The sequence below is a fragment of the Paroedura picta genome, chromosome 9, assembly GCF_049243985.1.
Source record: "Paroedura picta isolate Pp20150507F chromosome 9, Ppicta_v3.0, whole genome shotgun sequence".
Taxonomy (NCBI): domain Eukaryota; kingdom Metazoa; phylum Chordata; class Lepidosauria; order Squamata; family Gekkonidae; genus Paroedura; species Paroedura picta.
The window spans coordinates 20,148,176-20,270,071 of NC_135377.1; the positions used below are offsets into that span (position 1 = coordinate 20,148,176).

Genomic DNA, 121,896 nt, shown 5'->3' on the forward strand with positions numbered 1-121,896 from the left:
TATTCTTAGTTGGCCTAAGTCAACATGGGGAAGGATTAAACCACAACTCCTATAGTACAAGCTTTAGAGCAGTGGTTTTCAACTTCCCTAATGCCACGACCTTTTAATATAGTTCCTCATGTTGTGGTGATCCCCAACCATAAAATTATGCAAGGGTTCTCTCACAGAAATTAAACCAAAACTGACCAATGGCGTAAAAATCCATTGTTCATGATCATATATAAATTGTTTTTTTTTTAACCCAGGGTTTCTCAGTTCAGTTCTGCCTCTTGTCCCACCATGCCGATCTCACTCTTTTCCGCTGCTCCAGACAGACAAATGCTCTATCTCAATCTACCCTGAAAGGCTGTTGTGTGGATGGTGACCCCCTAGCCAAGCTGCTTGCCCTGCCACAACCGCTGTGAAAGGGTTGTTCGACCCCCAAAGGGGTCTGCCCCCCCCAGTTTGAGAACCACTGTTTTAGAGAAACCACCAGAAAGCTCATTTCATGGATCTCCTCATGTCTCATCTAATTTGGCCTGGAGAACTTCATCATAACCAAAGTCACCGTTAAGTATAGCTATTACACACGCATCGCCCACATTGTGGGCAGTCTATGAAATACATTTACATTCTTATATGGCATCAGGAACTATGTTGGGACACATTTTAAAAATGCCTCCTTGGCTTCCTCATCTCTTTTTAACATAGAGTTGCTATATGTATTCTGTGAAAAAGGATACCCTCTTTCATTTCCAGCTCCAAAGGGTGACATGATCAGGCAGATGAGGGGGGCTCTAAGGCCAATAAGGGGGAATTCTGAAGAGGCCTGAAAGCCGCAGGCTGGTTTCTCTGAAGAGGCCTGAAAGCAGGAAAAAGAAATGCAAGTGGCACAAGAAAATTTTCACCCCTGATCGCTACTGGGTTGTTACATGCCTTCTCTCCACATTGGGCACCAGTAGATCTTCTGCTGCTAAGAGAAGGGTAACTGACAATTCATATGAACACTTACATTATATTTCCACACCCCTAAGCAAAACACCCTGAACACAACCCATGAAACTGTCACCAATGGATGAGTACAGACCCTTTAAAAATTGCCAGGTTAAAATGCATAATTACAAGATAAATCTACTGTTAGAGATTAGATAAATGCAATTTCTGTTGGCTGCCAGCCAATTACTAACTCATATTGAGGGTTAAACTTGTAGTATACAACTGGAAGCAATGAAAAATTGGCTACCATATACTGATCATATGCATACAATCTTTGTTCCTTGAAAAACATCACCAGACCAGCTGAGAATACACCCTGTGTTACCAAATCCTTGGTCTTCCTAATCTTCATTTCTACCAGTGGAAGCAGCTACGTAGAAACATCAACCCTTATTAAGGAGGCAGGAAAGTACCATCAACTCTGAAATAAGAGCAAGAAGCAAAGAAGGATGCTGTAGTCAACTAAACTAACATTTCAAAATGACTGTAATCATACCCTTCTTCAAAAGATCAGCTGCTGTCAGGGCCAAACACAATTTCAATCGTTGAGCTGCCTCTACACTAGAACGAAGCAATCATGAAAATAGTTGTGGTAAGAAAAAAATAGACCATTTAGATATGAGTATCACACCAACATGCTTCAAACATGTGATTCTTCATCTCAATCATTTTCCCTGCAGTATCTGTTTTTAGCTCACAAATACATTATTTTCTACGGTTGCTGAGTGCTTTTGGACGGGGAGGGAATGCTTTATTGGCCTAGGTTTATCGTTTGCATTTCAGTTTAAATTAGACCTGTAATGTGAACATAGTTTATTGTACTTATTTTGGGAACACTTTACTGTTGATGCACGTCTGATTTTTATAGAGGAAGTTCGCACATCAATTAATAGAGGTGGCCTTGGCCAAATACATATTTCTTCTTGCTATGCACCAAGAACGCAGAAAATCTACTGACGTTCCCCATGTGACTTATTATTTTGAGCACTCTGCTAGGAAACTGTTATCACAAGAAGCATTTGTTTAAATAATTTCTTTAAAAAGATTTATGAAGCTGTGAACATCCATTTTATCAGGGGGATGACATCGCTTTTTCTTTTTTTATATAAAAATCTCTGTGTTTTCCACCAGGCTTTCCAACCTTTCCCTAGTTTTAAAATATTGCCCAGAAATGAGTTTTAATTATGTTTGTTCCATTCCAAGCATTTCTGCTCTGAGTATGAAAACATATCCAGCATCCATAGATGTTATCTTCATAGTAATTTAATCAGTTTTTTCTCAGACTTTTTGAAGTGAGACCAATTTCTATACTTACGGTACTTTTGAGGACCCACATGCAAAGTACCTCCCACAACCCCCAATATAAATTGCAGGAGTTTCACATCAACTGACAATGAACAGATTTATGTGCCCCCCTTCCCCCATATGTAGTAAAGATGACCATGGGGGAAGGGCAGCCTCCTTCCCACTCCCAATGGGAAGGCTGAGCAGGGAAGGCTGTGGGGGGCTGGGCTGTCTCCTTTCGGCCCCCCACATCTCCCGAAGGCTGTGTCTGGCAGGTACGGTTCCCATCTCCCACATTTCCCAAAGTAGCGGTCCGCAAGCTTTCGGCCGCTGCGGACCGCTGCGGCATAGTGGGGGGAGAGGGCGGCTCGGGGGCCCGTGCATGCGCGTTTGCGCCACCGCCATGCCAGCGGCCGCAGCTCCCCCTCCCGGTCCCTCCGGGCCACCAGCAAATCGGCCACTAAAGCAGCAGATTAGCTTGTGGCTCGGCAAGCTTCTCTTCCCTCCCCTCCTGAAATAAGAAGCTTGCCGGGCCGCGAGATAATCGGCCGCTTTGGTGGCCGATTTGCTCATAGCCTGGTGAGCTTCTCGCTTCGGGGGGGGAGGGAAGAAGGAACCATGGCCCAGCGCCAAGGCCTTCGCGGCCCGGCACCGGTCCGTGGCCCGCGGGTTGGGGACCACTGTCCCAAAGGACAGGCTGGACAAGTAAGGCTGTGGGGGTGGGCTGCCTCCTTCCCCCCACATCTCCCAAGGGCCAGGCTGGGTAGGGAAGACTGCTCAGAGCCAGGGCGGCTCGCAGTGGGTTACAAGTTAAAACCACCAGGTTTCAAATACAACACAATAAAACAATAGACTCTTACAAAGTACTGAAAAGGTGGCAGTAGAAACCGATGGATAATTCCCCTCCTCCCAATTAATCCCCACTCAACTCAAGGTCATGTCCAGCAGCCGTGCTATGCAATAGCAAAATGTTCCATCATGCCTTTCTGTAGCTGGACCCTTCTCAAACCCCCCACTACCAGCACCACACCAACCCCAGGTCAAATCACCATAGTACTATTTACTTATTTAAAATATGTATGTGGCTGCCTTTCTCCTGAGCATTGTGGGACCCAAAGTGTGTAATGATCATGCAAAAACCATTTTATAAAACAAAAGTTAAGCGGAGCAGATATTTAAAAAAAACATTGAAACCAATCTAAATATGCTGCCCACAAATTTCTCTGGAACAGCACAGTTTTGCAGGCTCACTGGAAAGAGAGGAGGCTAGCCCTCCCTCCACTGTGCACTTCTCCCAGGGAGCTACATCAAGTATACTCTCTGGGGCTACTTTGACATGGGAGCATGAAAATACATCCCTGCCCTTGAAGCAGCAACAAGTGGCTTGGGAGCAGCAGGAATGGCATCCACATGCCCCATCCCCACACGTACTCATGTTACCCTCCCCACATACAAATGATTTTTTTTTGCTGCTGCTATTAGTGTCTTGACCCATATCCAATAACCCAAAGTTGACCTTCCTGCTGTTAACAGAGTACTGCACCCAGGTCTTTATTTGAGACATCCAAATATAAAATAACATGTATCACATACTTGGGTATGCTATTACTATAATCCATATTAAGCAAATATGTATCTTATTCAATACCTAGTGAACCTTAATCCAAGGCTTTCAGACTCAAGGATAGGATGGAAGTGGAGTACCCCACTTGATTGGCCCAACTTGGGGGTCTACCACCAATAGGGAGAGAGCACTCTGCCAATTAGGGCCAATCAGTTCAAATTGCACTCTGCCAATGAAGGCCAATCAGTTCGCATTGCACTCTGGCAATGAGGGCCAATCAGTTCAAATTGCATGTGCTGCCAATGAGGACCAATCAGTTCAAATTGCATGGAGAAGTCACTCCCTATCTGATTGGCCCTCCCTGGATGTGTGCAGCTAATAGGGAAAGAGCACTGTGCCAATGAGGGCCAATTGTGGGGCTTATCTGTCCTCCTCTTCCTCATCCTGCTGCTTACAGGGTGGAAGAGGTGATGGCCTCTCTGAAAGGCTCTGCTTCTAGGAAATTGCCCCATCCTCAGCCTGTTCCCACCTTCTATCTCCCCCAGGCAAGGGAGAGAAGCCAGTTGCTTCCTTTGCCTCCTGTGCTGGTTGCAGCTGTCTGCTGCAAGGAAGCACAGATGAGCTGCTGGGAAGTCAGAGAGAATCAGTATTCAAAACCAGAATGCCATGGGACAGAATGCAATGAATGTCTTAACTCAGTCCAGTGAGTCAAGGGTTCAGGCAGTCTAAGGGCATCAGCATCCTTTGGGAGATATGGGGGTAGGGTGAGAAAGAGACAGCTTCCCCATGGTCTTCCCTACCCAACTTGGCCTTGGGGGGATGTGGAAGAAGGAGCAGGAAGGAGGCAGCCCTCGTGTGGCCTTCCCTGCCTGGCTCAGCCTTTTGGAAATGGGGGCGGGGAGGGGAGAAAGTATCTGCCCATCCTTTCCTGCAACCTTCCTGGCCTTTGGAAGATGTGGGGGGTGGGTAGGAAAGTGGCAGCCCCCCCTTCCACAACCTGCCTAGCCTTGCCTTTAGAAAATGTGGGGTTTGATGGGAAGGGTGACTTGTGTTGACTCTGTTGCATGGTGGTGGGGTAGGAGGTCCAGTGCCCCTCCAAAGCAGATGTTTTCTCCAGGAGGACTGATTCAGTTCCCTGTAGGACAGCTAGCTCCAATGTTTCAAGCAGGCGCAGACACCAGCCTAAGAGCACTAATCCATGTTGTCAGCAGTAAGAACTGTTGGAGGGAAGTCAAAAGTGTTACCACCCAGGCTCCGTTGCTTTCTGCCCACAGAGCTCCCCCCTCACTTTATCACTCTTCATACTGTTAATTACAGCCCTGTTGCCAAGCTCTCTGATGCATTTGATGTCATCTTCCTGCTTCTCCTATTATGCTGTTAATAAAAATAGTGGAGCTTGTTTTGGCATTGCCTCAGCATGGAAAACAATAGCTTAAAATGCATTTAAATAGGAAAACACAGCTAATGCACATGGAGGGCAGGGTTGTTATCATGCCACTCTGTTGCCAACTATGTGAAAAGTTGGTAGGGGGGTGCTGCTATACAATATCCCATCCTATTATAAAGTTATATTAATGACACACTCCACAACCAATCAAACATTGAGCAACACCCCTGTCTGCCATCATGGTAAACAGTGTGGGGAAGTCTCCCTTGCCTCAGAAGGAGAGAGCAGGTTTTTAAAAACCTTTCATTTCCCTTATTGAACAGCCTCACTTAGCAGCTACACTCACCAACTCTTCAGCCTTCCTGGCCTGTTGTCAAGAGCTCCCTTTTACACACTTCCCCTTCCTGCTCCTGAATTTCCCTTGTCTCCCACTGATCCTCTCCCCTATTGCACCTGACTGGTGTACTAGAGCAGGTGATTATGCTTCTTCCTTCTTTCAGTAGGTTGGGCTTTCCCCTCAGCTGGGGAGAGGGCAGGATCAGAAACTCTTGCTGCTTTTCTACTTTGCTCTGATTTGCTGGGAAATCCACTGACTTTCCTTTCCACCAGGCTGTCCAGGGTGCAGTTGGCCTGGGAAGAAGATATGCTTCTCCTTCCTGGGGCTTGCTTAGCTGATATCTATGATCAAAGAGGCTTCTTGGAACACGTATGTGACACTTGGGGGTGTGGGCAAACTGAGCAGTGCCTAGTGGGCCCCCACGGTTGGTGCGACTGTTGGGGCCTTCGACAGAAGTTCTGACATCTCCTTTGTCCAGGTAAGTGAGTCTTGGCTCGGCTCAGTCTGAGTGCTGGGGTGCAGTTTGGAGTTGTTCTGAGCCGTTCTCCTGATGTAGCGAATTACTTCTGATCCTGGCCAATTATAGATAGGGTTTATGGTGTTTATGTGGGCTTAACCTCATTCTTTTCCTGCCACCATTTCCCCTTCAAAACAAAACCCACTTTTTAATACTCTGGTAGCTTGGCATTTTTCAGCATAGGATAGGCAGCTATAGAGATTAAGGGGTAACAAGAATCAAGGAATTAATTACTAAATGTACATTATGATTATTTCACCAGACTTTTATTTGCCAGGTAAACTTTGTCACGGATCAAATTTATCTCAGCTTGTGCTGCAACACCTAAAACTGAGCAGTGGCCGCTGAGGACATGTCTTTATAAGCCTCCTCTCCTGGCTGGTTTTAATTATGGGGCTTGAAGGTGGTGACCCTCTGTCTGGCATGTAGGTGGAAGCTGCTTGAGGCTTAATAAGAAGTTATAGCACTCTAAGAACTTTGAAACCCTGGTGGTGAGAGTTTTAGGAGGCGGTAAAGAGTAAAAAGCACAGGTGTTGGAGATGCTGATGCATTAGCAGCACTTAGCAATGGCTTGGACTTCAGAGTTGCATATTGGAAAGATAACAGCATCTTCTGATGGCCGCAAAGATGCTTTGAAGGGTGCTGGTAGAATGATGGATGTTATGTCCTTATACGTGCCGTAGTTTGAGTGATAGGACCTAATCGCAAACCTTTTAGTGGAATTGTTTCAAACTGGCTTGGTTTTCTGTTTTTTAATCAGCCTGTTCCATTTTAGCACATGGTCATTCATTATGTGAACCAGTTTGCCAGTGCAATCGCATCAGTACATGTGCCATTGCATCAGTACATCTGTCTGTGAGTGTACAGTGAAAAACTGCTGCTGATAATAAATGCATTGCATGCCTCTTTATATCAGCTACATCTGACCAGTGATATTTAATGGGAAAGGATTGTTACATTAATATTCTGTCCCTCCTCCCAGAAGCCTAGAAATGAATAAAGTAATAGGGCCATGTAATCTGCATGCCCTCAATATTAATTGTCAGGATTACATCAGATCGACCTTTGTTGCAATTAGGTGGGCACACGTTTCATCTCCGAGTTGCCAGTTCTCAAATTAGTGAACATTACTGCTTCATAAAAGGTATACTTTTGGGATGCTGTTTCAAGAAAGGCACATTAACAAAATTTATGCTTCCTGTCTATGGCATCAAGTTTTAAAGTAATTTATTTATTTCAATTAGTTCCTATTCCGACTTTCTGTACAAAAAGAGAACACCTAGGACAATTAATAATAATTTTTTTAAATTATAAAATACATGAGGGAAATCCAAAATGAAGAGGAAGTGTTGGTTTTTATACCTTGCTCTTCACTGCCCAGTCTCAAACAGGCTCACAATCGCCTTCCCTTCCTCTGCTACAAGGCAGCAGCGAGGCTGATCAATAAAAGACTCACATCAAAAGTAAAACAATATCAGCATCAGATTAAAACCACAACAACAACCCAAAAAAGTTATAGCCAGCCATTCGAACTGAGCAGTAATAAAATAATAATGAAACATCCTAAAAGGCTTCTGGAATAAAAAGATCTCTAATCCACTCCAGATGGTGAGAAATTATGGTGCAAACCTCACTGCTTGGGGAAATGAGTCTGATAAAGTATGATCCAGCTACCGGATGCCCTCCTGTGGGTCCCTACCAACTAAAGAACAAGGCGGCTCAGGCATTTGACATGGGTGGAAACATTCCCTCTTCAGTGTTTCAGGGCCAGTGCATTTTACTGCAACCATGCTGGCAACATTTTCTGTGCCGAAATGAAAGGCAGAAACTCCCCCCCCCCCGTCTCATCTGAATTGGCAAGAAAGTCACAGGTAGGGAAAATTAGGAATACTGACGTTTACCTCTGCTTTCTCTCTAGCATGCGTTTCTGTATTCCCTACTTTCCAGGTGACTCATAGAGACACCAAGGTCACAGGGGGCTATTCTCTATCTTCCCTCCAAATTTGGTAAGGATTAGATGTACAGCCTCTGAGTTATCCCCCCCTCCCATCCCCCAAAGGTGCCCTTCAGAAAGTGCTTTCTGGGGAAATCCTCAGCGAACACTTCCTGGTGACCATAGCTTGGACCAAGTAAATCTAATCCTCACCAAACTTAGAAGGCAGGTAGAAGAGAGTCCACTGGAAATCCCCTGGGGGCTCATTCTAACTCCTCATGAACCTCACAAACACAACCGGTTCATTAGGCTGCTTAAAGTTTGTAACTGTTCATGGTTCCTAAAACACTGCAAAACACAAACTGAACCACATTACCTAGTCCATGCCCATCCCTATCACTACCCAAGATAAAGATGCCACTGGACTTGTTCCGTTGCTTCAGACCAGCACAGCTACGCATCTAAATCTACGTTTAAGATTCCTTTCCCTACAACCTCTGTGTCCTACTAGCAAACACTTATTTCAGACAAGGTGTTTTTGAGGGCCTCTGCTAACACATTGAGTGGCACTTGAGAGGTTCACTTTTTGTATGCGAAGCTTCAGATAAGTAGTCACAGTAATATGAAGTGAACACTTACATTTAGGCCTGTTGTAGACAGCAATCAGGTTCTAGAGATTCCCTTCTGCCATCAGTACATTACCTTGTCAGATCTCTAGGATGGTTTTAACCCAGCGCATGCAAGATTACACTGAGACACCTATTATAAACACAAGTACTAAATTATAAATTTAACTCCATTAAATACAAATTACTTATAGATCATTAAAAGCCCTCTGGGAGAGGCTTCTAATTCCTCAGGTAAAGTTGCCACTCACAGTCCAAAACAGTACAGTTAGACTAAAATCTACCATACCTTGGAAACCAGCAACATTTGGGAGGTAAAAACGGATGGAATTTTGAGTTTCAGGGGCTAATACCCCCCAAATCTTGTTGGTCTCTAGGGTGCTACTGGACTCTAATCTTTCTTTTGCAGACTAACATGGCTATCCTTTGAAACTAGCCCCAATATTGTATTGTTCTTTACTTGATTGCCTGTGCACACAACTTTTTCATGGCAAAGAAACATGACAAGTGTTTCTACAAGCACCATCACTGAACAATCAGAGGGTTCTTGTTTGGCTGCTGCACTGGGATTCCCTTTCTGAATGCTTCTAGCTCAGGATCTGCACATGGACTGAAGGACAGGGACAGTCAGATGACACAGAGGCCTGACCAAGGAATTTACACCTGATGCAAAGTGCAAGCTAAAATGCCTGTCAACGGAGCATCTCTATTCTAGCAATGCAGAATGGCTGAAACACATTAGTAGGACTGTGGAGTCCAGTAATTTTCTTCTGTGTGTGCCTTAAATAACCAGGATATTCAGGGCAAGATGATGCCCTCATCATCTTTGGCATCACAGCACCCTGCCTTTTCAAGATTTTACACCAAAGTTTATATTGATATATCAATATCACAACTGCATTATTTACAGAAAGACACTAAAATATTGATTTATCAATATACAGCTGTAATGATGTCAAGCAAGTTCTCTGAATTCTGTTTTCAGATTTTTAAAAAGTGGTCTCTATCCCCTTTGAAGAGGCATACCTTTTCCCATATACCTCTGTGAAGGAATGGTCTAGAGATTTACTTATTAAAAATAAAGCTGGGAATTCAGAGAACCCGTTTAACCTATCATTACAGCAGTTTACTGGTAGATCAATATTGTAGTGCTTTTTAAAAGAAATCAGAATTGAAACCATTTGTCTTCAGGGAAGGGGGAGCAGAGAAAGCAGTTTGATGACAACAGTCCAGTCATCTAAAAGTGGGCTTTGAGGTATGTGGGAGTGGGCAGGACAAAGAAAGCTGACAGAAACATTCTGCTGAGGGAAAAGGTGATGCAGAATCAGGTTCCAGAAGATCAGGGTAAAAGTGGTCTCAAAAGAAATGGGGGAGGGGAATTAAAGGCACAAAAGTGTGTGCAGAAATCAGTAGATAAACTGAAGCAGTATGGGGGCTATAAACATACACATAAAATGTGGGAAAGCCCTGGGTTGGATCCAACCCAAATTTTCCAGTGGCAAGGTTGAAACTTTCTTGCCTCCACCTCCCAAAATGCTGCTCCCAGGGGACAGAAAACCCTAAGGGGGATCTGTAGTGGGAGAACTGGTGGAAACCACCAAATTAGTCTAGATCTAACCCACCAATAGGAAGTACTGAGTTGTGTTTGATAAATTACCAGTAGAAATAGCTGTTAAGTCATGGACTTTCTCTCAGTAGTCTATTTTGGCTCTCAGAAAAGCCCTGTGGATAAAAATGGGGGTTGCAGTGTGTGTGTGTGTGTGGGGGGGGGATGAAGTAAAGTTGCCCCTCCTCAGACTTCTGCCTGTGGAGTTCTACAAGCACAAGAGAGAAGAAGGGCGTAACTTTACCCAGTCTTTCCAAGAGGGAAATGGAATGTAGGGCAAATCTGACTGTTCAATACAATCTACTATTTCCTGTAAGAAAGTTACATTTATGCCTTTTGTTTAACATACTTCCTGAAGCGAAGGCTGCAATGACACAGCAACAGTATTTCATAGTTACATTACAAAATTAAAAGTGAATCTAATTTAACCATTTTCCTCTATAGATATATATTTAAACAATGCTCATTTGTAATGCAAAAGTCAATAGATTTTTCATTCTCATACAACTGATTTTTCTGCGTCTTATGAAACCTTAAAATCTACATGGTTATATTTTCCCTAGCAATGTCCCTGTCAGCTCAAGTTGTTTTGGAGCTCCATGGCTTGTTCAAGCAGGATTTGGACTGAGACCATAGCCTGTGGTGAGAAGGTATTTACAACTCCCCTTCTGCCATTTTCCTGCCCTGAAATGCCTCAATGGGGGCTCCCAATGCAGAGGTGGGCTACATATGTACTCGAAAGGTTAGGCTGCTGGATTCGGATCCTGGACTCAGGAATGAATGCCCTGTCTGCTGCCATGAAAGCTTGCTATGTGACCTTGGGCCAGTCATATACTCTCAGAGTAACTTATTGCACATAGTTGTGCTGAGGATAACATGGGGGAATGAGGAAAGCTATGTTTATACCCATTGAGGAGAAAGGCCAGGTATAAATTAAGCACATAAATGAAAGTTATATTTCCCTGATAGAGCAAACAGTGGCTCCCCGAGGCCATTTCAGATCAGGAAAATCACCTGAGGGAAAGTTTAAACTTTCTCTCAGTGGCTTAAATCAAGCCCATAACTGCTTGGGCTATGTGGAACTCCAAAACAGATCTCTTGAGGTAAACTGGATATAGCCCCAGGGAATATGTAACATGTGGTTAAGCCCTAACAGATTTATTGTGACATCAAGTTTTGATTCTTTTTTTGTTTTGTTCACATTGCTTGCTCAGTAGAAGTTTGGAATAGGGTGGTTTCATATATATTTTCTTTTTTGTTGCTGAAGAATTGAATACACAGGAAAATGCCTTACACTGAGCCAGAGATGTGATCTATCAAGGTTAGTACTGTTTATTCTGCCCCATGGGGACTTTGTGTAGAAGTCTTTCTCCTCCTACCTGATCCTATCAACCAGAGATGCTGGGGACAGAACCTGGCCTTATAAAAGAAAGACTCTGACATAGAACTGGCTTTTGCTGCAAGCAGAATTCTGCACAGCACTTAAATAGCAGCATATTTATTTACAACAACAACAAAAACAATTAGTAAGGTGCATCTTCGAAACTGACTCTTATTCGCTTGAAAGTAAGTCTGGTTCAGCAAATCCCTCCTCCTCTCATCAAACTTCTCAACAGCTTCTGTTGTTCTGAGTTACTTAATTGCTCTTGATTTACTCCAGATACCAGTTTTACTGAGGAGGCATCATGAAGGAGTATATGTGTGGTCCCCCCCCCCATTTTTCATCATTGTAGTTGTGTCCTTATGAAAGGGATGTCAACCCCCAGGTGGACCAAGGGTTCCTGTGGAATTATAGTTCATCTCCAGCCTACAGAAATCAGTTCCACTTGAGAAAATGGCTGCTTTGGAGAGTAGACTACATAGCATTATACTCCACTGAGTAGACTACACAGCTTGTTCTAAATCCCACCCATTCCCAGCTCCACCTCCAAAACCTCCAGGTATTTTTAACCTAAAGCTGGCAACTCTAGCTTATGAGCATTTTCAAATAAACAATGAAACAACCACTGCATCCTAGACAAATACAGTAACGGAAACCTCTCTCCTCTGGAAAGGGAACTACTTAAGAATGCATTCAGGAAGCAATCTGTAAAGCTGCTTTAAAACAGCAGAATGAAAATTTAAAGAGGGGGCAGTTTTAAAACTTGTGTCTGATGTTTTGGAAATAGACTGAGCCACCTAGACTCTGAGCCACCAACATGCTTAATTTATTACTGGTGGTACCCCAGCATAGCTGAATAGTAAATTTTCCTGGTTACAAAATGTACACATTTAAAAAATAAGTTTTATTTCTTAATTGTGTGTGTGTGTGTGTAGGGGAATTAGTAATCATATTTGTATAATGTAAGTGCTTATATAAGTAATAATATTTATTTATTATATTTATATACCACCCTCCCCAAAGGCTCAGGGCAGTTCACATAAAACAGAACAGAAACAATAGAGATAACTTAGATTAACAATAATGAATGAATAATGTAAGTGCTTAAATCACAGCCAAATCACAGGTCAGGTGCTGCAATTACACTTTTAAAAGAAAATTTGTGACAAATTAAGTCAAAAAAAGGCAGAAAAACAACACAGGAAAAAAGCAATACTATACCGTTATTTGGATGATCCATAAAAATAGACAATTTGTGTCAGTTACAGATTAAACTACCAGTGTGGAAATGGCATTAGAGGAATAAAAATCTTTACATTTTAAAGTAAGATGCACTTAGGGGAAAGTTTAGGTAGTATGAAGAATTACAAGTAATCATGGACTGTCTGGAATGCAATCAGGACTATTTTAGCCGTGAGAGAAGTACAAAAAAATGTTGTTTCACTGAAGTACTTTCGTAGTTGATCTCATTTCTGTTCTTATTGACACAACCCACAAAATAGTCCATAAATATTTTGAATGACTATTACTGCTACAGGACCATATTTGAAGCCAAAATATGGATGATGAAAATCAGCTGTAGGCTGGTGTGCCGACGATAAAGTGTTGCTTGAATGGCCACAACCTCCAAGCCAATTTCCTCTATAGGAAATGAGTATTGCTTCCATGACATCATAACATTATCAAAACAACATCCCCGAATGGCTATTTATTTAATCCCTCACTCATCTCCAAAGAAACTGTTCAAGGCAGTTTGATAGAGACGTTCGTTAGAGGTCCATGCATCAGTATAAACCAACAGTTAAATACAAAGTGCCTTGGGTTTATTAACTTTACCCCTACTCAGCAATTAATTTGTAACAAGATGGAACTGAACAGAGGCAGAAGAACTGGGAACATTGGGTCTCCCTACAAGTATTCTCCATCACAGAACTGAGTTTCAAATGACTCTGCAACAGAGGCTATAAGAAGACATTCTCCTATTAGTCACCTACTGACTCTCTCACTGAAGCCATGAAAGAAGGAAAATAGGAGTGACTTAAGATACATGAAAGGAGAATTTTGATATATCTTTTTTGACATATAGTTTTTGTTAACACAGGATAGGTGGTAAATTATGTAAAAAGTCTTTTGATGTTACTTGGCACTTGTGGTTCTACTGGAGGGTTGGTGTCAGATGGTGGTGCTGGGGTGTGCTCTTCAGCCCCTTGGCCTTTGGACTCCCACAAGGTTCCGTCTTCTTCCCGATGTTTGTTGACATCTATTTGAAAGCACTGGGTGAGATAATCAGGGTTGGGCTGACACCAATATGCAAAGTGGTTAAAGAACTTTCTGGAGAGCTTGCAGAATTTTGGCCATCATCTTTAGGACCTCTTGAAGGACTGGAAGATACCCTCACATGGAGGGCAGGGAATGGTTCCTGTTGGCAGCAGAAGATAGAACCTGCAGTAATGGGGTTAAGCTATGTATAGAACAGTACTGGCTAGATATCAGAAAGAATTTTTTCAGAGTAGTTCAACAGTGGAATAAGCTGTTTAAAGAGATAGTGAGGTCCCCCTCATTGGTGGTCCTTAAGCAACAGCTGGATGTTTCAGGCTGATCCTGCAGTGAGCAGGGGGTTGGACTACATGGACTGTTTGGCCCCTTCCAACTCTGTGATTCTATGGTTTGGAACCAACGTAGCTGACTTCATAATCCCCCAACTGTCATTTTTGGAGGCCTGTTTTGAGTGCCCTCCCATTCTGGATTGCAATCTGAGAGGCCTTCTTGGTCATGGCACCAAAGCTCTGGAGCTCTCTCCCCAGGGTTGAAGGTGAATACTTTCATTTCACTCAGCATTCTTTCAATTATCCCTCCTTTCTAACCAGTTTTAATATTTTGTATAAATGTTGACTGTTTTATATATGTTTAACTGTTTTAACTCTTTTAAAAGTTTTTAATGAAGTGTTTTTATTATACATTATAAATTATAAACTTACATTTTTATTATAATGATGATGACTATGTTTTTATGTATCTTTTTAAATGGTTAGCTGCCTTGACACCCAACCCTTTTAAAGGCAGGAAAGCAGAATATTAATTTTGAAATAATTTTTAAAAAATGTGTTTGAAAGCATTTTAGTAGAGCACTGAGAAATCAGAACTATACTGAGAGTTAGACAGGAAGGCCCTGAAATAATCTGATCTAGACACAACTAGTTGACTCACTTCTTTCCCAAGTACAGACAACCCGTACATTGATTTCTAAAAATCCTGATAACTGGAAAATTGTGATTCATATAAGAGCCCAAGGCTTCAGTGTGGCCTATTTCCATTACACATTGTTTCAACTCAGTTTGCATACCACTATAACTGAATTGGGATTCTTCTACTAAACTTAAGAATATATTTATCTCAAAAGAACCTTTTTGACATATAATACTGTTTTCAAACTTAACTAATATAATCAATGGAATATAACTAGGGGATTTTAAAAAATTCCAATGATAATTGCAAAAAGTGACTTTAAATCACTTTATAGCAGTTATAGTAATATAGTAATTTATATTTCAAGTTCATATAAGCCTGTTTCTTAACATATCTTTCAGTCACTGATGCCCATCTTTGTCACAGAGTTAGTACATGGTCTCTCGTGATGGTGGCTTTTTTGTGGGACAAAATGATGGGTGGTATTTTTAAGAGCACAAATAATTAACATTTGGATGTGCTAAGCAGGGTCACGGTGTGATGTCACTGCAGATGCATGAAATACAAAAAGCAATCTGCAGCTTAATCCTGTGCACGTGTTGTAAGAAGGATATCCTGCTGAGCTCAACAGGACTTACAATTTGTATGTGCAAGATCAGCCTATTATTTCTTTAGTTAAAAGTTTCATCCCCTGGGTTGGATCCAGCTAGCTTTTCTAGCGCTTTTAGTAATGGTTCCCACAAGAGGGTATAAATTAAAAATTAAAAGCATCCAAGAATAAAATATATAATAAATTAAAACTGAACTCAATAAAAACAAACTGTATTAATCATAAGCAATGACCATGCAGAATTATGTTATTAGCTGTTCTGACTGAGCAGTATTATCAAGACATTGATAATACCTCATGGGGAGTGTTGTGGGGAGAGGAAAGGGAAGGTGATTGTAAGCCATTTTGGTAGAGAAAAGCAGCATATAAGAACCAACTCCTCTTCTGTGTGCTTTGAGACAGTTGTTTTGAAAAACTGCACTGTATTTACCATACTACATCCTTCCCCAATCCACTGGATGGTTTTCTTTGGCTTAAAAAAAGTGGTGATTGACCTAAAGTGCTACTGTTATAATGCTATAGTGATGTGTAGATTATGATTTTTTTAAAAAACCCACCCCAACTCTCCAATGGTTGACACACTACAAGGAATTTGATATTTGAATCGAGCCGTTTTATTGTGTGTGTGTGTGTATGTATGTATGTATGTATGTATGTATGTATGTATGTATGTATATATATGTGTGTGTGTGCATATATATGTATATATGTATGTGTGTGTGTATATGTATGTGTGTGTATATATATATATGTGTGTGTGTGTGTGTATATATATATATATATATATATATATATATATATATATGTATGTGTGTGTGTATGTATATATGTATATGTATATGTGTGTATGTATGTGTATACATATATATATAGACACACACACATATACCTCCAAGCGTTGGTTCCCTCCCTCCCTGGAAAGGGAGCTCCTTGTGGTGGCCTGCAGGTGAAGCTTCCTCCATCCCTGGAAACACCTACCGAATTCCTGCTTCTTCCTTAGTACACACGATGCCTGCCCGGAAGAAAGAAGCAAAAAGTTGATGACTACAACGTTAACCAAGAAAAGTATTTCCATTTTCGTCAGACACACGCTGGGCAATATTAAGCAGCCAGGGGCCGAGCGGGGAGCACTCAAACCCGGGTAACTTGGACAACCAGCCTGGAACCGACCCCCCTGCTCCTGCCCCTGCCCCTGCCCCCCCGGGGTACCGCCGCCTGCCAGGCCAGGGCAGCCCGGCCACCGGGTTCAACTAGCAGGCGGCCCCGCCTCGCCTGTGATCTCAGCGCGGGAGGAGGAAGCCTCCGTCGGCCGTGCGAAGCCCAACCCCGCCTGCCTGGGCCTGTCGCGTCTTGGCCCTTCCCCCGCCTGCCTCACACACTCGCTCGCTTTCTTTTCCCCTCACAGGGACTTCCTGCGCCGCGCCGGGCCGGGCCCATCTGGGCGAAGCGAGCGGGCTGAGCCGCGCCGCGTTGAAGGTAGCGGGGCAGGGGCAGGGGCAGCAGGGGCAGCAGGGGCAGGAGCGCTCGGGACGCCTGGAGGCCTCGGGAGCGGCGAGGAGCTGCCTGGCGGCGGCCAAGCCCACTAACGCGGAGCCGCCGGAGAAGCCAGCCGGCCGTCGGGGGGGGGGGCGGCGGCGAAGGGGGGAGCTTGGCGGGAGCGTCTCCTGCGGGCGGCCGCAAGGGGGGACGAGCCCCTTGGAGCGCGCTGCCCGCCTCTGCCGCCTCCGCCGCGAGGGGATTAGGCGGCGGCCGCCGCGGCTCCTCACATTGCTGGAGGGTGAAGTCATCGTGGCCATTGTCTCCCCTCAGCTCCCCGCCTGGGCCGCTAGAGGGGGAGCCCAGCGACGCGACGCGGGGCCCCTCCTGCTGCTCCGCTCGCCGGAACCAGCCGGTAAACCCCCCCCCCCCGCCCCAATAACCGGAGTATCTCGGGAGAGACGGAAAACGCCCCCCCCCCACACGCCCCATTCTGCCCAGGCGGATTTCAGCCTCCCCAACCGAAATCTTTGGGGGGAGACCCGTCCCACTCGCCTGGACCCCGGCAGTTTTTCTCCTCCTGGGGAGGGAGAAGGGCGCTGACGCCTCTCGGCCCGCCTAACTTTCGCTCCACCGGCGCTTGTGCCCGCACCTCCCGCCCGCCCTCCTTCTCGCCCTCTGGCAGAAAGCGGAGCCTAAACGCTTGGAAATGTAGAGGGAAACTTCTCCAAAGAAAGGGAGGGAGAAGTGAGTAGTGGCTCAAATATATTGAGATATATATATATATATATGTAGGAGGCTCGCTGGGGCAGACACCCAACCGGACTGAAACGAAGCCCAGACCCGGGCGAAGGAGGGTAGGAACTTTCCGTCCCCGCCACAGTTTCGCTTTGCTGTAATCGCTTTCCAAATCTGCCCCCTAAGTCGATTGGGTTTCTCTTTCTCTTCCAAACTACGGATTTTAATCGCCTCCCTTCGCCTCCCCTCCCCCGCGTCCTTTGGAGAGTTTGCGATAGCTAAGTAACCTTAACTGGGGAAACGGGGGGAATTGCTCTCTGAAGGGCAGGTAGGAACGTTTTTAAATGTCCTGAAGTGTTCGTGCAAGGAATGTTTCAAATAATTTCTTTTTTTAAAAAAAGATAAGCACAACACAGTCGGCCATATTGGGTATCCACCAAATTTCCCCGTGCCATTGCCGAAAGCAGCGTGTGCATCAGTTTAGTTGGGCTTTGGTGGGGACTGAAGACAGGCGAACGTTTTCAGGGCAAAAGCAAGAAACTTTTCATAGTAAGCAGCACTAACAATTCGGGAGGGGAAGTCTGTTGCCGTGCAATTAAACAGAAATCCAGAGGCACTTTAAAGAATAACCACATATATATATTTCTGCATAAACTTTCATGGGTCACAGCCTGTATCTCATGAACTGGTCTCTGGCTCTTGAAATCTGAGAGAATAAGGCTTTAAAGTGCCACTGGATTTCAGTTTAATCTAGACACCGAAGCAATGCTGAATTATCCTATTTCATAATCAAACAAGCTTGGCTATTCTGCTAGAAGGTTTGTCTTAGTTTTTCAGTTAGAAACCAAATGCCTTCATTTACTACACTTATTTCTTTGTGAAAGGAAAGAAAGTTGGTAGGGAATCCTTTTTGATTGGTAGTATTGTAACTTTGACTGCACTTCACTTTTGTTTCTACTTAGACACTACAGCCTTTGTTAATATTAAACTTTTTGTAGGCAAAGGGCATTAGTATAGAGAGGATGTTGTGCCTTATTTTATTTCTTATTCAAACCTTAATAATTAATTATTATTTTTTTCAAACATTGTCGCAGTAGTAAGTAGATGATTTGGTGTTTGAAATCTAATATTTGCAGTTAATTTAACCAATTATAAAAGGTTTACTATTTATGATAATGGAGGAAAATGTTTCCATTGATTTGCTTTAACAAGTGTATCTCAAGGAATATAGCCCCAGTTCAGAAGTCCAGATTGTTATGATTTTGAAACTGATTGAAGGCAGTGTTTTTAACATTTGTAAAACTTGGCACTTAGGGTAAAATTCTAATAATGGATTTAATATCATAAGTTGTGGGTCAAGAAAGTGTACATTTTTTTATATAGGAACCTTAGAATTAAACATGCTAAATTTGATTTATGGTAGTTTCTTCTGTTGATATCTATCTTCACACTTGATATGAAGATAGATTTTTCATAAATGTTTTTATCAGTTACAGAAGATGTAAACACAAGGGCCGATCATTTTTAGTTATGTGTAGCGTGACTCTGGTTTGTTTATGAAACATGTTACTGTTGTATGATTTGGGGGGGGGGGGCTGGTTTAATCATTTAACCTGAAAACAGTTTTTGTGTAAAGTGCAAACCAGAAAAACTCAGGTGATTTTTAACTTTGGGGGGGGGGCAGTATTGTCATCTCTGTTTTTATATTTCTATTTAAATTAAAGGGAGGCCTGGTTTTCATTTTTTCAGTAGTAGGTAGTGATAGGGGGTGGGTGGGTCGGTGAGTGAAGAAGACAGATTTGCTGCTTCAAGTAATAATTTATTGGCTTACATTTTAAATGTTGCCATTAATCCTTGATTTGGAAACAGCATCTAGTAGTGACTCATTGTGTGAGACGTGAGAACACGATGAGCATTAAAGCCAAGTTTGCACTTCCATCAACCTTTTCTTTACATGCTTATTTATATGTTCTTCCTGTAATACTCGGATTTTTGCCTCATCCTAAAAGATACTTGAATTATACAGCAGAGTGCTTTTTTGAATTGATCTAATTATGTGAATAATTGATTTAAATCTATATCAGATTAATCATAGTTATGATAATAATCCTGTCTCCTCCCCCCACAGGTTGATCTAAATCAGTTGACCTGATAGTGGGAGGCATTTCCAACCAAGTGGGGCTAATTAATCAGTCTGGGTGTAACTGTGTATGACTTGAGAGAAATGATCAAAAGGGGTTTACTTGGAATTAAAGTTCTCAATTAGAATGGCAAACATGCTCATTTACAAAAAAAGGGCACACTGGCTTTTAAACATGAAAAAGAAGTAGGGAAGCAGGTCATTGGCTTGAACTTGGGTTGCCTGGCTCGAGATGTAGGATTGTTTAACTTAGAAAATATGTTCTAATAAGTGTGCATGGTGTTTTTTTAGTGTTGACACTTGCACTTACCTTGAAAAATGTGGGGAGGGGACGTTGTGAAAGGGATGTAGCCCAGTGGTTATTCAAGATTTCTTTTTTTGGCTTTGCTTAGTAAGTATGCTTTAGGCTTTTAAATGATCATGTCTCCCTTCCCTTGAGTCTACCATATATAAAATATAAATTTGGCACTCCCTATGTAGACTAATGAGAAAGTTCAATGTGTACAGGTCCTGTGCATGTGCAGACTCAGAACTTTGTTGTCATGGCTCATATCCCATTTGCTTCGGAGAAGTCAACAGGTGTAGCATGCCAAAAGCAAATCCTTTCTTGACACTTTCTTGACACCCATGGATCCTTCACAATCTTTTAGTTTGACTCAAAAACACAAATGACTTTTGTTTAGTATCCAGGACAGGGATGTCAAACGTATGGCCCACAGGCCAGAACTGGCTCGCCCAGGGTTCTTTTCTAGCCTGTGAATAACTGATGCTGTTCTCAGCCCATGGGGGGTGGGGAAGGGCTATGGGTAAACAAAACAACACTGTCAGGCCTTCCCCTCAGACCACCCCCCCCCTCCCAAGCTGGTATGGGAAATGCAGGAAGGATGAGAAGTGGGGTTGGCGGGATTTGGGGGAAACAGGCTTTTGTGGATTCCCCAGTAAATCAGTTGCTTTCATTGCTAAGAGTCAATTCCTTTTCTTAAAAAAAATAATATCATTAATTGTGTCTGCCCATGTCCTTTATAAAGTTTATATCTCTACTAGTACCTGAAATTACATTTTTATGGGGCATGTGGCCCAGCCCAACAAACTGTCACTTATGTCAGATCCGGCCCTCATAATAGATAAGTTTAACACTTCTGATTTAAGAGATGGTTTCTGTTGTTTGTGACAATGTAATCATAGACAGCTAAGCAGAATTCTCTCTGTCTATATTATAGGTGCAAGTTTCCATTTTCATCTCCCCTCACAAAATATGCAACTCATGAATTCAGCTGATGGCTACCTCACAAAACTGAGAGTGGTATTTGATGTTCCTTTGCTGAAAATGGATTCCTGAGAAGCACATGGAAGTAGACTTCCTCCAAGAAGGTAATGATGGGATCCTTTGCAATAGTGGAGATTGTTTTTTATATTAATCCATCCACTATTTGTTTCCTTTGGGAAAATAGAGAAACAGAGTAAAAAGTCAAACTCTTTTCGGTTCTGTCTGGAGAGGTGTGATTTTCTTTTTCATGAAGATGTGTCTCTTTCTGGGTATACAGTTTTATCTTTGTTTTCTGTACTGTTATGAATTAGCTAGTGATTGTATGGCTACATTCAGACATTACAAACAAACTGGGATTTGCACATGGGGTTTTTGTCAAACATGGGGGGGATGTAATTCTCAAAAAATAAGTTTATGCTTGTCACATATTCATGACATCTGACTAGAGCTTTATACTGGCCATTGTCTAATCTTATTTAATCTGAGTGGATGGGTCTTTCCCATTGCTTGCTGCATAAGCTCCTTTGACTGGAGACATTAGGGACTGGACGCAGTTTTAAACTTCCCAGGAGAAAAATCATGTGTTGGACGTCTTTGTACGTCACTTAGTTCACATTTTATGCTGCACATACACATTATCTCAATCATAAATTATATTACTCCCCTAAGATCCTTGTTAAAGAAAAAACACGACTCATGACCAGATGAAAAAGTACTTGTGGTTGGTTGTTGTGCAGCAGCATGGTAGGAGGTAGGAGAAGACTTGAAGACCATAAGCTCACGGCCATGACTTTCAACACACATTTACAGTTGTGTATATGGTAACTTAATGCAAACAGAGATCAAGCGGGAACACAGTATTTGCAGAACAACTAGCTCTTAAACATGGCAGCTGTTCTACATTTATTTATTTACTTTATATACCACCCTCCCCTGAGGCTCAGGACAGTTTACATGGAACTGGAATAAAAACAGTACAGAAAACATGATGAATTGAACAGTAGTGAAAGATTCATAACAGAAGATCAGTAACAAATTGGAACAAACATAAGGAGAACATCCAATTTTAACTGTAACATACTGATGGCCCCGTAGGATGGACTTGTCGGTGATGGTCGGTCATTGGAGGGGGGTTCAGGGGCAGGACAATGTGTCATTCATCAGTCAGACATGGCACAATTTTTTTCCATAGCCTTAACATGAACTGAACCAAGCCCAACGTATTGTACCTCCTCCAAAGCAAGCTATTTATATATATAGATGTGTGTGTGTGTATAAAATGTATGTACTCATGTGTAAATTTCATTATCTATAAACTAGTAATCAAGCCCGCTGTAATTTAAATAGAGCGGGCGCTAGGCCAGGGAGCCCCCGGCAATCGCGTGGAGCGCGGCTGCTGGGGGCTCCCTTTGTCGGCGGCCTGACGCGGCGAGAGGCGCCTTGCGCCTCCCGACGCATCAGGCCGCCGTCAAGGGAGCAACTGCGAGCCGCGCTCCGCGTGGCTCGCAGTTGCTTCCTTGTCAGCAGGGCGGGAATCGGCCAGGCCAATTGGCAGGTGCTTTGCGCCTGCCGATTGGCCCGGCCGATGGTCTGTCCAGAGGGTGGCAGAGGGTGTCTTGGTGATAGAAAAGGCAGCATAGTGGACTTGCAAGAGACAATTAACTTTTAATAGAGGGAGAAACAGATAAAATCGTGCACTCCGTTGCTTTCTTCTAATTCAGAAGCAATAAAAGATTCATGCATAGTTGATCAGCTATTCCCCATATTTCTACCTGTTTTCTTTGCCATTCAAGGCTAGCCATATCTCACCTCAGCCAGCAAGCTGACTGGGAAATTATGCTGCAACATTTGTTCTTGTTGACCCAACATTGTGATGTAAAACAGAGATGGGAGCACCCTGCCTGGTGCCATCTGGCAGCCCTCCATGAACTGCTAGAGTCCTGCTCTGTCAATACTGCTGATACACAGCATTTGTTTTACAAAAACAGACCCAAAGTCCATTATGTACTCTTTAAATCTTTTTAAAAGTTGTGCATTCATTTGTTAGAAACTGAGTACATTCTGTCTTAATCACTTGTCTTAGGTAATAGACTTATGCATTTTTAATTGTTCTGTAAGGGTGTTCGATCACATTTTTAAAAGCATGGCATATCCCAACAGTCTGAATGGTTTTATGGTATAGCACACCTCTCCAGGCTTAGACATCATACTGATATTGGTGGCCTGTTAATGTTTCTTCTAGTCCATTCTAGGCCTACAGCTTTTGTCTTTACAAAGCATTCTTCTCAATGAAGCTATCAGACTCTTGAATAGAAATGAGAGATTTCCCTAGAAGTATTAATTGGGCGGGGGGAGATGGAGAGAACCTGCATCTTATATTATCCTTGCATATTCTTACATATGGATAACCCTTTAAAGTAGGGGTTCTCAAAGTCTATTCACCCCCCTCCCTTGGGGGCAGTGGAAGGATCCAGGTGACGGTAAGGAATTTTGGGGCAGTCGAGGGAACAGCAGTCTAACGCTTCCTCTGGGTAGCTTCCCATCCCCAATGCTGGACTTCCTTGGTGGTCCCACATCCTAGTGCTGTCCAGGGCCAACCCTGCTTAGCTTTCTGAAGAAAGCAACAGCTTCAGAAGATTATAATCCTGCTGAGCTCCTTCCCCTCCTCAGACTCTGTCCTTCCCATGCTCCATATCTCCAGGGACCCCTCCATATCTCCAGGGATTGCTCAACCCAGGGTTGGCAACCCTTCCCCAAAACTCTCCATCTTTGAGAGGTTGGAAAAAAGTGTCAGCAGTATAGTGTGTTTTGAATTTGCAGTAGACCTAACACTAGGGAAAAGGTGTGTGTTTGTATGGGGGGCGGGGCACTAGGAATGCGGCCTGTGAGGCAAGGGGGCAGCAGCGCAAAAAGGTTTGTAGACCACTGCTGTAGGTTAATGTAAACCACCCTAAGCTTGCTTGCAGGGAGGGGCAGTATAACAGCAAAATTAATAAATAATAGTAAATTAAAAAATAGTTTCAAAACTAGCTTGGTAGTGATTAGGAGTATGAACTTCTAATCTGGTGAGCTGGGTTCGATTCTGCACTCCCCCACGTGCAGCCAGCTTGGGTGACCTTGGGCTCACCACAGCACTGATAAAACTCTTCTGACCGAGCAGTAATATCAGGGCTCTCTCAGCCTCACCTACCTCACAGGGTGTGTGTTGTGGGGAGAGGAAAAGGAAGGCGACTGTAAGCTGCTTTAAGCTTCCTTCGGATAGAGAAAAGAGGCATATAAGAACCTATTCTTCTTCTTTACATGAATCAATTACAGATAGAACTCTCTCTTAAATCTGTCACAATTGTATTTTGCCTTTCCTCCAAGGAATATATTCCAACCTCTTCAACAACCCTGTGAGATAAATTGTTCCTAGGTCATTCAGTAACTTTCACCAAACAATTTGAACTTGGGTCTCCCTGATCTTAATCTGAATGTTGCCCGATCTTGGAAATGGATGTAATAATGGTCTAGTAGGGGCTTTACCAAGAACTCTTGTTCATCTAATGTACACAGCTGCTTCCTTTATGCTTTAGAACTTCCTTCCTCCAGTTCTCTGAAGAGAGACTCATCAACAAAACTGATGCAGGCCTCTTAGGAACTGGGAAATGGCAAACAGCTCCGCTGATCATACCTAAGTTTCCTGTACATTTCCCTAGTGAAAATTCCTGGATGGCTGCTTGTTTATTCAAGAAGCAAACTCAACCAAATTCTTGTGGCTTCTAATTTTGGCTGTTAGTGATTTCTTTCCTCCTTGCAAACTCTCAGTATTATAGCCACCTTATTACCGGCGCTGTGGATATGTAAGCTCTCTGAGGAAGTAGATTTTCTTTAAAACGGATGCTCCTGTTGTCTCCCTTCAATGGTTCTGTGCATTTTTGAGGATAAACATGGCCGTGCCTTTAGAGGCTGCTACAGAGGGAAGTTTTACTTTTTCATATTTTTCCTCAGTAAAAGCTGTTTAGATCAACAGAAGAACTTCAGTTGCAAAATTTGATAAATCTGTATCAGGTCAGATAAATTGCTACCTCCTGCCTTCACATATCATTCCTTTTATACAGGAAAATGTTACAATACAGAATTCTACTTTTAATTCTGTCCCAGCCTGGCATATTGGACAGGTGTGATTATCTGTTTTAGAAACATAGATGATTTTGGATGAAATTTACCTTTTCTCTTTTGAGGGAAAAATATCAGATAGGGTTCTTTTGAAACAGTTAGGCATCTGTACAACTAATCTGTTCCACACTCTTGATCTGTGGTTGTCAACTTTTTCTTCGTGTAAAGTAGGGGTAGTCAAACTGTGGCCCTCCAGATGTCCATGGACTACAATTCCCATGAGCCCCTGCCAGCGGGGGCTCATGGGAATTGTAGTCCATGGACATCTGGAGGGCCGCAGTTTGACTACCCCTGATGTCAAGTGTGATAAAGGGAGAGAGTGGATAAGTTAGTGAATTCAAGTTCTAGACCAGTTATTTTCAAAATGGTGTCAAGCTGTGGAATTTCTGGCTTCCTTTGCTTCTTGGACAAAATATGACTTCTCCAAAGTAAAAAAGCAACCACCTCTTCTTGGGTTTCCTTCTCACTGAAGTAGGGGCTTCAGAAGAACTCAGGCATCACCTTTGTTTCTGCAGGGAGCTACCTATTCAGACACTGTTGCCTTCATCATAAGAGGATGCTTGGCTTACTGTCTCCCAACATTGTATGGTTGTATCCAGCTTCCCTGGCAGCTGTTTTATGATTGCCTCTTGTGGCAATTTTTGTGGTGGTATCCAAGCCCCATCAAAATCTCCAGCATGCCCATAAGTTGAACAAGACTGGAGACTCCTAGCCTAGATATTCAGAGGTTTGCTGTATTAATGTCATGTTAACATTGATGTGTAGCAAATCAACTGTGTAGATACATTTAAATGCTACTAAAGTAAGCATTGGCTGTCCTGGGTCTTGTAGAAGCTTTCCAGCCTTTGTAAAAGTATTGTGAATGTTGCCAAATTGCCAAGGAGACTGAAAAAGAATTCTCTTGAGAGAAGGTTCTACTTCATTCTGTTGCAACCCCACCCCCCACCCCCATTTTCTGTTGCACATGTTCACACTGCAGTGAGATTTAGCCGCTGAATATACAAATGCAGCTATAATAGTGGCATCTTTCACAAATTGAGGTCATGACTGATACATAACATTATGGAAACATTTCATGGCATTGACTTCTAAATTTTATCTTTATATCTCTGCAGGTTAACACCTGCAGAGATATAAAGATAAAATTTAGAAGTCAATGCCATGAAACAAGTGAGGGACCTGCAGGGGCTTATGGAAGCTATCTCATTTCCCACTCCTCACCCTGCTCTTTGCTTTCCTTCCCTGAAAGCTCAGTAGCCTGTCCCCTTCCTGTCCCCTTCCCCTTTCTCTTTTCCACCCACTAGCCAATCTGCTATTATGTTCCCCCTCCCAAGTCTTCAGTGTTCTTTCCTTCCCTGCTCCTGGCAAGCTCTTGCTCCCCTGCACTATTGCTTCTTTCCTCTTTTAGTCAACCCCCATATCCCCCCTTTCCCTGCTTCCTACTCTCCTTCCCATCTACCAGTCAACCTACATTTTATCTGCCCCCTTCAGCTATAATATTTATTTACTTCATTTATACTATGTTTCTCCATAATGGGAACCCAAAGTTTAACATAACTCTTCTCCATTTTATTCTCACAACAACCCTGTGAGGTATGTTAGGCTGAATGTATATGACTGTCTCAAAAAGGTCGTTCTGGAGCCAGCATCTCCCCTGCAGAATTACTCTGTATAAGAATAGCTCTGCTTTTTACAGTGGCTCCTGATGTGGTGTGTTCATGGATTTCTCATTTCCATACTGCTTTAAATAGGTCACTAGCCTTGCTTTCTGCATTGTTTTGGGGATGAAGCCAGCTCTTCATGTACTAAAGAGCCGGATGTTACAGGATCAGAGCATCAGAATGTAAACCTTTGCTCACTATTTGAGTAAACCTGCCTAGCAGGGTGGTTTGGGGCTTAAAACAGAATAACTTTGTGTCTGTGTCTCTGGATGGCTTTTGATGAAAGGCAATTAGCTTGGTGTAGTGGTTAGGAGTGCGGACTTCTAATCTTGTGAGCCAGGTTTGATTTCACACTCCCACACATGCAGCCAGCTGGGTGACCTTGGGCTCGTCACAGCACTGATAAAGCTGCTCTGACTGAGCAGTAATATCTGGGCTCTCTCAGTCTCACCCACCTCCCAGGGTGTCTGTTCTGGGGAGAAGAAAGTCGCTTTAAGACTCCTTTGATTGTAAGTCGCTTTAAGACTCCTTTGGGTAGAGAAAAGCGGCATATAAGAACCAACTCTTCTTCTGTGGCAGGCAGGCAGGAAATTTGAAACAGGGTTTCCTAAAGCCTCATTTGGAATTCTAACCATACGTATACTGCTTTTATGGGGGGGGGGGCTTACCGCTGAGCAGTAGGAGGAAGCCAGGTCTGGGAGAATCATGAAGGTTGTGTAGTAGCGAGTCCCTGGTGTTTGCTATTGGGCCTGGCCCAGATAAGTCCTCCTCCTGTGACCAAAAAGACCCTAACCCTTTTGCTGTCTTTAGCTTACAGAAACTACAGCTTTAAATGGCAGTTCGGTTACAGATGTTTAGCAACAGCCAGAGAAGGCATTTGTTTGTTTTGCCAGTGGGGATAGGTCTGTTTCTCTCTGTAAACAAAGGATTCTACTTTTATCAAAATGTTTTTTAACACCTCCTTGCCCCCACCTGCTATTTCCACCTTTCAGATTTTTCTTCAAACCTCAGGCTTGTGGAAAGATCTGCATTGCCTGTTTTTTTGGCTCTAACCCACTGGTTTGGCCAGGTTGAGAATTAGAGACATGGTTATTTCTTGTTGCTCTTTAACATAATAGGATGGTAGCACATATGAACTTCCTATTGAATCCTGTATCTTTTTTTGCATGTAATTATATTCATTATATTCATATATTAATTTTGAGGTAATTATTGGTCCCCCTAGGTTTCTAGGTCAGCTGTATTCTTTAAAGACAGTGTGTTTGTCAACTGTCCTCCCAACAGATGACTGTGTAACCTTTTGGTAAATTTCAAAGGTAGGAAATTGCACCATCTGCCAGAACCACTTTTTCCGTCACTGTAGTAATGCTTGCTTATTTAGAAAATTTGTATTTACCTGACTGTAAAGTGTTTGCCTCAGTTGCAAATTGTATATTTGTCTGTACTGTTCTCTCATTAATTGGTGAGCTGATAAGCTGTATTGGGCCCAGTTGTCATCATCTGCAGAATTACTCTGTATAAGACTATATCTGTGTTTTTTTTTACAGTGGCTCTTGTTGTGGTGTGTTCATGAATGTCTCATTTCTGTACTGCTTAAAATAGGTCACTAGACTTGCTTTCTGCATTGTTTTGGGGATGAAGCCAGCTCTTCATGTGTTCTTAAAGAGCCAGCTATGCCAGGATCAGGGCATCAGAATTTTAACCTTTGCTCACTATTTGAGTAACCTGCCTGGAAGGGTGGTTTGGGGCTTATAAAACAGAATAACTTTAGGTATGAGGCTCTGAACGCTTAGATGAAAAGCAGGTTGCAAATGTGATAAGCTGTGTTTCTGCGGTTTAATTCCTTCAGGGCCCTTGAAGGAATATCATTGTATTGTTTTGGATCCCTTCATATTATCCAAATATCATTATTGGAGATTTCAGTACATGCTGAGGCTACACTGTCAGATAAAACTTAGGACTTTGTGGTCACCCTGATAGCCATAGGGCTGTCTCAGGTTCTGATGTGCAAAGCACACAAAAGAGTCTACTCTAGATAGCTGTTTGCCATGGTCTGATTAGGGCAGGAGGGTCAATCCTTGTTGTGGTTGGATGATTATCTTCTGAAGACATGGTTGAGTTTACTGCCTCTTGCATGCAGAGATGGTAGGCACATTATGATGGTCCACCCTTGAAGACTATCCTTGAAGACTATCCACCCTTGAAGACTATTTGTTTTCAGGAGGCTTGGGTGGAGTTTGAGCATCACCACCAATGATTCTATGGCCTTTATAGCCAGGTAGAATTATAAGCTGTCCCGGGACATAGACATTGTCCCTCCCCATTCTCTGGTAAGACATTCAGTCAATGGCTTAAAAGGGAACTAGAAGATGTTAAGTGAATCGGCAGACGAAGCACTAGTGGCAGAAGACTTGGGATGGATAGAACACCCCAATAAGCTCATTTGCAGGCCTATGAGGTGATGGTGAAAATAAGGGGTGGGGGGAGTTGGTCTACTGCAGCAGTCCCCAACCTTTTTTAGACTGGGGACCCGGGGGGAGAGAGGGAGGTGCGGGCGCCGGAATGCCAGCATGCCAGCACCCCCAAAACAGCAGGCGCAGCTCCCTACCCCCCCCCTCCCGTCACCCAGTACTGAGGCCTCCATGGCCTGGTACTGGGCCTTGGTCCGGAGGTTGGGGAGCACCGGTCTACTGAACCTTATCCAGCTCAATTGTTTAAGATGGTTTGTGAGTTGGTAACAACTCAGTCAAACCGGCTCATGGTGTTAATTTGACTCCAGCTGTGATATCTGTGATATTTTTGTTAGTTCTTTACTCTTAAAATCATTCTGTTAGTTCTGACTTGCAGGCCACACTGAGAGTACGTCTAAGGTAGCCTTTCTTAACTTTTTTTTATAATTGAAAACCCCCTGAAACATTCTTCAGACTTTGAGAAACCCCAGGTGCAATCATGCAGAATATGGTTGCGAAGCTTAGTTGTGTACACTCCTACCTGGGGCCCCTCCCCTTCCCACCTCCTCCAGGTTCATCATAGAACAATAGTAACCTTGATGGACCAATGGTATGATTCAGTGTACGGCAGCATCACGTGTCTTCATGATTTGTAACCAAGGTTACTTTAATTGCAATTCATTTAAAGTTGGGCACACATTTATAACTATTAGTATTAGTACTTTTATATCTATCAGCAGCCTATGACACAGACGACCACTCCATTTTTATCAGTTGGCAGGAAATATGGAGGAAATATAATTGTTCTACTGTAGGAGCATAATCAGTGGACTGGAACTCACTTTGTGGAGTATTCTAAGGCTCTATTTTGTCACCTCTGCTGCTCACTACTTATATGAGGCTACTGAATTAGATTGTCTAGGGATTTGACGTAGTATGCCATCATTATGCTCATGAAATCCAATTTATATTCCATTGAGTCTTTAGATGTGTCTGCCCTGATTCTGAACCAATTTTGATGTTGTGATCATGTGATTCCAAACAAGATGGTGTTGTTGTTGGGAAGGCTCCTATATATAGATACTTTTAATCTAAAAAGTATGTACTATTGATTTCTGTGACATGTATTAGGATTAAGGTTTGAAGCAAAGTAGATATTGAGTAGTTCAGCCCTTTATCTTTTTTGTCAGTGTCTCATAATTAAACGATGGTGCCAGTATATCAGCAATATTTTTGCTTTTTTCTTAACTCCTCTTACTAACAGTGAATTATTTTTGCATGTGTAACTTATCAATGAAAGTCAGATAATAAAAAATGACAAAGCATATAAAATGTCTTTATCTGCATGAAACTTTTGTTTCTTCCATGGTCAGTAATTCACCAATAAATGTTTCTGCCTGTTTTGCGATCTGATACTCTTTGTCTTTTTGGGTGTAACATGAATGAATGTGAAAATGCGTTGTGGTTCTGTATCTTGTTTAAAGTACAGTGAGATGTGCATGTCTAACAAAGCACAGAAAATTGGTGAGAGGAAGAAGGAAGAATAGGCACTTTTATGTCTGATCATATAATTGCATGGTTTCTGATGTAATAGTTGCCTCGTGTTTGGAAGGCAGAACAGAAAGTATGACAGACTTAAATGAGAAAAATACAGCACAAGTCCAGTGGCACCTTTAAAGACTAACAACACTTATTTCAGTGTGAGCTTTCATCAGTTGTAGCTCTCTTCTGTGGCGTTCCTATGTTAATAGTTAAAGGATAACATCTTTGTGACATCATAGACTAACTTTCCCCTAGGTAAAACGGACAAAAAGCAGGATATACATCAGATTATTTTGTTTACCTACAGATGGTGAAACAGTCTTCAACCGACTTTCAGTGTAAAGTAAAAGATAGCTATCTAAAATAATTTCCATACATGTTTTCCAATCATGGTGACTACAGCCTATCTAATATCTGCAGAAATTAATAGCTTCCATTTTTATACATGCAGATTGTGTGTCTGACACTTGCAAGCCTGTCTGTTGGCTGCTTGGAAGCAATTCTTAATCTATCCGTGTTTATTTGATCTGTTTTTTCTATGTTAAATGCATGACTTATAATACTCACTAGGGGGAAAGCACTAGGCCCCCTCCCCGGCGAAACCTTCGCCGGGCAAAGGCTTCCCGGGGCATGGCGGTCCCATGGCTCGAGGCCACGGGCTTCAGTCTGTGGGCGGGGAAGGAGTAGGGCCGCCATGTCTGTGACGCAGTGGCCCTGCTCCTTTCCCGCGGCCCCCCTCCCCGCCCAAGCCGGCTGCGTGGCCAGCAGGAAAGGAGCAGTCAAAGACGCGGCATCCCTGCTCCTTTCACCCGCGTGAAGGGACCCTGGGCGGGAAAGGAACAGGGACGCCGCGTCTTTGACCCGGCATCCCTGCTCCTTTCCCGAGGGTGAGGGTAAGCTGGCTGGAGGATTTACCCACGGGGAAGAAGGCAGCTTCCTTGGGCCTCGGCCCGCCCTCGGCCCAAGTTTTTATCACGGCCTCGGCCCGCCCTCTCTCCTCCCCTTTACCCCTTAGCACTTTACAGATTAAAGAGTATTATTGTATAGCACTGCTCTGTATTTTTGAAGTATTCTTGTCTTTTATCAAAACCAAGATACCAGTAAAACCCCGCCTTCTAATTGGAAAGTATTTTTTTTGCAAAATGTTTGGCAATGCTATTTATGCAAATAGCAAATAATGATAAGGACAATGTTTGTATGATTAAGGAATCAACTGAATTAGGCTAAAATGTCTTCTGTTTGCATAACATTAATGAGTGTATTGGTGGTATGCCAGTAGAACATTTGTTCACTGAGTCATGCTTTTGTTTTAATGTCTTCAATCACTGGAGAAGTTCAGCAATAGGCATGAAATATGTGCTTTTGCGTTTTGTGCTAAAGTACTCTATGGAATAGAGAAAGAACATCTACTTGGTACTTTATTTATGGAGACATTCATACAGGAATAGATAACCTGTTGTATTTTTACACAGAAGTAGGGCTATATGTTCGATTTTGATTACATTTTAAACACAAGAATATTAATCTTGATGATCAGAAAACCTATGCCGTAGGCATCCAGAACTATTATCATATTCTATAATGGTATATAGCTGACTTTGTACCATTTAAAAATGTATACCACTTATGTTTTTGCATATACTTGCTCCTTATTTCTCTCTCTCTTCATTTCTCTTAGCTGAAATGCATGCGCTGGATTTGTCGTTTTTTAATAAGTCATTATCTTCATTCCACAATAAAGCCCAGGTACCTATAATTATGTGTGTTCAAATTCATTCCTTAATCACTATTATTCTCCCTGCTGTATAAATTTAGAGTGTAAGGGAGCCTTTCTCATCTTGTTTACCGTTGAGAAACCCCTGGAATATTCTTCAGGCTTTGAGAAACCCCAGATGTGGTGTGATGGTGCAGAATATGGTTGAGAAGCACAGCTGTGTAGAAGCCAACCTGGGGCCCCTCCCCTTCCCACCTCTTCCAGGCACATCATTGGGCATTCTGGGAGGGAGTGGGTGAGTCAATCCGACAATATATGGTTTAACCAAATATTAAAAAAATTTTTTAAAAATGAATTAACTCCCACCCACTCAGGAAACCCTTCCAGGGCTGTCAAGAAACCCCAGGGTTTCATGAAGCCCTAGCTGAGAAAGCCTGATGTAAGGTCTTCAGGGCAAAACCCAGCCATTTTTCTTTATAACAAATAGACCACTTTGTTATTTTTTATCAATAGCATTGTTAAAGGAAGGCAAAGGAGGGGGAGACACTCTGTGGATGGAAGGATCACAGGTTTTTCCTGTATTTCTGTCTCCTTTAGCAGTACCTCCTGACATGGACTAATATAGCCATGAAGGTTTGGAAGTTGCAGTGGAGAGGAGTAAAGGGGAAAATTGCATTCTCTTCCAGCAATGCAGCTGTCACAACAAAAGAGGCAATTTCCTTCCTCCCTCTTGCAACCTCTCAGTCTATATGGCTATTAGTTGATATGGCTTCTGCAGTCCTGGGGATAGGCATTCCCGGGGTTGGAAGTGACTGCTGGGGAGAGAGAGGAACACAGGAATGATCCCTTGACTATCATACCTTCAGATGAGAGATTACTGAGTACAGGCCTGGGGTCTGGACCCGAAGAACTGCAAGCGGAGCTGTACCCACAGAATGTATTTTCCTTGTCTTTTGCAAGTCTAAATGGAAAAGCTGTTCCTGAGGGCCCAGAGTCCATAGTGTGGGGATGCCAGGCGTAAAATCAAAACAGCATACAATACAAGTTATATACACGTAGCGGCTTTACACAAAATTATATTATATACCTAGGACACTATGGACCACGGTTGGGTGCTTCGGCGCTCACTACGCCGGGAGAGACCGGCTACTTTCGGCGCCGAAGTGCCTGACCCTACACCTTAGTCAATTCTGTAGGCCAGAAGGCCTGATAAAAGTATTTGAGGCCTCAAATGTTTCAAAATCAGGCCCTGGTCAAGGCAAACGCTTTCAGTGCCCAGTGTGTCATGTAGGAGCCAAGTATGCTGCAGGGGGACAGTTTTAAAGAAACTTTGATTTGCTAGCTGAAGAACATATATTCAAACACCAGAAGACTAACAAAACCTTCCTTTTCATAGGCAAATCCATTTGGACTTCTTTACCCTTTTAGTGTTAGTGGAAGGAAATTTCTGTTGTTTGCTTGTGCAGTGCTTGCTTGTGTAACTGATTTTGCTTCACCTCTGGGTACTTCCTGTGGAGTACTTGTCTACATTTTTTGTATAATAATCAGATGACCGTTTATAGTGCTGCCATAATAAAAGAATTACTCCTTTTTTATGGCTAAATCAGATGCTTTCCAATGCATGTGTTTTAACTTTAAGAGTTATTACTGTAGTCTGAGCCATTTCCTGTTTTTCTGCTGTTGCTCTGCCAAAAGTAGAAACCAGTTATTTTCAGCCATTTTTAAAAACTTTGAAAATAGGTATAAAGGACTACTAATTGTGAAAAACATAATTTCTAAAACTTTTTTTAGTTTTCAAGTGCAGCATAAAATGAGATGTGGGAAACTCAAGGATACATAAAAAGAGAACTAAAAAAGTATTTTTTGTAATACCTTCTGCTTTTTGTCCTTTGAATGCTGTTCCTGAAATGTTAGGGTGCTTTAAAATAATGCTACCCCTTTGTTACCAGCCATCTATTCCAAAAGGGAATGTGCAGAGATCGTGGTATGTGGGCCTTCATTTACATGTGACAATCTCTGGATTGAAGAAGAAGAGTTCTTATATGCCACTTTTCTCTACCTGAAGGAGGCTCAAAGCGGCTTACAGTTGCCTTCCCTTCCTCTCCCCACAACAGACACCCTGTGAGGTGGGTGAGGCTGAGAGAGCCCTGATATCACTGCTCGGTCAGAACAGTTTTATCAGCACTGTGGCGAGCCCAAGGTCACCCAGCTGACTCCATATTGAGGAGCAGGGAATGAAACCCAGCTCGCCAGATTAGAAGTCTGCACTCCTAACCACTACACCAAACTGGGATGATATTTCTTTACTGGAAGAGGGATCTGACCTTCTAAAACCATAAATAGGGAAAAATAAGAACAAAGCAGCATTTCAAAATACTGTGGAGAAATTATTAAATGTGTCATGCATTGCAGATTGTCACAGCACAGCAATTTTTGCAGTTGCTGCCTTTTACTTGGCGAATGAAGCATTTGATTGTAGTATTAATTTCTTTTTAAAGCTTGGTTGGTATTTATCTATAAATTGGTAGTTGCTGAGTAGTAGTGGCTAAAAGTTTAGTTTTATTCAAAACCATCACAAGGCAGAAGTTAAAGGCAGAGAAGTACTAATTAAATATATTCATGAGAGCACTGCCACTTCTAGAATTCAGAGGTAAATGAAAGTAAGAATAGATCGGCATTAACGAAATAACTGCCTGTGACATCTTTAGTTGGTTTAATCAGGTACCCTTTTATAATGGTGTGTATTAATTATTCAGTTGAATTACTGAAAAGATTTTCCATTTACGCATTAAACAGTCCTCAATGAATGATTTACGAATGTTATAAGAAAATCAGCAAGTCTTTGACCAGTTGCACATACTTTAGATTCTCATTGTTGAAAATGTACAGTTTCAACTGGCAAACTTGTTGCTTTTACATAAAGCTAGAACACAGTAAAGCCATATATTAATATTATATTGCTTATACATTTTGGAGAAGGGATACCTGCATTGCTTGTAACTTTAATGTCACAGCACACTCACTGAATTTGAGAAGCCAGGTTTTAGCAGCTTCACTTGAATGTCTTTTCTTGTTTCAGAAGAAAATTTGAGTCCACTGACACTTTAAAGACCAACACAGTTCAAGTTGTAAGCTTCAGTGTGCATGCATACTTCCTCTGAGGAACTCTGTTGGTCATAAAGGTGCCACTGGACTCAAACTTTTTAAAAATAAAAAACTTATTTAAAATTCAAACAAACATCAAAATTCATACATGCATATCAGAAAGACACAAACAACTAGCACCCAAAGTCCAAGAAAAATGTCCCTTCAAAGGCTGTTTGTAAAACATGCACCAAATCCCCGCTACAACAAAATGTGCATTAATCAAGCATTAAACAAGAAAATTGTTTCAACACTAATAATCAACCCTCTACAATGACAACCCTTCAATAATCCACACGTTGTTTATGACTTCCCTCCCTCTACATCAACCCGTTGTGGAATTTCATCAAAATCTATCTTCCCAAGTAAACCCCTCATTCTGGAGAGTGCCAGGTTCCACATTTCATTTAACTTTTCCATACCTTTATTATTCTGAATATATGTTAATTTGATTAATGAGGAATTCTCATTGATGTTACTAAACCAAGTAACTAAGTCTGGCAATTTCTTTTCTTTCTAGTATCTGGCAAGTCTTGCAAAATTAAGTTAGCATATGAAGTGCAATAGAGAAATACTCTGGAAAATAATTCAGTAATATATTTTCTGGGTTCAGGACTCAAACTTTGTTCTGCTGCTTCATACCAACTCACCTGAATTTTCTTGTTTCTGTTCCTTTTTATTCTCTACTTATTGATCTCTACTAATAAGTCTTAACTGAAGCTTTCGTATCGCATCATTTAAAAAGTATGCCCTTTTTGGAAGACTGCATTTTCTTCTTTCATGTTAGCTGCTTTTCCATCTCTATTTAAAGCAGTTTTTATTTACCCCCTTACTGGAAGTGACTGCTAAATAACAAATGAATCGGTTCTTTTTGTAGGACAGGCTTGCAGTTACTTTTAAACACAAATAATTCAGGTCCTGCCAAGGCCTTAAAAGCTGCTAGGCCTTTGGCATCTTTTGGGAAATGTGAGGAGAGTTCAGATTAATAGAAAATGAAAGGAGTGGATTCTCTGTTGCTGACTCAATGCCTTTTTTCACTTTGAAATAAATACTGAGCTGTATATTCTGCAGCCGACATAGAAGTCAAAGACTCTTTGGCATAGATACATTCAGGAAGGCTCTGTTTAAGGACAGGAGAGTAAAAATGTGCTTGTCACAAAGCAAGATTACTCTTTATTAAAAGGAGTTGTAGTAACAGTAGCATGGAAGATCTGGAAACTTTTTCTTTTTGTTAAGAGTTAACAATATCTTTAATGATGTGGGTATTAAATAATACCCTCTCTACTCATTTGGGAAGAGTCAGTAAGGATGTTCCTGCATTTTATAGTCACCCTAATGTAGCTATCTTGACTCTCAGATCTTGATTTCCTTTATCATTTAAATTTCCTTTCTCAGTAATCTGGACTGGCTTCCAGCAAGCATTTTGCCAACACCCTTATATAACTGAAGTAAATTGGTTAATTACAAATGCCTAAATATTATGCTTAAGTTCCACACAAATACATATAAGGTTATTAGCCAGAGAATCCAAAGCCTTGTCTGTTGTCTTCTGGGGTAGTCTTTTCAAAGCGTATTTGTTTTTATTATGACAGAACCTGATACTCTGGTGTAAAGAGGGACTTTCAGGAATGCCAGAATGTTGTGCCTGTTTGCAGCTGTGATACTCTGCAAAGCATGGGGGGCCAAAATGGACTGCTTTTGTGGTGTTGCTATTAACTAGGAAGAGTTTATTTTCAAAGGGGGAGAGTTGGGACTAAAGCAATAGCTGATTGAGGTTGTAAAACGCTAACTCTGAAGAGCAGTTTATCTGAATGCCAGGTACTTAATGTTAAGGGTGAAGGGTATGAGAATTTGGGATGGGATGTGCTCCAGCTTCACAAACTTTTTCTCAGCTTTTTCTCTGTAAGCAGCCACCACTCAGAAGTGAAGAGAAGTCTCTGCCTGAATGGTGTAGTGATTACAAGAGTGGACTATGATCCGGGGCAGGAGACCATGGGTGCCCTCGTTCCTACCAGTACCTTGCTAACACCCACCAAGTGTTTTCAAAAAGTGGGTGCAGCCACTGGAGATGTATTTATTTATTGCGTTTATATGCTGCCGCTCCCAGCAAGCTGGCTTGTAGCGGTTCACATTAGATAAAAACATCCCATAACATTTCATAACTATTTCAACATTCCTAACATACAATAAAACCTCCATAAAATCATACCCTTACAATACCTCTATAATAACAGTTAAAATTACAATAGAGTCAGCATTTAACAGTGGCGGTAGTAATACCCAATTCTTCCCAGGCTTCAGTAGGGTCGTAGCACCACAGATGGAAAAAGGGTAGGGGATAGATGTCCTTCATCGAGGCCTGGTCTAATACCAGGCCCAGGCACAAGGGTAGGGAGGTGACCCAATCATATACCTTGGGGGCCTTATTTGGCTGTGCAGAATAAAGTAATATTATTTCAGCAGCAGCAGCAGCAGCCACCAGTGTCAAAATCACTTCTCATTCTTGGGGTATTTTAAAAAATACGCCTCTTCTCCCCTGAACTTGGGCTTTCACCTCCTGCAGCAGCCATTATGTGGTTGTGGCCAGCACCCTGTATGCAAATTCCAGAAGTTCCTACAGACTCAGAAAGGCTAGGGCAGCTTTCTCAAGTCCCCTGAAACATTCTTCAGGCTTTGGGAAACTCCAGAAGTGTTGTGATCATGCAGAATATGGTTGGGAAGCAGAGCTGTGTTTATACCTACTCCTTCCCACTCCCTCCAGACCCATCACTGGCCATTTTAAAAATATATAAACAGCATTTTAAAAATATATTTTAAATAATTAACCGTTAACCATTTGGGAAACCCTTCCAGGGCCGTCAAGAAACCCCAGGGTTTCATGAAACCCTGGTTGAGAAAGCCTGGGCTAAGATCTCCTGATCAAAGGAGACCCAGATTCAAACTCAGGAAAGATTTAAAGCGATTCAAATGATTCATTTATGACTCTTAAAATAAAATAATGATGTTCCATCTACAGCCAAATTCATCATAAGCTTTTAAATGGGTAGTTTCTTTAATTTTCTGTTAACATGTTCTGTTAGTGTTTCTGAAGAAGTGAAATGTTCCCATCTCAGAGCTTTGTGCTGTCTATACCATCTGGCATCTCTTCTTGCATTTAGCAGTAGGGCTGAAATAAATGTGGCTAGCACATCTGACACAGCAATTTAGCCCAAAGATGTATGCACACCAGTTACTGTTGGGATCAGCACTATTATGGGTACAACCTTTGTTTCAACTGCTGATGCTGCAGCAAAATGCAGCATATATGTTCTACCACCAATGTTAATTTTAAACATGGGACCACGTGAACTGTTATTAAGGATCATTCAGGATGCTAATGGGATCTGTTGCAAAATCCCTTGTTCCATGCACAGATCCATCAGTTGTTTCCCTGATGTTTAATACGAAGAGAGTGATATGCCCTCCTCACTGCCAGACACTTTACTTAATTTATAACTGGCTTTCTTGCTGAGATTCAGGCTAGCTTATACGTTATGGCTCCAAACAACAACAAAAAAGCTCTGTCACAAATTCTAAACTACCTTTCAGTATGACTCCATAAGCACTGACAAATTGATCCAACTTTCACAACGCTGTGCACACATCAGATATATGAAGAGATTTTTCCAAGTCAGTATATGTTCCTGACTACAGACACGCACACACAACGTTCTTGCAGAATAGATCTAAAGCCCAAGGCAACAAGAAATAGCTGCAAATATAATAAATTGTATACAGAGGAAAAATGAATTTAGGAACGCTTGTGATGCATGACACTAGCAATAGCACTCCATTTTCATTTGAAACAAAAACCCGAAACAAATGACCCATTCCCCCTGTGCTCTCCTTTTGAACTTCAAGAACTGCAGTTTAAATTTGCGATAAACCAGCTGCCAAGTCTGGCTGGTAGTCTGTCTGCAGTCCCAACCATAGAGCTAACCCCCCTTTATCCATTCAAAATGATGAACCATGCTTAAGGTCAGGGAGGAGAGGGTGAGTCAGTGTATGTGTGGGCTCATTAAAAAGATCTGAGGCTTTTAATTATTAACAGAAAGCTGTAGGACTAGCTGTCAAAGAACAAGTAGTACTGTGAGTATTCAACTTAATTTTAAAGGACTGAAAAGCAAAATGCTTTGGTTAAACAGAAGCCTGATTTCCTAAAAACATATAGGTAGTAGCCACTCTAGTTGCTGAGGTGAGAGTTGAATATACTTCCCGAAGTTATTCTAATGTTCCGGATCAGGTTAAAGGTTCTGGTAATTACCTTTAAGGCCATACGCAGTCAGGGCCCAGTGTATCTGAGGGACTGCCTCCCTGCCTATGCCCCTCAAAGAGCTTTACGCTCTGCTGCCACCAACCGGCTAATGATCCCTGGCCCTAAAGAAGCCCGCCTAGCTTCATCCAGGGCCAGAGCCTTCTCAGTCTTGGCCCCCACTTGGTGGAATGAGCTCCCGGAGGAGATTAGGGCCCTGACGGAGCTAAAACAGTTCTGCTGGGCCTGCAAAAGGGAGCTCTTTTGCCAGGCATTTGGTTGAAACCGAGCGACCAACAAAATCTACAGGGCCCCTGCTCCCTCCCTCCTGAAAAATCTACCCATGTGTTCTGCTCTGGACCTGTTTGTATTGTACCAATGTTACAGTTAATGTTCATGCTATTCATGTTGTATGAAAATCGTTATGAAAATGAAGTTCTGTGTATCGTTTCTATGTTTTATGTGAACAGCCCTGAGCCTCAGGGGGGGTGGAATATAAATATAAATAAATAAATGCATAAATAGATAATATAGAGCCAGTTATATTTTTGGGTACTAAGGTAAAGGTAAAGGTATCCCCTGTGCAAGCAATGGGTCATGTCTGACCCTTGGGGTGACGCCCTCCAGCGTTTTCATGGCAGACTCAATACGGGGTGTTTGCCAGTGCCTTCCCCAGTCATTACCATTTACCCCCCAGCAAGCTGGGTGCTCATTTTACCGACCTCGGAAGGATGGAAGGCTGAGCCAACCTTGAACCGGCTGCTGGGATTTAACTCCCAACCTCATGGGCGGACAGCTTCAGACAGTATTTCTGATGCCTTACCACCCTGTGCCACAAGAGGCTCTTTTTGGGTACTTTGTTGTTGTTATGTGCGAAGTCGTGTCCGACCCATCGTGACCCCATGGACAATGATCCTCCAGGCCTTCCTGTCCTCTACCATTCCCCGGAGTCCATTTAAGTTTGCACCTACTGCTTCAGTGACTCCATCCAGCCACCTCATTCTCTGTCGTCCCCTTTTTCTTTTGCCCTCGATCGCTCCCAGCATTAGGCTCTTCTCCAGGGAGTCCTTCCCTCTCATGAGGTGGCCAAAGTATTTGAGTTTCATCTTCAGTATCCGGCCTTCTAAAGAGCAGTCAGGGTTGATCTCCTCTAGGACTGACCGGTTTGTTCGCCTTGCAGTCCAAGGGACTCGCAAAAGTCTTCTCCAGCACCAGAGTTCAAAAGCCTCAATTCTTTGACGCTCGGCATTCCTTATGGTCCAACTTTCGCAGCCATACGTTGCAACTGGGAAGACCATAGCCTTGACTAAACACACTTTTGTTGGCAGGGTGATGTCTCTGCTTTTTAGGATGCTGTCTAGATTTGCTATAGCTTTCCTCCCCAGGAGCAAGCGTCTTTTAATTTCTTTGCTGCAGTCCCCATCTGCAGTGATCCTGGAGCCCAGGAAAATAAAATCTGTCACTATCTCCATTTCTTCCCCATCTATTTGCCAGGAATTGAGAGGGCCGGATGCCATGATCTTTGTTTTCTTGATGTTGAGTTTCAAGCCAACTTTTGCACTCTCCTCCTTCACCCGCACCAACTTTTGCACTCTCCTCCTTCACCCGCAAGTACTAGCTTTTGGGTACTAGCTAAGCTTTTGGGTACTAGCTAAGCCTTTTTGTTTGCTTGGGCCATTTATTCAGTTTGTTCTTTTCCATCAGTTTAGTACTGTTACTCGGTTGGACCTAGCTATTCTGCAACCTAGAGCTTTCCTTTAACTTAAGTGACTCTTACTCCAATGGAAGAGCCACTTAATTTGAAGGAAGGCTTCAGATCAAAAGGACCGAAAAGGAAAGCTGGAGTGTATATATTTGTATAAATAAACTTTGCACTGTGGAGTGGTAGGATTGGAGTAGGAGCCACCCCATTCTTTAAATTTCATTATTTAAGTTTCATTATTTAAGTTTCATTATTATTGGTGTTTTTCAACTGTATTCCGCTACTGCTTTTATATTATTTTAACTGCTGCTATTTTAGACTATTTATAATGCTAAATACTTGAACTCTTTCTGTGTTGTTTTCTGTTTAAACATGGCAAGCAGCTACATGGCAAATATTGTGTAAAGGTTTCCATGCCAAGTCCTAAAAAAGAATACTGTAGTACTGGGCAAAGTTGAGAAAAGGGCAGGGTTGTTTGTTTGTGTTTGGCGGGGTGGGGGTGGGGGTGGGGGGAGATAAAAAACGACAATATTAAAAAAAGAATAAAAAAGTATACAGATATATAAAGAAAAGACTTCTTATTTTCTCTAAGGCAAATATAAGTAAAATTACAAACTTATAACTTACTTTGCAATTATGAAAGAAAAATAAGCCCTTTTTTCCTAGGCTCTAATTTTTTTAGACACACCAGGAAAATTTTTTTCTCAATAAACAAAACCAAAAATCAGCAGTTCAACCCCCCCCCCCCACCCTTTTTCTGCAAAGCGTCTATAAGGTATTTCCGGTTAGTAATAAATATAGGTATAGTCTTTTCTCTAATTAAAGAGGTAAGTTTATCCATCAAGCCTTATATCATTTTTGGAATTGCAGAAGAGATTTGGATATTCTAATGTGATTTGAATCCACGAGAAGGCATTATTGTTCTATAAGTGGAAATGCTGTATGCACTGGTAGAGTTAGTCCTTCATGTTATGGTAGCCCCAGGTCATTCCCACAGAGAGAGAGAGAGAGAGAGAGAGAGAGAGAGAGCGAGCTATCTTACACGGAATAAGACCGTTTATCCATATTGTCTACTCAGGCTGGTGGTGGCTATTCAGAGTCTCAGGCAGGGGTCTTTCATATCACCTGCTACTTTAAACTGTAGATGCTAGGTATTGAACCTGGGACCTTCTGCAAGCCCCAGCGCGTGTTCTGCCACTGACTACAACCCTTCCTAAGTCATTAAAGGCTTTAACGGTAAGCATGGACACTTACAATTAGCCTTGAAAACTATTGTCACCATAAAGTAGGTATTAGGGTTGGGCACTTCGATGTCCAAAGTAGTTGTTCGTGCCCAAAGTGGCTAGCGCCATGGCATGGGGGGGAGGGATGCGCAGGCATGTGCATGCACATGCAAGTGCAGAACTATGCGCCTGCATGTGTGTGCCTACCGGCACTGGTTGCTTCAGGCGCAAACGGCCACTTCGGACGCCGAAGCGCCCAACCCTAGTAGGTATGTGATTCCTGTATCCTGTTCATGACACCAAGCAAGCAGCTGCATTTTGCACTAATTGCTGGTACTGAATTGCCCTCAGTGGCAACCCTGCATAAATTCAAGTGGGTAGCCGTGCTGGTCTGAAGTAGCACAACAAATATTGCGTCCAATAGTACCGTTAAGACCAAAGTTTTATTCAAGGCCTGAGCTTTGTGCATGCAAGCCTTGAATAAATCTTTGTTGGTCTTAAAGGTGCTAGAGAACCCTGCATAAAGTTGTCATAGCTCAAGGTGACTGTTGTATGAGTAAATGTAGCCAAACCAGCAGTTTCCAAGAAGGGGGGAATTTACATGCCAAATGTAATTGATAAAAAGCACACTTAGCTACCACTGCTACCTGTTTTTCTAATAATATGGTTGAGCCCTGGAGAACCCCACAGCTCTTCAGTGTCTGTCAGAAAGATTTGTTCCATCCAACATGGGGAGTAAAACACCCTCCTAATCGACCAGCCTCACCTCTGTCTTGTCAGGAATTAGTTTCTGTTTTTTTTGTCTTAATCACTTAACCAAATGTGTTCTCTTTGGCTGGAAAGGCTTGAATCTACTTTCTGATCACCATTTGTGCAAGACTAAGCAGTACATTTTGTTCTTGGAGGCCAGAAATAGTAGGTGGAAAATGACACGTTTTGGGGAAATGTCCATGTTTTTAGAACTCTTTTTTTTTTACTAGAAAAGTGTATTTTAGTTCAGTGGTTCCCATCCTTTTTGGTATGGTGGCTCTTAAGTTCAAATTTGCATAGTATGGTGACTACTTAAAACAGAATACACTTGCAACTCAAAGTGCAAAAGCCTGAGACCAACTTTTACATCCTTCGCAACCCATTTTTGGGAGTGGGGCCTGTGGATTGGGAAATATTCTCTTTCAGTGGGGCCAAAGTCATCCGAGGTGGTCAGGTCATGCCTCTGCTTGTTCAGGTAGGTAGGGCCTTGTTCCACCCACTAGATTCACTTTCTCAGTACCTCAGTCTTGTTTCTACGTACATTATTGCTTCTGGAATGACCTATTAGGACTGCAAATGCTAAGCGATAGATGTATCACATTTAAGTGTACAATATCCTTCAGAATCTCAGAAAGCCTACACTGACATCATAGAAGGAATATTATTTTAAATTTTATCATTACAGGCTGATAAACTATTCTAGACATAATATCTTGTACTTGTGTGGTTCTAGTCTTTCCTTTTTTCGTTTCGGTCTTCTTTCACCTTCTTGGTGATTCAGGGTTTCTGAGAGTACGATATCTTTTGCCATACCGCAATTTGTGCGTTTTTTCTTCTTCGATAGGAATGCATTGGTCTTTTGATTGAATTCTATTGGACTAAGCTGTGCTTATCGACTAGAAACCCTGGCTGTGATCCCAGAGGTTTCAGAAGCAGCATTGTAATGAAGTACAGAGAGGTCTGGTTTTGCTGAAAAAGGAAAATAGCCTTGCACTTCCTTTGTGTGCATATAAATGGGCTCTCTGGATCACAGCCACTGTGTTGTGTTTTTGTGCTGACCTCATTCATATTATTGCTTCAATATGGCGATCTTTTTGTTCTTTTGTTTAAGATAAGCTTTCTATAGTATTGTTCTACTGAGCCAGACCAGAGCAGGGTAGTTTTTTTCAGCGGTTGCCTTGAAATATGTAGGTTTGTATTCCAAAATCAATGACAAGGTTGCAGTTAAGAGTAGAGTCAGTGGACAAATTTCTTAGCCACTGTAGTCACACTAGACGCAGAGGGCCTCTAAGCACTTCTCAAGCTAGTCAGTGAGAATTGGCTCCTTTAACTGTTCTTTTTAGAACCCCAAAAGCCATTTGCATTCTGGAATACCTACATTTTATTTAAATTACAGTGCCTAAAATAACGACAACAACAATCCTTATCCATTGTTGTTCCTCTATATATTTATGAAACAGCCCAGGGGGTGGGACGTGTCCGGCTGTCCAAGTTGGAATAGGGCCAATCAGGGTGCAGCCAGCTTTGCCCTGATTGGTCCTGCCCCTGAAGCTCCTGCCCTCCGTCCCTGGACTCTAGCCTCGTTGCTCTCAGACGCCTCATTGCCTGGAGCCAGCAGCAGGTCAGGGGAGAGACCCTGGGCAAAGGATCGTGGTGGAGGGCCTGCTAATGAGGGCCTCTTGGTCTGCTAGGCTGGGCCTGCTCACGAGGGCCTCCCAGCCTGCTGACTGCTCTTTAAGGACTGCTAAGAAGCTGACTAGCTCACTGCTAAGGAGCTGCCCAGCCCCCACCTGCCCCACTTGATCTTGCTGCGAGCTGCAGCCCAAGGCCACCTTAAGCTGCCTGGCCAGGGGAAGGGGCTTTGAAGCTAGTAATAATATAATTTGTTTTTATAGCCTGCCCTTCCCAGTTGGCTCAGGGCTGGTAACAACAGGCATGCATATGCAATGAAGTTACATTAATAACAGTTTGCAACAATTTAACTTTCAAAATTAAATTATTAAATTATTTAAATGATTACTTTATTAGACTACCTCTATTAGGGCTTTGTGAAGGGGAGAGTTCATTTCTACTGGACCGTTAGTTTGAGGACAGTGTGTTTTGAGAAGAGAGGCCAGCGTTGCCTTGGCTTTAATTTCCTGGCCTCAGCCCAGGTGTGCAAGCCTTCCGGAACTATTGAAGGTTCCAGAGGGTCCTGATCTCATCCGGGAGAGTATTCCACCAAGTTGGGGCCAGTCATATCTCTTTGGGGCTGGGAATCCTGAGCAAATGTTGGTCACTGGATCTTACTGCTTTTGGGGGGTTGTAGTGAAAGCGGCAGTTGCATAGGTATAAAAGTCCCAGACCATTAAGAGCCTGGTGATAAACTGGTTTGAAAGTCTTTAGACAATGTGTTTTACTTTGCAGTGGGGAATGGTATTTCAGCTTTATAAGCAAACCTAATCTTAAATGAGAGAGTAATGAAAAAGGTTTTTTGGAAACTAAGTATTGAAATTTCATAAAAGCCTGGAAAAGAGAAATTAAGTTATTTTCCTGTTCTTGCGTTTAGAATAATTCTGTTAGGGTGGCATTCAGTGTGATATTTACCATGCACTGATTTTACTTCTCGTCATTCCCAAATTATAGTTCCCTGGCGGTAGTTAAATAAAGTTAAAACATTGCATATAGCTTGATTATGCTGGCCTTTGAGGTGCTGTAAAACACAGCTTTAGTTTTAAAACAATTGCAAAAACAAAAGTTGTCTCATGTTGCTTGTAATTTGTGGACATGCGCTTTCTCACACTCTGTATATATAATTATAGGTGGAACTTGGGTATAAGAAACAAACCAGACTTCATGTTATTTCTGTTGAAAGGAATAACCAAATCACCTCAGGCTTCAGTTCGCTTGACAAAATGTGCCAGCTAAAATATAGGTCAGTGGGCTATAAAGATTGATGAGATTTCTCTGTCTGAGTTGTAATAAAGTGAAAACAGTGGGAAAATTCTAGGTAATACTGAAAGACAGATATTAGAAATGGAAATATTTAATTACTAAATTTAGATGTCATATTGTTTTCCAGTCATCAGAGAATGGGAATGTGTTGTGTGCTGTTTTTCCCCTCATCCTTCCCTTCTCCATTTTCTTGTTTTATTCTTACTAGGTAAAAAGCCCTCTGCACATGTAAATGCAGTGGATGCTAGCGGGGAGGTGTTTAGGGGGGTGGAACATGGCGGCGGGCGTGCAGGGAGTCCAGCTCCGTGATTTGCGGAGCAGCCTTCCCTTCTAGCCCCTTACCTTGTCTGCTGCATTGGTGCCAGCACCACTGCCAGTGCTTGTGTGTGACTGCAGCGCCAGCCTGTCCACTCCCGCTTCCTCACTGTCACCTCCCCACAGCCGCCTCCTGCCTCCTGCCTCCCGCCTTCCCGCCACCTACTTGCCTGCTGCTTCCCTGCTGCTGCTGCTGGCGGCCAGATGCAGCAGCAGGCTGGGCAGGCATCGGCGGCTGGCGGAGCGTGTGTGGCAGCTTGCAGCTGGGGCAAGGCGTCCAGAGGCGTCCACTGAAAGACAGTGACTTGCTAAAGACCATCTAAACTTTTGTTAGCAGCAAGGGTTGAACTGGGGAATTCTTGATTCATAGTTTGTACTTTGGCCCCTACAATACACCAGTTGAATTTTATTAGAACTGCATGTAATGATTCACTGGTTGACCTTAGGTGGAAGATGTTTACAGTTCATTTGTGTCTAACTTTCAATTTGAATTGTGAAAAGACAATCTACCTCTCGCTCTGTTCTTTAGAAGTACCAGCTTCAAAAATACAGTCTCATCCATAATGAATGATGGATTTTGGAAATCGATTTTTTTGCTACTTTGAGTATTCTGAAAACTTGTGTGGGATGTTTCAAAGAACTTAGGAGTTATTCTTTTGCTTGTCTCCTCCCCCTTGTTTCTATTTGCAGCAAGTGTATTTTGATGGGGAACTTTATCCTGTTACGTAAGCCACATGAAGTGCAGTAAAAGACAGTCTTGTCCTCCTTGCTAATTGCATTGGTGGTGGTGAAAAATTGCCAATTTAAGGCAATCCAGTAGGGTTTTCAAAGCAAGAGACGAACTACCTCTTGAAAACCCTACTGGATGGCCTTAGTAGTCTCCCATCCAGGTACTAACCAAGGCTGACCTTCCTCAGCTTCTGAGATATAACTAGATCAGCTAGCCTAGACCATTCAAGTCAGGGATGATTGACAGCCATGCAAAAGTAGTTTGAAGCAAAGAAGGAGGATGGAGTGAACTGATGAGGAAGGGGTGATGTAAATTAATGTAATACAAGTCATTTGAAAATGAAAAGCAATTCATGTCCTTTGTTATGCTAATCTCTTTATTTCCCTGTTATTCCTAATTAGAGTCTCTGAAGAATTCTCCGGAGTTACATGTTGGGAAGAATTTTCTGCATGAACAAGATTGACCATGCACAACATGACTTAAGCCTTCCAGAATGACTTAAGCGTGCTGCTCCTTAATACTTCATCCTTAAAATGGTTAGAGTTGTGTGTATTCTTTGATTCGCTCTGATGAATATTTTAGCCATGAGTTTACATCGGCAAATGGGATCCGACAGAGACCTCCAATCTTCTGCCTCCTCCGTCAGCTTGCCTTCAATTAAAAAGGCACCAAAGAAGAGAAGAATTTCTCTGGGATCTCTCTTTCGAAGAAAAAGGGATACAAAACGCAAATCCAGGGATATAAATGGAGGTGTCGATGGCATCGCAAGTATTGAAAGTATACACTCGGAAATGTGCACAGATAAAAACTCTGTGTTCTCTACATATGCATCTTCTGACAATGGAACAACCGTAAGCAGTAAACAAAGCGGAGACTTCCTGGAGTGTCCCCTGTGTCTCCTGCGGCACTCGAAGGAGAGGTTCCCAGAAATAATGACTTGTCATCACAGGTCTTGTGTGGATTGTTTACGTCAGTATCTCCGGATAGAAATCTCTGAAAGCAGAGTTAATATCAGCTGCCCAGAGTGTTCCGAACGATTTAATCCCCATGATATTCGATTAATATTAAACGATGACATCTTGATGGAAAAATATGAAGAATTTATGCTTAGACGTTGGCTGGTTGCAGATCCTGATTGTAGGTGGTGCCCTGCTCCTGATTGTGGGTAAGTGTCTTGTTTTTGTTGCCGCCCCCCCCCCCCCCCGTTCTAATAGTTCTGTAACACATACAATACTTCCTTTCCTTAGAACATAGTAGCTAGAATCTTCCCTGATTTTGTCTCTCTACGACCGTTTATCCACTGGGAACTTCACTGCCTCAGCTCTCATGCAGGAGCACAAATTGGGGGCAGATGAGGGGCACCAGGCCAAATTTTCCCCCTATGTGGGTACAGGAAGAGGTGGGGCAACCTGCCATGACTAAAACTAGCCTGCAGCCTGGCATGAAACCTCCAGTGCATAAATGGTCTAAGTCCATAACGTTGTTATACCTTACTTCTGTTCATTGAGATGCTTTTAATTAACCATTTTAATATTGGGAAGGGAGGTTTTTTCATGATATGCCTTGTCATGTAGCAATAGTTTTTCTCTGTAATGCTTCTCGTGCCAGAGCGTTAAAAAAAAGAAGACTTTAATTTCTTTAAAATCAAATACAAACTGTTGCAATGTTTTTGCTGGGTTTTTTTAAAAATAAAACTTGCTTGTAAACTTCCTTGAATATGAAAGTTAGTATTAAAGAAGCCTCCTTAATTACACTTCCTGGCATCAGCAATTCTAATGCTGAGAACACCAGCTGTTGGATACCCGCAGGAACTCTGTGTATAAGGTCTGAAAACAACTTGCTGTTGTTTAATGCTAGGATAATTTTCTCTAAACTTTAAATGCTTTGTTTAAATATTAAGCATCTTCTGAATGTTATTAAGCCTAACCAGATTTATGACTTCGTACCTGGGCTGTACATTTCACTTTAATCTTCAGTAAGATTAGCTTCACGTTACAAGAATACACTTGTATGTGTTACTCTGTGATAGTGACGGTAGATCACATCTATATTACGAAACCCATTAAACAAAATATTTCCTATTTTAAAAGCACAGAATAAGATGGTAGCTTGAGAAACCTCGTATCACACTGGCAAATGGTGTGTGGATGGAAGAAAGTGCTTGGTGAGGGGAAACAAGTGGACACTTTGGGCACAATATATGAATGAAGTAACTGTATACTATCTCGGGAGGTGTATACTATCTCGGTAGGTGGTGGGTTCTCCATCTTTGGAAATTTTTAAACAGAGGCTAGATAGCCATCTGACGGAGAAGGCTGATTCTGTGAGGGCTTAAGGGGGTGGCAGGTTACAGTGGATGAGCGATTGGGATGTGAGTGTCCTGCATAATGCAGGGGGTTGGATTAGATGACCGATGAGGTCCCTTCCAATTCTATGATTCTAAGTAGCTGCAGGATGAAAGGCTAGCATTTGGCACAGAAGTTAAGGAGAAGAAGTTTGAATTTGTGACTGCCTAAGAATTTGTCTTGTAGATAAACAAGATACTTTATTCCTATTTTCTTGCTTTTTCAAATAAATTGCTTATGCCTTCAATGGATCCCTGGGCCACATTTTGCTTTCTGCAGTAGTATAAGATCAGAAGTCATGAGAGTTCTGTTTCCTTATGTTATAGAACAGGTATTGTATTTTGAAAACACCTTGTCATCTAGGGCTTCCAGATCATCCTGTGTCTGTTTGACTTGCTGACTCAGTGAATTGTATCCGAGCCACTCTTGGCAGACCTCAAACAAAGTAACTTGGAAGGGAAATTACAATGCGAGATTACTGAACTTGAGTTCATGCCCACACCCTCCCAAGGCCGAATCGGGTCATGGGATTCTTATTGCACTATAAGTGTTCATTTTTTTGCCCCAAAACATTTCCCCTCTACTCCAGTCAAGCTGATGACAGAATAAAGTTTGAGTCCAGAGGCATCTCTAAGACGAACCAAGTTTTATTCAAGATATGAGTTTACGTGATCAGATACAGTGAAACAGAATATCTTCAACTATTGCGTACAGATTTGGGGGTGGGGGGGAGGTAAGTGCCAGGAAGAGATCACATCAAGTTTAAAAATACAATATTAAATTACAAATAAATTAAATATGCCACAAATTAAACATTTCAAGATATTAAAATTAAAAATCAAACTTAAGATTTAAAATTACATAAAACTGCCTCCTCTTGTGAAAAATAATACCTAAATTGATGGGGGCGGTATATAATAAGTTCTTAGAGGATTTTTTTTTTTTTTTTTTTTTTTTTATAATGATTTTTTTTATTTTCATAAAGATAGAAATATAGTCATCATTTGAGAATATACGACCCCACATTGACTCCACAGTGATATAAACTTTTGCCCAAAACTCTAAGAGCCATGAGTCTAAGAGCCATCCACATTTCCACTACATTAAAAAAAAAAAAGCCTGTTTAGATATACAAAAGAAAAGTTATTATTAATCAACTTACTTGAGAGATCGTAGACCTCACATTAACTGCTTGATACAATCTGAGAGCTATCCTAGCAGATATTTCTAGGTTTGAGTTAGATGCTTAACATTAAACATTTCTTATAGCACAGTATTAGTTTTGGCCCTGTATCAATACCCTGATAAAGGGAGAGGAAAGTAGGGCTTTGCCTTAAAGATGTACAAAGAAAAAAAATTACAAAAGGATTTCATAATTTCTCCTTATCCTTAATACAGATACATCTACAAACCATTTATACTTGGCCCATTCTAAGAGCCATCCTGACAGGTATAAGTTGAGAGCTTTGCATTTTCTACAGATCAATATGAGCTTTGGCCCTATAACAATACACCAATAAAAAAAATAATAAGAGGGGAAAGCCCCATTTTATATTTCCAACGCTAACGATTATATTACCTATATGCCTACTAAGAAAAAGAAACAAGAGAGAAAAAAGGCACTGCTTCCCCTTTTTCATAAAAATAGCAATATAGGATACAGTATATGTTGTTAATACAGAGAATAATAAGATTTCCAGGTTTAGATTAAATGCTTAACATTAAACATAGAACAATATAAGCTTTCAGTCTTCTATAGCTTCTCCTTATCCTTGGTTCTAATACATCTACAAAACAATTTTTGCTTGACCCATTCTAAGAACCATCCTCAGTGTAGGCTTTAGTCCTAGGACAATTCACTAATAGAAGAAAGAAAAAATAAGGGGGGAGAACCCCATTTTACATTTTCAGCACTAATGATTATATTACCTATATGCCTATAAAAGAAAAGAGACAAAAAAAAAAAACAAGAGCGAAAGAGACACTGCTTCCCCTTTTTCATAAAAATGGAAATATAGAATACGGTATAACATTAAACATAAAACAATATGAGCTTTCGGTCTTCTTAAGGGGGTCTCATCTCGAGGCTTGCTACATCTTGTCGTTCCCGTAAAATTATATTCTGTCCCATTGGCCTTTGGCGTAGAAAGTGCAGTTGTACTCTTTCCCGCAAAATATGCATCGATAAATCTTGAGGCCGTTGCACCTCCTGGACTCCAGTATCAATACAATTTTTTCCCCAGAGAGATCCTTTAAATCGGTTACTTTCACTGCAGATCCATATTTCTTTTGATTGATTTTTGTACACTCTTGCTTTGAGATGGCTGTATGTCTTTTTAAAAAGGGTGTCCTTATCTGGGCTGCAGAACTCCGGCATCCCATTTTCCGTCTCCAGAATTTCAGATTTCTCTTCTACTGTTGGTTTTCCACCTTGTTTAGAGCTGTCATCAGCCACTGTTATTGATCCATTATTCCTGTTAAAGACGTCTTCCTTGGCATCTTGGATCTCCTTGAAGATATGAATTTCAGATTTCTCTTCTGCTGTTGGTTTTCCACCTTGTTTAAAGCTGTCATCAGTCACTGTTATTGATCCATCATTCCTATTGAAGACTTCTTCCTTGCCATCTTGGATCTCCTTGGAGATATTTTTGATCAATCCATCTAAGAATACTTTGTAATCTTGGGTTTGTATCTCTATTAGATGAGCCAATCTTTTTAACATAGACATGATTTTGACTTTAAAAAAACCCGGCCCCAAACAATTTTACAAGTGGCCAGTAGAGGTCCTCTGTTTTATCCTCTAATGTTCCGGCACAGGCATGTGACGTATTGAAGCCGGTTAAGGCAGGGATTCTCGTACTGGCACAAAGTTCTCGTGAGATTTTCACATTCACTGCTCTTATCTCTATCTCCGAAAACCAAAACAATTACAATAAGAGCTTTTGCCAATTAATTCGAGTTGATTTGAATCCTTCTTCTGCTTAGTTAGGAGAATTAGCCTGCCTCTTAACGAGGTGGCTTCAGGCAGAGCAGAGTAAGAGGAGGGGGGAAACAAAGGGCTTTGATGCAGGAAGAGAGACGGAGAAAAAAAAAGCGAGAGATACTTGCAGTAAATGATGTTTTGGAACTCAGCCGAAGTCCTCCCCTCAGTTCAAAGCGTTCATTTGTGGTAAATCATCATGTAGGGTTGAAGCAGATACTTTAAGATTAAAGAAAGAAAAGAAAGTCCGAGGTAGAAAATGGCAGTCGTCCTCTGGACCTGGAACGCTGACAGCCTATAATCCAGGGAGATATACTCCCTAAAGGATTGGAGACGGCCCCAAGAACTTCCTGGGTAGAAAGGTGAGGTGAGGTTTGCGTACCCCTCCTCTTTTCTGCCAATTGCTTGCACAATTGACCCCTGTCAGGCTTCAGAGATAGCAGAGCAGATGCCCTGCCACCCTCTCAGGACGACATCTTTAGCCACCCTCTCAGGACGACATCTTTAGCCACAAGTTCTTAGAGGATTTGATTGATTGGGTAGATTTTCGGCAGGGAGGCCAGCATGATATTGTTTCCTGGCCTCAACCATAGGCCCGGCGGAACAGCTCTGTCTTGCAGGACCTACCGAACTATTTGAGGTCTCACAGGGCCCTGATCCCATTAGGCAGAGTGTTCCAGCCGGCCAGGGCCCTGGTCGAAGCCAGTTTTATGTCTTTGGGACAGTGATCCTGAACAAGTTTTGATCACTTGATCTCAATGCACTTTGGGGGGCATAGTGGAAGAGGTGGAACTATAAATACAAGGGTCCTAGAGTGTTTAGGGATATGAAGGTAAGAACCAAAATCTTGAAAATGATTTGGTCTTCAATTTGGAGCCAATGTAGCAAGAAGAGCACAGGTCAAATATGTACTTTCCATTGGATTTTGGTAAGGACCTGAGCTGCTGTGTTCTGAAATTTCCAGAGCAACTTCATGGGCAGTCCTGGTATCTTTGAGGTTGGTGTCCAGAGCACTATAGTATCTGTTGTATGCAGATTAGCTGTAAATCTTTTTAAATGTAATCAAGTCTAAATGGATTCCAGCTTGTTTAGAAAACGAAACCCTCTTCAGAGAATACAGACATAATATTGTTAACATTTGTCTGTACAGAAGGCATAATTGACAATCAGTTAAAACCTCCCAGCACCACCGCACAGATGTTTTCAAATACTTTCATGTTTGCTTTAAATATTTTGGGAACAACTGCATCATAGAGGATGAGCATAAACAGCAAAATATGCTAAATAAAATGTGTTCATGGGGAATAGTTGGAAGATTGCAACACTCTTATACCTTCTGTCTTGTTCTTGATGGTTGGTAAAGAATAAAAGGAAATCCAAAGTAACAACCTCCTTGACCCTTTTTAGAGGCCTGCAGTTGTGACATTCTCAGTCTTTTGTGAATGGCGTCCACTGCAGAATTCCACTTATATGTTAACTGAGCACAGAATCTCAGACTAATTAATAGGCTAGCACATTAATGCAGGGTTTCAACACCACAATATGGGCAAACTGTGGACTGCTGTCCCACCTTTCAGCAGCCCTCATGGGGTCCTGTCACATCCTCCAGTTTTAGCCCTGCTATGTATAATCCTAATGGTCAAAAGGTTACTAAGATAGAAAGAAAACTGTTGGTGTGATCCTGCAAGGAGAATTTGTATTATTCCTTGCTAGGGATCAACCGTTGCCTATCTTGTTTTGGTAGAGCAAGTCACCTTACATTGCTATACCTAGAGATGTTGCTATATACCTATAGACCTTGAAGCTATTAAAAGTGGGATTTACCCATAATAAACAAAAATAGATTATTTAGGCAGAAACGAGCTTGTAGAGACAATAATATTTGGCTATTGCTAAGTTTTATAACATTGAGGATACTGAACTCTAATAATGTGTTCTCAGTAGACACATTACATCATACTAATTGTTGCCAAAATTCTTCACTTTTACAATAAAAATACCCTTGAACTTTTTAATGTCCATAGTGTACACAGGAATATTAGGTAATGCTGTCTTGCCTAAAAATGTTCATACTGTACATTTTGAGTCAATACAACCTTGCCTTAAGAAAGCATTTAACTCATTTAACTTTTATGCTTCCTCCCCTTATAAGTTTTGTGGTATCTTATGAGGTCTGGAACGGGCTTGAGAACTGAAAGGAGGTTGAAAACTATTGATTTTATTAATAATTCTCTAATACTGTTCTTAATTTTTGTAGCAATGATGATGATGTACATTGTCTCCATGATTTGTGATAGTATTGTAAAATTTCTGCCTTGTTAAGCTTTTGTGAATTCTTGGGTTTTATGTTGATTACACTTAGCCTGCGGGGGGGGGGGGAGCCACGGGCGCCGGTGGGCCTGCACCCACGCCTCCCCCCCCTGCAGCGCGCTCCCGGTGTAGCGAGCACTGTGGGGGGGAGGGAGGCATGCCTGCTGGTTTGCCTGCTGGTTTGCGTGCCTCCCCCCCCCCCCCCCGTCCCCAGCCTGAAAAAGGTTGGGGACCGCTGATTTAAAAGACAGGCATTGGAAATATTGGAAACCCAAGGAAAATCCAGATCCAAACACCATACCAGTTTCTGAAAAATAGGAATAGTGATATTTTTTTGACTTCAGTATATCTGGTTCCAAAAGTCCTTTTATTCCTGCTGTGGAGATTATAAAAGTTACAAAACTGTGGTGCAGAGGCTAATAAAAGAAATGAGAGAAATTTCTAACCCAGCTAGAACCTGCAGTACCTGAACATCTGTTTTCCTTTCCAGCTGGAAGATGCAAATATGTGTAAAGAGGACTCTTTTGCATGATGACGCTTCCCCCCCCCCCCTGGCCCCGGTCTCTCTCACACACACACAGAAGGAGAAAGAAAGAAAATGGTTATTTTAAAAATTATTCATTCTTCTGTGTGTGCAAAAAGGTGTGGGCCATTCTGGGTGTCCAGAACTCATGCAGCCCATCATCAAGTGCTGGCATAGAAATCCAGTGCTTTCACTCCTGGCTGTGGAAGCCAAATGACAAATTCCCTTCAGCCTTGCTGTTGGCTCAAACACTGGCCAGTCTCAAAGGTCTTCCCCATCTATGATGAAATGGGTCCCCTTCTGCTCTTATCCATGACAAGCATAACGCAAGATTAAGAATCTACTTCAATTCCCAAGTTTCAATCTGAAATTCAGGTTCCACAAATTTATAATATTATGGAAGGAATCCCTGTATTTTAGAAAGAAAACTGCATTATATTTTCAGTTGAGTCAAAAACCCAATTTCACACAGATGAGCACAGCAAATGAGCCTCCCGTATTGGGCAGGGGGAGGGAGGGGGGCAATCTTCATATAGACATTACACTTGTCATGTCACAATATCCTTGTCATCTATTCACCTCAGGGAGATAGTTTAGATAATAAATCTAATAAATAGTGGAGAATTTCATATCTCTGACCTGTATTTCTTCTCTACACCCCACACTGTTTCGCAGTGCACCACTTTAGAGCTATGTACAAGTCTTCCTAGGATTCTCGTAATACTTCAGTGGTCACAGCCTCCTTTGGCAAGAAATTTGAATGGGCATCTCAAGAAAGAACTGCCTGCTCCTGAGAAGCCCCTAAAAATTATGGGTCAGAAAGAATCCAGCTGCTTGTTTTGGCAAGCCCAGAAGCCTATGGGGGAGGAGGATGAGAAGGATCTATTTCTGAGATGGGGAGAGGTCAGAAAAGCATGAGAGTTTTACTTAACAAGAAACTGTATTTTCCTTTCATTTTCTGTGTTCTGTAGTTCACTTTGTAGACTTCCTCAGTAGTTGTTTGTATGTCCAGACAATAAACCTTTTACAGCTTGTGCTTCACCTTTGAGTGCTGTGAGCCTACCTCTCTAAGCTTCAAGCAGACTTGAAAACAGGTGTGCGTGGATCCTGATCCTGACCTTTCCTCACACATGCATGCAGACCTGCACTTAAAGGTTAAGAGTGACTGGCTTGAAGCAATACCTGATCAATCTAAATCTCCAGGTGTTAGCAAGGACTGTTGATTGATAGTTCTGAGAGCCAAGAAGCTAATAGGGATGTGCATAGGGACTTATGGGAAAAGTCTGTCAATTTATATGCTGCTGTTCCCTGATGCTGCAATAAGTGGGAAATCTTTGTTCCCCACCTTCTTTTCTAAAAATTGCAGCGTTTTGTTAGAATTGGGCTATAGAACATTTGAGGAGAAAATCTCGGGTTAACAACTTAATTTCAGAGTCAAACTCCTGTGTGTTATAAGAGAGCAAATGTTGCCTATCCATTCTACTGGCTGCTTTCCAGTCACATCTGTACTGTGTCAGCCGAATACAGTATTTCCCACTGCCTCTCAGTGTCAAGCTGAAATGTCCAATTAAGACTGTCAGTGCTCTCTGCTTTGTGTTCTTTACTGTGAGTATCTGAGCTTGGGCCGTAGTGGCTACCTAGCCTGAGAATAGGCCTCAGGCTTTTGCTCTCCTACTCTGCCATGGGAGGAGGTAATAAATGCATTAAGACATTCCAAATTTGTATAAATGCATGATTTCCTTGGAAGGGGGCAGTGTGTGCATCCAGGCATGGTGGATTCTCCCGGCCTAGTTATCCATGTCTGACCTGTCTGCATCTTGAATATAGCATTGGGAAGCTTTTATTAGTTAAATCAGTATTGGACTATTACTATCGTCTTTGTAGAATCGAGACATGTGCATACGTTTTAACTGGGTTTTTATTATTGACTATGGACCAAGCCTGTTGCATTCAGGAATACAATGGACACTAGATTGGAGGTAGTGGTGGAAGAACTCTGTGGATGGCCTCTGCCTCCCTCCAGGACCTGGAAAGGCTGCAGGCAGCTGTTAGGGAACTCACCAGCAGGGGCAGCTCTCACGCAGCAGGGATCTGCAGCCTCCAAGCCTCAGAGGGGAGTGGAAGAAAGAGGGGGGTGGTCAGGGGTGAGGGATCGAAGGCGATTGGCTGGCTTGTGGACAGACAGGCAAGCCGGTTGGAGGAAGAGGCACTCAAGGATGGGACAGCTGCCCTGAGTGGGTGTTAAGCGCTGAGTGGCACTTAAGCCATGAGACACGCTCCTCCTCCAAGGCCCTACCAGAAATATATTATGTGGAACAGATTTGTATCCATTCTTTTTGAACAAATACGCTGTAGGATTTTGCATGATAGATATTTTAGCATTGTAGGCTTTTCTAGAAACCATCCATAACATCAGTAGGGACCTCCCCTGGATGACCCCCCCCTGGAAAATTACTACCGACAGTTTATATCCGGAAGAAATTGCAGGGTTGCACTGAGATGTATGGAACTTTTAATATTATGGGCTTTAATGTTTTAAAGTTTTCATTCTCATGTTTTACTGTTGTGTAATGGAAATGGACTACGGTTGTACACTTCCCTGAGCAGCTAGTGGGAGTAATATGTCAATTATAAGGAGCTCTTCTATTGGCTTTCAGCCTGTGGAGCTCTCAGTGATTTCTGTGGGTTTTCTGGGTCTCTTGGTCTTGTGTATACACTATGTACATTTAATAAAATTGGGAACAGCCACATAGCAAAGGTATTGCAGTTGTTAAGGGGTACATGAGACTAAAAGGGGAATTAATACAAGTAAAATCATATGCTACTGTGTAGCATCACTTTAAGAACTTGCTAGCTACTGCCTTTTATTGATAAATATGGTAGCGTTTCCAGTTACATAATGAGCAGTATTTTAAAATTTCCACACAAAATGAACTATTCTCATTGGCACTGTGTAATACCGAGGATAACAACAATTCTTCCTTTTCCTCACCTATTCTTGAATTTTCAAGGTATGCTGTGATTGCTTTTGGCTGTGCAAGCTGTCCAAAGCTTACATGCGGGCGTGAAGGCTGTGGTACAGAGTTTTGCTACCACTGTAAACAGATCTGGCATCCAAACCAGACTTGTGATGCTGCCCGCCAGGAGAGAGCTCAGAGTCTTCGTCTGCGAACAATTCGTTCCTCATCCATTAGCTACAGCCAGGAGTCTGGAGCAGCAGGTACGTATCTAAATTTCAGATGTCTTAAAAATATTGTTGCATGATCTCTTGGCCACTTCTCTGACTCATATTACTGGTGCTATATTCAAAGGACAAAACAGTTAATCAGTGTTTCTATAATGTTGACTGAGAGGGATTTTTTTTTAGGAAACAGAATGAGATGTTCTGATACAGAATGATGATAGTTGATCTTAATAGGAATGAACAAGGCAGTGGTGAAAATTATACAACTTTGTGTTCTGCCTGTTGCTAGAACTCTCAGTTTAAAACTTCCAGAAGGGACCATAATGTTTCTGATAGAACTTCGGGTTCCAAACATTACTTTATGTAGAGGTGACAGAGCCTCCCTAAACCTTTTTCTTAAAAAACAACAAAAAAAAACCCTTTCTGGTGGTAACATTTCTGCAGCTGGTAGCAACGAGTGTCCACCTCTGTTCATTCATGATGATAATGCATTGTTACCTGTGCAAGCGATGTGTCTGCATAAAATTTCTTTTTTTGCCAGTGAAGGACTTTCTCACTGGACAGCAGAAAAACCCTTTGGAGCATTATTGGGGTAATAATTTAGTGTAGAATGATCTGTTTGATATAGAGTAGAGCAGGAGTAATCAACCTGTGGTCCTCCAGATGTCCGTGGACTACAATTCCCATGAGCCCCTGCCAGCAAATGCTGGCAGGGGTTCATGGGAATTGTAGTCCATGGACATCTGGAGGACCACAGGTTGACTACCCCTCGAGTAGAGTATGGTAGAGTGGGAAAGAATTGCTATGCTCTTCTTTCCCATGAATGTTTACTTAGATATGAGTAGTTTAAACTTTTGGTCCTGAGTGCAAATGCTGGATTATTGGACAAACTCAACCCGTCTTGTTTTCTTAGTGAGCAGAACACACTTCTACATTGGCAGGGGGAGGGGGGGCGGAATAGTGATTTTTTACAGAGTGTCTGTTGTGGGGAGAGGAAGGGAAAGCAACTGTAAGCTACTTTGAGACCTTCTGATAGAGAAAAGCGGCATGTAAGAACCAACTCTTCTTCTTCTGAAGCTGCTTTGCTGAGAAAAAGCAGATTCTTTAGTTTAGTTGCACATTTGTGCAAAATATATAATTGGACCTTAAATTCTAAGAGAACTGGTGAGAGGTCAGAGCTGACACATTTGGGGAAATACATAGGCAGAGTCTAATCTTTAAATATGTATTCATCAATTCAGGGAGAAATTTATCTCAAGTTATTTATGATACATGTTTGGCTTGTTTAATTTTTTTTGTGGCCTGTGAGTGAAAATCCACTTGGTTGTAAGCTGCTAATTAGGATTTAAAAAACAAACAAACAATATTCAGGCCTCAGTTCCACAGACTCTGTTTCGAAGTTAGTAAGAACTTCATGTGGGAACATATTAAGGGCTTGTTATAGTTTGGAAACAGCTCTGCAGTTAAAGCTCAGAAATGTTTCCCAACCATATTTAGTTTCATGTTGTTTGAACTTAGAAGCAATATGGCCATTGTGATTCTCTCTCTCTCTCTCTCTCTGTCTCTTTTTGAACACAGCTGATGACATAAAACCATGCCCACGCTGTGCAGCTTATATAATAAAGATGAATGATGGAAGCTGCAATCACATGACATGTGCTGTCTGTGGCTGTGAGTTTTGTTGGCTGTGTATGAAGGAGATTTCAGACTTGCATTATTTAAGGTACGTATGCTAAATGTAAAAAGTTATGGATCGTTTATTTGAGATATTCTGGCCTGACATGGAATTCTGATCCTGTGCTGAGTTAAGCCTGTTTTAGAATGACTCGATAAAAGAAATTCTGAGCACAAAATGATAAAATAAATTAGCAGCAAATTAGTAAACACCATCATGAAAATATCTACCAGATATACAGTATAATGAAGACATTTAGCTGATTCAAGAGCAGTTCAGCCTTCCAGGACAATCAGTGAGGTACCTCAGAGTGGCTGTTCATTACAAAGTAACTTCAAGAACAGACTGGAAAGGGAAATGGCTGATTTGCAAGTCATTACAACATTCAAAACAATAGAATCCTCAGGACTCAATAGGGATATTGGTTTCTTATCTCACTACATAAGCTAACTTCATTCAGCTCTTATATCTGCATTCCTTACAATCCTCCATTCATTTTATTTCATTTTGAATAATACAATTGTATAATAGATACAATATATTGAAAATAGTCCATAATGTAATTGTATGTATGTATTTATTTATTACATTTCTATACCGCCCTCCCTTGCGGCTCAGGGTCATTTTAGAATGGAAGATCAGGAGGCTCATGGTAATTATAGCCCCTGGACATCTAGAGAGCCATAGTTTTGCCACCATGTACTATAGGAAATGACTTTACGCTCAGAGGTTATACACAAGTCGATTCAAGTTTATATATTGCGTGACTCTGCATCATGTGCCTGTTATCCTTGATGATCTCCCTGTTAAATCCTCACCAGGACCAACCTTGCTTTGCTTTTAAGATCTGGTGGGATTGAGTTCACCTGAACTATTACCCCATGCCGTAAAGAATGGGTGGTATAAAAATCCAAACATCCAAATAAAATAAAATTTAAAAATATTAGTAATTTAGCTATAAGTTAAAGATTCAGATGTTTTAGAAAAGGATTTATTTGCAACCACTTGTTTACTTTATCGGTTGGAGTGCTTGATTAGCTCTGGTAATGACTTGGGACTGTGACTCGTTGGTTGGTCTTACTGACGGGAAGTTTCTTCTCTTAGCCCATCAGGCTGTACATTCTGGGGGAAAAAGCCATGGAGTCGGAAGAAGAAAATACTGTGGCAACTGGGGACGCTTGTGGGTGCACCTGTAGGAATTGCCTTAATAGCTGGCATTGCTATTCCAGCTATGATTATTGGAATCCCTGTGTATGTGGGACGCAAGGTAAGGTGGCTGTGGTTGCAGAACCAAGATGAATTTTCATGTTCATTAAAGGCATTGTTGCGCAACTATTTTGTATTTAATAGTTGGTAGGCCTAGTATGAGTTTCTTGTGGCACAGGGTGGTAAGGCAGCCGACATGCTGTCTGAAGCTCTGTCCATGAGGCTGGGAGTTCGATCCCAGCAGCCGGCTCAAAGTTGACTCAGCCTTCCATCCTTCCGAGGTGGGTAAAATGAGTACCCAGCTTGCTGGGGGGGGGGGGTAAAAACGATAATGACTGGGGAAAAGAATGGCAAATCACCCTGTATTGAGTCTGCCAAGAAAACGCTAGAGGGTGTCACCCCAAGGGTCAGACATGACCCGGTGCTTGCACAGGGGATACCTTTAGGCCTAGTACAAGGTACACCTGCCACTTCTTTGTTTTTCAGCATGCTGATTATGATGAGTAACACGTCCTGAAATACCTTCCTTTTTTCCCTTCAGATTCACAATCGCTATGAAGGCAAGGACATTTCAAAGCATAAGAGGAACTTGGCCATTGCAGGAGGCGTAACCTTGTCTGTAATAGTTTCACCCGTTGTAGCTGCGGTAACTGTAGGTATGTAAGAACACTTACAAGGAAAGTTCTGAGAAAGCTCTTACAATGAATTAAAGTTTGCAGTACCTTGTCTGTAAAAGTTGGGCATAAAGAATGGCTGCTACATCCACACAGTGGGCACCCAGACCCCTCGATGTGCTGGGTGGGAGGGTAGGGTCGGAATTTGGGAGTTTTAGCTTGCCAATGGTTATTGTGGGGTTTTATATTGTTTTACTTTTTAAGTGGGGTTTTGATTGATTGCCTGCCACTCCCTTACAGCTCGTGGCGGGTTACAACAACTGGGTAAAAACACACACACAAAAAAAAACAATTAAAATCCCAGCATAAAATCACACAATTAAACAACTCACAAGAGATACACGGTGGAAATCTCAGTTATCCCAGTATCTCGGAAAAAGGAGTGGGAAAGACAAGGGTGCAGGTGGTACTAGCAGCCGTCACATTCCTGCTATGAGATGGTTTCTGATAGTGGTAGGAAACAAATCCAATTAATTAATTAATTAATAATGTTATTAGCCATTCAGGTTCTGGCGATGAACCCAGTATAAAGATATATAAAATGTTTCAGCAGAAGAAGGTGCAATATAATTCAGCCTTCCCCAAGTATTTTTCTAAAAGAAGCAGAATCCTCTTGAAAAATCAGAACTCTAATTTATATGCTTAGATATACGCAAAAGCCTTTTGCTCACTGCCCCAGTTAGGGATGTGCGCTTCGGCTCGGTTCAGCTGCCGCTGCCCCTGCTCTCCACGCCGCGGCACTTGCCTCCTACGCACTGCTTTGGGCTTCAGTGATCACCGAGGCGGCCGAACCGAGCTGAAGCTCACATACCTAGTCCCAATAGCCCCATTGGATGAATCAGATCATAGACAAAATAAGGAGATAACATGAAAATCTGCTTCCTCCATTGAAATGAATGGAGAAACCATTAGAAGCAGAGGATCTTCTTGGGCATTGGGATCCTCTTGTGTCAGGAAGGTGCTGACAGGGATGGGGGCAAGCACCTTTCTGTATTTCTGTTTCTGCATCCTTACATAGCGATTACAAGAAATATATAGTGGTTTATTTGAAAGAAACACGAAAGCCATTTCCAAATCTATATTAACTGTGGTATCCCACCTTTTCCCTTGCAGGTATTGGTGTCCCTATCATGTTGGCTTATGTGTATGGAGTAGTTCCTATCTCCCTTTGTCGAAGTGGAGGCTGTGGTGTATCTGCTGGCAATGGAAAGGGCGTCAGGATAGAATTTGATGATGAAAATGATATAACTGTTGGTGGAACACACGCAGCTGTAGGTAAGGGAGAGGTCTTTGGGTGGGGTCGGAGGGGTAGCATGTAGCATTCAGTGGATTAGTAAATTCTAGATTTGTGCATAATGTGCAGACAGCCAAAGGTGTAGGACACTTTGTGCACATGCATGCTTGCATATCTATGAACCGTGGACTGTTTGGAAAACTGAGGTAACCACCACGTATGGGCAGACTGTTCTCTTCTGTTTGCTTGGGAGCGATTCTCTTCTGTCCCAGCATAATGGCTGCACTCTTTGAATTCTTGAAAGCTATCGACAATTTTGGCTGAAGGCCAGTTTGTATGTCTCTTTCAAAGGAACCCAAAATCTGTGAGTGCTGAATGTTTAGGTACCTTTACTGTAAAGTGGGGCAGATGGAAAATCTTACTGTTAGCTAGCAAAGCCATGACTGTTATCCCCCCCCCCAAGAGCAAAGTTTTTCTCTACACCAAAGAAGGTTGAATTAAATTTTTTCCCCTGTGAACTAGAAGCACCACCTTTGATGTATTTTTTTAATATACAGATACCACGTCAGTAGCAGAGGCACGTCACAACCCTAGCATAGGGGAAGAAAGTGTGGGCGGATTGACCGGAAGTCTGAGTGCAAGTGGCAGCCATATGGACAGAATAGGAGCCATCCGAGACAACCTCAGTGAAACAGCCAGCACCATGGCTCTTGCAGGAGCTAGTATAACAGGAAGCCTGTCGGGAAGTGCAATGGGCAACTGCTTTAACAGGTAAGGAAATCCCCGCCGTAGCACATAGCTTCTGATTTTGAATGTGGCTGGGGTTAGCGCTTGTTGTTTGCAGTTGCTTTAACATTCTGTTAGATCAAGTCTACAGCAGGAGAATCATAGAATCATAGAGTTGGAAGGGGCCATGCAGGCCATCTAGTCCAACCCCCTGCTCAAAGCAGGATCAGCCCTAAGCATCCTAAAGCATCCAAGAAAAGTGTGTATCCAACCTTTGTTTGAAGACTGCCAGAGAAAAGAGTTAGGAGTCCAGTAGCACCTTAAAGACTTAACAAAATTTGTGGTAAGGGATGAGCTTTTGTGAGTCACTGCTCATTTATTCAGATCCAGCACAACATCCTGTGTATGATCAGGCTGTCTCCTGAGGCAGGGAGTGGCAGCCCCCAGTTTTGAAACGGGCTGTGATACGCCCACTGCTCAACAAACCCAACTTTGAACCCAGGAGATCTGAACCAGGACCCTTCTTGAGCAACACAATTGAATGGTTGGTGGCTGGACAACCCCAAGGATTACTGCATGAAGTGGATTGTTTGCATCTTTTCAGTCTGGTTCCAGGCCTGGTTATGGGACTGAAGCAGTCTTGGTTTCCCTTGGGGATGACCTGCTCTGGGAACTGGAGGGAGGGAATAACCCGACATCTCAACAGTTTTCAGTTCCATCAATCATGGCATCCTCCTTTCAGGGTTGTGGCAGTTCCAGGGCTACCTGGAAGGATTAGCCTCAGAAGAAACAACTTTTTTCCCCCCCTTGACCTCTGCCCTTAGTGTCCTGTAAGGATCTATTCCCCACCCGTCCCTCCATGCTCTTTAAATCAGGGGTAGTCAACCTGTGGTCCTCCAGATGTTCTTGGACTACAAATCCCATGAGCCCCTGCCAGCGTTTGCTGGCAGGGGCTCATGGGAACTGTAGTCCACGAACATCTGGAGGACCACAGGTTGACTACCCCTGCTTTAAATCTCCAAATGAAGGCAGGGTTAGCTGTGGAGAAAAGTGAAATAGAAATAAAGTAAATAAATCCCAGCCTGCTTTAGAGTGGGCATTATTCTTGGTTAACTTATGGGGGGACCAAAGGAAAAAACTTCTGGTGGATCATGTCAATATTGTGACATTATTGTGCTGGCTTAATGGCAATATGGTAGGGACTGCTGCTCCTGTCAACTTTCCCTTGCAAAACTTGAATGGACCAGAGTTGGAGTATTGGTAGCAGTCCAACCTACCGTGGCCAACGGGTGCCATTGTGGCTAACTGAGGCAAAGGCTATTCATGAAGTAGGAATATTTGACCCACTAAGTTGGAAAGTTTTTTGACTGCTTCCTCAGTACATAGTCATCTCCACTTCCATCACTGGGGTACCTTTGAATGCCAGTAGCTGGGAGAAGGACTCTGCCAAGGAGGGGCTTTGGCTTCTATGCTGTGCTTCTGGGCCTTCTGGGGCATCTGGTGGACTACTGTGGGAGGAGGATGGGAGGCCAGGTACAGCATTCATCTGATCCATTACTTCCTTAACTAAGGATTGCTTTAATTTACTTCATGAGATGATTAGTTTCTGTTGCTAACAAAAGAGGAGCAACACAAGAGTTTATTCCACCTCTAAAGGAAGCCTTCTGCTGTTAGAAGTTCCTAAATATCTACCCGTTACAGGAATCTAGATGTTTGGTGAAGTAATTCAAGAGTGGTATCCAAAAGGGTAGATAATTACTGAAATTATTTTTTATGTTTTCTCCTCAAGGTTGGAAGTCCAAGCAGATGTGCAGAAAGAGAGGTGCAGTCTGAGTGGCGAATCGGGCACTGTAAGCTTAGGAACAGCTAGTGACAACGCCAGCACCAAAGCAATGGCTGGATCCATTCTCAGTTCCTATATCCCATTGGACAGGTAAATCTAAAGCAGGGAAAGGGAGTGTGGGGGGAATCTATCTCCATTCTAGTAATTGGGGGGGGGAATGAGAATCATTTGGGGGGGGTGATGACAAATTCTGATCCGCCCCCAATACACACACAAACAAACCCCTAAAAACATTGGTTCTCAACCTGGGGGTCGAATGACCCTTTCACAGGGGTTGCGGCAGGGCAAGCAGCTTGGCCGGGGGGACACCATCCACACAACAGCCTTGCGGGGTAGATCGAGATAAGAGCATTCATCTGTCTGGAGCAGCAAAAAAGAGTGAAATCGGCATGGTGGGAAACTGAGAAACCCCGGAAAAAAAACAATTTATATACAATCCTGAACAATGGATCTTCACGCCATTGGTCAGTTTCGGTTTAATTTCTGGGAAAGAACCCTTGCATAATTTTATGGTTGGGGCTCACCACAACATGAGGAACTAGATTAAAGGGTCACGGCATTAGGAAGGTTGAGAACCACTGCCTTAGAAGCTCTTAAGGGCCTTTACCCTCCATTTTGTTTTCTTTGTTGACCCTTGACCAAACTGGCAATTGCTTCAAGGGCAACAAGCATATTCAGTCATTGGGGGAAGCGGTTCTTTTTAATTTACAAACGTAACATTTTTCATCTTGGGAAGCCTTGTCTGCAGGTATTCTGCTCTTGTGTGGCCTTTGCAAACTTGACTGCACTTATCTCACACCTGTTAGTTACTTTTCGGCTGTGTTGCTGGATCTCTAGTATGAATATGGTCAGGTTTGTGAACTGCCACTTGCTAGATCATTTGTGACAAATAAAAATTGTTCCCAACTGCACAAGATTGGGACATCCATGAGTGATCGTGTTCCAGGACAGCACACCATGTAGCCTCCACTAGTATACATTGTTTATGTATTCCTCTGCCGTTCTTGCAGTGAATCCAGAGAGTGGTGGGGAGCAGGGAAGAGATACAGCATGGTGGCAGCATCATTGGAGGCTGCAGCAGAAGAGGGGTTCTGAGGTCCAGACTAGCATTGTGGTTCCCCAGCCCTCTGCTTGGCCCACTTACCTTCCACTACCAGCCAAGCAAGGCTAAAGCTAGCAGGCAGACATCTGCCCTTAGCGCCTTAAGGACTACAAGCAGCAGCCCAATTCGGTCATTGGACTCCTGGTGTGAAGAGGTTCTTGCTTTCCCATACTGAGGATGTGAAGATTGTGGGTTGGGGAATTTCCAGCGGTCTAGTGGGCTTGCCCCATAAGTCCCTTCCAATTTATACATGCCAGGATCCACAAGACTCATGGGAGGACTCCATACCCTGCCCCCCTTGTGCTCACTGGCCAGCCTGCCTCCTTGCTCACGCAAGTGTGGAGGCAGCAGCAGCATCGGCTCCTGCTCCTCCCCTGCATGTAGTAGTGGCAGTTCCCACTTCTCACCCACCTGGCCGGCTGGAATGGGAGTAGCAGCTCCCACTCGATCCCCCCCAGCGTCTTTTCCTCTGAGATCTAATCAATCAGAGGAAGAGACATTCCAGGCCAGACTGACATGAAAAGTCAGCAGTTTGTCTGTTACCAGCTTTTTGAAGCCCTCTTACTCATTTTGTCCTAAACTGCTTTTATTGTCCTCATGTTTAGCCAAGACGAGATCATAACTTGCATTTTGCGACATTCTTAACGAGGATATCTTTTCCCCTTTCTGTTTAGAGAGGGCAGCAGTATGGAGGTGCAAGTAGACATTGAATCGAAGCCGACGAAATTCAGACACCACAGCGGAAGCAGCAGCGTGGAGGATGGCAGTGCCGCGGGCCGTAGTAACACTGGTTGCTCATCAGCCTGCCTGTCGGAAAACAAGTGTAGCGCCACCAAGTGGTGCAAAGATGCATCAGCAGGGAAAAAAAGTAAAGGTAAACTAAGGAAAAAAGGTAGCATGAAGATAAATGAGACCCGGGAGGACATGGATGCTCAGTTACTGGAACAGCAAAGCACAAACTCCAGTGAATTTGACTCTCCCTCTCTCAGTGACAGTATCCCTTCTGTAGCTGATTCCCACTCCAGTCACTTTTCGGAGTTTAGTTGCTCTGACATGGAGAGTATGAAAACCTCATGTAGCCACGGCTCCAGTGATTACCACACCCGCTTCACTACCGTTAGTATCCTCCCAGAGGTAGAAAACGACCGCTTAGAAAACTCTCCACACCAAAGCGGCAATTCTTTGCTCCTGCCAGTTACTCCGAACTCAGAAGTTCCACAGCTGAGTTACATTGCTGAAGAATGTGTGTATAGTGGGACTTCCAGCTGCGTGGACGTGGGTACTAGTGAAACACTGAAAGAAACAAACAACAACCATTCACAGCCCGCTGTGGAGTTAAACACTGCAATTCAGACTGAGATTTAAGCCTGTTAAATGCTGCAGAAGTTTATTTACCACTAACGAACCCTTGTCTGATAGCTGGTCGGGCAGTTTTTCAGGCGGCCAGCCGAAGCAAGGCTTCAATGCAATTTACATTTTCTGTGTCTCTCTAAAGATAGAATGTTCTGTGTGGAACTTGGTTTCAGAACTATGTGAAGTGACATGAAGGTTTTAACAAGTGCATTACAATGAAACAAGGTGGATCTGTTGTACTCTTTGCCATAACTTTGCTTGAAGATCTGCAGTAGTGTACTTGGAGGGGAATGAAGGCTCAGTGGCATTTATCAAACAAGTTGCTATTTCTTGGAGGCTTCATGTAAAACTCCTATCAGTGGACGGCTGTGATTTAACATTGGGCTAAGGGGAACAGTGCCTGCCTTGAAGGAGTTGTGGAACTATGCCAAATCAGTTTTAGTAATAATACTTTTGCCTTCTATCTGAGATGTAATTGTTTGCATTGGAGCGAACTGGCTGTCTGGAGTGGAATGTAATCTGTTAATGCTGAGGCACATTCTTTGAGCAACGTTATGGCATTTCTCATAACTTTACAACAAAAAAAAAGGTACTTGATATACAGTAGATAGCAAAGCGACGTCTCCTTTTCAAGAGAGCGGGGGGAATGAATTATATTTGCCACTGACAGCAGCAGATAAGGTAAATGAAATGCTGTATAAAGTTTTTTGTAAAATTTAAGTCATTTAATTTGTAATCCTTGTAGAGAAGCTGATACAGTCTCCTTTGACTAGGGGACATCAGTGATGCTGTTTAATTCTTGGTGCCTTTGGAGGAGACTGGGGCCTTAAGTGCCTAGTCTGTTGATAATTTCACTGTATAGTTTTCCAGAATGTCCTCTCTTTTTTTTTTTGTCACCTTCGGAATCTGAAGGAAAACGACAGGAAATCAACCGACTGTGGTAGATTAATGGGGTATCATAATACTGATGAAGTATTAGCCTACCAAAGACTCACTCAGGCTTTTAGTGGATAACTTTTCTCACATCCCTTTGCGAGTCACACGCACACAAGTCAAGCACAGTGCAGAGCTTGCACAAAACACAGCTGATGGGCTTCAAAAAATCACTGGCTTTGGGGTGGGGCGGGGTGGTGTCCCCCTCCTCTTGCTTATGGAAAAATGTTCAGCTGAATGAAGCTATGGCTCAGGCACCTGCACTGTTAGACGTCTGCTATACCAGGGGTAGTCGACCTGTGGTCCTCCAGATGTCCATAGACTACAATTCCCATGAGCCCCTGCCAGCGAATGCTGGCAGGGGCTCATGGGAATTGTAGTCCATGGGCATCTGGAGGACCAAAGGTTTGACTACCCCTGTGCTATACAATTCGTAACGAAGCGTGCCCTCTCCCCCGTTTGGGAGAGAGGGGTGGCTCTTCGCATAACAGTCTCCAATATTGTTTGTGTTACTCGTACGTAGAGCCATAATGGTGCTACTGAAAAGTCTTTGGTTTCGTGAGAAGAATGCCACTGTGAGCTTGCAGCCCTCTTTCCCCTCACCGGTTTCTTTAATCTGCTTATAACACTAGTGCCAGAGATGTTATTTGGTAACGCTTGTTACAATATTTGTATATTTGCCGTTCCATTTTGCTCAATGATGTGTGTAAACCGCATACCTGAAATAAATGTCTTACTATTTGAGTTGTGCTTCGTCTACCGAAGAACCCTTTATCGATTCGGCGAGTCATTCTCAGAGGCTTTAAATTATCCTGGGCTCAACTGCATCCATTAGACGATTTTGAACTAAAAGCGCCTTGTCACAAGATGATACTTGAAAGTAGCAGGGATCGGCTGTCACTACGTTCTTGTTTCTTGTTCCTCCCTTTTTCTGCCAAACGAACCTCCTGTGAGGTTGGTTTCATTAAGTAAAAATATCCTAATTTCAGTGCAGATTATTTAAAATAACACACACACTCAATTGTTCTCAGTGGGGCCCTGGCTTGTGAGAGCATAAATTCTAAACTGGGGATGACCCTGAGTGGGATCCCAGAGGAGATTCAGAGTACACATCATGCATAACTAACAAGAAATTTGCTGCTATGTCACGTACTGAGAGCCACTGGCTTGGACCTCTTTTGAAAGGACTTCACATGAGGCCATGGAAGATATGCCTATCCGTGGCTATTAGTCATGCTTGTCTGACTTCCAGGGACTACCTGTCGCTTTCTGAGGTGCAGCTGGGGAGAGGGAGCTGTGGTCTGACACTCAGCAAACAGCTGTTGGCTCCTGTTGCCAGTAAGATGCTTGTCCAGATGGATCCTCTGGTCTGATGAAGCAGGGCTTTTCTAGTAAGTCACCTACTATAACATGAGTTCCACAAATTGTGATGGGGTGGGGGATCGACCTTCGTACAGGCTTCGTAAGGTATAGCTGTCAAATTACTTTGAAAAGTTCCGTGACTTTGTTTGCTCACTCGTCCCTTTATGTGACTGCAGGTCTACAGCTGGGACAGAAGCAGCTCCTGCAGCCGAGAACTGATAAGAGCTCTTCGTGCTCGACGCCCAATTAAATGCAAGTAGTCGTGGATTTGACCTTTGAAGCACCCTGCGCTTGAGTCTTTTTTGGCAATTGTGAAAGCTTGGCATTTCCTTCACTTGCTTTTCAGAATTACACCATTAAAACTGGAGTTATGGAAATAGCGTTCAGAAACGGTAGAAAAGTAATCAGGGGCTCCCGTGCACTACCCTTCCAAACTGCACAGCTTCCTTATAATCCCTGAGTGAGCCGTTTAGACATTTCCCTTTTCCATCTCTCTAGAACAGGGGTAGTCAAACTGCGGCCCTCCAGATGTCCATGGACTACAATTCCCAAGAGCCCCCTGCCGGGGAATGCTGGCAGGGGGCTCTTGGGAATTGTAGTTCATGGACATCTGGAGGGCCGCAGTTTGACAACCCCTGCTCTAGAATCTATGCATCTGTTACACCTTAATGAAAAGCACAGCTGCGTTTCTGGGATAGTCAACCAAAAGTGGGTCTGTGTGTCCCCTTGAGAAAGCAGCATCCATGTGGAAGTCAGACCTACAGTCAGAGCTAAACGGAATGGAGTACCTAGGCAAGATGCTGTCCGCCCTCTGGGATTCAAATTTGTTTACAGAACTAAAATGTCGTATAAGTGTATGGTTTTGTTTTGTTTGTTTTAAAATCTGGACAGGTCTTGCGAGAAACCGTAGCACAACTGGTACTAAGCAGACCAATAACATTGGTTTCTGCTCAAAAATCAGTATGGAAATTCCCATTAAAGCATGGCACCACAGTATTGCTATTTTGGGGAGCTAAATGGAGCATATTACTCCCAGTCCTCAGTCACGCCACTGGCTGCCTCTCAGTTTACTGGGATCAGTTTAAGGCCAGCAGGGGCTCATGGGAATTGTAGTCCACAGACTTCTGGGGAGCCAGAGTTTGGTCACCCCTGGTTTCAGGCATTGGCTATCACATACACTGTCCTTGGACCCTCACACATGCAATACCACCTATCCTCCTGTGCCACATCATGACAGTTCCGCACATCTGAGCAGGGACTTCTGCAGATGCCAACCTGCCAATGGGCAAACTCAACCACTACCTGCACATGTGCCTTCTTCACCATGGTCCCCTACCTGAGATCAGGAAGGCTCCCACTCTCCGAGCTTTCTGCAGGTATGCAAAACTGAAGTATTCAAGAGGGCTATTCTGTGCAGTTAATATTTAAGTTGCACTGTACTAAATGATTCACAGAGATAATTTTTTAGGGACTGTGGTCTAGTGCTTAGATTGCTGAAACTGTCCTACAGTGTACTTTTTGCATTATTTAATGTGTCATGTTAATACTTATGCTTTGCTTCATTTCTGTTTTTCAAATTCCGGGTTGGTTCTGCAACCCTAATCCTCTTGTATTGTTTATTGAATAACCCATCCTGTCCATTGTATTGGTTAACTTTCTGTAACCTGCCTTGAGTCCAAGTGAGAAAGGCAGACTATAAATAATGTAAATAAATACAAATAAAATTATAAAATAAATCATGGTGTAGGGCACTTGAATTCTCCTGTCCTTCAAAGTGAATGTTTAGAGATTTGTACTTCATTTTTCTCCCCAATGGCAACATACAGTGGTTTACAGCAGGCATAGTCAACCTATGGTCCTCCAGATGTCCATGGATTACAATTCCCATGAGCCCCTGCCAGCAAACGCTGGCAGGAGCTCATGGGAATTGTAGTCCATGGACATCTGGAGGACCACAGGTTGTCTACCCCTGGTTTACAGCATTAGTCCACTTCCATTTTGTTCTCAGGACAAGCCTGTGAGGAAAGTTGGGCTACAAAAGAGTAACTGAGCCCAAGGCCACCTTAATGGAAGAGTGGGGCTTTGATTGTGGGTCTCCCAGATTCTAGCACAAGACCCGCTGCTGAACATCAAGCAGCCGTTTTCCAAGTTTCTCTTAGTGTCACAACACCAAGATGCTTATTTTGATTAAAAAACTAGGTGAACTGCTTGCTTAATTATTCATGGTTTTTAAAAATCTTAGAACAACTCGTGTGTCTGGACAGCTGGACTTCACACTACCTTCATTATTACCTAGTCAGATGGGATTGGCACAAACCAAGAACACCTGAACCCAGTCACTCTGCAAACCAAAGTGGTTTGGGAAGTTTGTGATGCAGGGGGGAGGCCGGGGTCCTGGAGACTCCAAAATTGCGGGGTGTATTGGGCTGACTCGCCTCTATCTGCTCACTGATGTTCATGAGGATTGGACTCAGGAGTCTGAGTTATGGACACCCAAACAAGATGACCTCAGGAAAGTGGTTTTGTGTGGGAAGTGAGGTGCGGGGTCAGGTCTGTACAGAACAAGCTGTATGTGAGCTACAGGCATCACACTCGTGGTAGACTTCCCTGGGATGCCCCCCCTGTGTTCCCTCTAAGTTAGGAGTGGTTTGGACAGGGGTGGGGTCTGAATTACCAGCCATAAACAAGGTACTTTCCAGTCATATATCAGGCATGAGTTCAGAAGTGTGTGGAGTGGGCCCTGTACAAGCTAGAGGCATCAAACTTTTGGCAATCTCTCTGGGATGCCCTGCTAGCTGCTGAGACTTGGAGATCCCGATTACAGCTCACCAAAGAAGACACCGCCAGGAAAGTGTTGTCAAGTGCTGATTCTGAGCCATAGAATGGACAGGACAAGACCCTATGTGACCTAGTGGGAGAGTTATTGTGGACATCCCTAGGACAGACATCCCTCCCCGCAGAAGCATGCAGGAGACAAGTGCTGCCAGCACTGTTCTGGATTGATGTGTACCTGGCTGGGCCCATTCTCTCCAACAAGCAGATGAACCCCCTGGCCGGAAAGCCACCCACATGGTAGGTGTAAATGTAGTGCAGGGCAAGGCCAACCCTGCCCATGAGCCACTCACACAAATGATTAAGCAAAACACCAAAAGGATTATTGAATAATGCACATAATATGCCAAATACCTTTATTTTGAAATAGGAAAAGAACTACAAGTAGGTAAGCTCTTAACCTAAACTTAACATTTTATTTTTTAAATTCTAATTTTGTTGAAGGAAAAATAACCACTGATAATTTATACCGCCTTCGAAACTGTGCAAGTACCTGAGCGGCCTCTGCCGTAATAAAATGTGATATGCACACTAATAATAAATTACTATTTTCCAGTTGGCTTAAAAATGTTCTATTGCTTCAAAACATTTAACAACGTAGCTCGTTCTGCTTCTCAACTCGGTTCACCAGACTTGCAGCAAAAAAGGGTCTTTGTATACCGAGACAAACAAAACATCTTTCATGTAGTTGGCTGTAACAGGAGTCAAACTATCCCTTGTTACACCCTCTCCAAAAAAAGGCTGATATAACCATATACATTCAGACCTCTCAAACACATTACTGCATACATTTCAGTTAGCAGCACTGATGCAAGATGAGAATAAGCAAGTTAGTCTTGTCCTCTTAAGACAACATAGCAGTGCGCTCAACAGGAGGTGGATGGGAGTCCCTGCACAATGCACTGGTGGGAGGTGGGGGCGAGGGAAAAGGGTGGTTTCCTCCATCCCGCAGCCAGATGCAGAGGGGTCATTTTATCTGTCAAGGAATAAAAAGTGAAGCCTGTGTGCACAATGCCCTGGGAATGGTTTTTCACAGAAGCCCCAGGAAAAAAGCAACACAGAACGCCCATTCATGCCAACGGGGCTTGTACAAGAGACTCCCCTCCCCCCCTCCATGGAACTGCATACTAAAAATGGTTTCTGAAAAGCAACTTCCTTAGAAGGTTCTTCTGAGTAACAAGAACAAAGCAATATGACCCAAAAACTTACTAACAACTGGGCGGCCACATAGAGCCTCCGGAAACACACTTTAATATAGTTGAGAATATTCTCCTCATTAGGTCAATGGATGCATAGGAGCTACATCATTAGGGGCTGTTTGCTTCGCCAGGAATAGTGTCATCTGCATTTCCCTGGTTCGCATGCTCCTTGCCTCACCTCAGCGGCTCGTCTATTTTCAGTCCGTTTTCCTCAATGTGAAGGAACAGCCCATAAATATAAACACATGCATGTGCACTCTGCAGGATAAAAATAGACGCTACCATAAAATGGAAGAGCAGGTTTTCAAGGTGCATGGATAGTTAAAAAAATAAAATTGCAGCAGACTGGACAGTCCAAGTGAAATTGACTTTACCTCATGCAGGTCTGCACAGTTTATGCGCCCATCCTCTGGGCATCAAAGGAACGCATGCAAGAAGCAGTTCCAAAACAAGGTTGTTTTAAAGTTCAAAGTCTCTTTTAAGGCTCTCCAGATCGTGTAAAGAAAACTGTTCACTTTCCTCTTTGGAAAGAGAGTCAAACAGCTGCCGAACCAGCTCCGTGGCAGTCTCGCTAAGAAGGTTCAACACCAGCTGAAAAGGGGGAAAAAATATCTGTGTAACACTGGCACTTATAAACAGCATTTTCTAAACACCCAGGGACTCCTAGAGTTAGCAAGCATTTCGTTAACCGTTCACTGGTACATTTTCAGATCGGCATTAAACTGAAGAAATAGTTGCTTACCTTAAACCTTTCCACTTTGCTCAGGTAGAGAAGGTGCTGATAAACCAGGCCAGGGTCTTGACACAATGCATCAGATTGCAGGGCTTGGATAAATAATAGGAAATTGTCTCCTTCCAGTTTGTTGCTCAGCAGCATTGGCAAATCTTTTGGTTCAATAACTGTTAAGAGCTCTGCACAGGCAGTGATGTCCTTATTGCCATTCACAGCATTTAGCATCTGGCCAAACTCATAGGCATTGGATGGCCTAGAGATTACCAGCTTTTCTGCGGTTTTCAACGGTGCTGCTGTTTCTAGCTCTCCTGTTGACCTCTGGTTGTTAACGGCAGCGTTCTGTGAAGCACAAGTCTGGGTTTCCTCTTCTTCACACTCATTCACCTTAATGGGGAACAACCACAAACCCATGTTCAGCAATATGGATCTGACACACAACATTTCAAAATTATGAGAATTTCTCCTACACAGCCCAATGAAATGAACGAGTGCTGTTCAAGAACACACAGTAGGGAATTGTGCCCTGATTTAATGCCTCATCACAACCAAACGAATATTTACAGTTTCTCTCTGGGGAAAGATCTTCTACAACAGGGATAGTCAACCTGTGGTCCTCCAGTCCATGGACATCTGGAGGACCACAGGTTGACTACCCCTGTTCTATAGTTTCCTCCCCAGATTTTCATTTTAATCTCTCTTGGACTAAATTTAGCGGCTATGGTCCCTTTACATATACAGCCAGCAGCAGGAAGCTCCTAAGTGACGCGATCCAACAATGCACAGTAAACAACATGACATAGGAAGGGCCAGCTGTGTGTAACTGACACCTTACTACAAGGGAGGGAGCCAAGAAAGCAAGCAAGACCCATTCCATCAAGCCCACCCCCGTGGTCATGCATAGACCAGAGCAGAACCCGTGACCCCGTGGTTTTCTTCCCTTTGGGCTGATTCACACATAAGACAACTTGACACTTTCCCCTGGTCTCCACAAAGGTGGAGAGTTTTGCCAGTTCCCTCTCCTTATTGCAACCCTCTTTACTACCCAGCATATTGTTCCACAGTGTAATCCAACAGATCTTTTTAAAAAGATCCAATGCTATCAATTCACTCCACCTCCAGAAGCCTGGATACAATATAAAACATTATATACAGTATGGAATATATGGTGCCACAGTACTGTGGCAATACCAAAATTAAGACTCTCAATGGAACACTAAATTCAGAAACTCTAAGATATGACCTACTAAGATGTAGGCTGTTGAGATTCACAGATCCGCAATGATATGTCCAAAATGGATCCTGGAACCCCCACAGCAGCAACGCCAAGATCTAGCACCTGGGACCTATTATCCCAGTTCACAGCACTTTTGCAAACTTTCATGTAACGCTCTGAATCTTAAACCATTCAGCTCCGTGTAGGCTTAATATGAAACAAACAGAAATACCTCTTGGATTTCAATTTTTTTCCTTTGCTTTTGCTGGCTGTTGTCCGTGCTGTCACCTTTCAATTTAAGCAATTGGGTAGTCTCCTGCAGCTCCTTCTTTGCTTCATCAATACTTGGATCTTTTAGAAGAATTTTATTCAGATCATCAATACTGGCTTTGTAGTTCTGAAAGTTAGAAAATTATTGATCATCAAAACTGAAGGAGTTTGAAATCTCATTGACTTCATAAACTGTGTGACGGCAGGGCTTTGGTAGGAAAAACTGGGATTAAAGTGACTTTTATGTGTATTTCCTGATAACAGCATTGAGCTTGTGATATGATTCTGCAAGGAAATTCTTGCATTCTTAAGAATCCACCAGGGTGGCGAGAGATGGCTTCTGGCTGTCAGGAATGAGTGAGCAAAACAACACCTATTCGGTCCCTTCTTCAAGGCCCCTGAAAACCTATAAATATACAGTACTGAGCCCAGTTCCCTGGGAAACATGGAGGGTGGTTTTCTGAGCATCCTCACGATGCAGCATTATGAAAACTGAAGCACAAATAAAAGCTGTAGAAATTGTTTACACAAAGAGACCAGGAGATTCAGCAGCAGGGCTACGGCGTGGAATACAGATCAACCTTTGATATTTATTCCTTCAGTTCGTTTCATGCCTCACAGTAAGAATATGGTGCAGACAGCATAAAATTCTGAATGCTATTTTACTTTGGCCTAAAATGGGGGGCACAGCTTATATCTAATGCTGAATCTGACATCATGCAGACTGATAGACACAGAGATTACAGCCAGGTGCAGATAGGGCATATTCTCCTGCAAACCTGGGGGACACCCCCTCCTAGTTTCACAGAAAAATGCACACACACACACACACACACAAAATAAAGTTTTCTTTGCTTCTGCACAGAATGTAACAAAGCATCCCCTTATATCAGGGGTATACCATGGCATTCGCTTGCAGGGGCTCATGGGAAATGTAGGCCATGGACATCTGGAGGGCCGCAGTTTGACTACCCCTGCCTTATATGGTGGGTGTGGGGAGGCTGGAAGAGCTGCCACTGCTGCCTAAGCCAGGTGGGCAAGAAAGGGAGAGAACAGGAGCCACAGTATTATATGTCAAGTAGGCTGCATGGGACAACTAGAGTGATTGCTGCTTATGCCAGACAGGGGGAAAGAAAAGGAGGGAGGGGGATGCAGGAACTACTGGCAAAACCACCGCCTCATATGCCAGGGAGGCAGGCAGGTGGATAGTGAAGAGGAGGAGGGGGAGATGAATCGCTCCCCTCCTCCAGTCAATGCCATTGTCATGTGAGATGGGGAAGTATTGATGGTAGCTCTGCAGGTGAGTGGGCAGCCCAGTGAGGCATGTGAGACAAACAAGATGGGATTCGCCTGCTTATTATTATATAGATTGCATGTTATTTATCCCAGGGTCAACTTCAGATGCCTTAGATTGCCTAGGTAATAGAAGGATGTATTCTTTATCACCTTGTGTTGCAATGCTGAGAGCAGGCATGGAATGTGGCGCAACTCAGCAAGGAAAAGAAAAGGCCTGATTATCCAGGCAACATGAAGGCCTGATTCTGTTCTCCTTCCCTCCAACAAGATAGTGGCTTCGTTCCACTTCGTGCCAACATTACAATAGCCAAATCTGACTGGCTAAAGTGCACTGTGATATCTCACTATTTACATGATCCTTGACTTGCTAGCATCATGCAATCGGTATAAAGATAAAATGGTACCATAGTAGAAGAAAGGGGGAATACCAGAACTGTGAACAGGTATAAAAGCAATGGAGAAAATGGATGGTTTTTGTTTTTTGGTACGTAAGGGCATTCATTTTCCAGGCAATAACTCAGATCTGCCCTAAGCGAAATCTCAGAAACAATGCTCACAACAAAATGCTGAAGATGTCGTCCAAGTAAGCCTACTTCCAGTTATTCCCTCACATTACAGCCAAACATCCCAAGAAAAAGCAGCCCTGGGGCGAAGAGTAGCATGACACTGGTATTCCTCCAATAACAATTTCCTCACCAAGTCCTTCCCAGGGCTCCAGTCTGGGACAGAGGTGGTTGCTATCACTCCCACTGCCTTTGCTACCTGGCATGGTTTTGGTTGACCTCAACAACTTCTCAGAAATTCCAGTCTTCTACTGCTGGACAAATTTAGTCAGTCCCATTAATCTCCCAGCTACTGTCGTCTTCTGCTATCACCCTATACACTTTTCTCCCAGCCTCTCTGAATCTTCCAAGCCTTCTGTAAGTGTCACAGGGCCTGTTAACTACTTCCGGCCTTGCTACTTGTGACACCTTTTCCTATTCCTTTTTTTACTACTGGTTGGAGTGTTAATCTGCTGTCAGATTTCCTTGCCATACGGAGTATGAGGCATGGTGGTAACTAGTGCTGTTAGCCCTAATACTTCCCAACTGACCAACCTGATTTGTATCCAAATCCCATCCTGCATGTCCCCAAATCAGCAATAACTTTCAAGACCCATTCATTTCTTCAAGTAATAGGAACATACCCTGTCACTAAATGGTAGCTCATGTTTATAATGGTTAGGGTTTAAAAAAAAATACTGCTCTTACATCTCATGCCATGTATTTACTGCCATTAATTTGAATACCTGTAAATTAAGACTGGGGAAGGCACTGGCAAGGCCACCCTGTATTAAGTCTGTCATGAAAACGCTGGAGGGCATCACCCCAAGGGTCAGACATGACTCGGTGCTTGCACAGGGGATACCTTTACCTTTAAATTAATGACAGCTTGGCTCCTGTCTTTCCTTACCTGCAGTCCTTTGTATGCTAGAGCTCTCCTGTACAAAGCTTTTATGTTGGAGTCATCCATGTGAAGGACATAATCACATTCCTTTCTGGCCTCTTCATATTTAGACAGCTTCAAGTAACAAAGGGCTCTAATACAAAATAATTAAAAACAACAGAGCTGTGTAAGAACACCCTGAAACACTCGCAGAATCCCAGGGTAGATTCTCATGCTACAATTTTATGTCTATGATGCCATACTAGCTTGATCCTATTTGCGATCTCATATGGGGATCAATCAATCCTAATATTCACCAGAATGGGGGGAAAAACCTATATTGGCATATATTTTTCTACACAAAAATAATCTTTTCACACCTCACTAAGGACCTTTGTATAACAGCTGTAATACAAGAAGCCGCTGTGCCTTACAACAACCATCAATGGTCCTAAACATGACCTTTCTACAAATATCAAAGGCAGACTCTTACTGTTTTGCTTTTTTAATGAAGCAGGATAGCACAAAAAGCAGGCATTGTTATAGATCTCAACTTGCCTGTTAGTGTAGATGGTAGATTCCTCAGGTTTTAATTCCATACACTCATTATACTTTCTCAATGCTTCTTCGTATTCGCCCTTCTTCACAAATTCATTCCCTTTATTCTTAAGAGTGTTGAACATCTTTTCTGCTTTTTCACCTATTTCCCAAAAAAGATAGAAAGAATTCACTAACAGCAAATGTGCCCAGAGAAGAAATTCTTGCACTGCTTCTGTGGCTTTGAGAAAACAAGAATGGATTTCAGGAAGTAGATGCCTCTTCATTCCTCGAGGAAGCTCTCTTCACAAGGTTATGTTTTACAATGGGACAATCCCCACAGTGAATTTTATTGGTAGTGGAAGTTAACTTGAGCATGCAAAGTAGGAAATGGAAATGGGAGATTTCATTGAAATGGGCACAGAATACAGTTTATCACTAGACTACTTAATTCCGTGTAGCTGTTACAATCTATGAATACTGTATACCTATTCAAGGACTTCTCTATACACAATGACATTTTCCCAAATTTTACTTCTGACTGAAGCTCTTTGGATTCTGCTAAAGGCTCCCATAAGGTCCCCTGACTTTTAGAATGGCCTTCAGGGAACAGTTCCAGGCAGCTGCAGAGGATAGAGAGCTTCAATGTCCTCTGGTATATGCAAGCATACTACAGAGGTTACACGGGAACAGCTCTTTGGATAATGTCCGATATTCTAAAACACAGTTTTGTTTTACTTCAGTTATGCTCCACATTTTTCCACAATAGGGACCCAAAGTGGTGTCTATTGTTTTCCTCTTTATTTTATCTTCCCAACAACCTTGTGAGATAGATTAGACCAGGGGTAGTCAAACTGCAGCCCTCCAGATGTCCGTGGACTACAATTCCCATGAGCCCCTGCCAGCAAATGCATTTGCTGGCAGCGGCTCATGGGAATTGTAGTCCACGGACATCTGGAGTGCTACAGTTTGACTACCCCTGGATTAGACTCAAGCGATGCGACTGGCTCCAGATCAGCCAGCAAGCTTCTATGGAAGAGTGGGAATTCGAACTTGGGTCTACCGGATCCTAATCTGGCATTATAACAACATTTATAATGTCTAATCTTTTGTATTAGGTTGTCTGCTACATTGCCATTAAAATACATTGAACATACCAGAAATCTTTGGGTTTTGATCCTCATGGCTGGGTGCCATTTTGTTTTCCTTTGTCTCTGAAACAAAGTTTTCTCCATCCCACCAGTGTAACTGAGCAGAAACAGGAACAACTGGTATCGGAGGCAGCTTCTCTCTCCAACTTGGACCATCCTGGTCTATTAATGTTCTCGTTATCCTAGGGAGAAAAACAAGTTTTTCTAAAGATATGAACCACTTTTTTAAAAGCTCCTGGTAAATTAATTACATAATTATTCCCAAGGAAAGCAAATCAAAATAACAAGACTTAAAGCAGCAAGCCCAAGTTTTTAAAGTGTTTATGGTCTTTATTTATTAAATATATATTCCATTCTTCAAAAACCTTCACATGTACACTCTTTGGGCTGATTACACACAAGTAGGGGGTTTCTGTGGTGATCATGTTGTGGGTGTGACTGTTGTTCAATTCACAGTTGGGACAAAGATTCCACACAGCACACTTTCGACTTTTCCACTTTCCATATCAGAGGTGGATTGCATCATGCAGACACACGCACCTGCTGTTGTCATGCTGCTGTCATGGTACTCGCCCAACATTTGATTTTTGGGAGTGCATGTGTAGTGCTCGATAGCATAATACGACACTTAAACAACCAGCGTTGCTTCAAAACAATATAATACTTGGATCCCTTGGTAATGCTAATCACTACCCCGAAAAGACTGATTTTTTGAGTGAAGCAGGGCAGAGAGAGCACAACAGGACATTTTCAAATGTTGAGAGAGTGAGGAAAAACATGTGCAGCTTGTATTCTTGTGCAGTGTTGCCCTGGCCCCTCCAGAATAGAAAAATCTCAGTTTTATTGGCGTCAACAACACCAAGGCACTGCACACTTTACATGCAGTGAAATGGGACAATGGGGGCATTTCTTTTAATTCAAACACAAAGCACACCTTCCCTTTCCAGGGCCATGAAAAAGACAGCCCCAACAATGCTTGTGACAGAAAATCTCTCTCCCCCCCAGTTTTTTTTTAAGGGGGGGGAAATGGGTTGTTTATAATTTGTGCCAGAATGGAGGATGACATAAATAAAAGGTGCACTGTTAGAATTGCTGAAACAGAGAAAACCGCCTGTGTGGAATCAGCCGTGGTTGAGGCTGGACTGGGGTGTTGACTCCAATCGGGCACAGGTAAGAGCCAAGATGCATTTTTTCTCTCGCTCAGGCCTAGTGCCAGGGCCTGACTGCCAACCCAAAGGGACTGCTCATCATACCAATGAGGAAGAACCCATGAGAGGAGCTGTGGTCGGATGACCCTTATTCTGGCTTCCAGTGTCTTGGCAACTTTATACCACAGCCATGAGTAGGCTAGGATTACTTCCTCTTTTTTGCAATTCAGCCCTAAATACAGGCATCAGTAGCCCCAAGTCAGCATGACCTAGCAAACTGTTGGCTGTCACTGTGAATCATAGCTCCTGGGAGGCCACACACCCTGCTGAGGAGAGTATAAAGAAGGAAAAGGAAGTTGGAGCAAAGGGGCTTCTCTGGAGACCAGAAGGTGCCACAGATCGAGGTTCAAGGGCATGTTCGTTGCTGTAGAAAGCCCCCAACAACTTAAAGGGACAAAAGAAACTGTTTGTTTCGTGGTCTGTCTTTGATTAAACCACATTCACAGAAACAAGTGATCTTGCCTGTGTGAGATTGTTTCAGGAGGGTAGCTGTGCTGGACTGCAGCAGAAGAGCTAGATTTGAGTCTGTTATCTGACAAAAGGAGCCCTGATTCTCCTTTATACCCAAGTATAAATTGATCAAGTATAATTTGATCACTCAACTAGTAGGCTTACTTGGACGAGTTTATACCCAAAGATCTATGGTGCTTCTAGACTCAAATCTCTAGCTCTTGCCTCTGAGTTTTCTTAACCATCCAAATGCCTTAAAGCAGTGGTCCCCAACCTTTATGAGGCTGGGGACCGGCAGAGCATCGGGCCGCACCCGCGGGGACCGCGGCCGCACGGGCCACGCCCACGCGGCGGGCCACGCCCGCGGGGCCGCGCCCGCGGGTCGGGCCGCGCCCGCGGGCCGCGCCCGTGGATCGGGCCGCGCCCGCGGGCCGCGCCCGTGGATCGGGCCGCACCCGCGAGCCGCGCCCGCGGACCGGGCCGCGCCCGGGGGCCGCGCCCGTGGATCGGGCCGCACCCACGGGCGCGGCCCGCACGGGCGCGGCCCGGCCCTGATTCTCTCTCCCCGCCCTCTCGCAGTAAGAAGCTTCCCGGGCCGCAAGCTTGCGGCCAGGGAAGTTTTTTACTGCGGGGGGGGGCGGGGAGAGGGAGCCGCGGCCCGGCGCCATGGCCTTTGCGGCCCGGCACCGGGCCGCGGCCCGCAGGTTGGGGACCACTGCCTTAAAGCAGGAGTAGTCAACCTGTGGCCCTTCAGATGTTCATGAACTACAATTCCCATGAGCCCCTGCCAGCAAATGGGAATTCATGGGAATTGCAGTCCATGAACATCTGGAGGACCACAGGTTGACTACCCCTGCCTTAAAGGACTCCCTGCCTCAGGCAAACCAGCCTCTATTTGCACTTGGATTACTCTGCCTTCCTTTTCCAGCCAAGATTACGCTCTCCCTTCCAGTTCTGATCAGAAGAACATTTGCAAATGTGGTCTGGGCTATAATTAAGGTAAAGGTAAAGGTATCCCCTGTGCAAGCACTGAATCATGTCTGACCCTTGGGGTGACACCCTCTAGCATTTTCGTGGCAGACTCAATACGGGGTGGTTTGCCAGTGCCTTCCCCAGTCATTACCGTTTACTCCCCAGCAAGCTGGGTACTCATTTTACCAACCTCGGAAGGATGGAAGGCTGAGTCTGCTGCTGGGATCAAATTCTCAGCCTCATGGACAGAGCTTCAGACTGCATGTCTGCTGCCTTACCACTCTGCACCACAAGAGGCTCGGGCTATAATTAGCCAGACTGAAATTGCACCATTCCGGATTGGAGCCCATCCCTGCTTGGTGAGTCATCACCAGTGAAGAGGGAATGACACAGAAAGAAGGCAGCAGGTAGGAGGGAGTGCCCTGAGAAGGCTGGAGCTGTCACTTTGCTCTTTTCCCTTTGTGAGAAGGAGGCTAAGTGCTGCTGCTGAACAAAATGGGATTTCTGCATTAAGGTTTCGTGACAAACCAGAGTTAGTACAAACTACACTTAACAAGCTAGGCACATGGCTGAGAATCCCAGTTCAGCACCAAGCAGCAAAAAAGGTTACTTGGTTGCCTGCATTCAGATATCATGCTAAACCTGGACTTAATGAAAGTCACCAGTGGTGACTCCCAAAGCAGCTTACAGTACTCTGCTCCTCCATTTTACAGTCGCCTTCCCTTCCTCTCTCCACCACTGAATCTCTGGGAGGTAGGTGGGGCTGAGAGAGCTATGACAGAATGGCTTTTTGAGAACAGCTCTGACGGGACTGTGATTAGCCCGAGGTCACCCAGCTGGCTGCATGTGTAGGAGTGGGGAATCAAACACAGCTCTCCAGATTAGAGGCTGCCACTCTTAACCACTACACCTAACAGCCATGCTTGGCATTTGAGCATGATGTATGGATAGTAGTAAGACAGCTCAGAGTTCATCCTAATAGCCATAAGGCACCACAGTGCCTTTGTTTTAGGTACACAGGACCCACGTTCAGAAAATAGCTAGTCTCATTTAATTGTGCCCCGGCAGACTATGGAAAATGCCTGAAGCATTGGTGTGACACATTCTGCCCCCAGATGCAGCTTTCCAGGCACCTGAGAAGAAATTCTGTAAACAGGTATTACTATTCCGCTCATCCCACAGGGCCTGAGGAACATCATGACTTCAATTTAGTCTAGACTTCAGATTTCAGCAGCACACCTGCATTCACTCCCTAACCCTAATGAGTACATGTCTTTTGAGCAGATCACAGAGAATCAGGGAGATTCCAGATTCAATTAAATGTAGAATCTCCCAGTTTAAAAATCATTTATCCACACAGCAAAGGTAATGTGCAATTCCAAGTCCAGTCTCCCCTGAGGTACCGGCTCAGTGTGGATTCTCAGTTGGTCACAAAAGGTTATCTATACAGCTTTTCCACTGGTGGCAACAGATGGGAGGGGATCTTCTTTGATCACTCAACTAGGCTATGCCGGGGATCACAGAATGTGCTTGGACACAAGCTGTGTGGCAGGGGCAGTCAACCTGTGGTCCTCCAGATGTTCATGGACTATTTGCTGGCAGGGACTCATGGGAATTGTAGTCCATGAACATCTGGAGGACCACAGATTGACTGCCCCAGCTGTGTGGGACAGGGGGCTGTGCTAAGGAGGAGAATTAGGCAAGATTGAGTGGACAATGTTGGCTGGATCCAACCCAAAAGAAACTTCACACTGAATCATCAGAATACTAACAGAAATTCATTTGAGAACTCGGCACAAGCTATATTCTGTTTGCAAGATCAACTTTGTAAAACTTCCCTGTCAACTCACATAATCAACCAAGGCCACAGACTCAGTATTATAACTCTGCTAAATCCCAAATACACAACTGCCCTGAAGGGTACAATATGGAACACCAATTCAGTCATCTTTCTTTAAGAAGGCAAGAACTGGATGTAGAGATGTCACAGGCTAGAAAAAGCAACCTTTTTTTGGTAGTGCATGTTACTACAGCAGCAACCAAGCCATCCTTTACCCCAGCCTTCAAGTCTTCATCAAGTAACATCATCCCTTTGGGGGCTGCTGTTAGCATGGAAGGAGATGTATCAGTCCCCCGCAACTCATATGCTTCATTTTAACATGACTTACTGAAGTAACACTTGGGTGATGCACATATCAACATGAAGATATTGAAACTCCCTTTTCATTTTGCATTGCTGGGATGACATTTTTAAGAGCCCTTTAAGGGAACTGGGTAGTGATATTACAGGGAACCAACTCTTAGCCCAGCCTTTCTCAACCTTTTGACCATTGAGAACCCCCTGAAACATTCTTCAGGCTTGGAGAAATCCCAGAACTGGCACAATCATGCAGAATATGGTTGGGAAGCATAGCCCACCTGGGCCAGTACTCGGCCACCTGGCCCAATCCCCTCCAGGCCCAGTATTGGCCATTTTGGGAATTGAGAAGGGTCAACGTGACCATATATGGTCATATCACCTGATAAATTTTTAACAAATTTTGAAAATATATTTTAAAATTAATTAACTCCCACCCATTCAGGAAACCCTTCCAGAGCTGCCAAGAAACCCCAAGGCTTCACAAAATCCTGGGTGAGAAAGCCAATGCCCCAGGATTCATAAATTTCAGTTCTATTTCATAGACTCCAGAAACAAATACTTTGCAAGCTGAAAATGAATTACCAGGAGGAGGAGGAGGAAGAGGAGGAAGAAGCTGCTGAAATAAGGAGATGGATTGTCAGGAAGGAAGCGGCAATAAGCAGTGAAGCAAAAAGCATAAATAAGGCCTAGAGAGGAGGGAAAAGGTCAAAGTGTTAAGCAACTTTCAAGAACTCAGCAAGGAAGCACAAGGCAAATTTGAAAGTGGCTAGATGCAAGCATACAGTCAAAAGCATGGGAAGTCTGAGTGCTATGCTGGTTTCAGCTTATTTCAGACGACAAAAGTCACCTGACTCCATACAAAGAAGCAGATAAGTCATCCTTTCTCATAACAAATGAGAAACAAAACTATTCTCCATTCATCTTGATAAGAGTTTAATAACATCCAGTTTTTAACGGACATGACCCCTTTGCTGATAGGAGTAGAGAATTAATTCAAGTCAGTTGCACAGGTGGCTCAATGAAATATTGGCTCGGGGTACCCATATGTTGTACCGGCTACCATGTCAGACTGGAATCTGGGGGACTCAACTTCAAATCCCTGCTTAACCACGCAGACTCGCTGTCTGCCTAACCTACCTCACAGGGTTCTTGTTGTGAGCGTAAAATGGAGGTGGGAAGAATGATACTACAAGCTGCTTTGGGTCCCCACGGGGGACATAAAAAGGGACAGAAATATCTAAATGAAAAAATATTGGGACAAAGTTAATAAAAAGTTTTCACTGCTGGCAGGTAAGCATGTTACACAGATCTTTGGTCTTCGGTACAGCAGCGCTTAAAATGGCACAGTCAATCACAGACAGCCTGTCTTGAACACTCATCTTGCACCATATATGATATTGGCTTATTTGGAAAATAAAACTGTATTAAATTATTGTCAAAAGCTTTGCTCACAGCACAGATATTCAGCTTCCTCAATAAGCCCAAAGACTCTGGCTCCTTCATAAACCTGAACCAAAGGCATAGGGGCCACTGGGAAAACAAGCAGATGTTGTGTGGCAGCCATGCTTGGAGCTTGTGACAAAAGCATTTATCATTGGCAAGGACAGCAAGAATAAGGAAATCTTAAATTTAAAATGAATGGGTTGAATCCAGCTACCAACTAAGAAAGGAAAGTGGATCTTTCTCATGTCCCCCTCTTGCCATCCTTCCCAGAACGTATGTCCCTGGAGATGTGGAATCTGTGCATATTAACAGCAGAGTTCCACTGCCAGAATAGGCAGAAAGGCAATTTCCCCTCCTTATTCCTCTTCACTGCAGCCTCCCCATCCCATTAAATCATGCAGATATCAAAGTCCCAGGAATTCATTTTCAGCACCAGTAAAGATCCACACTTCTCCTGGTGCTAGGCAGGATCCAACCCAGCATCTGGACATAGCCCAGGAAACAGATCTTTCTCACTGTATGTCGCTCAGCTTTCTACCTTAGGTTATTGGGAGTGGTTTTCTGTATAAAACTGCACTTTCTCATTTCACATCCCACCAGCTCTGTGCTTATGGTGCACTGCTGCCTGGATTATGTGGACTGATTTTGGGGGAGTTAGCAAGCTGTTGGTACTACAACCGCTACTGCAATTGTTCATACTAATTGTGGTCTCTTCTAACTTCCTGGTAACAAAACAGTATCTTGCTATAAGGATTAGCAATTTAATAAGGAAGCAAGTCCCACAGAATATTACCATTAAATTCAAATTAATTAGAAATTCTTTCTATTCTTATGTAAATAGCACTGATGTTCTATCAGTAAGATAATGTCCCCACCACACAGCCTGCAATTTCTGACATGGAACAGTGAATTGAAATCAGGCCTAGTATGCCTGGTACAACTAATCCCGTACAAGTCTGATTCACAGTTCACTTCATTCTTGAGTAAAATACTCTAAAGAAACCTGAAAATGCTCATGAGCAGGTTTAGCATCTTGAAAAATAATATATTCATATGTTAAAAAGAATGCAAGGTCATTTTGCAATAACAAACATCAAGACTGCATAAACCACTTCTCCAGAGTCAGTGGAATACAGCAGCAGTTTTCTTATATCAGATATTTGTTCAGTGTCAACCAAATGCTAGAAATTGTACAAATACAACTATTCCAAGTATCGTAACTACATTTACTAATCAGACAGCAAAGATTGTATTCTACAAATAATCCAAACATTATCTGTACAAGTAATAAAATGCTTAGATGGGCATTCCACAAAAGAGAATGTTACATTACTGCCTTATATTTTTTAGAAATACTTACCTGTTAACACTGTCCTTAGCTGCCTGGATCCCACTGTCTATTTGCAATAATATCTTGTAATCCACGTATGCCTGCCTATATCGTTCCATGGTCTCGTAAGCCATTGCTCGACGCAGAAGTGGTTTGAGAGAATATGGATGAAGTTCCAGTGCTCTAAAGAAAAATGGCCAGAACCTATTAGTAGAACAAGGCTTAAGAAGGCAGCTGGCACAGAAAAACAAAAACATTTTGACCCTAACAGCATAGTTATAAACATGTACATGGTATATCTCATATTTTATCACAGATCTATCTTAAAATAAATCTGGAGGGAGGAAAACGGAATTGGTTTATTCATGTGGACTATTATTGTTACATGCCCCTTGTATCCAGGCGGTATTCTGAAAAGCCTATTAGCCAGACGGCCAGGGAACAGATTTAAACCAAGTGATACTTAGTAACAGAGCAGTACTATAGAGGATTAATGCTTATTCACTACCTCTGTGTACCTTTGAGTACAGTCATTGTATCTGCAGAATATTTGACACATATGACAATCTATCTAGCTGATAATGGCTATTAGTTGCCTCAACTGAAAACCATTTATTGGTAACTGGTATTCCAAAATGCATTGTCCTGCTTCAAGGCATATAGAAATCCCAGGGGACTTCTAAATTCCCACTGTTAAGTATCCCAATACGTGAGAAACTCTATTCCTGCCAATTCACTTTGAATAACTAAAACTTTATATTAATGTCTAGCATTCTGAGAATTCTAAGCACTTAAGGATATAAAGAAGACAACCCAATTCCTGTATAAATTATGCAGATTAAAGAATATCTGAAAATTTGCTCACTTTACATAATTTATACAATGCCAGTCATAATGTTTACTTAGTTAGTCATATTGAAGGAATGCACACCTCAGTCCTGAACACTTCCTGTACAGACCACATTCTTCAAAGTTGTCACCAAACACTGTCCCCGCCAAGCCAGTTTATCCTCACAATTTAAAAAGTTAACTTGTCTCAGATGAGAATAGAGATTCTCATGTGGTTGAATGCCTCTCAAAGGAGTACAGAATTCCATGCATTCCTTATTCTGCTCTTCCAGGTTCTCCATAACAGGTGGACCCCAGGGACAGGGAGTTTTCCTGCTGGCAGCTCCACTGTCTCTCATAACAGCAACTAGCGGCACTCTGCAAATCATGTGTCCAAACACACTTCAGATTTAGGGTGGCTAACCAATCAGAGTGCTGGACCAGGCTTGGGGATGACCGAGTTTGATTTCCTTGCTGGACCATGGAAGCCTGCCAGGTGACGTTGGGCTTGTCACAATTTCCCTGTCTAACCTACCCTCACAGGTTGTTGTGGGAATTAAGAGGGAGGAACAATGGAAAAGCCATTTTGAGAGCCAGTGTAGTGTGATGGTTAAGAGCAGGGGTAGTCAAACTGCGGCCCTCCAGATGTCCATGGACTACAATTCCCATGAGCCCCTGCCAGCGAATGCAGAATCATGGGAATTGTAGTCCATGGACATCTGGAGGGCCACAGTATGACTACCCCTGGTTAAGAGTGTCTGATCAGGTTTGAATCCCCCCTCAAGTCATGGAAGCTTGCTGTGTGACCATGGGCCAGTCACCCTCTTTCAGACCTCACAGGTTTGTTTGTAAAGATAAAATGGAGGGGAGGAGGACAGCTAAGCCACTCTGGGTCCCCACTGGGGAGAAGGGTGGGGAACAAATGAGTTGAAGAAAAATAAATTTTATTGACAGGCTTTTTAAGTGTCAAAGTAGAAAGAAAATGAAAACCAGAATGTTTCAATGTACAAGAAAAAAAAAGCACAATTATGAAATGCTCACGCTCTAAAGCGACCGAACATATATTCAGCTAAATCTGCTGCTTTTTTTATCCTGAAAGCTTCAGACAGGTAATGCTAGCAAGAATCTGACAAACAGTACAGTGATCATTCCAGATGATCATTATTCCCCCTACCCTTTCCTGATTTAGTCCTGAGTCCCAAAGACCAATCCAAATTTTGTCTTACTTCCAAAGACTATTAAACTACCTGTCCATTCATCTTGATTAAGTGTTCTTTGTAATTGAAAAACCAGGCAGCTTTTCTAAACCAAAACAGAAGATGGTACAACAACAACAACAAATACTCCTGTGTATTTTGAATATTTAGTTCTCTGGAACCAACTAGCTAAGCAGTTGTCTAAGACAACTATTGTCCTTGAAGGCTCATCATAAGGAGTCATCAACTAACTATGGAGAATATTTCACAGAGTCTTAATTCAGACGAAGGTTTAGCATTCTCACGTGTTAATCTAAGGCCCCGAGAACCTACTATCCAGTTATTTTTACAATTAGGAAAACAAGGGCTGCAAAGATATGGCTTTACCATACATCTCAATATCTTGAAGACCAACTTAGAGACCAGTTAGAAAATAATTAACAGAAGACATTTTTTGAAGTGCCAAACTTAAAACAGCACATTCTAGAGAAATGGGACTGAAAGTACTACTTTATTTCACTCGATGCCCACTCGATACCAGTGTTTGTCTCAATTTCTGGGAAGGACTGCAATGTAACTTTGAAACTGTGTCTCAGTTATGATGAAACTACTTGTAAATATTCCAATCACAAACAACTTCTGCTATCAAAGGAAAGTTCATGCAAAAATATCTATAAAACCTGGTCCCTGGTTGTTTAAAGAGCCTACTTAAATTTTACATTCAACCCCTCTGTAGGTGTTTACGTAAACTGGAGAAATATGAGCTGTCCTCCTCCTTTCCTTACGCAGGAAGTGATTTTCAACATAGTCTTACAAAACACATAATACCTTCCAAGCTATTTAAATTATGAAAAAGAGTTAAAACACCACTATAATTATGGGGAATGATGCTTCCCTGCAGGAAGAGTGCGATTTACCTGTCACAGTCCTGAATGCAGTCAACACAGTTGCCTTCTTTTAGATAACATGCTGCTCTGTTTGAATACAATATACTTATATCTTCTGGACTCTGAATCCCTAAAATTATACAGAATTAAAAAAAATAAATTACTGAAGTCACATGATGTTAGTATTTTTAAAAAGCTTTCTTTGGGTTGCACTGCAGTAATGCAGTTCTGCTGATGAAGCAAAGCTGCAAGGACCTTTTGTTTCCTCCAGCAACCTATAAATGTATTATATTTTAATATGCAACCACATTCCTATGAATTCTACACAAAAAATCTGTTCTACTTCACCAACACATCTGAAATAATTTTTCACCACTGCTTATACATTTCAGGAACAAATCTGAAACTAATGTACACTCCCAAATGACCCTTTAAAGTTGCCATGCAATTGCTCTGAGGGATTTAGGACTCACCTGAACTGCTGACATTTTCAATGGCCTCGGAATACTTGAGAATAGCCTCTCCAAACTGTCCATTCTTAAACAACGCATTTCCTTCAGCTTTCAGTGCTGCTGCAACAGGGGGGAGCAGAGTGGATCTGCTTTCTCCCACCAAGGAAGACTCTACATCCTTCAGTTTAGAATTACTGTCTTCGCTATTATTTGTACCAGTGTTTAAATAGCCATTTGCTTCACTCCCACAGTCCTGCAAAACTTTAGCTGTTCCTTTTTCAGGTGTGCCTTTTTTCATGCTTGCTTCAGGAGGATCTCTGTTCTTCTGGGCTTCCTTGCAGTCTGATTTACAGCCATCTCCTTTGCCAGGGAACTTCTTTTGCGCATTCCCCATTTCAGTCTTCTCACTTGTGATCTGCCCTCCCACTAGCACAGCAGTTTCTATAAGGAAGTTAATCGGCTAGGTTAGAGTCTGCATCATCAGAAGGAACTATTGTCAAAACAACAGAGGGGAGGACTAGAAGAATCTGCCTGCAGATTCTGAAGGCAGCCTAGCTTTTATTGAAAGTCGCTTGCCACCAAACAAATGTGCATTCTCAGAAGGCAAGCATAAAATATTAAATATAAACAATATGCTACAGCCTGAATGTAATGATGTCAAATCAGTTTCCCCTTTTAATAATTTACAGTACCCTGTTCTAAATGGTATACTAAGCTCCTTCAAATTAACCTTTTAAATGCTGCATGCTCACCTTAAAGGGCTAGTTCATGACTATTTGTAAGACAGCAAATCACAACTACACGCCAAGCCAGGTTAAATGTTTACTATTAGCAGTCTAAAAATATTGAAAAATGTTTTGAAACGCCTATGTACTGTACAACAATACAGGTGGATACATACTTTTAAAGTTTATTGTTTAGAGTCTACTGAAGGAACTAGCTTTTTAAAAGCTTATCGTTTAGATCTAAACATATTAAAGATTCTCAGCAGTTTCTAAAATTTATTTATTTCTCTTATATCCCAACTTCCCCCCCCCCCACCCTGGGGACTTTCTCCGCTCCTCCATTTATCTTTATGACACCCCTGTGAGGTAGGTTAGGCTATGTGACTGGCCCAAGGGCACACAATGAGCTTCCTCATCAAGAGTGGGGATTTGAACCTGGTTCTCCCAGCTCCTAGCCCAGCATGCAAAATAAGTTTTTGGACTAACCAAGCACAGATAATTTATATCCTTCTTCTATAAAGTCACCCACTAAAATGTTAACATGATTGCTTCCATCAGGTTGGGGCCAGGACCAAAAAGGCTCTGCTCGAGGCCAGGCATACCTCCCGAGGGCTGGGATTTACCCAAGGGCAAATATTTACCCACAGAAGGCAAGGACCTATGGGGGACATAAGGCAACAGGCAGTCCTTCAGATATGTGGGTCCCAGACCACAAAGGGCCTTGTGAGGAAAGAGCAAAGATGCGCAAATAACAAACTGTATTTATTATGGATTAAATTATGGATTAAATTCCATAAGCACTAAGGCAGACATTCTACCCTTTCACTTCCCCCTAGCCCCTATGATTATCCTTTACTCCCCAAATAGCTGATGGTGAGAGTCAGAGGGCCCATGAAGACATAGGAAGGTTATAGTGAAGAATGTGAATCAGAGCACCTGTCACTGTATGGAATCAACCACAGTGGTCAAACTATTCTGGAGGTTCAACAACAACAGGGCATAGAGGCTAAGGCCTTCCCCTGAGGTTGCCTCCTGGCACTGATATTCAGAACTGTACTGACTCTGAAGGTACAGGTTTGCTTTAGACACTATGGCTAATATCTGCTGATAATGCCCATCATGAATCTACTGCTCTTGAGTTGTAGTATATTGGGAGAGGGTGAAAAAGTTCTATCTGTCCACTCTCTTTATCTCATGCAAAATTTTAGAAACATATACCACATCCCCTTTAGTTATCTATTGCTAAACTGAAAAGTCCCAGACCCCTCAACCTCTCCTCATATGACAGGTGCTCCAGCCCCTCTTGCGTGATGCCAGCTCCATGATCCAACGAAAGCAATTCAAAGTTAATATTACTTTTATCTCCACTTCCATTTTCATGTTCTACACCATTTTCTCCTTGTTCTTCAATGCTTTCGGATTCTTCTATGTCCCGAATAAGAATTCTTTTTCCTTTGAGCTGTGTCTGAGATTTTGGTTCTACATCTTTCAGGGTCTCCTCAATATCTGAGAGATTGTTCTGCAGCACAAGAAAATATTTTCTGTAAAAAATGTAATGTACAATGCAGAGTCTTTTGCTGAGGCAGAGCCTATTCCCAGCACAAGGCATCTTGCTCTAGGAGAAGACTCCACCATTAGAAGAAGGTCTTACAGGGCTTTGATTTTTAAATCTGATAAACTAGAACAGTAAAGAATTGGACAAGGATCATCTCTCTCCCGAGACTATGTAGGCCATGGTACAGAATGGTATATTGTTGTATATGAGCTCCCACCGTTAGCCAGTAAGCCCAAAGTGCAGGTATTGTTCTGGTGATGAAGCAAAGGAGATCAGTTTGTACTTCACTGAGACTACCAGATCCAACTTGGAGGTTGGCATCTATAGTTATGTGTGAAAAATGTAGGTGGGGTGGGGTGGGCAACCTCACTTCCTGTGATATGGGAATGGTCTTTTGACATCACTTCTGGTAGGAGTAGCTGGGTGATGACTTCCAGGGGTTTGGCCAGCTGACATCACTTCTGGGGGTCCTCTACATCTAGAGAATATTTCTGGGGGTCCTCCATGGTCAAAAGGTTGAAAAATACTGGTGTAAAGTAATACATGGCAAGAAAAAAAAATCCTACGTTTATTGTACTCAGATAGGGTTCAAATTGGATCTAAGAACCATGACACAAATCTCCGTTCATAATATCATTGCCTAAATCTATGATTTACTCAGAATATTTTCAGCTCCATCTCATGGTCAAGAACTGGAAAACGTACAGGAGAAAAATAAACTGCAATGAAGAATGGATTGCCCTCTCTTCTTCCTCAAAATAAATTGAGGAAAGACAATCAATTGGGTAGAAGGGAACTGAACTGTTCAAAATTGATTAGGGGAGGGGAACAAACTGATAAATTGATTGGGGGAACTTATCTGATGGAATTAATTGGGGGAAAGAAAAGATTAACTAACTCAATGGGGGGGGAAAGAGTAATTAACTTATAAAACTGATTAGAGAAATCAATCTGTTGAAATTAATTGGGGGGAAGGAGAAGATTGACTTATTGAAATTGATTGGGGGGAACTGAACTGATTGGAATTAATTGGGGAGAGATAAGACTTTCATTGGAGAGGAGGGAGTTAAACAAAGGATGAAAAATTAAGCGGGAACCTCTAACGGCCAAAAAATTAAAGCAGGAATATAACAACAACACCGCAAGAGGAGGGAATAGAAAGGAATAAACTGGGAAGTCAAAAAAATACCTTTCAAATAACAACAAAGAGTGGAAAGAAGAGAGAGGGAGGGAAAAAAGCCAATCTAACAAGGAGAAAGAAAAAAAGGGACAAGGGAAGGAGACACTTGAAATCCAACCAAAAAAGTGTCCTCCCCCGAATGGGAGCCAATTAAAATGTAATAATCATCAAATTAACCCCAAACTGGATAACCCTGAAATGCAGTAAGGCAATCGGGGCCATCGCTCTGGAACCTACCTGAAAGCAACCAAATAAGATTTAGAACCAGGGCTAAAAACCCTAGAATGCTATCAGTTGTCAACCCAGGGAGGAAGCACATTATTAAACATGGATAGCTCCCAAACACTGAGTGGAACAGAGGGCACGACAACATCAGAGGGGGACCAAAGGGGGTCAGGGATCCCAATAATAAGGGGAAGAGGCAGAGACAGCGGTGGGAGGAGGCTGGACAATAGAAGGGGCTTGAGGTATGACCATGCTCGAACCCCTTCTAATCTCCACCCCATCTCTCAAGCCACTAGGGTGGAGGCAAAGGCGAACAACCCACCTCCAACACAGATGCTGTGCAATGCCAGGTCAATTATTAACAAAGCCTCCACTACTTTACAGAGCTGGGAGTAGACACAGAAAGTGAATTAGAGGCCCCTTGGCCATCTTTGGAGAGAACAATGAGTCACTTCAGACGACTCTCACTAACTGAAGGGGACAGGATGCTAGCAGCAACAAGGCCAACCACTTGCTCACTAGATCCATGCCCATCATGGCTCCTAAAAACAATAGACATAAGAATAGGAGCACCTCTCTGGGAAATAATTAACCTCTCCCTCTCAACAGGAGAATTCCTGGAGGGTTTAAAAGAGGCAGTGGTACGCCTGTTGCTCAAGAAACCATCTCTGGCCTCACAGGAGCCTGACCACTATCGCCCCGTTTCGCACCTAGCATTTCTGGAGAAGTTGGTTGAAAGGGCTGCTGCTGGGGACCAAATGTCAGCATTCCTAGAAGAAACTTCAGCCCTTGACCCATTTCAGTCGGGCTTCTGGTCCGGACATGGGGTAGAGACAGCGCTAGTCGCCCTGATGGACAACCTCCAACGCCAGCTAGACCGAGGCAGGTCAGCACTGCTCATACTATTAGACCTGTCAGCAGCATTTGACACAGTAGATCATGAACTTCTAGCTCACCGCCTAGCCGACACCGGAATACAAGGAAGTGCCCTTAAATGGCTGAATTCCTTCCTCCAGGGCCACGGACAGAGGGTAACAATAGAAGAGAGAGTATCTAACCAACACCAGCTCACATGTGGAGTCCCACAAGGAGCAGTCCTCTCTCCTATCCTATTTAATATCTTTATGCACCCTCTGGCTCAGCTGGTACGGAGGTTTGGGCTGGGTTGCCACCAATATGCGGATGACACCCAGCTCTTCCTCCTAATGGATGACCACCCTGACTCTCCCCCAGAACCCTTAGCCAGATGTCTGGAAGAAGTGACAAAATGGATCAAATAGTCGCCTGAAGCTCAACCCTACAAAGACGGAGGTCCTGTGGTTGGGTAAGAAGGGTCCATGGGAGGAAGCGCGTCTGCCCAGCCTGGACAGTGTGCAGCTCATAGCAATGCACTCCACCAGGAACCTGGGCATGATCCTGGATGCTTCCCTCACAATGGAAGCCCAGGTCACAAAGGTAGCACGGCTGGCATTCTACCAGCTAAGCCAAGCTACTAGTGCCCTACCTGGACCCAGAGCACCTAGCCACAGTGATTCATGCGACAGTCAACTCTAGACTGGACTTCTGCAACTCGCTCTACGCAGGCCTACCCTTATCCTTGATCCGGAAACTACAGCTGGTGCAGAATGCTGCAGCCAGGATTCTCACTAAAACACCATGGAGATCCCACATTCAGCCAGTACTCCAGCAACTTGGCTGGCTCCCAGTTGAATTCCGGATTAACCTTAAGGTTCTGGTAATCACCTTTAAGGTCCTACGCAGTTTAGGCCCAGTGTATTTGAGAGACCGCCTTCCTACCTATACCCCCAAAAGAGCCTTACTCTCCACCACCTCCAACTGGCTGCGGATACCTGGCCCCAAAGATTCTTGATGCTTACTTTTGCTATAGTATTTTGGGGCTCAGCATGCAATACTTTTCGCAAATCTTCTGCAGCTGCCCTGTAATTCTTAAGATTCTTGTATACAGTGGCACGGCGCATAAGAGCTGCAATAAAGAGAGGGGGCATTAATGTAGTTATGATTCAGTTATATAGTACGTCATAAATCCTCCACAGCAATCTATACAACAGAATTGCAAAACAGGGTGTTTTATGATCATTAGTTCAAATTCTCTACTGCAAGGATACATAATAACTTAAAGAGCTGTTAAAAAAAATCTCATTTGATATGAAACAGAATCTTCATAGGACAGAGAAAAGGGGGGAAAGCTTACATTTTAGTAACATCATGATTTCACTAAGCTTATAGCACAGAGGCAGGCAATTTTCTTTGGCCCAAGTGTCAAAAAAATGCAACTTCTACCTGTGAAGAAGTTGGTGTGCTGAAGTATAACCCACTAAAATATATGTAATTAAAGGTAAAGGTATCCCCTGGGCAAGCACCGGGTCATGTCTGACCCTTGGGGTGATGCCCTCTAGTATTTTCATGGCACTCAATACGGGGTGGTTTGCCAGTGCCTTCCCCAGTCATTACCGTTTACCCCCCAACAAGCTGGGTACTCATTTTACCGACCTCAGAAGGATGGAAGGCTGAGTCAACCTTGAGCCGGCTGCTGGGATTGAACTCCCAGCCTCATGGGCAGAGCTTTCAGACTGCATGTCTGCTGCCTTACCACTCTGCGCCACAAGAGGCTCAAATGTAATTATAGCTGCACAGATATATATAATGTTTTTTATATATAAGTGCATGATGCACGTGAAGATTTGAAAAGAGCTTTTTGTTATGTGACTTACAACATCATCTGTCCTGGGAGAGTGGGGAGAAATGAGAGCAAGTGACCGAGCTCATGCGCATGGGAGGACAAGAGGAAAGAGATCAAACGTCTATGTAACTAGCCTGTTTTACTTTCTCCTCCTCTTCCTCATGAAAACGTATTGTCTAGCCATGAGGGAACTTTCTAGAAGAGTCCTCACATGCCAAGACTGAAAGTACCTGCACACACATGGGGTGTTTTTTTCTAACCAGAAGGAGATCTCTTTTGCTCTCAGGAGTGAGTTCTCCATCTTTTCATAGCTTGCTCATATCTCAGACCCTACATGAAGTTAAGAGGAATGATTTTCTGCAGTGAGTGTAGGTGAGTAGTGGAGGAAATTCCAAGTGTCTGTTGATACAACACGAGCACTAGGCTGCCACAAGCTTTCTTCAACAACAAAGACATGTGTAGGGAAGCCCTTAGCAACAGTACTTAATCGGTGTCTTGTGAACAAGTTGTTCCCCACTGTAATTAAGGCAGAACATATACTTTTGGGACTCACTGTTCCACAGTATGTTTGATTCTTTTGAACTTTGAAGATATATATTTTGAAGATATATATGTTACACGTCCTGAATCACTAGCTTTTAAGATGAGGTGCATTCCATAAAGCATTTAAATGGAAGCACTTTGTCAGTTACATTCCATTCATATTAAATGGATGGTGCCAGAACTATATTTTCAGAAATAAGTATCTCATTTTACCTTTTAGATTTCCAGGGTCCATTTTTAATACAGTCTCACAATCCTGAAGTGCAGCCTGCCAGTTCTGAAGTTTTATTTCTGCCTGAGCTTTGTTATTGTAAGCTGCCACACTGGGGCATGCGGATATGCTCCTACAAAACAGGAAACCTATTAGGCAGTGTGAAATTAACACATGAACTTCAGTAAGCTCATGTTTCAAAGATCGCCGATGAGCTAACTGTACAGAATATGGAACAATGTATAAAAGGGTCCTAGATTTTTTATTATTAAGGAAAAGCAACTTTGGGAGGGGGTCCTTTGGAACATAAAAGGAACAGGGGAATGCTTCATTATTTCACTAAAAGTAATTTCTCTTCTCCCAATGATCCCTCCAGCTCACAAACTGAGTTCCTTTCCTGCCAAGTTACATAATGTGTGTTTTCCCCTGCTAACACAAGTTTTGAATTAGCTTGGATAGGAAGTGATTTGGGAAGGAGGAGCTAGGGAGAATGTCAAACATTGCTCACACTATTTTTGTGCTACAAATTCCTACATCCCTCTCTCCCAGCTGTTTATCTTTAAACATTTGCACCCCCCCCCCCAAAAAAAAAAAAGGCATGCAGGGCTCTCCTATTTCTGTATAATATGTAGTTATCTCCTGGTCTGTTACAAAAATGAGATATTAGTAATGCAATTTCAAATATGAGTCCGAAGAACATTAACAAAAGATCTCATCCTTTTAAAAACCCTAATACACAGCAGTTTAGAGAATAACCCAAACTATAGTTTTAGAAGAGGGATGGGGAATTCCGTCATTCTCAGGACTCTTGCAGCTGTATACCCTGAAACTCATCTCTACACTTCTTTCTATAATTATATACTCCTCCAGGAATTGCTGGCTTAGATTTATAATTTATTTCTTGCTGTATATGTATACAAAAACACTGATATATGTATCCTGGTATATATGATTCACTATGCCTAACAGGGAGGATGGAATCTTGGGAGAGGATCCTGGAATAAACTGATACTGGTAGGAAACAGCTTCTGCTGGAAGAAAAAATGCAGATAAAATTAACAAGGATTGAAATCCTATCAACCTTTTCCTGAGAGTAAGCCTCAGTGAGTAATGGGTATTTACTCCCAGTATAACAGCTTAGGCTTGCTCTCAAGATGTCTCAAGTATTACTGTGGTGGCAAAGCTAAAGAGCTAGTCTTGGATTTGGCAAATTCACATCCTTAGCTAGTGATAAACATTAGATAGACCTGAGAATCACTCTCTGAAGTGCTGCAAGACCCATCTGACTAGGTGGGTAGGGAGCTGTTTATGTTCTTTTTACCACAGACAGGATTTTCATCATGAGACTTTACAAGGAGGAGACATGTGTACATTTAAACATCTCCCTATCTATACCCCCCCAAAGAATGTTCCATTCTTTGAATACCAACCAGCTTGTGGCCCCTGGCCCTAGAGAGATACATTTGGCCTCAACCATGGCCAGGACATTTTCCATCCTGCTCCCTAGCTGGTGGAGTGAGCTCCTAGTACACATCCAGGCCCTGTCGGAGATGGCCTGCAATATGCAGCTCTTTTGCCAGGCTTTTGGTTGGGGCCCAAATTAATATCTACTCATCTACTAATTCCATTTGTCCACACATCCAGTCACCCATTTACTCCTAGGCTAGCCTGACCTTTCTTGGGGATACTGCACTAAATCTGCAATGGAGGAATTGCTGTTGCCATTTTTAACCTGTTTGATACTTATGTTTAATTAATTTTAAATTTAAGTTTATCATTCTAATTATTTATTTTCCGCACAACTTTGTACACTGCTCTGAGCTGGAGGGCGGTCTAAAAATCTAATTAGCTCCCTCGTCCACAGGCTAGAACAATATATGTCAAAATAAATCATATTACTTCAAGCTTCTAAGAAGCTATTGTCTGGATAGCCTAACCTACATCACAAGGCTGTTGTGAAAGTAAAACACCATAATTCTTTTTTTCAAAAAAACCCCTGCATATTGAATAAATGGCCATACACCTATAACAGCACAAATCGATTTGTACAATTTAAAAGAAAAATATTTTATTAGTTTCCTCGGCACATGTTACTTCTTTGAAATGGAAATAATCACTTTAAAGCTGCATATCAATATTCCCATCTCAAACAGATTGCTGCTCTTGCTGTACCAAAATATTACACACACAATTAGACTGATTCAATTTCCATGCAGTAAACAGCTTATATGCAGGATGGCAACCTGCACTCACAGCCCTTAAACTACTGAGCAGCTGGTGTTAAGAGACTGTGAAGTGCAGAGGTTGTATCAGAGTTACGCGGATGCAACAAGAGCTCCCAACTTGGAAACTGAACACCATTTTGAAATTCAGCTTATTCCATTCGGTCAACAACGTTCCATGAAAAATAAGATAACAAATGCCATCCCAATGGAAAACAAAGGCTCAAGTAGTGTCCACTCACCGAACGTAGTAGGCAACTGCTTCTTTATAGTCACCTGTGACAAATGCTTCATTGCCTTTCTCCTTTTCACGATTAGCAATAAAATTCTTCTCTTTTCTGGTCATCCCTGGAAATAGCCAGTAAACACTGAAAGAGTAAAATGTACCAGCCAGACCACAATATCTGGACATATCACTGGTGCCATTCTGTTTAGGTTGCTATAGAGGGAAAGCTGAAACAGGTCTCTCCTACACTGGCAAGAGCTTCCTTCCTTCTTTGCTCTAATGTGAGCAGCAAGCCCTAGCTTTAAGCAAGAGGCCAGACCTCAGTCGTAAAAAAACATGCTTTGCATGCAGAAAGGCAACAGTTCTATCTCTGGCATCTCCAGCTTAAATCATTTCCAGTTGGAAGGCCTGACAGCTTGGAAACTACCGCCAGACCGCCAGTCAGCATAGCCAGAGCATGACAAGATAGATCAATAGACTGACTCAGTACAAGGCCGCTTTTTTATGTTTAGCTGACTGTTTATATGGTTTTGCTCTCCTTTAAATGATATACTGTTTGTATGGGGTTTTAAAAATATCCGTGCTAAATGCTTGCTAGTTGCATTACTGATCTCTTCAGCTTTCCCTAGCAAGTAAAAAAGTACACAACACAAGATGCATTTTTTTATACTTCACTCTTAGATGTTAAGACATTCTGTTCATTGTGTGTTGGCAAAACAGGGTAAAATATTTGGCTCAGAAAGCATGTGAACAATGGCCTCAGCCCCTGCACTTCTTGAAAAGCTGCTCCCTCATGGTCCCTCTGGAACAGGTGAGGGAAAGGAATTTCTGAAATCTAGTGAACCCAAGCCCCTGGATTTACATAGGAAACCATGGAACTCAAGAAGTACAATGCAGATAAGCCAAGCCTGTACAAAACTGTCATTATTTTATCGTTCACCAATCTATCCTATTTCTGAAAACAGGATTCCTTCTCTCTCTTTTTTAATGAGAGACAACAAGCAGTAACTATAGTACTAAGCGATCATTCACAGGTACCTGTTGTATCTATGTTACTTTTGGGTAAACATCTGTTAACATCAAAGCAGGCTTCAGATTTCTCTTCTTCATGGCATTCCTCAATTCTGGAACACTCCTTCTCCACGTCGAACCTTAAATTGAAGAATGAAATCTTCCAGATGCCATTATAACTTCAGCTTACTAGAACACAGTTTAAGTGTATGAACAAACCTACATACCATTGAAAGATTGAACACTTCCTAGATGGGAGCTAACTGCAACAGCAGAAACTAGCAAAATGTGATTTCTCCCCCCCCCTTCAAATCAGGATTTGAAGCTACTGTGTCATCTTGATTCATAAGACAGCAAACTGCCAGATTCAAGTACCTTCAACCTACACTTTGCGAGCAAACGGAGGCAGGAAGGAGTGCATGAGCCTGAAGACTTCCTGGCTTGTTCTCTCATATCTACCCATCATATTTTTATCCTGCCCTTCCTCCAAGGAATTCAAGGTGGCACACAACCTGTGTTTTATCCTCAGAACAACCATCAGAAGAGGTTAAAATGAAAAAGTATGACTGGTCAACCAAGTACATTCAGAATAATGAGGATCTGTTGTTCTTGTTTTGGGGGGGGGGGGCAGAGTTTTTTTTCTTCATTAGACCTGAATGCTCTAAAAACAACAGAAATCCTATGCAGTTACTGCATAAGACTACACTACTTCATAGGACTATAATATGGCTTTACCTTTACAAGTGTAGCAAACCTGATGTGCCCCAGAAAACATGTTTATCCTGCATTCCTGCTGAAAACCTCAGCACAGATGTGGTTTGAACCAACCCCTGGAGAGCAATAGTTGCCAAACAGCACTGTGCAGAACTCTTTTACCATTGAGAAACCCCTGAAACATTCTTCAGGCTTTGAGAAACTCCAGAAGTGATATGATGGTACAGAATATGGTTGGGAAGCTTAGCTGTGCACACATCTACCCAGGTCCCTCTCCTTCCCACCTCCTCCAGGACCATCATTGGCTGACGTGGCCATATAAGGTTATATCACCCAATATATATTTAACAAATTTTAAAAATTTAAAAACATTAATTAACTCCCACCCATTCAGGAAACCCTGTCCAGGTATAAAAGCTTGGGGGGGGGGGGGAGAACACTGCAGGTGGTACTCCAATTTTCAGCTAAACTGCCCAATGGAAGCATTTAGTCCGCTGTGGACATTTCATCAGTTTGTAAGGAAGTTTGTGGTTTGATTCAGAATTTGTGGTTGAGCCAGAATTACACCCATAATTTATTCAGAATAGCTACATAACCCTGAATTCTACAAGCACTATGCCTATTCAGGATTCATATATGTTAGTCCAGGGGTAGTGAAACTGCAGCCCTCCAGATGTCCATGGACTGCAATTCCCATGAGCCCCTGCCAACATTTCCTGGCAAGGGGTCATGGGAATTGTAGTCCATTGACATCTGGAGGGCCACAGTTTGACTACCCCTGAGTTAGTCTCATCAGGATGATGCTCGGCAGCTGAAAGTGTGACAGCTTATCCTAAAACCATAGATCTGAGGTACTCTGTGAGTTTGGTTCTACGGTGCTCACCAGATCATAAACAGCAGTGAACTGAGCTTTAACTATTGACAAAAAAATGCTAAAGTTGTGATGCCTAATTTTTCCGCTACAGAAAATAAATATTATAATAAACATAATAGTTTTAAAAACTATCTACCTAATGGGCCTATAACTGACTTTCAGAAATTAGTTAATGGTATCTGACGTACTTGTCCCACTCTCTGTAGTCCCTTGGTATGTTTTTCTTCATTTTTCTCTTTTCTGAAGCTTTGCCCTACAAAAATAAACAGTTGCTGTTTCTACAAACATTTTAAATATTAAAAAACTCATCTGAGAAACAAACTGTTACAACAAATTCTAAAAAGAGAGGGGGAAATGCTAGAGTGGGATCCTGTGTTGAACAAGAATACATGGATTAGAACTAGCTTCAGATGTTTTCCGATATTCCAGTTTTCTTCAATAAGCCCACGGTGGAACAGCATGCACTGGGTTTCTTCTAAGAACTGGGCTTGGGGAACAGTGTTCTTTTACAGGAGAAACCAGATTTGCACATACTGATTGGCAAACCTTTATGTCAATCATGATGTTATTGCCCAGATTAAAAAACTGTGCTGTACACAATGCTGATTGCCTGGTCCATATGTCAATCACAGGAACACTCCCCTGCTTCAGCAGAATCAGCTGAGAGAAATCTTGATCTTGAACAAACTATTGAAGAGCAAAAGTTGCCAAATTCCTTTCATAAAAATATGTTCTAAATATGGTCCTTTTTGTTTCAATATATCATTTGCAAATATTTCAATAGTAAAAATCCTAGCAAAGAAAAATGCAAGAAACAACAAGTGTCTATTTATTAGGTAGAATAAAATATATATTAAATAGTTAGTATAGAAGCAAAGTCACACCTGGATAGTAGGCCCACAGTTATTTGAATGGCGAACTGGTGGCATGTTTTCCAGGTTGTCTCTGAATACTTCAGTAGCATACTGCATTTTATATTCCTCTTCTTTCATATCTGTAATCCAGTTCTGAAACATGCAGGCAATATTACTGCATTTCAAAATGTGAAGCACATACTTTCCCAGTAACCTTTATTTTTAATATGGGTCTATGATTCTAAAACTTTTAATTGCTGAAAAAATGCTGGATGCAAAGGGGAAAATATCATTTCTCCGTCCAACTAAATTATCTGATCTGTATAGTGATATTTTAAAAATGTATTGGTCAAAGTTATGAAAACACAAGCTTCAGTATATTTCAGCTGCAAGGACCCAAGACAGAAAATGACAACATAGGCAGATTCTATCAACACACTACTAAAAATAATACATTTATTGACCTGCCCCTCCATGATACTTAAGAACCAAGCTGATGCTATGATGAATGCAATGTTTATGCAAACTACATTAACTTCCTGTTGCTGGGTCTACTATGAATATAAAAGGGATACAGAAATTAAAAAGGGGCCGCATATCATAACTATATATGTGTATATATTTTTAACAAAGGATGTATGAAACAAAAAGCATTTCTAACCGATACCCCTTCATTATAATTTTAAAAACACTATCCATAAAATACAATAATACTTCTAATGGGATACATTTATATTCAACATTTTAAATTTCCAATGCCATAACTAATATGTTTTACATGATTATTGATTTCATCTTTATTATATATTCAGTGTTATTATATATTATATTTTTGCCACCTCTATCTCCTCAGTGTAGCTTTTAACAATTAGTAACACATCAGAGTACTGAAAATATGTAATATATCTCATAATAAGTAGGTAGAGGATATTTCTGCTCAGAATACACTTCTTAATACATTTATAAGTGTCACAATATATTTATATAGTTTTAAAACTGTTTTGTATTCTAAGTTTGTCTTTTTCTTGCATAATAAACATTCTCTCCTTAAATTTCAGAATTGTTCTGTTTCTCAAGCAGGTTGTTAATTTCACCATTACTACATAGTTGGTAAGTTTATTTTCCCGTTCTAAGTTTGGACAGGAGCCTGTTTTCCATTTCATAAACGATTCTAGCCACTGCCACCATGTATCTGAATATCTCTTCCAATACTTTTGGTAGTTTGTTAGACAATATTCCTAAAAGGATATTCCTAGCTTTCTGCATTTTCCCATGTTTATCCTTCCGATATTTTTGTGCATTTTTACAAGTCTACCATGTACAGTAAAAGCGTCCATCTATTTCTTGAAATTTCCAACATTTTCCTTTATATTTTTAATATATTTTCTCAATATCTTTTGGAGTAATGTACCATCTGAAAAACGTATTATACCAATTTTCTGTTAACATCTGATGGGCTGTGAACTTTTTTCCCCATAAAATTTCCACTGACATAAAGGTAGTTGCTCTCTAAATATCTGCACCCATTTAATCATGTTCTTCTTCTCTTTCAAACTGAAGTAATAACTTGTATATCTATTGTAATAAGTGATCTTTTGTTTTAGTAATCAGCTGTTTGAACTCAGTCATCTGTTTTAGAGCTCCGCCTGTGTTGATGATCTTCTTTAATCTTGAAATTGACTCATATAGTAGCCAATGAATGTTGATTCCTGAGTTTTCCCTGAGCATTTCCCATATTGCCATACAGTAAAAAAAGTTTTTATTTCTCATACTCTTATCATGAAAACGTTCTGTTGGGGACATGAGCAGAGAATCTTGAGGATTCAAAATGTTTCAGCATATAAACCATCTTCTCAAAAGTTCATCTCTTATTTATATGATTCCTTTGTTGTGTTATGATCATTTTGGTTAATTTCTTTAACCATAAATAATTGTGTAAACCTTAATCAAGGTCTGCTGATTCAAGTTTTACTATTCTTTGTCTTGAATTTTTAATCTAGTCCACAATCCTGACCAAACTGCTGCTTGCTAATATAATATAATATTTATTTATTTATTACATTTATATACCGCCCTCCCTTTCGGCTTTACATAATAAACTCTCATAAGGTACAATACAATAAACATTTAGTATAGAACTTATGTAACAGTAAAAAACTTATGTCAAATTGTGTAATAAACAACAGTATTCAATAACAACAGTATCAAACACTGCAATAGAATAACAGGACTCAATAACAAACAGTTTGATCTGTCTGCACTGTGGAACTGCTAACTCCACTTTCTGATTTCAGTGCATTTAGAAGGCTACAAATCTGCTTAGGATTTGCACTATAAGGGTCTGGTTTTGCACTACCCCATCTATGACTTACAAGAGAAGGCGTTGGCAACAGTGAACCAATGTTGTATTGTTGTATAATAAATTTTAAATAAAATACATTATAAAATGCCTTAACAGCTTTATGCTGTGGAGCAATAAAGAAAAAAAATTAAATAAAGGATTTTACGCAGAAAGGGAAGATGAGGACAGGATTCACTGGGGTATCTAACCAGATGCTAAATTATCATTTTAACACAGTATAGGATGTAACTATAAAATACCTTCATTTCATCATTTATTTTTTCCCATTCCTCAGCAGTAAAATCAGAAGCAGTAGCTGCTGGTTTCTCTTTTCGAAGAGCTTTACTGTTTGGAGCCAAAGATGCTATGTGTTTTTCACAAAATAATGTAAGATCAGGATAATAGCCTTCCTCACCAGACCTTGAAATAAAGACATGTCACATCACTGAATGATCTGAGCATATACATATCAGTGTTTCATGTTTTTAGAGTACAAATAGTAATACCTGCACTAATGTCTTACTTTTCAGAAATACAATCCACTGGGGAAAAAATTTAGCTGTATGGCAAAAGCTATGAAATGAGAGATGATCTGTTGGCTTCTAATGTCCAAAGCATGTTTTACATCTACATGATTGCTTTCTTCCTAGTGACAACCTTTCAAATATTTAAGTGAAAATAATTCCAATACTTTAACTTGGCACTTGGAGGAGGGCACGGAATGGTTCCTGTTGGCAATAGAGGATCAGACCCGCTGTAATGGGTTTAAACTACACTACTGGCTAGATAGGAGAAATAAAATTTTCAGTCAGAGTGCCTAAGGAGGTAGTGAGCTCTGCCCACTGGCAGTCTTTAAGCAGCAGCTGGACAGATATCATATATGCTTTAGACCAGTGGTTCTCAACCTTGGGGTCCTTGCCTGGTCTCTTCCGCGGGGTCGCCAGGAGAGGTTGGCGGTGGTGGGCAGCGGGCGGCAGGCAGCAGTGGGCAGCAGTGGCGGAGCTATGACACTGGCCACCTCCACGCCTCTTCCAGATAGTTGTGCACTTGCACGTGTCCCCCACACGTACGTGTGCATGCCGCCACCACAGCTGGGGTTGCGGCGTTACGGAGATTGAGAATGGCTGCTTTAGATTGACCCTGCACTGAACAAGGGGTTTGACTAGATAGCCTGTATGGCCCCTTTCCAATTCTATGATCCTATTACCTTAATCCTTGTTAAGCAAAATAATTTCAAAAAAATATTTTAAATGTTTACCGTAATATCCTCAGAATTTTTTCCAAATGTTTAACATCAGTGCATTTTTCAATGAATTTGTAGTCTAGATGTTCAATGGGAATTTGATATGTTTTTGTTGTTCCTTGGTCCAGTAAATATGAAACTTCCTCAGCACTCATAACTAGAAATGTAAAGCATAATTTTACATCAGATTTTTCTAGTGCTATTAAAATACGTTGTTTCATATATTTATGGGATGCTATAGCCACAACCTTGTCATTTTTTGCCACCACAGTGAAAAATTCATCAATACTTCAGCCTTCTGGATAGCAAATTGTAACATTAAAATTTCTATCACTTCTCCACATAAAGATTTATTCCATTCTGTCTTTAAAATGACAAGTTGCAAGACAAAGAATGATGTCAGAATAGACGCCCTCTTCAGGCTAAAATAAGTTACAGCAGCAACTTTTTCAACATTTAGCAACTATTGCTAGGTAGGTCGGTACTATTGCGTACATAGTAGTTCCTGGGAATCTAGAAGGTATTCGAGATCAGGCTCAGACTCACAAAACACCACAAAACGGTGGCTACTGCTTTGCTTTCATTTTCAACATATGTGACCAGTCCGAGAGAATATTTCAAAATCTTCCATCTTTGTTCAGCTCTCAAAACTTAAAGGGATTTTTACACTTTGCCCTCATTTTTAAGATGGATGCCAACTAGGCAAGGACTAGAATTAACCGCTTCCAAGAGACAGTTCGCTTCCAAGAGACGGTTCTCTTCCATAGCCCCCATCTCCTTCAGCAGCTGATTTCCTTGCACCTCCTATCTTGGGAGAGGGGGGAGAATACAATAAGTTCTCCTTAAGTTGAAGAGATATACAAGGAAACAGATACATAAAACATACTGTACCGTATTTAAGAGATCTGTATTACAATCATCTAACCCCAAACAAACTGAAGTTCCATTCAATACTCCACTCTATATGCATTATCAAGGGTAATATCTCTTACTTTTCTTGGCTGTTGTAAGGATTACAAGGTAACATGCAACAAGAATTGTGAGAAAGGGAAACAATTTGATACACCCACCAACCTCCCCTGCCTGGAATATCTGAACTCTATGATCAGGTCAATTCCCCTCCCCTCATCTCTTGGTATTCTATGTCTCTGGAACATTATTTAGGGCTTGTTAAAATATTTTAGGAGTGTGTAGGGGGTTCCTTTAATTTATAGTATCCTATTTTTACACATAACTGGAGAGACTCCATTTGTAAACAACCTGGTATTGCAACATTCCATAGACCACCCGTTTATTATTACTAGTAATGATGGCGAGCATGCAATGCTAATATTATTAGGAAAAGGCCAGACTAATGCAAGTCTAAAGTGTATCTTCTGGACTGTACATCATGACTTGCAGAATTCTGAAAACAGCCTTATCCTTCACTGGCGGATTTGGTCTTTTTGACTCAATAATTCTATAAACTATAATATTTTCTGAATTCTTAATCTCTATTAATTTGATTTCCAATAGTCAACATTGGATCTTAGGATTGGTTAAGTTTTTATGGCCAACACCTGATGACATGTCAGAGTATCACCTACCATTTTGACTGTCTCATAAATTACTTCAAGAATCCTTTCGGAAACTTTAGATAGGCTCCATAGCAAACATGGAAGCTATGCCAAGAGTAGGGAAACCTAACTTTTGTTATGCAAATAAGCAGATGGAATGTACTGTGGTAGTGGAGACTATGTAAATATGTGAGTGCAGATATGTACCTTGCAGGGAGATCCCTATATAAATCCACTCAAGAGTGCAAATAATTTAAATGTATTAGTGATACAAGGGGGGAGTATGCCTAGAGAGTAGGGATGCCAGTCCCCAGATGGGGCTTGGGAATCCCCTGGAATTATATCTTCTTCCCTTCCTCCTTTTTGTGACCTGTACCCCCCCCCCCTCAGGCTAACATCCCCGAGGTCATACAGCGGGACACAACAACTGTGAGCAGAAGAGTCCAGGGTCTGCAGGGGAGTTACGTTGACTGCTGCCACCATCAATTGTATTGTTTAAATTGTATTGGGTTTTAATGTCATTTTTATACCTTATTTTAAATCGTTTCAAGCCAGCCGGGCCAAGAGTGGCAGTCTATAAATCAAATAAAATATGCATATATATCTCCAGACCATAGCAATCAGACCTCCTGAAGAAAATGGCAGCTTCGGGGGGTGGACTGGACTCTGTAGCATTATTCTCCACTGAAATCCCCCCCCACTCCCCACCCCCAAAATCTCCAGGTGTTTCCCAGCCCAGAGCTGGCAACCCTAAATCGCTGGAAGCTCCAGTTCCCTCCCGAACCCTACTGGCTTATTTCAGGAGCAGAAATCCTTTACAAATAGAGGGGGAAAAGCAGATTCGGGAAACAGAAGAGTGGATTTTTGAGTATCAGAACTGGCAGGCCTTTGGGAAAAGAGGGTAGTTAAGGGGAATCGGTTCAAATGGCTAGCCACAAACTTTGAGTCCAGACCAACACAGATTGATTCCAGGCGTGCGCTTCCGCGTGCACGCACACGAGTGTCGGGGGAAGTGTGCATGCACACGCCTTGAATCAATCCGTGTTGGGCTGAACGGGGCCACCGGACTCGAACCTTGGGCCAAGAGGGAGCTCTGAGAGACCCGGGAACGGGGCAGCCAACGGGCTCACCTCTGCTTGCTCCGTGGGACTCGGGCAGCAGCGACGGCTCCTTTCTGTGGCCGGAGCCCGACTGGACGCCGATCTGGGGGAACGCAAAGGGCCCGCTCCTGCCAGGCCGCGCCCCGACCCGCTTCCAACAGAACCCGAGAAGCTGCCGCTGGGCCGCCGCTCGGTTGCTATAGTAACTCGGGGCGCTTGCACATGCGCAGTCCGCTAAAACGACGCTTGGGCGATTCCCGCACCCATATTAGAGTTGGGGGGGGGGAGAAAGTTTCATTGTGTGCTTGACGCTTCCCCCCCTCCCCTTCATGCCCTGGTCGGGGGGGGGGGGGGCGGTTCCCGTTAATGGAGGCCTTTGGAAAGAATATAGGTGTGTTGCTGCCTTCATGCCCATCTCCGTCCGTCGTTCTCTCCATCCTAGAAAATTCGAGTCCCAAGGGCACCTTTCAGACCAACCAAGATTTATGCAAGGCGTGAGCTTTCGTGGGCATGCTGCGCATTGATGTTGATCTGCCCCTACTCCCCAAGTGGCCAATGATGGGGTTTCTCAAAGCCTGAAGAATGTTTTAGGGCAGGGGTTGTCAACCTGTGGTCCGCCAGAGGTCCACGGACTACAATTCCCATGAGCCCCTGCCAGCATTTGCTGGCAGGGGCTCATGGGAATTGTAGTCCATGGACCTCTGGAGGACCACAGGTTGACTACCCCTGTTTTAGGGGTTTCTCAGTTGAAAGAAAGTTGAGAAAGGCTGCTCTAGACAGCATCAAGCAGGAGAGTCAGACTTCAATGTGCACGCGTGGAAAGTGAGATGCTTCGAGCCACCGACAGAAACTAGGCATGAATGGGAAACTATCGAGGACCGCAAGGGGTGGCTGCTGGGGCCACACCAGAAAAAAGGCAGGTTATTGATGGAATAAATGATTTTGAGACTGAATAAAGCTGAAGCCATGCACAAGATAAAATTGGGATTTTACTGCAGTTCCTTTATAGCAAACCACGTCTGTACAAGCTTACACTGTGTTTGGTGAAGCTATAGACTTAGAGAAATACTATGTTATGATACTTCTAGGCACTCAAACTGAATATGAAGGGACAGGTCATTCCTGCAGACTTACAATCTTAATGAATTTTGTTTTTTAAAAAAATCTTCATTTCACTGTTAGCAGGCTTCAATGCAGGGTTAAGTAGAGAAAACATTTTAGATTTAAATTAAGCAATGCTGTGAAAAACACCAAGTAATCTGAAAACATGACTAAATGTAGCTGTACTCTTTAATTCGAAACAGAAAAATATGCCCATAATATGTACCAGGAGGGGGGAGATAAAACCAATCAGAATTCATTATTGGAAGAAAAAAAATGACTCAAATGTTTGAATATAACTTTTATTGTGATGCCTGTATGAAAACATATGGTTTCCCATAACAAACATGACATTAAATTTAGCGTACGAAGAACACATTGAGAGAAATCATAAGCATCTCCAAATTCTTCATCGGGCCACAAATACAACCACTACAGAAGAGTTAAGGAAAAAAGTTGGCAAGCATGTAAAAAATTCTAACCCTCTATAACCTACAAGTTAGATAGGCTGGTTACATTTAGTTGGAACTAAACAGCTCAATCATCGTTTTGCTTAAGTGGGCCTTACACGGCAAAGATGTGGGATGTGATGAACAAGACAATAGGCATTAACATTTACGCTTTTTCTTTCTTACGCTGATGTCCAATGGATCTTCAGCATCTAAATTTAATAGTGCTTATTTGCAAGGTAATGCATTTAGGATTAGTACATAGGTATCATTGACTGCAAGGGGAGTTAAGCATGTTTAAAGCACCTTATGATAAACTATTTTATCACCAGCTCTCAGATCCAGTTCATAAAGTATAATTAATATCACTAATCAGTCTAATTTGTGAATATAGGGAAGGGTATAACCACATTTTCACAACAACTCTGTTTAATTCTATATAAGGATATTTTAAAAACTTAAACCTATGTAAATTGCAAGATTTGAAATGGACTATAGACTTGCAGCATTAGCAGAAATAAGTTTGCTGTAGTAGTGCAATCTCACTACAGGAAAAATGCTGAAAGCTCAGGCAATGAAACCAGCATGACAGAATTAAGACAGCCATTTAAAGGATACATCTTTTTGTTCTCTTCTTGTACATTATTCTGTAACCACACTCCCTGCATCGAATAGTCTCTTTTGCATTTATTTCATTTTCTATATGACATCCTGAAAGTTAAAAAAACAATAATTTGCTAGACCAAGATTAGAAGAAACATTAGAAAGTCAAGTTGAATCCAGAATAAAACCATGATAAAATAAGAACTGTAGTTAGCACTTTATGCTACGACATCTTCCCACTTGTATGACTGCACAGAACACTGACAATAGCCCAAAATCTATTACCAAAAATACAGGGTGGTTAGCTTTACTAAAATTCTGCTGTATTTTTTACAAACTCTGCGGGCATTTCAGCAGCTGGGACTTGTGATTGCAAGCTTAATTCTTCCTGTGAGTAGGCTCCAATGAATAAAATGGGACTTGCTTCTCAGGAGAGGGATTGCTCCCTTTAGCAGTTGGAATAGTAGTAGAAGAAAACACAGCTGGCTTTTATACTCTGCTTTGCACTATCTGAAAAAATCTCAAAGCAACTTGCTTTCCCTTCCTCCCCCAGACTCCCTGTGAGGTAGATGGGGCTGAGAGCTCCAAGAACTGTGACTTGCCCAAGGTCATCCAGTTGGCTGCATATAAAGGAATGGGAATCATCCGTTACCTTTATTGGCATTCCACAGCATTACAGCCTCCAGATTAGAGACCACCACTTTTAACCACTACACCACTCTGCCTCCAAATATCCAACTGAAAACTTAAATTGCTCAATCATTGAGGCATGTTTCCAAAATGAACAAGATGCATGGACATAGAAGAAAATTACAGTTCATTGACACCATACTATAATACAATAAATTGACTAGCGAGCATACATTACACATCCCAACTACCAGTGTCTCATGGATTTTAGAACAATTATACAGGGAGCTTACTTTCACAGACATATATCATAGTTTGTGGCTTGAGAGGTGGCAAATCAATCTGGGCGTCCATATTCTGTTAATGAAGAAAAAGACAGAATACTCACATGAGTTACGTTTTTAAAACCAAGAAGCGTTCCTCCTAAATCTAATTCCTAATGAGGGCGGAGGCAGGATTGAAAAAACCAATCTAGAAACAGCTGCGCCTTAATCTTTACTAAGTAAAGACTCGCGTAGGTAACGCAAGATGGCTTTTAAAAAGAGGTTGCCGACAAAGAAAAAGTGTAAGCGGCAAATGGAAGCAGTAGCTTACCTCCCCTCCAATGCTAGCCCGTGACTAATGCCTCGTGCAGAGGACTAAAAAGTCTGTCTCACAAACATCCGACCCCCCCCCCCAAAAAAAAACAACCCAAACCAGAGATAAAGTATACATGGCATACGCAATAGGATAAGGACTACGCCTGTTCAACAAAAGCAGTTCCGCTGCAACTGATTAAATAACCAGTCAGCAGAACACCATTAGGAGACCGCATCACCACGCGTGCATGTGGCGCAGTGTGATGACGTCACACTACCCCAAAGCAGCCAATCAGGATCATCTTCAGTGTATGCGGCTTTTTAGCGTGGCCGCTTGTGCCTATTAGGGAATCGAATCCAAGAAGAGACTGTGGAAGTTAATGGGGTTTACCGGCAACCTTAGCGAAGACTAGTTCAAATGTTACTTTCGTGATACCGATTTTTATTATTTCACTTCACAATAATCCTTTTTGTTTTTTTAGCATGCAGAGATTACACATGGCTATATACTTTTCTGCTTCCTGAGGGTTCTTCCCTTCTGACTTCAACTTCCTGGCTTTTTCAGCAGAGTTCCCCCCCGGCCCCCAGGGATCGTTTGCTCAGGGGCTTCCCCGTTGCTGCGGCTTATGGTGTCCAGCATGTTATCCGAGGCACTTTTCAAGGAGTACGCAAAATGCATAACCCAAATGACAGTGATGAGTATGAGCTTTGTCTCATACGGTCGGGAGAATCACATAACGTGGTCGCTTTCAAATTTTGCAAGCTTTATGCCTAGGCTGCATTTGGACAGGCCATCCCAATGGAAGGACGTGCTAAGGGGAAAGGCTCTTTCTGCTTAAAGCCTGTCAGCATACCAGGCAGCAAACCAGCCTTACTGGGAGATGCATTCTAAATCCCTTGGTCAGAGACCCTGTTTTATGCCTGCTCCTCCCAGGGAGGTTTATTGGGAAGATGGTAGCAGAGGGTTTTATTTTTATTCTTATAGCCCTTTGTTGGCCATTCCAAATTTGATTTTCCAAGCTCCTCTGCCTTGCACTGTTCCTTCCTGCCCCAGATTTGCTGATAAGGGGGCTTATTCTGCATCATGAACAGTCCAGTTTAAACCTCAAGGCTTGGCAGTTCTTGCCTGAATTGTATGATATCCTCAGCTAGAAAGCCCTCTTCCAGGTACTCATACTCCAGGAAGTGGATCTGGTTTGAGCAGGTCCCAGGAGCTGTCAACTTTTACCTTTAGTTTTTAGTCTTTAGTCACCTTGTCTTTAGTCTTTGAATACCTGCTTTCCCTACCCCATAGGAGATTGGCTGTCTCTAAAGGTCCATCCAGCAGCCATTTCAGTATATCATGAGGGTTTTGTTATTGTTATGTGCGAAGTCATGTCCGACCCATCGCGACCCCATGGACAATGATCCTCCAGGCCTTCCTGTCCTCTACCATTCCCCGGAGTCCATTTAAGTTTGCACCTACTGCTTCAGTGACTCCATCCAGCCACCTCATTCTCTGTCGTCCCCTTCTTCTTTTGCCCTCGATCGCTCCCAGCCTTAGGCTCTTCTCCAGGGAGTCCTTCCTTCTCATGAGGTGGCCAAAGTATTTGAGTTTCATCTTCAGGATCTGGCCTTCTAAAGAGCAGTCAGGGTTGATCTCCTCTAGGACTGACCGGTTTGTTCGCCTTGCAGTCCAAGGGACTCGCAAGAGTCTTCTCGCATGAGGGTTTAGGAGGTTCTTAATGTAAAAACTGCCCCAAGGTTTTCTCAAGGACTAGCTCAGTGTGTTTCCCCCTATTCTTCATGTTGTTCCACAGTGGCCTCTCTCATTTGTGCTGGCTCAGTTAATGAAGTCCCCCTTTGAGCCTTTGGCTTTGTTCTCCCTGGTCTTGCTCTCCAGAAAAGTGAAGCTGAACACAGAATTTCACTTACCTATAACTTGTTCATCAGTTTCTGTGCAGACATACATTCCCCCTCTCCTGCCACTCTGTGAGCTCACATGGTCATTCTGTAGGAACATGTTTTATTTATGGCAGCCTGGCAGGAACTGAGGGAAGAGGGGCACCTGCCTCTGGAGCATGTGAAGGTTTGAATGGGAAACAGCATTGTGCATCGACTCCAGAGGGAGAACTTATTGGAAGTCAGCTTGGTTAAGAGTGGCAGTTTCTAATCTGAAAAGCCAGGTTTGATTCGCCATTTCTCCACATGCAGTCAACTGGGTAACCTTGGGCTAGTCCTGTTAGAGCTGCTCTCACAAAATTCTCTCAGGTCCACTGTAGAGATTTGTCTAATCTTGTCTCTGCTCCTAGCTGTTGGGCACACCCAGGCTGGGGAACGGTCAAAAAAGGTCAGTCTCTGGTCTCTGTGTAATCATCAGAAAGACAGGGTTTCTGTAAATAGCTAATCTCGAGAAACCTTCCTGGCTGAAAATTAAGCCATGTCTTGCACTCTGATAATAATGTAATGTGTACACAAACAAAAATCTTCTGTAAACTTTCATGACTAAAATGTATATTGCAAATTCTGCTTTCCTGTGGTGAAGAGGCTAACCTGCTTGAGAAGGCAAGCAAGCTTCAAGGAAGCTTCAAACCAAGCTTCTTCAGAGCAAGCTAGCACAGAGAGAGAAACAAGCCTTGTGTCTGTCATTACTTAAATCCACTTGTCTCACACGGAGTCTGTTGTGTGAAGATGATTGTAAGCCGCTTTGAGACTCCTTTGAGATATAAAAATCAACTCTTCTTCACAGAGGGTCTGGAAGTGAGTGTCATTTGAGCAGGAAGTGCAGCTTTACCTACATATTGGATGCTTATTTTTTCCTGAGCATTTATGGAAGCAAGGTAGGCGGAAGAGTTTATATAGTTTCTAGTGAGGTGGTGGAAAGTGCCATCATGTTACAGTCAACTTAGGGTGACTTGATAGGGTTTTCAAGGCAAGAGATACTGAGAAGTTATTTGCCATTGCTTGTTTGTGTGAAGCAACTCTGAACTTTCTTGAACTCTGAACTCATCCAAGTATACTGAGATCTGACAATTTTCTGAGATTTGAGCTAGCTCAGGCCATCCAGATCATGGCCCCTTTAGTGGTCTACCCATGCAAAAACAGGCAGAGTTGGAAAATGTGTGAGTAGCAAACTGCATGCCCAGTTTATGCAAACTATGTATACGGCAGTGAAATCCTGCACACAGTTTGCTTGAACTCCACAGAAGTGAATGGAGTTTAAGTCATAATAATTATGACTTAAATAAGTATCTATCATTATTTATTGTATGACATGTCTGTGATACAGCCAGGAGATCCTCAGATTGTCTGATTGCCAGGCAAGAGCCATTCAGGGGTGGTTTGTCATTGCCTGTCCCCATATCATGACCTTGGTAATCCTTTAAGGTCTCCCATCCAAATACTAGCTAGTGCCAGCCCTGCTTAAGCTTACAAAATCTGGGCTATCCACTTAATGTATCGGGGTGTATGTGTGAAACCAATCAGAATTCACTACTGGAGAAAAAAGGAAACTAAATAATTGTATAATTTACAGCATCAGTATGAAAGCATATGTTTTCCCATAACAAAAATGACATTAAATTTACCATATGAAGAACACACTGAGAGAAATCAAAAGCATCTTCAGCTTCTTCACCGGGCATCAAATACAACCACTATAGTAGAGTTAAGGAAAAAGTTGGAAAGCACGTAAAAAATTCTAACCCTCTCTAACATACACAATGGACAATACACAGACAGATGAGTTTCCATATGCACAGGAACATCTGCTAAACACTGGGCTTAATGGAGACCATTTCCTTAACTGGCTGGCCATTGGCCAATGCAATACATCAGTCACTCAGTAGTAAGCCAGTGCAGCATACCTCCCATACACTTCTCATAGCTATTGCTGTCCTCTCCACTGTTATGGTCAACCACATCTACAGTGAACAACTAGTATACTTCAGTGTGCATGCAGATGACGTAGCTAGTGAGGGGAAATAAGACTTCTTTGAACTCTGTGCTGAATTCCTGATCTGGTTACTACATATTTTGTGCTTACAAAGAGAGCCAGTTTGGTGTAGTGGTTAGGAGTGCGGACTTGTAATCTGGCATGCCAGGTTCGATTCTGCGCTCCCCCACATGCAACCAGCTGGGTGACCTTGGGCTCGCCACGGCACTGATAAAACTGTTCTGACCGAGCAGTGATATCAGGGCTCTCTCAGCCTCACCCACCTCACAGGGTGTCTGTTGTGGGGAGAGGAATGGGAAGGCGACTGTAAGCCGCTTTGAGCCTCCTTCGGGTAGGGAAAAGCGGCATATAAGAACCAACTCTTCTTCTTCTTCTTCTTACACAAAGGGACTGAAATATACCCTGAACACATCTTACAAACCAAAAACAAAGCCGCAAAAAGTGAAAATCCAATCTCTTGCAACCACAGCCTTCTGTCTTGGTGGTCCAATCTTTATACTTTTATGTAAGTAATACCTAAAATGACACCCCCCCCCCCCAGTTAGATACACTGGATACACTTCATTTGAACTGAACGGTTCAATGAACATTTTGCTTAAGTGTGGGTTGCAGCTAATATGACAATGAAGTAGGCATAAGCATTTATGCTTTTTCTTCCCTGCACTTATGCCCAATGGAATTTCTGTATCATCTTTAATCGTGTCCAGGATCTACTGAATTTAATAGTGATTATTTGCAAAGTAATGCATTTAAGATTAGTATATGGGTTTCACTGACTTCAAGGGGAGTTAAAAGCATGTTTAAAATACCTTGAGAAATAATTTTATCACTAAACCTCAGATCATAAATTACAATTTACATACTTAATCTATCTAATTTATGTATTTAGGGGAAATGGTAACCACACAAATTTTTGTTGATTCTATATAAGGACCTTCTGAAAAACAACCTCTGTAAGTTACAAGATTTGAAATTGACTACAGACTTGCAACATTACCATAAGTAGATATGTTTGCTGCAGCAATACAATCCCATTTGTAAAGTGTTAAAAGCTCGAGCAGCTAAATCAATATGTTAGAATTAAGATAGCCATTTAAAAGGATACATCTTTTTGTTCTCTTCTTGTACATGATTATCCAACCACACTCTTTGCATCGGATGGGCTCTTTTGCACTTATTTCATTTTCTTTATAACATTCTGAAAGTTTAAAAATCATCATTTTGCTAAACCAAGATTAGAAGAAACATAGGAAAGTGAAGTTTAATCAAGAACATAACCATGGTAAAATAAGAGACATCTTTAAATTTGCACTGAGGACCGCCCAAGAACCTATCACAAAAAAACAAAAAAAACACAACCCCAAAAACACAAGATTTTGTTTACTAAAATTCAGCCCCTTGCTGTATTTTTTAAAACTGTAACAACATTTCAGCAGCCAGGTCTTGTAAGTACAAGTGTAATTTTTCCTGTGAGTAAGCTCCAATTAATAAACTGAAACTTATTTCTCAGTAGACCTGTTTAGGATTGCTCCTGTTAGCTGTTGGAATAGTATCTAAATAAAAAATTTAAACAAATAAAGCACTGAAGTATGTCTCAAAAATGACTCATAAGTATAGAAGAAAATTACATTTCATTGACATCCTATAATACAATCAAATTGACTAGCAAGCTTACATTATACATCCCAACTTCCAGTGACACATGAATTTTAGAACAATTATACAATGAGCTTACTTCCACAGATATATATCATGGGCTGCTCCTTGGGAGGTGGCACATCTTTCTCAGCGTCCATATTCTGTTAGTAAAGACAGAATACTCACACTAGTTACGTTTTTGAAAACAAGCGGCGACCCTCTTAAATCATATTCCTAATGAAATGAGGGGGTGTGGTGTGGAAAAACAACCTGGAAAGACCTGCGTCTCAATCGTTACTGAATAAAGACTTGCGTAGGTAACGCAAAATGGCTTGAAAAAAACATTGTATGCCGACAAAGTGAAAGCGACAGATAAAGGCGGTAACATGTCTCCCCTCCACTTCTAGCTCACGACTAGGACTGGAGGGGACTAAAAAGCCTCTCTCACACCCCTCTCCACAAAATCCTGTTTAACGGAAACACTTCCGCTACAGCAGATTAATTAACCAGAACCAACAAAATTCCATTACCGGATCGCGTCTCCATGAGTCTACGTGGCGCACTGTGATGACGTTTGCAGTGTCCTAAAACAGCCAATCGGGATCCCTCTTCGGTGTAGGCGGCTTTTCAATGTAGATTTGTTTGCCAGACCGCCTCTCTGTTAGAGAATCGCATACCGTAGCTGGTTTAGCGGTTCGTCCAACATCTGAAATATAATCGGAATATTTGGGTGTTTTTTTCTCCTCACTGAACAAAGGACTCAGAGGAGACTGTGGAAGTTAATAGTGGTTTGCAGCATTTTAGCGAAGACTAGTTCAAATATTACTTTCACTATACTGATATCGGATTTCACTTCATAATAATCCCTTTTTAGCATGCAGATATTGCACATGTCGATATTTTATGGTCCCAGCACATATTGTTTTCTAAATGTTAGTATGTCCAAAATTTTGAAAACTGGAACATACCATGCAAGATTTAGCGAGATTTACAGTGTAGGTTTGCACTGCTATTTTCCAAAGGAGGTTA

General features: G+C 42.4%; 3 protein-coding genes and 2 long non-coding RNA genes across 15 annotated transcripts; 1 reads left to right on the forward strand and 4 right to left on the reverse strand.

The window, feature by feature from the left end:
• Positions 1-12,580: 12,580 nt before the first annotated feature.
• On the reverse strand, positions 12,581-17,302 carry LOC143844536 (uncharacterized). Of its 6 annotated transcripts, none has more exons than XR_013234019.1 (3): positions 17,173-17,302; positions 16,385-16,418; positions 12,581-14,029 (listed from the first exon to the last, which is right to left on the reverse strand). It is a non-coding gene; the product is annotated as an uncharacterized LOC143844536 (long non-coding RNA). The 6 variants fall into 6 exon arrangements; XR_013234017.1 differs by having other exon boundaries at positions 16,296-16,418; XR_013234018.1 differs by lacking the exon at positions 17,173-17,302 and adding an exon at positions 16,810-17,155 and having other exon boundaries at positions 16,296-16,418.
• RNF19A (ring finger protein 19A, RBR E3 ubiquitin protein ligase) lies at positions 16,722-71,374 on the forward strand. 5 transcript variants are annotated; one of them, XM_077351796.1, is made up of 12 exons: positions 16,722-16,882; positions 20,981-21,131; positions 48,043-48,806; positions 58,811-59,019; positions 60,562-60,706; positions 61,763-61,925; positions 62,406-62,520; positions 63,652-63,813; positions 64,330-64,543; positions 66,288-66,431; positions 68,118-68,317; positions 71,268-71,374. In XM_077351796.1, exons 3-12 carry the CDS (start codon positions 48,211-48,213, stop codon positions 71,339-71,341), a joined length of 2,022 nt encoding a protein of 673 aa, XP_077207911.1. In that variant the 5' UTR covers positions 16,722-16,882; positions 20,981-21,131; positions 48,043-48,210; the 3' UTR covers positions 71,342-71,374. The 5 variants fall into 5 exon arrangements, with proteins under 5 accessions (XP_077207911.1, XP_077207907.1, XP_077207908.1 ...); XM_077351792.1 differs by lacking the exon at positions 71,268-71,374 and adding an exon at positions 70,135-70,473 and having other exon boundaries at positions 68,118-70,017; XM_077351793.1 differs by lacking the exons at positions 16,722-16,882; positions 71,268-71,374 and adding exons at positions 17,157-17,297; positions 70,135-70,473 and having other exon boundaries at positions 68,118-70,017.
• A 2,888-nt stretch (positions 71,375-74,262) lies between these two features.
• SPAG1 (sperm associated antigen 1) lies at positions 74,263-112,123 on the reverse strand. Its single transcript, XM_077351798.1, has 19 exons — positions 111,965-112,123; positions 109,294-109,435; positions 108,296-108,455; positions 105,725-105,847; positions 105,029-105,093; positions 103,280-103,392; positions 102,258-102,363; positions 99,796-99,926; positions 98,216-98,322; positions 94,735-94,897; positions 92,675-93,094; positions 92,232-92,331; positions 89,321-89,473; positions 81,754-81,929; positions 80,618-80,759; positions 80,087-80,213; positions 77,301-77,465; positions 75,865-76,239; positions 74,263-75,713 (listed from the first exon to the last, which is right to left on the reverse strand). Exons 2-19 carry the CDS (start codon positions 109,431-109,433, stop codon positions 75,582-75,584), a joined length of 2,898 nt encoding a protein of 965 aa, XP_077207913.1. The 5' UTR covers positions 109,434-109,435; positions 111,965-112,123; the 3' UTR covers positions 74,263-75,581.
• Positions 112,124-113,323: 1,200 nt separating this feature from the next.
• On the reverse strand, positions 113,324-115,592 carry LOC143844538 (uncharacterized). The gene is made up of 4 exons (XR_013234021.1): positions 115,439-115,592; positions 115,011-115,074; positions 114,103-114,195; positions 113,324-113,467 (listed from the first exon to the last, which is right to left on the reverse strand). It is a non-coding gene; the product is annotated as an uncharacterized LOC143844538 (long non-coding RNA).
• A 3,190-nt stretch (positions 115,593-118,782) lies between these two features.
• Positions 118,783-121,521, reverse strand: POLR2K (RNA polymerase II, I and III subunit K). 2 transcript variants are annotated; one of them, XM_077351809.1, is made up of 4 exons: positions 121,398-121,521; positions 120,965-121,028; positions 120,335-120,427; positions 118,783-118,930 (listed from the first exon to the last, which is right to left on the reverse strand). In XM_077351809.1, the coding sequence occupies exons 2-4, from the start codon at positions 121,023-121,025 to the stop codon at positions 118,908-118,910; spliced, it is 177 nt and encodes a 58-aa protein (XP_077207924.1). In that variant the 5' UTR covers positions 121,026-121,028; positions 121,398-121,521; the 3' UTR covers positions 118,783-118,907. The 2 variants fall into 2 exon arrangements, with proteins under 2 accessions (XP_077207924.1, XP_077207925.1); XM_077351810.1 differs by lacking the exon at positions 121,398-121,521 and adding an exon at positions 121,138-121,391.
• Positions 121,522-121,896: the final 375 nt, after the last annotated feature.

Excerpts from the sequence above, each read along its gene's own strand:
- RNF19A (XM_077351792.1), top strand. The coding sequence starts at position 48,211 with ATGAATATTTTAGCCATGAGTTTACATCGGCAAATGGGATCCGACAGA. Across the intron at positions 59,020-60,561 it reads CCAGGAGTCTGGAGCAGCAG|CTGATGACATAAAACCATGC; the intron begins GTACGTATCTAA and ends TTTTGAACACAG. Across the intron at positions 60,707-61,762 it reads TCAGACTTGCATTATTTAAG|CCCATCAGGCTGTACATTCT; the intron begins GTACGTATGCTA and ends TTCTTCTCTTAG.
- SPAG1 (XM_077351798.1), bottom strand. The coding sequence starts at position 109,433 with ATGAGTGCTGAGGAAGTTTCATATTTACTGGACCAAGGAACAACAAAA. Across the intron at positions 108,456-109,293 it reads AAAATTCTGAGGATATTACG|GTCTGGTGAGGAAGGCTATT; the intron begins GTAAACATTTAA and ends CTTTATTTCAAG. Across the intron at positions 94,898-98,215 it reads CCCAAAATACTATAGCAAAA|AACAATCTCTCAGATATTGA; the intron begins GTAAGCATCAAG and ends CTTGTGCTGCAG.
- POLR2K (XM_077351809.1), bottom strand. The coding sequence starts at position 121,025 with ATGGACGCTGAGAAAGATGTGCCACCTCCCAAGGAGCAGCCCATGATA. Across the intron at positions 120,428-120,964 it reads CATGATATATATCTGTGGAA|AATGTTATAAAGAAAATGAA; the intron begins GTAAGCTCATTG and ends TTAAACTTTCAG. Across the intron at positions 118,931-120,334 it reads CAAGAAGAGAACAAAAAGAT|TGGTTGTATTTGATGCCCGG; the intron begins GTATCCTTTTAA and ends ACTCTACTATAG.